This window comes from Dendropsophus ebraccatus, chromosome 4 (genome assembly GCF_027789765.1).
Source record: "Dendropsophus ebraccatus isolate aDenEbr1 chromosome 4, aDenEbr1.pat, whole genome shotgun sequence".
Lineage (NCBI taxonomy): Eukaryota > Metazoa > Chordata > Amphibia > Anura > Hylidae > Dendropsophus > Dendropsophus ebraccatus.
This window is the reverse complement of record NC_091457.1, coordinates 51,171,119-51,315,297: the sequence shown is the minus strand read 5'-3', so window position 1 is coordinate 51,315,297 and position 144,179 is coordinate 51,171,119. Positions and strand designations below refer to the sequence as shown.

General features: G+C 42.6%; 2 long non-coding RNA genes across 2 annotated transcripts in view; one reads left to right on the top strand and one right to left on the bottom strand.

The window, feature by feature from the left end:
- Window positions 1-30,030: 30,030 nt before the first annotated feature.
- Window positions 30,031-112,723, bottom strand: LOC138789635 (uncharacterized). The gene is made up of 6 exons (XR_011362745.1): window positions 112,665-112,723; window positions 100,331-100,401; window positions 91,702-91,773; window positions 63,289-63,367; window positions 48,123-48,254; window positions 30,031-30,469 (listed from the first exon to the last, which is right to left on the bottom strand). It is a non-coding gene; the product is annotated as an uncharacterized lncRNA (long non-coding RNA).
- Window positions 112,724-134,351: 21,628 nt separating this feature from the next.
- LOC138789634 (uncharacterized) overlaps window positions 134,352-144,179 on the top strand; it is a 12,156-nt gene continuing 2,328 nt past the window's right edge. Inside the window, exons 1-3 of the long non-coding RNA XR_011362744.1 lie at window positions 134,352-134,510; window positions 138,593-138,731; window positions 140,084-140,174. This is a non-coding gene — a long non-coding RNA (uncharacterized lncRNA). The remainder of the gene's footprint in view (window positions 134,511-138,592; window positions 138,732-140,083; window positions 140,175-144,179) is intronic.

Genomic DNA, 144,179 nt, shown 5'->3' with positions numbered 1-144,179 from the left:
CTCCAAAGATTCTATTAATATTCTTTCCTGAAAGATCATTAGTGAATAAAAGATTGTTCATCTGAATATTGTCTGAAAATTTCCAATATGGCTGCTTTATTTTCAGACACTAAGGGTCCTATTACAGGGGCCGACTACAGTCTGATCATTTTAATAAATGAGCGCTGATCTACTAGATCAGTGCTCGTTTACTAGACCAATTAGACAGCTTCATAATTGGGCAGCAAGGGCTGCATGGACATCGTTAGCGATGTCCATGCAACCCTTGCCCAAACACTGATACCTTACTACTCAGGATGCTCAGACGCTGCTGCTGCCGCTGGGATTGGGAAGCTGTGGAGCACAGGAGAGAAGACCAGGAGCAGGGCGAGGTAAGGTATCAGGTGTCTGGGCAATTGTCAGCCGTCGGCCGCACTCTGCTATTACACATAGCAATGCGCGGCTGGTGCATGACGATTTTAGGTGCATACCTAAACCAACGATCAGCTGATGATCGTTTCATTAGCTGATCCTTGTTTCTATCACACTGAGCAATATTTAACCAAATCGGCCCAATTTGGCCGATTATCGCTCCGTGTAATAGGACCCTAACAATCATTGGTCAGCTAAAACAATTGCTTGTTGCTAAATTTCACCTAACATATGATTGTTTTGGTTAAAATTGTCCATGTTCATCAACTTTAAATTGAAGGTATATGGAGCTGTGTGTTCAGATGTAGCTATAAGGCTATAGGTAGCAGTTGCACCCAGGCTCTAGTGCCTAAAGGGACTACAAAGGTCCTCTACTGCATAAGAACATAAAAGTAGTAAACATTTTACATTGAGTCCAAAGAGCTTCAAGTAGTGCCACTGTCTGCGTGTTATGTGTGATATTAGTCAGATACAATATTCTGTTTAGCATTCAGTTCGGTCCTACGAAGGACATGTCATATATCTATAAATAAAATCTCCCATAATCTAGAATCAGATTATATGTATGTGGTCTGATCAATGTCCTGCTTTGTTCTGTATCTGGTTAGGTTGATTACTATTTGCAGATTAGTTTTCATAGACATTTCTAAACTAGATTCTATTGGAAATCATTATGGGCTGAAATCTTACATAGAGGCTTTAGAAGCTTGGAAGTCGGTAGTGATTGTTGTCGCTTTTTATTGGGTTGTCTATTGATTGTCCTTTACATCAGTTCTGCTATTTATTTTGAACTTGCAGAAGTCAATTACTTTGTAGACCGCATGGGACAATCCCTTGGCTATGCGGTTACTGTAAAATACTTTTAACCAGCATTAGTGGGTTCTGGCAGGTGTCAAACTATCAAACAACATAGGGAAGTAAAGATGAAAGCGTTTTTGTACTTCTGGGGAACCTACAGTATATATATAAGCACTTGTCAACCTTTTATTATGTCATTTCTTGATCCATTATTATGTGCCGATTTTTTTTAAAATTGTATCTTTAAATGTTATGATAGAGATATTTTTTTAATACATGTCTACAAATCTTCTGTATATACAGAGTTACAAAATAAAATTCTGGCTTTCAGCAGCCACCTCTAGGGGGAGCTTACGAGTTTATTGCAAACTTTTAATATTAAGGTCTTGAAAACTTTATATGGGAAACTTCACCATACTAGCGCTGATCTTGGAAACTTTTGAAGGCTCCATACAGGCAGAATGTGGTCAGCTGTGTACCATTCATTCTGAGGGACAATGTAGTCCCCATTATTGGGATGGGTAGGGATCCCAGCAGGGGTGATTCTAGCCTCTCTGCTGCCCGAGGCGAACTATAGAATGACGCCCCCCCCCCCCCCCCCCCCCCCCCCCCCCCCCCGGTCAATCCGCCCACATTATAATCCACTACTGCCCCCCCCCCCCCACTGCTGTCCCCAATAAACATAATGTTTGGTCCCTTGCTGCACAGAGGATGTCAGGAGAGGAGGGGGCTGACTTTATAGGAGAGGTCCCAGCAGCACAGAGGATGTCAGGAGAGGAGGGGGCTAATCCTATAGGAGAGGTCCCAGCAGCACAGAGGATGTCAGGAGATGAGGGTGCTAATCCTATAGGAGAGGTCCCAGCAGCACAGAGGATGTCAGGAGAGGAGGGTGCTAATCCTATAGGAGAAGTCCCAGGAGCACAGAGGATGTCAGGAGAGGAGGGTGCTGATCTTTTAGGAGATGGTCCCCCTCTTCCCCCCTTATAGATGGTCCCCCTCTTCCCCCCCTTATAGATGGTCCCCTCTCCCTTATAGATGGTCCCCCTCTCCCCCCCCTTATAGATGGTCCCCCTCTCCCCCCTCCCTTATAGATGGTCCCCCTCTCCCCCCCTCCCTTATAGATGGTCCCCCTCTCCCCCCTCCCTTATAGTTGGTCCCCCTCTTCCCTCTCTCCCCCCCCTTATAGATGGTCCCCCTCTCCCCCCCCCCTTATAGATGGTCCCCCTCTCCCCCCCCCCTTATAGATGGTCCCCCTCTTCCCTCTCCCCCCCTTATAGATGGTCCCCCTCTTTCCCCCCTCCCTTATAGATGGTCCCCTTCCCCCCCTATAGATGGTCCCCCTCTTCCCTCTCTTCCTCCCTTATAGATGGCCCCCCCCCCTTATAGATCGTCCCCCTCTTTCCCCCCTCCCTTATAGATCGTCCCCTCTTTCCCCCCTCCCTTATAGATGGTCCCCCTCTTTCCCCCCTCCCTTATAGATGGTCCCCCTCTTTCCCCCCTCCCTTATAGATGGTCCCCTTCCCCCCTACCTTATAGATGGTCCCCCTCTTTCCCCCCTCCCTTATAGATGGTCCCCTTCCCCCCCTACCTTATAGATGGTCCCCCTCTTTCCCCCCTCCCTTATAGATGGTCCCCTTCCCCCCCCTATAGATAGTCCCCCTCTTCCCTCTCCCCCTCCCTTATAGATGGTCCCCCCCCTTATAGATGGTCCCCCCTTATAGATCGTCCCCCTCTTTCCCCCCTCCCTTATAGATCGTCCCCCTCTTTCCACCCTACCTTATAGATGGTCCCCCTCTCCCCCCCCCCTGCACAGCAGATAAAACAAAAACAAAAAACAGCACACAACTCACCTACCCTCCGTTCCCCCGTCGAGCCTCTCTGGTCTGGTCCCGGCTGATGTGCGGCTGCCCGGGGTGTCCCGTCCTGTCCCCGGCAGCGCGCTCATCACAGAGCTCCCCGTGCGCCTGTGACTTCCGGCGCACAGGGAGCTCTCTGATGCGTGCGCTGCCGGGGACAGGACGGGACACCCCCGGCAGCCGCACATCACCCGGGGGACTAAGGCTGCATTCCCACGTTCCGTGATCCGTCTGCATGTACTGGAGCCCCCCCCGCGCCCGGGCAGTATCTGTAATGAGATGCTGTGAGCGGGGGGGACTGTATTCATAAGCGCCGCGCTGTAGTATCAGCACGGCGCGGCTGATTTAGTACAGCGGGGCGCTTATGAATACAGTCTCCCCCGCTCACAGCATCTCATTACAGATACTGCCCGGGCGCGGGGGGACTCCAGTACATGGTACAATCAGTGGCGGATTATAATGTGGGCGGCCGCCCGAACCGCCCATATTATAATCTGCCACTGAATGCCGCCAGAGCCGTTTTAATACATTGGTGGGCCCAGTGCACAGCCCTCAAGAGTGGCCCCCCCCTTACCTTTCTGCACATTGTATAATGTACTGAATTTGCCCCCACACTGTATCAAGAGCCCCAATACATACAGTAGTTACCTTATAACACTATTTCCACAATACAGTGATTACATATTACATAAAAACTGCACTAAACAAAACAGAAAGATATTACCAATGATACCATTACATAATACCGCCACATCATGACCCCTAACACTACAATCCTATAACAGAGTGCAGTTACATCCAGTGACTCACCGGGGGTGTTTTCTCCAATCAGAGTCTGTCACCTTTTCTTTTTCTCTCCATCCAGCCTGGGCCACCTTGAAGTCTTCTCCTGGCTGTGAATCTTCTCTCCAGAATCTGCCAGACAAATATTTTAGGCTCCAACACATCCAGTAGTTAGGTCCCTTGTACCCCTATACAGTAGTAACACCCCTCTGTACTCCTACATAGTTACACCCCTCTGTGCTTCCATAGTTTTAAGGTGTCCCTGTAGTATATAGACCCTCATGTGCTCCTCCAGTTATATACAGCCCTCCTGTGCGCTCCCCTATTAGTATATAGCCCCCCTGTGCACTCTCCCCAGTAGTATATAGCCCCCCTGTGCTCTCCCACAATAGTATATAGCCCCCCTGTGCTCTCCCACAATAGTATATAGCCCCCCTGTGCTCTCCCCCAATAGTATATAGTCCCCCTGTGCTCTCCAATAGTATATAGACCCCTATGCTCTCCCACAATAGTATATAGCCCCCCTGTGCTCTCCCCCAATAGTATATAGCCCCCCTGTGCTCCCCCCAATAGTATATAGCCCCCTGTGCTCTCCCCAATAGTATATAGCCCCCCTGTGCTCTCCATAATATATAGCCCCCCTGTGCTCTCCCCCATAGTATATAGACCCCTGTGCTCCTCAATATGATATAGCTCCCTGTGCTCACCAATAGTATATACCTCCCCTGTGCTCCCCAATAGTATATAGTCCCCTGTGCTCCCCAATAGTATATAGCTCCCCAGTGCTCCCCCATAGTATATATTCCCCTGTGCTCCCCCATAGTATATAGCCCCTCTGTGCTCCCCAGTAGTATATAGCCCCCTGTGCTCCCCAGTAGTATATAGCCCCCTGTGCTCCCCAGTAGTATATAGCTCCCCTGTGCTCCCCAGTAGTATATAGCTCCCCTGTGCTCCCCAGTAGTATATAGCTCCCCTGTGCTCCCCCATAGTATATAGCTCCCCTGTGCTCCCCCATAGTATATAGCCCCCTGTGCTCCCCCATAGTATATAGCCCCCCTGTGCTCCCCCATAGTATATAGCCCCCTGTGCTCCCCCATAGTATATAGATTCCCTGTGCTCCCCATAGTATATAGACCCCTGTGCTCCCCAGTAGTATATAGTCCCCTGTGCTCTCCCATAGTATATAGGTCCCCTGTGCTCCCCCATAGTATATAGCTCCCCTGTGCTCCCCCATAGTATATAGCCCCTGTGCTCCCCCATAGTATATAGCTCCCCTGTGCTCCCCCATAGTATATAGCCCCCTAAGCTCCCCCATTGTATAAAGCTCCCTGTGCTCCCCAGTAGTATATAGCCCCCTGTGCTCCCCAGTAGTATATAGCTCCCTGTGCTCCCCCACAGTATATAGCTCCCCTGTGCTCCCCCATAGTATATAGCCCCCTGTGCTCCCCCATAGTAAATAGCCCCCTGTGCTCCCCAGTAGTATAGCGCCCCCTGTGCTCCCCCATAGTATATAGCCCCCTGTGCTCCCCCATAGTATATAGCCCCCTGTGCTCCCCAGTAGTATATAGCTCCCCTGTGCTCCCCAGTAGTATATAGCTCCCCTGTGCTCCCCAGTAGTATATAGCTCCCCTGTGCTCCCCCATAGTATATATTCCCCTGTGCTCCCCCATAGTATATAGACCCCTGTGCTCCCCAGTAGTATATAGCCCCTTGTGCTCCCCCATAGTATATAGCTTCCCTGTGCTCCCCATAGTATATAGCTCCCCTGTGCTCCCCCATAGTATATAGCCTCCTGTGCTCCCCCATAGTATATAGCCCCCTGTGCTCCCCCATAGTATATAGCCCCCCTGTGCTCCCCCATAGTATATAGCTCCCCTGTGCTCCCCAGTAGTATATAGCCCCCTGTGCTCCCCCATAGTATATAGCCCCCTGTCCTCCCCTATAGTATATAGCCCCGTCCTCCCCCATAGTATATAGCCCCCTGTGCCCCCCCATAGTATATAGCCCCCTGTGCTCCCCAGTAGTATATAGCCCCCTGTGCTCCCCAGTAGTATATAGCTCCCCTGTGCTCCCCAGTAGTATATAGCTCCCCTGTGCTCCCCAGTAGTATATAGCTCCCCTGTGCTCCCCCATAGTATATAGCTCCCCTGTGCTCCCCCATAGTATATAGCCCCCTGTGCTCCCCCATAGTATATATTCCCCTGTGCTCCCCCATAGTATATAGACCCCTGTGCTCCCCAGTAGTATATAGCCCCTTGTGCTCCCCCATAGTATATAGCCTCCTGTGCTCCCCCATAGTATATAGCCCCCTGTGCTCCCCCATAGTATATAGCCCCCCTGTGCTCCCCCATAGTATATAGCTCCCCTGTGCTCCCCAGTAGTATATAGCCCCCTGTGCTCCCCCATAGTATATAGCCCCCTGTCCTCCCCTATAGTATATAGCCCCGTCCTCCCCCATAGTATATAGCCTCCTGTGCTCCCCCATAGTATATAGCCCCCTGTGCTCCCCCATAGTATATAGCCCCCCTGTGCTCCCCCATAGTATATAGCTCCCCTGTGCTCCCCAGTAGTATATAGCCCCCTGTGCTCCCCCATAGTATATAGCCCCCTGTCCTCCCCTATAGTATATAGCCCCGTCCTCCCCCATAGTATATAGCCCCCTGTGCCCCCCCATAGTATATAGCCCCCATTGCCCCCCCCTAAACCCCCCCCCCCCCGTAGTATATAGCTCCCCCTCCCATATAACATTGAAAAAAACAAACACTGTTACTCACCTGGGTCCACGCGTTCCTCTTCTCTTCCCTCCTGTGGCCGCACTTCCTGCAGTCACAAGAGGCTGCACTCCCCTTACCCTCGCGCCGACGCTCCAGTGACGTCGGGCGCTAGAGGGAGAGTGCGGCCTCTTGTGACTGCAGGAAGTGCGGCCACAAGAGGGACTGACAGGGAGGGAGCCAATGGCTCTCTCTCTGTCAGTGTCGCTGCTGCTGCAGCGCTGAAGCGCCGCAGCAGCAGCGGACGGGGGCAGCGGCGGACGGGGGGGCCCTGCAGGGGGCGCCATGGAGGGGTAAGTAGATTACCCATCCATGGCGCTCCCCCCTGACAGGCTGGTGGCCGGAGCCCTGTGCGACCGCACTGGTCGCACATAGCAACGGCCGGCCTGCTCGGGGGGGGGCCCCTTTAACCAGTGGGCCCGGTGCACGTGCACCATGTGCCCTCTGGTTAAAGCGGCCCTGAATGCCGCCCCCATGAAGATAGCTGGTGGCGCCGCCTGAGGCAGACGACTCAGGTCGCCTCATCATTGCGGCGCCCCTGGATCCCAGCAGTTGGTTTCTCACCAATCAACATGTTATTCTGTAACCTATGGAAAGGGAATAAATAACATCTTGAGATGGGAATGTTCTTTTAACTGTCATTATAAGGGTATGTTCGCATTGAGCAAAATCAGTGGAATACCGAAACGAAGCTCTCCGTCGCGGAATTTCGCCTGCCTTAGTGTCATACAGCGTGTCTATGGGAGGGCTCGTGCGCCTCCGCTACCGCTTCTCTCCGCTCAGAGAATTGACATGTCGGGATTCCACGGCGGAGAGCTCCGCTATGGAGTTCTGCCGATTTTGCTCAGAGTGAACTGGTTCTAAGGATGTCATCCGTAGCAGTATATTAAGTTGGCTATACTCTGCCACATAACAATTTAGTTGTGCATATAAATGACTTTCTGTATTCTTATGGAGTGATGTAACAAACAATGATGTCAATGTATATGAGCATGTACATTCACATCATATATTCTCCTCTCCCTAAGTTTCCATGCCCCTGGTCCATTCTGAACTTTAGATTATAGGATATTTGTAAGGTATACAACAAACAAGCCTCCATATAATTTTTTATAGTATTTTATAGTTTTATAATGTTTTCCAAATCTGCCAAAATGTATCTTTTGTCAACTTTCTAACCAAACCTATGAATGTTATTGATGCTGTGTTCTGCTAGGGATTTAGCATTGGCAATCTGTATGTATGTACAGCAGCATCCCGAATGAGATCATTGCAGCTTCTGCTTCAGGTGATATTGCCAGCTCTGGAGCCTCGGTTCATAAGCATTCATGCTGCGTTACCCCCTTGTAATTCAGTTAGCCACCTTTTTATTTCATATTCACTCCTTAATTTTGCAGCTAGAACATTACATGGACGGCCAGAGAGATGAAATCGATAAGAAGGAAATATTTTCTGCGACAGAAGAGGAACTTTATATGGCCCGCAAAGAGGTAAGAAGGAGAGATCAATCTATTCTCCATTTACCAACTGAACCAAAATTATGAGAATTGTTCATTGACATTTAAAGCCCCATCTTAACGTTCATTAAACCATTCGCATATGCGAGGAGTGATTTTATTTTATTTTTGTTGGTCACAGGCAGAAAATCTATGTTAACTAGAAACGTCGGGGCCGTCTGCTTTTAAGATTTATCAAAAACTCAGGAAAAAAAAGTTGGGAAAAGAAAAAATTGTAATGCGTGAAATTTTTTAAATATTATGAGACTAGTGTCACGCGGTGAAGCTTTTTAAAGCATATTGTGCTGCCTTTGGAAGGAGGCTTATTATTTTCACTTCTTTCAAAGTATCGCAATTAGTTTGCAAGGGCAGAGCTGCTATTATGTAAAAAAGATACTCTAACCCCTGCAGTGCAGGAAGAGAGGCCTGGCAACCGAGCACGTTCCCCCGGATTACAGTGGGTTAAATCGCAGTGACTTGTTCCCAGCGCCCATGCTGGGTCGTTGACAGGCACTGTGTATAAATGAAATAATCACACAAGATTGGCCTCGGAAAAAAAAAGTGGAATATTATTTTCTATAGATTCCAGAAACGCAAAAGCTGATTTTTTATTTTTTTATTTTTGGTAAAAGCCGTATTTGCCAATTTTGGTCCATTAGCATGAGAAGCTTAAAATGAGGACAAGTTAATGAATAATACATGTACTTAATGTCTTTTTCTCCTATAAACACAGAACTGTTATCTTGAATATGTTTCACTGATAATTTTTGTAATCATTTATAGCCATGGACATGTCAGCTTTGACAGTCTTTTTGTCCCATGTGATCCATGGGTCCAATTGGTGAATAAAGGGCCACCCATGAAGTTAATGTTATTCTTGGCCCTACTTATGGGATCTTGGTAATTTGCGGACCAATCAGTATTTTATTAAGTGGCAATGTATAGTTTATTTTTCTTACTTATCAACCAATAGAGTCGTAGTTGGGAGAATTCTTGCAGTATCTTGTGCATCAAGCGTCATACATTATATTTTACTGGACTTTTATTGGACTCTATAGAGAGAGGGTTAAGTTCATGAGCCCTAATAGATCCTACATATAACTGTTATACCATAGACTTGTTTTATGAATCTGTCACATAGTGTTCATAGCCTGCTATGGGCCTACACTGTTTCAGGCAAACATGTGGCATACTCTATACCATCAGGGTGGGATACATTGTTTGTAGTGGAGAATATGTATCTTAATGGCATCATATTGCAGCACACTATGGGTCTATAAAGACAAGCTCAAAATGTATCTATTAAGGGAAAAAGTCACAAAATGATAGTAAAAATTCTGATTCGGTTATTATTGAAAGGATAGATTGAAACTATTATTGTGGGCCCCTAGGCCTAAAGAAGTCTCCTAATATTAGAGCATCAGGACATCAGGGTCTCTCAATCAGATATTCCCTCCTGTGTCTGCTCCTCTGGATTTATTGAGTGATGCGCCTGAGTATCAGAGCTGGTGTAGATTTTGACTCTGACTTGTGATACATCTTGTGCACGCCACACCTCTCCTCGCACAATGTCATGCCCCTTCCTGCAGTGAAAATTGCAGAATTTTTGCAGAACGTGGGGCTGTGCCACTTCTGCACCTAGCCAGACCTTGATAAATGCCCCCTCCCAAAAAAATTTAACTTTGTTATATACTTTTTAAAATTTTTCTGTGCTCATGGCCATGTTCCACTCTCTACAAATTCCCTCTGATCTCTGCTTGCCCCTATGCATATTATAGTGACATGTTATCCACAGTGACAATCCCACAACAGGCTAATATGCACCCCATAGGTTGAATATTGAGCATCAGTAACCAGAGAGGATCTATTTTTCTATTTATCTCTTCTATCATTATGTTCTACTCATCATATTTACTGCATATCTGTAAACCTGTCTAATCAATATCATAGCCAGGAGGGCCACAAGATTTGTTGGCCAAGTGCCTTGAATCTCCATTTGACGTTCACTTTTAAATGCATCTTGTTCTGCCAGTTAGTCTAACAGGTTGCAAGCCACTTTAGGCCTGCAGCCTATGAGACTGTACTAAAGGACCCCTACGCAGTCTGGTCCAATACTGTGACAACATCTACCACTGTACCTGTCCAGGGATCCAGTCTTTGAGTCTCACAGCCATCAGGCCTAAAGAGACGGAGCATCTTGATGTATTATGTGAACAAAGCCAGATGGGTATTAGTTTTATTGTTTATTGGAACACTACTCATGTGTGGGGAATACTAAGGGTACTAAGAAGGTACCACTAATAAATGAGCGGCATAATTATTGAGGGTGGACATTAAGGAGGCATCATTACCAGTTAGGTGGCACCATTAGGGGTGCTAAAGAGGTACCATTACTAAGTATGGGCACCGATAATGAGGCGATGTACTAAAAAAGCACCAGTATTGAGCAGGGGCACAGATGATAGGGAGATGCAGTAAGGGGCATCAGTACTGAGTAGGGGCAAAGAGAGGCATCAATACTAAGTAGGAGACATCATGTAGCATCATTAATGACTTTAGCCTGAGCATGCTCAACGGCATAGTTTTTAATACTTTTTTTAGGGGTGAGAGGGAGAACACATGCTTTGGAGCTTGTACACCTGATCCTTATAGATTCTACCAACACCCCGATCCTAAATCCGTTTATTCTTTCTACATATTATTGCTGATTATATTTGCATACCGAATTAACCAGATAAAATGTCAAACCTCAGAAATGATAAATTCTAAAAAGTAAAGATAAGTTGGAAAACTTACAAAATGTGAATAAAAAAAATCTTTGTTTACTTAAAGTGGAAAAAAAGTAATCCATCCCAGTCGCTGAGAATTTTTTGTGCTACTTCTCACATAAAGCCTTTATTTTCAGAATTTTCCTCCCACACCAAAAACATTGCAGAAGAGTTGCCAGTATGTGTGGGAAGTCTGTAGATTGAAATGTAAAAATAGCCTGCTGAAGTTGGCCCCCTATTCTGCCTTGTACTCGGTGCAGCACGTTTCCCCAGGTCTGTTTCAAGTCTTTTTATGTAGTCATCTACTCTCGTAGCCCTGGTCCTCCCCTTCCCTGTATATATTGCTATTTCATGCTGTGTTTTTACTAAAGCCACAACAGTAAAATGTGTAGAATTTCTTGGCCACAATGAAAATGTGCATTTTATTCCAACGTATGGCTACGTAAGCCCTTCCATTGTGAATAGAGTGGATAGGGTCAGATGATGTTTGAAGGGAGAAGCATTATGTCTCAGAGGCTTGCAGGTTTCCACATGGATGACCAGGCACACAAACACATTGAATTATGAACAGACCTATTAATGACGGGATCACAAAGGGTCAAGTTTTGTCTTCTTTTACCTCCATTCAGAATTTCCCTTATAAAATAAGGAGGGGAGGAAAGGGAATTACCACGGGAGGGAAAAAGAGGTTCATGAGTATTCCCTAACCAAGTGCATTAAAATAAGTAAAAAAGCTATTACAAAATAAAATCTCCACTATCTATAATTGTATCTTATATCTACCTACCTCATATCTAGTTTTTGCTATATACCCAACTGTCTTTCTTGTCTATTTCCCTATCTATCTATCTATCTATCTATCTACCTATCTACGGTATCTATCTATTATCTATATATCATCTATCTATCTATCTATGCAAAAAGTATTGCAAGCAGCACAGCTTGGAGCTCAAACGTCTTGTGGGTTGCCGGCTGGATGATCCTGACCTAGGATCCTGGAGGATATATTCAAAAAATTCCAACAGCACTTCCCGATATTTTCAAAAACGTGAAATATTTATTCAATCACATAAAAAAAACAAAAAAAACAGTGTGGCATAGCAAAAAATCAAGCAACGTTTCTCCCGTCTCACACGGGCATTTTCAAGCTTGGAGCTTGAAAATGCCCGTGTAAGACGGGAGAAACGTCGCTTGATTTTTTGCTATGCCACACTGTTTGTTTTTTTGATGTGATTGAATAAATATTTCAAGTTTTTCAAGATATCGGGAAGTGCTGTTGGAATTTTTTGAATCTATCTATCTATCTATCCATCCCATATCTGTTTATCTTTCTCTTATATTTATCTCTGCTATCTATCAATCTATTGTCATTTATCTTTTGTTTTTTCATTCCATATATCTATGTTTGCTTGTTCTTTCTTTCTTTCTTTCTTTCTTTCTATCTATCTATCTATAATTTTTAAATTAAATAGAGATATAAATAGTGTTTTGCTTACAAAAAAGGGGTTGTATGAAAAATATTTGCCAATAATATTTGCTCTAAAGTTTATACAATGTTATGGTGACATTTTGACATTTTTAACCAAAAGTCTTTTTTCCTTCATTTGAAATTTTTCAACTAATCTGTTCTATAAAGCATCATATTGATTGAGTTTTGCAAAGCTGCCCAAGAAACTTTAGTCCTGGCCAGTATACTTCACGGCTGTGAATTCTTGCACTTTTGACTGCAACTAACTATCTCTGTATAAACCATGTTATAATTCTCTAATTAGAAACACATAACCATAAAAAGTCCCCAGAATATAAAAGGACAACCAGCACGTAATTGATTTCAAATGTATTCATCAGACGGGAAAAGATTTGATAGGGTTCATGCACCACAGTGATGTGCCCGGAGTCCATAACAGTGTGGAAGTCCACATGATGCTGTGGTGTCACCATAGTTTCTCATGCAGTTGTTTTAGCCAAAATAAAACGTGGATCCAGCAAGACGTCCTTCCTAAAAATTCAAAAAATTCTTAATTCACTTAAATTGAGAGCATGTGGATTTTTTTTTTCATTTAGGTGCATTTTGATGTGTGAAAATAGTTTTTTAACACTCATGGCAGAAATGAAATGACAAACATTTGTGCGAGACATGACAGCCTCAGTACAAGATGCTTTTTCTTTTCTTCACAAAATCCACACTGTGGGAAGATGACTTATAGTTAAATGCTAAAAACAGGTGAAAAAAGTAGACTTCCCATAGTAGGGCACATGTATTTTTTTTATCTTATAAAATCTACTACTACTACTACTACTACTACTACTACTAATAATAATAATAATAATTATTATTATTATTATTATTATATAATTATAAAAACTTCTACATTCATTTTATTAGGTTTTTGTTTCTCTATTTTTTGTTTCATTTGGTAATAACCCTTAGGTGTCACTGTTTGCAGCGTTATGTAGAAGCACACGCTAAGCCTCTGCTATCAGAAGCAACTACAACAGTGACACCTACAGGTAGAAAAATACATGTATTAAATATAATACATAATGAGATATATATATATATAGTATATTTTTTCAGCTTTTGCCCTCTATGTTCTTTACAGATTATGATATATGATATAGGCCATTTTTCTGGTGGTTTATTGTGTGTCCTGATATTATTGAGTATATGTATTTTTCAATTACATGGAAGATTAAATGTGAAGTGTGGGGAAAAAGGGATCGCTTACGATTTAAGTGTTTTCTGACTATTCTAATACAATCTACCATTTTATCTGACAATGAAGGTGGAGCGATGCCAGTGCACACTGGGTGGTACAGCTGGTGAGGCAAGTCTACGACACCCAGAGTCTATAGATGGATCAAATTCTAATCAATAGAATGATAAACTAAGAAAAAAAATGTACAGTATCAAAAGACAACAAAAACACCTTAGTTACAATTTTTTATGGACTGGAAATGCAACTGAAAAAGATTTTACTTCTCCTTTTGAGAAAGGAATAAAGGAAATAATTGATCCAGGAACCTAGGGCTCCAAAGGCTCCTTTTCTACTTGACACATGGTAGGTGCAGGCCCTGGTACACTGCGGCCCAGAAGCTTCATTGTACACCTTAGCCACTCTATATTTTAATCCATTCCTATATTTGTCTTCAAAAACGACCAGGCCTTAAACTGTGTGTATGAACCACAACCATGTATCTATGTGTTATCATCTGGCTGCTCAGGTTGTTGTCCCTGAAAGTGTTTGTATTCATTCTTGAAATGCCTAAATGATCTGACACGGACAATTACATTGTGCTAAAGGCTCTTGTAATTTAACTCCTTCGGGTGAATGAGCTGATTGATGAATTGAAAACAGTTATCCAAGTATACCAGGGTCAGCTGGCCCCGCAATTACAGGCTGAGCAGAATCGCTGCGCCACTTATGTTTACGAGCACATTAAAGCCCACTCGGCCAGCAGTGTCCTCTCATCAGGTTTACACTTAAAATAGGATATATATATATATATATATATATATATATATATAATTTCCTGCATGTTTTAGCAAATATTAATAGAAAAGAGTACACACTAAAAATAGTATCTGTTAGCTTGTTTGTAACTACAGTGTAGTTCACACCGTGCCCTCGAGGATGCAAGTCACAAGCAGTTAATGAATTTTGGTTGCACCTTTCCCCACCACTTTTACTGCTCAAAAACTTTAAGTCTAAGTCTAAGGGCCCTATTACACCAGCATATTTTTTGACAGATTTTTTTTGAGCCAAAGCCAGGAACGGACTTTAAACAGAGAACAGGTAACAAAGGAAAGACTGAGATTTCTCCTATTTTCAAATCCATTCCTGGCTTTGGCTTCAAAAAATCTGTCAGATAATCTGTTGATGTAATAGGGCCCTAAGTATTAAATATTGTAGCCGGGCTGGATAACTATTTCTTTAAGTTGATTAAGTTAATTAAATACAATTCATTTGCACCAATATGACCCAATGGATTTTGATTGGATAGTAGGAAAATGATTGGTGGGTGTCCAGTCGGAAAAGAAACATCCTGCATATTCAATAGTAAAACCCCTTGAAGGTCTGTTTCCACAAAGCAATTATTCATTCAGATCTGATCAGACAGAAGAGCTGGTAAAGATAAGTGCCCGGTGTAAATGACCGCTCATACATAAAAATGTGACTGATCTCTCATGCATGCACGGACGTTTATCATTCTATTTATTGGGTTAAACAGTCCAAGGCTTAATGAAGAGAACTATATCACTATACTATATGGACAACAGAGATGCAGAATATTTGGAGCTATGTATCAGAAAAACAGAGCTATTGTTAGTTATCGGCCCGATATCATACATCATCACCACAACATACTGTACTACTGCAGGGCAGTTTCTAGGTCATTTTGGCAACAGGGCGGATCTTGATAAAAGCGCCCCCTCCCCCCTCACTCAGTTTAGCCCTGGGGAAGGTAGGAGGGCTTTTATCAAGATTCAGGTTATTAGAAAGAAGCAGTGGTGTGTATTGCGGCATAGAACAATGTTGCACCCCTGACAAATAATGTTCCACTAAATGCAAAATCATTATACACTGACTCACAGGTGACGTCTTCTTTGATCTGACGGGTCCCTTTTCCTCTCCATCCGGCTGCGGCCTCCATGACGGTTTCTTGCAGCTACAATTCATCTCTTTAGGACCTGCCAGACAAACATCTCCAGCTACTTCCTTTCCCTTTTCCCACTTATAAGGTCCTAAACTGTATGCTGGGAAAGCTGGTGACCTCCATTATACACTGACATACAGGATACTGGGAAAGCTGGGTGACCTCCATTACATTGACATACAGGATACTGGGAAAGCTGGGTGACCTCCATTACACTTTACAACAAACAGTCCTGTGCCATATCATGCACTGTGTGAATACCGTCCTATTCTGGGCCGCTAGTCCCAGTGATCACTAACCTCAATAGATAAAGCAAGACAGACACAAGTACTTTGCAAATTTTTCTTGTCAAGCGCTTGAGAAAGGGTTAATCCCGAAAAGTTGCGTGTTCCATCAAGTACTTGTGTATGTCCTGCTTTATCTATTGACCTCCATTACACTGACATACAGAATGCTGGGTGACCTCCATTACACTGACATACAGGATACTGGGAAAGCTGGGTGACCTCCATTACACTGACATACAGGATACTGGGAAAGCTGGGTGACCTCCATTACACTGACATACAGGATACTGGGAAAGCTGGGTGACCTCCATTACACTGACATACAGGATACTGGGAAAGCTGGGTGACCTCCATTACACTGAGATACAGAATGCTGGGAGAGTTGAATGACATGTAAACTTTGGTGCTGGGGGCGGGGCTTATCGCGGGGGCAGAGCTTATCACGGCGGCGGGATTATCAGGACATATCCGGGGCTCCCTCTGTGCAGGATTCCCCCACCAGATACTCACCTGTCACCCTGCAGCCTCCTGCTCCTCTTCTTGGTGAGTCCCGTCCTCTTCTGGCTTCTGGTGCAGGCAGCCACCTGTCATACAGAGGCCGCCTGCACAGGAAGCCTCTGTGTCCCTGCCCCAGCTGCTGTTTCCTTTAGCTGTGCGTGCGTATGCACAGCTAAAGATCGCTCTGGCCGGGGGATCTGGAACTTAGATTCCAGATCCTTTGGCAAGTCCTGAGGATGCAGGGACTGCGGGACGTGTACTGTCGGATGCCGCAGGGCGCCCCCTAGCTGTGGGCGCCCCGTGCGGTGGCCCGGCATGCCCGGCCCTGTACTACTGCAGCTAAATAGTATTTCCTTCTTTTCCTGGTTCTGAGGGCTGTTGAAGAATACTCACCTCTGTGCTGCCTCTGGTGAGTTCATAAAGGTCTAATATTTAGTCCATTCCCTCCCGGGGCTGTAATAGTATGGGAAATATGCATTCTCTTCAAGTTATAATAACATTATGTGCAGACACAGGTACTGTATCATCACCTGCATGTGCCATCACCCCACTTTCAGCTGGGATCAGCGATAACTCTGATTAACCCAGTCATTAAACATCTTAGATGCCATGGTCAATAGCGACCACAGCATCTAAGTTGTTAGTGAGGTGTTCCTTTGGCTGTGAGTGGCTTAGCACAAGCAGCATACTATACAGACTTAAAGTTACTCTGTACTCACAATCTGTGCCCCCCCCCTCCAAACTGTTTTTAGCTTCTGTTTACTACTTTTAATCGAAGATCTGTCTTGGAGTCCATTCAGCAGGTGATGCAGTTTTTGTCCTGAAAGACAACTTTTAAACTTGCAGCCCTGTGTCAAACTGACGTGGCCTAGAGTGTCTATGTCCTAGGATTGCACTGCCTCTCCGTCCCTCTTCCCCGCCCTCTTCATCATTAGGAATGCCCCAGGCAGAATTTTTCCTAATGACCACTTGTCTGAACATCTCACAGGTGTCTTAACACTCCAGCACCTGTGTAGTGTTCAGACAGGGGATGATTAGGAGAAATCCTGCCTGGGGCATTCCTAGTGATGAAGAGACACTCTAGGCCAGGCCAATTTGACAAAGGGCTGTAAGTTTAAAAGTTATTTTTTAGGACAATAACTGCATCACCTGCCGAATGGACCCCAGGACATATCTTAGATTAAAAGCAGCTATCCGAAGGTACAAGCAGTTGGGGGTGGGGCAGATTGTAGGTACAGAGTTGCTTTTAGTCTCCCAGGAGAGCCGAGCAAAGCCTATTAGAGCCAAAGGGACATAGTGCTCAACTGAACGCTTCTGCTACTTCTTTTTAGTAATCTCAGAACCTGGCCCCCATACCAATCATAACTTTTGATGTCACTATGCCATTTCATAAGTTATTTCATATTTGTTACCCTTTTAACCCAGCCAGGTCTCATGGCCATAGTCAGTGCCACTAGCTTATTATATACCTGGACTGACCAGCTATACTTGCTCCCTGGATTCTGCCGGTTGACTTGCCCTTTAGATTGTCACTCGTGTGTTTTTTTCTTGCATTTACTGTGGACACTTTCAATTAAACCTCATGCCTTACTTTTACCACTTTTAAGGCAGTTCTATATTAACATATTAAGCTTTTTATATAACACAATACTCTAAGTACACACTTTGGACACATAAATGCCTTAATTTCATAGTTTAAGTGTCTTCATGCCTATGTTAGTGCACTCTATAGCATGGGGATTTTTCATGGTAGAAGGAGCTTGCACTTGTCATATGACAGATGAGAATGGTTTATCGGCTACTGGAAGGTTACCAGCAGTCAGTTCCTCCCACACACTCCTATTGTGCAGATAATGGTTAAGTGCTTTGGTGACCCCATGTGGTTAAAGAAGCTGAGGAACAGGACATATCTTGAAGACAATGTATTGTTTCATATAAAGTGAGCATGAATAATGAAGCACATGTAGTAGTCATTCTAGGGATGCACCATGTTATATTTTGGCCATTTAAGACTGTTTATGAAATTTGTCGGCTTGGAAAATGTAACAAGTCTCTATTAATAAATGTTGTGTTATAAAGGTAGGAAAGATTTTCATAAGAACCATTGTACTAACTTAAGGTTTTTGATTGGATATTTCAATTTTAAATATATATGGCATGTCCATAGGATACATAGGGAATGGAAGGTCCCACAACAAGTTACCAATTCAGTGGCCACTTTTCTAATGAAGATTGTGGGAGTTATGAAAAGAGTCATGAAGTCACTTAATTCTTCCTATAAATAATGGGGTGGCTGCTTGGCTCTTTACGTTCTATGTTAGATGCACATAATTGCATAAGATAGGAATCCTCCAGTAATGAAATTACTTTCTTAAAGGGATTTCACACAAAATGCTAAGAACAAGTCTGCTTCAAGTCAGATATAGAACCTAAAGCAATAAGAAATGTACAGTGGTACCTTGGTTTAACAGTAACTTGGATTGAGAGCGCTTTGGTTTAGGAGCTCAAAGTTTTTTAAAATTGTAACTTGGTTTAGGAATATTGCTTTGGTTTAAGAGCTCCTTGTACTGGGTAGAGGAGGGGCATGGTCTGCATAGCGGGGTCTACAGCACTGTACTCTGACCTAGGAAGTCTCCCTCACCTTCCAAATCATGGCATATCCACTTCAGGCTGGGGCTTGCTTTAGGGGACAGGACTGTGGAGGTAATCTCTCCATAGCTGTAACCCCAAACAGAGAGTGCCACATTTATGTGCCCACATATGTCCTGCTCATTCATTCCTGCAGTCTCTGTCAGCCCTTTTGTTTCAAATCCTCTCCATTCCTGCTAATAATGTGCCTGCACTCACACTTAGCTATACACACTGCTGCTTTAATGTGTCTGCACTCACACTTAGCTATACATACTGCTGCTATAATGTGGCTGCTCTCACACTCAGCTATTCACACTGCTGTATAGAAAAGTTTTTGTTACTGTCCTCCTGCATGGCTCTGTTATTCTCACTTCCTGATTGGCCCATGCTGAACATACACCCCTTCCCCATTGGTGTCATGTGGCCACACAGACCTCTGACAGCAGCCCTGCTTTTCTTTTCTATTCTAGCCTGCTGTACTACCCTACTGCATTATGGTGATCTGCAGTTTTATCCTCTGTCTACAAATTGCTGCAGTTTTTTTCAGGTTTATACTATACATTATACTCCACATGCTGGTTATTATACTGTAGAGTAACTTATAATATAACATATTCATCTGTTTCTTAATGTTAGTCTCATTTATTTTACATGTTATTCAGATTAAAAAAGCATTATTTTGGGGTCGTGAAAACAATTGGCTCTATTGTAATAAGTTTCTTATGGGAAAATTTGCTTTGGTTTAAGAGTGATTTTGATTTCAAGCACAGTCCCTGAACGAATTATGCTCAGAATTCAAGGCACCACAGTATTCATATACAGTGGTACCTTGGTTTAAGAGTAACTTGGATTAAGAGCGTTTTGGTTTAAGAGCTCACAGTTTTTCAAAATTGTGACTTGGTTTAAGAGCATTGCTTTGGTTTAGGAGCTCCCTGTACTGGGTGGGAGCAGGAGTGGGTGAGGGGCATGGTCTGCATAGCAGGGTCTACAGCACTGTACTCTGACCCAGGAAGTCTCCCTCACCTTCCAAATCATAGCAGATCCACTTCAGGCTGGGGCTTGCATCAGGGGACAGGACTGTGGAGGTAATCTCTTCAAAGCTGTAACCCCTCTCTCCCCGGACAGAGAGTGCTGCATGTATGTGCCCACATCTGTACTGCTCATTCCTTCATGCTCCCTGAAGTCTCTGTCAGTCCTGATTGGTCCATGCTGAACACCCCCCCCCCTTCTCCATTGCTGTCATGTGACCACACAGACCTCTGACAGTAGCCCTGCTTCTCTATTCTAGTCTGTTGTACTACTACTGCATTATGGGGATCTGCAGTTCCATCCTCTTATCTACAAATTGCTGTTTTTCAGCTTTATGCCCTTACTATACATTATACTCCACATGCTGTTTGTTATACTGTACAGTAACTTATAATATCACATATTCAGCTGTTTATAAATGTTTATTTCGTTTGTTTTACATGTTATTCAGAATATAAAATCATTATTTTTTGGGTGTGGAACCAATTTTCTGCATTTCAGTGATTTCTTATGGGAAATTTTGCTTTGGTTTAAGAGTGGATTTGGATTACAAGCACAGTCCAGGAACAAATTATGCTCGTAATCCAAGGCACCACTGTATATGCAGTGTATATTACTATTCACTGTTATCACAGGTACTTCTTAAGGTAGCAGGAAAGATGGTGCTATGATTATGAGGGGTACATTATGTTACTTCATGTTAGCCAGCAATAATATCAAACAGTTTACTTCATTCTGGGTTGGGGGGGGAGGGGGTCATAAGAAAACGTACTATTTCTGTGTATCAGTAGAGCATTCTGCTCCCTGCTTATCAGTTGTGGTGGGATGGGGGGTTAGCGACTTCCATGGTTCCCACCAGTTTATAGAATTAAATGGTATGGTTCTCCTCTCCTGCCATGTTATATATGTGCCCTATTAGGACATATCAACAAGCTTTATTTCACATTATGAATCCTTATCTATATGCCCTATTAGGCCATATAGACCTTATTAAAGAGAGTCCCCCACTCAGGATCTTTTCTATACACATACAGTATATGCATTATATTGGCTGCCATCTGTTTAGATGCTACTACCTGTAAGCCTAGACACAGATTCATCTGGCTATAAAAACTGATCGTCGGAGGTACACCAAGCTGGACTTGCAATAAAGGGCTAATCAATGGGCTTTTATTATTTAGAAAAATCTATTGAGAATACATTGGGATAGTTATATAATGAACTTCCTTATATATCCAACATAATATTGCACCCTTCAATTCTTAGCTTTAACTTGGTCGCTTTAAGCTATATACGTGGGGACCCATATTCTACTTACTTTTTGTAACAATCGGCATATAGAAAATCATTACCTTACCATCTCAGGATCCTGATGTCACATATACTATGTCATGGTGTCTGAAAAATCCTTACAGTTTGTTTTTATTTCACAGCAACAATTATCAGTTTGGAAGTGCGACCCCCGATAATGCTCTGAGGCACTTGCTTTCTTCAGCTTAGAAATATTAAGGCAATAATCAGCATTTTTCCCCATACTGCGATGATCTCTCCTGCAGCCGTTGTTACATTACAAGTAATGAGCTTTCTATTTTGCAGTGTGTTTAGAATTGCGATTGATGGTGTCAAATAAGCATATTGCTGGCATAGCTGTTCCAACCACACTGGCACTGTGTATATTCAGTATACCAAAGTAATAGTAAAGGCGATGAGGCGAAATGTGTAGATCATCAAAAGCAACCAAAGCAAATGTTCTATCTAACCAGTTAGCTGTGTGAGAAAATGAGTAATACCAGCCACTCGAGCATCAACCATAGTATCCCTAATAGCATCAGCCACAGTATCCCTATAGGCACTAGAATAGGTGCCATGACTGCTTAGTAGTGATGAGCGAGTACTAAAATGCTCGGGTGCTCGTTACTCGAGCCGAGTATTTCCCGATACTCGAGTGCTCGTTTCGAGTAAAGAACCCCATTGAAGTCAATGGGAGACTCGAGCATTTTTGCAGGGGACCAAAGTTTGGTAAAGGGAAGGTCGTGTGAAAACCTGTCAACCTCAGAAATTGATGGAAACACAACAGAAATGGACAGGAAACAGCAGGGGCAGCATGTATGCATGTCTATGAGGCTGCCTAATGGCACCATTATGCCTAATTCTGTGCAACAGCCTGGTTAAAACAGAGGTAGGCATAGGGACCACCCAAAAACTCAGCCTGACACAGCATGGCTTTGAGAACACAGGGAACCATTAAAACAGAGGTAGCTTATCTTGAACCACCCAAAAATTCAGCTTGACACAGCATAGCGGTGAGCACAGAGTGAACAAGGTAGAAGCGGTAGCCAATCAGCCTTCCAGTATGGATGCCAGTAAAGGCCCAGCAGTAGTCAACATGGATGTCAGTTAAGGGCCAGCAAAAAGGAGGCAAGGGCAGGCACACCTAGTGAGGCTCCCCAAAACTAGGCCAGACACTGCAGGGCCTTGAACACACAGAGAGCCATTACAAATGAGTGAGGAAGCAAGTGAGCCTCCCAAAAATTAGGCCAGACACTGCATGGCATTCAGCACACAAAGAGCCATTACAGGTGAGTGAGAAATCAAGTGAGCCCACCCAAAAATTGGAGTGAGTCCAGGGGCTGGGATATGTAGTGGTCATGAACCCGGGTGCTGACAGCTAACTGGCTAGGTCTGCTCTCACTCACCACTCACCATCAAGAGTACACTTGATGCCTCTCGACCGGGGGTGGTGAGGCCCCGGCCACGGCTAGACAAAACAAAAAAAATAAAACAGCTGGCTGGTTGGTGGGGGCGCGATCGGCAGGCCCCCGGCAACCAGTCCCGCTCCTCTGCAGACGTAGTGTGACGTCAGGCAGTGAGGACACATAGAACACTACAGTCTTCTTAAGAGGCCCTGGAATTTGAGAACACGGGGAACCATTAAAGGGGTATTCCCCCCAAGAGCTAAAAAAATAAAATGCTCCCAAACCTAGCTGGTCTTCCTCACCAAGTCCCCCTGAGTATTTTGAGCCGTCTCCGGTCTTTCTAGCTGCTTCCGTTTCTGAGTTACAAGTTTTTTAGAAAGCCAAACTATATTCAATATGGCACCTGCCAGAAAACTACATCTCCCATCATGCAATGCTTACGTCTGATTGGTCCATAATGTAGCAGAGCTGATATCCACTAGATATAGCAGAGTTGAGTGCGTTGAATAGCAGAGTTGAGAGCATAGCATAGCAGAGTTGAGAGCGTAGCATAGCAGAGTTGAGAGCGTTGCATAGCAGAGTTGAGAGCGTTACATAGCAAAGTTGAGTGCGTTGCATAGCAGAGTTGAGAGCGTTGGACAGCAGAATTGAGAGCGTTGGACAGCAGAGTTGAGAGCGTTGCACAGCAGAGTTGAGAGCGTTGCATAGCAGAGTTGAGAGCGTTGCATAGCAGAGTTGAGAGCGTTGCATAGCAGAGTTGAGAGCGTTGCATAGCAGAGTTGAGTTAGTTGAGTGAGGGGGGCCGCAGGTCAACCGGTGAGCCATGCGGGGAGGGGGGGGGGGGTTTGGGTGCCGCGGGTTAAGTTGCAGGGGGAGGCTGGGGGTTGCGTGTAGTGCAGCTGGTGGGTTGCGAAGTACAATGATCTTATATATCTATATGGAGGAGGGAGGGAGGGAGGAAGTGAGAGAGGAGGTGAAGATGAAGGAGAGAGGAGGTGATGGGGGGAGATGGAAGAGGGAGAGAGAGGAGGTGAAGGGGGGAGAGATGTGAAGGGGGGAGAGATGTGAAGGGGGGGAGAGGAGGTGAAGGCTTGGGGGGTAAGGAGGTGGGGGTGAGACACAGTACAAACTCTCCCAGCGGCTTTTGGCCGCTGGGAGGGACCGCACAGCTGACAGGGAGCGCCGGTACCAACCCCTCCCGGACCCCACACAGTTCACTAAAGCACCCCCTGCCGCCGGCTGCTCTGGTTGGTTCCCGGGATGCGGGGGGTGCTATGCCGATCCGATCCCCCCCCCTTCGATGCCAAATACATCACCCCCTCTCCCCCTTCAAACCCTGTATACCCCTCACCAGATCTGCAGTGCCGGGCCAGCTCTCAGCTCCCCTCAGCTGCAGCAGCTCACCACGCTCCGTCCCGCACAGAACGCTGTGAGCTGCTGAGGGGAGCTGAGAACCGGCCCAGCGCTGCCGATCTAGTGAGGGGTACACAGGGTTTGAAGGGGGAGAGGGGGTGTTGTATTTGGCATCGGAGGGGGGGGAATCGGATCGATTACTGAACGCTGTATAGCACCCCCCGCATCCCGGGAACCAAGCAAGCAAAGCAGCCGGCGGCAGGGGGTGCTATACTAAACTGTGTGGGGTCCGGGAGGGGTTGGTACCTCTGCTCCCTGTCAGCTGTCCCGAGGTGCTGCGGGTGAGACGGGCGAGGGGCTGGGGTGCCGCGATTGTTGAGACTGGGCTGGTGCCGAGGGTGAGACGGGGGGGGAGGGGTGCCGAGGGTGAGACGGGGGTGGGCGTGTGCCGAGGTGCTGCGGGTGAGACGGGACGGGGGGCGCCGAGGCGATTCCCGGAGGGGGGCGGGTGCCGAGGTGAGCTGGGCGGGCAGCGACGTCAGGGGGCACAGTGTGGGGCCCACAGGTGAGCTCAGGGGCGAAGGGGCACACAGGTGACCTGCGGGGAGGCAGTCGGGAGACAGCAGCAGCTGTCAGTGTCCTCCCTCACTTCAAAAGGCAGGGTTAGCAGCCAGCCCATTGAAGAGATGGAGGACACGTGATGCCGTCTCGGAGGGTGCGGGCCAGGAGCAGGGAGTGGTGTCGGGTTGGACTGAGAGCTGATGATTCTATGCAATCCGTGGGGGTGGGGGCATCTAGATAACAGCAAAACTGTGCAGAATCCATAATAAATTGATATTGGAAAAATTGAAAGCTACGGGTGGGCAACATATTAATGCAAACATTTTTTTTGGGGGGGAATACCCCTTGAAAATAGAGGTAGCATATCATGAACCACCCAAAAATTCTGCCTGACTCAACATGGCGGTGAGAACAGAGCGAACAAGGTAGAATCGGTAGCCAGTCAGCCTTCTAAAAATTATACCAGAGAACCATTAAAGTGAGTGAGGAAGAAAGTGAGCGTCCCAAAAATTAGGGCAGAAGCAGCATGGCATTGAGCACCCAGAGAACCATTACAAGTCAGTGAGGAAGCAAGTGAGCCTCCCAAAAATTAGGCCAAACACAGCAGGGCCTTGAACACACAGATAACCATTACAAGTCAGTGAGGCAGCAAGTGAGCCTCCCAAAAATTGGAGTGAGTCCAGGGGCTGGGATATGTAGTGGACATAAACCCGGGTGCTGACAGCTAACTGGCTAGGCCTGCTGTCAGTCACCATCAAGGGTACACTTGATGCCTCTCGACCAAGGGTGTTATGGGCCCCAGCCACTGCTAGACCAAAAAAACTAAAATAAAACAGCTGGCTGGTTGGCGGGGGCACGACCGGCGGGCCCCCGGCAACCAGTCCCGCTCCTCCGCAGACGTAGTGTGACATCAGAGCATGGCAGTGAGGACACAGAGAACCATTAGAATTGATACAGAAGCAATACAGTGTAGTGCCCACTAGTTTAGGGGGGGCTTGATGGTGCTATCTGGTATGGGCAACAACTGTACACACTTTGTCACCCCAATACAATGAGCAGTAAAGTAAGTTATATGCAGGAGGCACTACATATCCCAGCTTTACAGTGCAGTACACACTAGTTTAGGGGGGGGGGTTTACAGTGCTATCTGGTATGGGCAACAACTGTACACACTTTGTCACCCCAATACAATATGAGCAGTGAAGTAAGTTCTATGCGAGAAGCCTTACAACTCCCAGCTATACAGTGCAGTACACCAGGACCACCGGCCCCCAAATCAAAAAGTACACTGAGCACTTCTTAGGAGTGTGTATGCAACACCTAATGTCCCCTTTCTGCCAGCAGCCGGTCACCACAGTGTGCTGGTTAAATCGCGGTAGCAGCACTGCAACACCCAGCCAGCAGTCTGTAGTAATAGTATTAATAAAAGCTTTTAGCCCGTAAAAGGGCTGTTTGTTTATATTGCTAGTATATACCCTGCCTAATGGAACGCTAAATCCTACACTGACACTCTCCCTGACCAGCAGCAGCTCTATCCCTAATCTCTCACAGCATGCGTCTGAAGCGAGTACTGCCGGTGCAGAGTTTTATATGGCAGGGTCTTCTGATCTGGTCAACCAATCGCTGCTATCGACATGTATGGGTCCCATGTAATTGCAGGATGTACCAAAGAGTCTCCTGCATGTTTATGGCTGAGAAATAGCGCCCAAACTTACAGAAAACGGATTATGAGATTTCCTTGAGTATCGCGAGATGCTCATCCGAGTAACGAGTACCATCGTGTACCCTAATACTCGATCAAGTACCAAGCTCGGACGAGCACGTTCGCTCATCTCTACTGCTTAGTAGTGATTTTAAAGTAATTTACAGTGTTCATAGCATAATAAATTCCTTTTTTTGCTTACCTATGTCCCCTTTGGTGCCACTGCTAATCTATGCTGCTGTGGGCAAGGTCTGAGAAGAATTAATTTCCTTCCCCCTCTGGCAGCTGATAATACAGTCCCTTCTTAGAGCCCTATTCCACGGGGCGATTATCATTCAGATTACTGTTAAATCGTTCGAATCTTAACGATAATTGTTTAGTGGAATAGCAGTTAACGACTAACGACCGAACGAGAAATCGTTGATCGTTTAAGACCTGGACCTATTTTTATTGTTGCTCGTTCGCAAATCGTTTGCATTGAATAAGACGTCGTTCGGCCGTTCACAGTAGTGACAAACACAATAGCGACGACAAGACGACCGCAAGAACGATCATAAGTAACGATTATCGCTCCATGTAAATGGGTGAACAATTTCAGGTCTTTCGCAATAGCGGTCGTTTGGATCGTTTATCGTTAACGATTCTTCAGTCAATCGGGGCTGCCGTGCACTGATTGGCTGAATAGGAGCAAGAGAGCCGGGAGCTTCACATCTGCAGCGCCGAGCTGGTAATGAGCCCCGAGCTGGTAATGCATGCTTGGGGCGGCCGGCGGTGCCGGCGGACGGGGGGTCGGGGCTGCAGGTGGGCAGGCTTTCGGCCGGCGGCGCGGGGGTTAAAGGGGCCAGGTCCCAAACATGCAGCGGATCTGCTGCGTGTATGGGACCCATTCAAATTCACAGTACTGGATCTGCAGCGGATTTCGCTGCTAACTCGCAGTGTCAAATCCACTGTGGATCCGGTAGGTGTGAACGTACCCTTAAAGCGTACCTGTCATGATATACACTGCCTTGATTGGTGTGAAATCTATTCTGCAGCTGGAAGTTTGGGTGTCGGATATGACAACGCTGGGTTGGTTCTGTGCACAAGCTCAGAATGGGGCTCGTGCACAGTACCTATCCAACGTAGTTGTATCCATGGACACCTAAACTTTTGTTTGGGACAGCGTACATCATGACAGGTATGTTTTAAATCTTGATAATGACAAAAAAGAGCAGACATATGCATAAGGCTATGTTCACACAATAATTATTTAGGTAACAAAAACTGCAGTTTTTTTTATAATGACAGGATCAAATGATGATCATGAAGATTATTTGCGGCCGTCATTATAAAATAACTGTCATTATTTTAAAAACAATGGCGATTATTTAGCCTAAAAAGATGTGGGAACATAGTCTAAGGGTGTTTTTCTGAAAAAGCGTGGCAGCTGCAATATGCCCCCAATCTCAAAGTGACGAGACATTCTCTGTCTGTATTTACAGGAAGTGAGGATATTCAGTCACAACATTGACTTCTCAAGTATAATCATAAATGTGTTTATATGGGACATTAAAAATCTAATAGGGGTAAATAAATGTGGTTAACATACAGTAGCGCCCAGTGAGGTGTAGAATCTGATGCCATAGGGCTCCCATATACATTACAGACAGCTGGTGTCAAGGGAAGAAAAACTTAGGCATGTTGGAGTTCATTGTCCAGTTCATTTTTCTCCCCTGGTCTTACCTCTGCCCATTGGAACCACATGCATGCTCAAGCAAGTTTAGGTTAAATTGCATGTATTTGGAGGGATCAGGAATAGAGATGAGCAAATCTCGAGCATGCTCGAGTCCATCCGAACCCGATCGTTCGGCATTTGATTAGCGGCGGCTGCTGAAGTTGGATAAAGCCCTAAGGCTATGTGGAAAACATGGATATAGTCATTGGCTGTATCCATGTTTTCCAGACAACCTTAGAGCTTTATCCAAGTTCAGCAGCCCCAGCTAATCAAATACCGAACGATGCTCGAGGTTCGCTTATCTTTAATCAGGAGTGTTTAGCTGATGTTTATGGTATATGAACACCATAATTTTAAGTGAGCAGATCTATTAACTTAGTGCTTGCATCAGAGACTGGTGTTTTGGATTATTTAAAGTCATGGTGGTGGTACAGTGGATATTATATTGACTTTATAGAATATGGCTTATCATTGGAATGATCCAATACATGAAGGGAATCTTCTGCTGTACATTTTTGTGAGGTTGCTGGTTCTTTGGCTTGTAGCATATTGTACAGTATAAATCCGTATGGCTATGTTCACATGATGTTTTTTCCTATCCATTTTTTATTTTTTCAAATTACGTCAGTCATTTTGCGTTTTGGACAATCGTCGTTCTAGTTCAGGTGGATGTGGCTTTTGGATGTGTCTTTAATTGAAAAGTCCATTGAATTTAATAGTAGAGATAGAAAAAGGACGGTGAGAAAAGAAAAATCTGTTTGCAAACAACGTCCGAAAAGAATTGTCATGATCCTATTGACGTTTGAGCTAACAATGTCCGTTATCTAATACACTGTGTTTATTGGGAGGCTGTCATTCTGTTGACTTCAGTGCATTCCATTGAGGTCAATTAATGCTAAAAACGGATGTTATTTTAAAATAGTTTTCTTAGTTTTCCAGTAACACCAGATTCTGTGTGCATATAGTATGACATTTAATACACATGGAAGCACAGTATGGGCTCATAGGCATCTGAGGACACAGTCTTATAGATTGAAACAACTCAAATCCATAATGCAATCATATACATTGAGACCTTCACTTACAATATTAGGCCATGTTCACACATGGTATAACACCGGCTGTTTTGTGACCTGGCCGGGACACAGAACGGCTGGTGTTACTGAAGATCATCCCGGCTGGTACTGCAGTACCAGTCGGATGATCTTCATTTCTGATGAATTGGGATGCGGGTGCATCAGTGTGTACCCGCATTCCAATTTACCGCTGTACACAATGAAGCATTTGGCTGGAGCCGCACGCTCAATTGTGTGAACTGGCATGATTGTGCTGCCGCTATTTAATTAATAGCGGCCACACAAAACTGACTAGTCAGTTTTTTGTGTGGCGGGTTAGAATCTCAGCTGGAGCGTATACTATCTGTATACGCTACAAGCCAGGATTCCATTCATGCACATACAACGTATGTTTTGTATAAATCACGTCCGTTGTTGCAAATGACAACAACGGCCGTGATTTATAAAAAACATACGTTGTGTGAACATGGCCTTAGAATTATAATCCCTCCAAAATAGTTTCTTTTTTTCTTCTATCTTTACACAACTTTATTTTCTATTTCTCACTCCATATGATTCCTACTTTCGAATAGAATTTTTTAAAATTTTGAATGGGTCATTAAACTATCAGCGGTTTCTTTTTTTCCATCTAATATGTCTATGGAGCCATGTAATTTTTAGGAAATTATTTTTTGTTGTAATTTTTTTTAGAACTTAATTGTACTATTTAAATTACCTTTACATTCTCTGTTATCTGTAGGATAAATGTCGCCTCTGTGATTTAAGTCACCTTATAAGAAATTCATTTGCTAGTTGTAGTTAATGCTGAACATGATCATTGAAGTATTAAGTAATAACCTATTCTCTGGAGCACAGGGTATTTTGCATTTTAAAGCCATATCCTGGAGTTATTTTACCTTCTAGCGCTAAGCAATATTCGCTGCTACATGTTATACGACTTAATTAACTTGTTCACGTTCACTACTTCAGGATAATAATCAAACGCAACACTGTGCATAGAGTTTACTAGAATTTATAGACAGACATCTTTCGCTTGACTTATAACTCGGGTAATTATTTTTTTTAATCCTCTTATATTTCCCTTGTAAAACTTGTAGTTCCATAAAATATTATGTATTGAGCCCGTTCATCATGTCCCTATTCCATTTATGTTTATGTGCCATTATACTATTATACAGTAATTAGGTTATTGTGCTACATGGTGGGCCCACTGCTGGCAGTTTCCACTCTTGTCTATGCCAAGGGTCACATACTAAATATATACCTCACTTGTAGATGTAATATGATAAACACAGATCTAAATGTGATTTTTTTCCAGCTTCTTACAAGTCATTGGATTTTCTGCCATCTTGAATTGACTCTTCCGACTCCTTCTCCTCTCTTCCCCCAAAAAAACAAGAATAAAAGAAACAAATAACAAAGTCAAACCCACATCAAGACCCACTTGTGCTTGATAGGAAATACGTCTGCTCTCTATATTTTGAAACAGTAAAATTCTTTTAACTGTTGTTGATAGAGTTAAGGAAAGAACAGCATGGAGGTGAAACCGTGAAGATATGTAAGAAAGTGCCCTGATGACATGTGTAGATGGCGGCTGGCTCATCTAGACATGTCATCCGTCACTTTCTTCCAAGTCTTCACGTCACTTGTATACCTTGCTTAGATAGGTCTTTGCTTTGACCGAAAGCTCCACAAGGGGATATTCGAAATAATAATCATTATTTACTGTGCCTATTTCGGGTGATGAATACGGACATTTGATAACTTATGTACATAAAAGACCGTTCGTTCAGCATAACTTTTTAAGTGCGGTTGATACTATTACTCCAGTACATCATGTTTATTCACCTGGCACCTAAACATCGGAGTGCACAGGCATACTTAAAAAAAAAAAAAAAAAAATATATATATATATATATATATATATATATATATATATATATATATATACATACAATGGTGCCTTGGATTATGAGTATAATCCGTTTCGGGACCGTGCTTGTAATCCAAATCCACTCTTAAACCAAAGCAAATTTTCCCATATGAAATAACTGATATGCAGAGAATTGGTTCCACGCCCCAAAAATAATGATTTATTATTCTGAGTAACATGTAAAACAGATGAAACAAACATTCAGAAACAGCAGAATATGTGATATTATAAGTTACTGTACAGTAATGGAGGGAATAGGAAACCCAAGGGCTGACAGAGACTGCAGGGAGCATGAGGGGATCAGCAGGGCAGATGTAGGCACATACATACAGCACTCTCTGTCTAGGGAGAAAGGGGTTACAGCTATGGAGAGATTACCTCCACAGTCCTGTCCACTGATGTAAGCCCCAGCCTGAAGTGGATCTTCTATGATTTGGAAGGGGAGGGAGACTTCCTGGGTCAGAGTAAAGTGCTATACAGACCATGCCCCTCCTCCACTCGTGCTCCCACCCAGTACAGGGAGCTCTTATACCAAAGCAATGCTCTTAAACCAAGTCACAATTTTGAGAAACTGTGAGCTCTTAAACCAAAACTCTCTTAAACCAAGTTACTCTTAAACCAAGGTTCCACTGTGTGTGTGTGTGTGTGTATTATATATATATATATATAAGCAATATACTATTGTTGATAGCTTCTTATTATTTTCTAATACTAACAGTTTGATCATGATGGGATGTTGTAGAACCAGCCACTTTATCATATACACACTGGATGTAATTTATTACTTTATTTGGTATGCTAAAATATTTTGGGTCCCGATTATTGATAAAAGACTAAACAGAACCCCCAATAATAATAATAATATAACAAGAAGTTGATATTAAAGTAAAGATAACCCAGTGGTTTGATAAACTTTTGTTTCATTTGGAATGATACTTTTTGGACGGGTTGACATTTTTGCATCTAAGTGTCCCAGCCTGTCTATTGGTTGAATCAGGATTTATGAGGTTGTTAGTAATTTCTAGTACAAACCGAATGATATAACTAAATATAGATGTAGCAGAGCTGAGTTTAGCCAACATTATTTTTTTCTTTCACTCTAATATTTGGATATACAAGATAGAACTGTGTGGTTCCATGCTGACATCTTATAATACATGTTGCCGCTTGTATTTTTATAATGTGCTAGCACATAAGTTAAAAAATACCTCTCCGCTGCATTTTATGATTAGAACATCCTTATTGATTTCTGCTTTTTTTTTTTTTTTTTTTTTTTTTTTTTTTATTAAGGGTAAACCCTTAAAAATCCATTAGCTAACACGCTCAGGAAATGTAGTGCAGATTGCAGAAAGGACCCGGAAAGATAAAAACATAACCTTTTACAAAAGGCCTGATGAGGTGTATCTCAGCAGAGTGCTCCTTCCCTGCAACTGTCAAATCAGCTTTCAGCCTCTGTGCCAACGGGTCAGAGCTCAATAATAATCCTGTTGCCCCCCCTGCTGGTTAAAAGCCTGTGCTCATTTTGTTACTCTACACTGAGATAAACATTGCAGTCATTTCACAGTCCCTTTAACACTGTATATGAAATTATCATGTGTTTAGCTCTCGCTGGTAACAGAGTAAAGGGAATTTTATGCACAAATATATATATATATATATATATATATATATATATATATATATATATAAATTTATAGATATTTTAAATTTTTCAAAAGTTATGTCCTGTCATGTAGATGACCTTTTTACTTTTTTATGTTGTGTGACCAAACTGTATTGCCCCCATTCTGAAATGAGCTTTGAAAGCTAAAATAGGAATCTGAAGAATCTGTTTGTCAATATCTTTTTGTCAATTATCTATCTCTGTATCTATCTATCTATCTATCTATCTATCTATCTATCATCCAGTGTCGGACTGGGGTACTTGGGCCCACCAGGGAATATTTTATTCTAGGGGCCCACCCTACATACCCCAGATATACCCAGCGGTAAACCTTTCACATTACTATAGCGACTTTGTACAGTGCTGTGTATGTGACCGGCATTGCTCGCTCTCTGTTAGTAACTGGTCAGACACTCTATGCCAGGGATGGGGAACCTTTGGCCTTTCAGCTGTTGCAAATCTGCAATTCCCATCATGCCTGGACAGCCGAAGGTTCCCCATCCCTGTTCTAGTGTATAGGAGCTGTCCAGGCATGATGGGATTTGTAGTCTTGCAACAGCTGGAAGGCCGAAGGTTCCCCATCCCTGTTCTAGTGTATAGGAGCTGTCCAGGCATGATGGGAGTTGTAGTCTTGCAACAGCTGGAAGGCTGAAGGTTCCCCATACCTGTTCTAGTGTATAGGAGCTGTCCAGGCATGATGGGAGTTGTAGTTTTGCAACAGCTGGAAGGCGAAGGTTCCCCATCCCTGTTCTAGTGTATAGGAGCTGTCCAGGCATGATGGGAGTTGTAATTTTGCAACAGCTGGAAGGCCGAAGGTTCCTCATCCCTGTTTTAATGTATAGGAGCTGTTTAGGCATGATGGGAGTTGTAGTTTTGCAACAGCTGGAAGGCCGAAGGTTCCCCATCCCTGTTCTAGTGTATAGGAGCTGTCCAGGCATGATGGGAGTTGTAGTTTTGCAACAGCTGAAAGGCCGAAGGTTCCTCATCCCTGTTCTAGTGTATAGGAGCTGTCCAGGCATGATGGGAGTTGTAGTTTTGAAACTTCTGGAGGGTCGAAGGTTCCCCATCCCTGCTGTATGCAAACAGCACAGCCGTCCACTTTAGTTTCTTGAAAGGTGAAGTCCCATGAAACCAACTGGGGGATTATATGTCATCCTGAAGCTGCTAAACAGGGATGCAGACCTATTGCTCAGGGGCCCACTAATGGGTAGGGCCCACCGGGGGATTCCCCTGCTCCCCTATGGGCCAGTCCAAGCCTGCTATCATCTATCTATTATCTATCTATCTATCTATCTATCTATCTATCTATCTATCTATCTATCTATCTATCTATCTATCTTTAGTAATTTCAGCAGCACAGGAAAAATATGGGTGCCAGGCAAATACTCCAACCACAAGTCCACAGTATATATGTAAAGTAGCTTGACGGTACTCCAGATAAGGTGAAAAAAAAAGCCTTACATTTATTCACTGCTGTGCACTTTGTGAATAAATGTAAACCCCTTTTTTTTACCTTATCTGGAGTGCCGTCAAGCTACTTTACATATCTATCTATCTATCTATCTATTCACCTACTATCTTATCTACTGTATCTGCCTGTCTCATGTCATACATAAGTTTGTCAGCTGAATTACTTTTTGACTTTATTATGTAACCAAACTGTATAGCCCTCATTCTGAGCTATAGTAGCGAAAATAAGAATATGCGTTTTGTATGGTGGACAAATGGATTTATATTGATATAAAAGAGACCACTCATGGTCAGCGTGTCACTTTAAATCTCAACCTCAACACTCACAAACAAGTCTGTCCATCTATGTATCTATCTATCTAGTACAAGGAAGTACGCTTGAGAATGACGGCGAGAAGCTGTCGAAACGTTGTGCACATGGAATGCTGTGATATGTAACCACAATAAGTTCACGATTGTTCACCTGAATCTTCAGAGTGCCGTGGGATTTCCTGTTATCTATCTATCTATCTATCTATCTATCTATCTATCTATCTATCTATCTATCTATCTATCACCTATCTATCTATCTCCTATCTATCTATCTATCTATCTATCTCCTGTTATCTATCTATCTATCTATCTATCTATCTATCTATCTATCTATCTATCTATTATCTATCATCTATCTATCATATCTAATATCTTATCCCTCTATCTCTGTCTTGTATTGTATCTCATATCTGTATTGTATCTCATATTATGTATTAAAATTATGTCTATCTATCTATCTATCTATCTATCTATCTATCTATCTATCTATCATATCTTAAAGAGAATCTGTCAGCTGCAACTCATGTTCCAAACTGCTGACACTGTTATATAGCTATTAGATCAAGGAGACACATGGTACTTTTCATAGATGCAGCTGTGCTTCCATAATTTAGAAAAACGGATCAATTCTCTAGTAGAAAGAGTCAAAGAGGTCTTCCTGCAGCTGAATGTCTCCTTTCCCTCCTTCAGAGTCCTAAACTGAGTCGGGTATAGAAGGGAAGAGTAAGGGGTTGTTACAGCTTGCTGCACTTTAGGAGCTCGGGAAAGCCTCTGAGTTTAACTCTGCACTATAGACTAAAAGCATTTTTCTACATTCTGGAAGCACAGACAGGTATATGAAAGGTACAATGTGTCTCTTTGATTTAACAGCTATCTAATAATTTTAGCAGTGTGGAACATAAATTGAAGCTGAAAAAAATTATTTTGTAATACCATAACAGAGTATTGGCGGTCAGTGTATCACAAAAACTGTGATCACAATTTGGCCAGCTCTCAAATTGTAAAAAAAAATCCATCCATCATGAGTGCAGAAAAATTGAGTTTAGTTTCTCAGGAGTGAGAAAGGTTGCCTTGGAAATGAATCCCTTGCAGATTCAAATCAGCAGGTTTTAGAAACACACGTTTTTTTGTTCTGCATAATGAGCAGAAAAATCTGCATTGGCATTGGCAAATATGCATGTTGTGGTGTGCATTTGTCTTGCAGAATTTCCTGCAGATTGCAGAAAAATAACGAACTACCTTAACCTCTTAACGACCCATGACGTATCACATACTTCATGGTGCCGTTAGGGGAGTTCAGAGAGGGGCTGCGACCCCCCTCTGAACCGCCGCGATGACAGCTGCATTTAAATGCTCTCTATAGCCTCTCCTTGGTGGTCTAGTGGGGGATCCCCCCCGCAATGCGATCACGTAGGGGGGATCCCTTCTCCTTACCCGGCCGGGACTCAACGTCGGAATAATGCTGATCCTGGCTCGGTATTCTATGTATCTGGTCTGCAGCAGACCAAAGTAATAGAGCACCGATACAATAAATCGGTGCTCTATTATCTATTATATCAGTGCTGTGTATATAAAAGTCCCCCAGGGGGCTTCTAATTAATGTAAGTTTTTTTTAAAAAAAGTGTTTTTATTAATAAAAAAATCCCCTCCCCTAATAAAAGTCCAAATCACTCCCCTTTTCCCATTTAATAAATAAAAAAATAAAATAAACATATTTGGTGTTGCCGCGTGCGTAATCGCCCGAACTAGTAAATTATCTTATTTCTGATCTCGCACGGTAAAAGACGTAAGCATAAAAAACCCCCCACCAAGGTGCAAAATTGTACATTCTTGGTTGCATCAAATCCAGGAAAATTGTAATAAGTGATTGAAAAGTCGCATATACACTAACTAGGTACCAATAAAAAGTATAGATCATGGCACAAAAAATGACACCTCACACAGCCCCATAGACCAAAGGATAACAGCGTTATAAGGATGGGAATAGAGCAAAGTAAGGAACATTTTGTTTTTACTGTAAAGATTTTTATTTTTTTTCAAGCTGTCAAATAAAACAAAAGTTATGAAAGTTACATATCGTTGTAATTGTACTGACACGAGGAACATATATAACATGTCAGTTTTACCCTAGGGCAAATGGCGTAAACACAAATGAAAATCAAGCACTATGGCCTTTTAAACACAAGGAAGAAAAAACGAAAGTGCAAAAATGAAAATGGGCTCAGACCTTAAGCGGTTAAAGAAACACTTGAGTTTTTGTTTTAAAGGAGAGGTCACTAGTGGGACCTGAACAGTGCTGACACTGCACCATGGGAATGTGATGAGCACGGGTGCTTCTTTAAGCATAAGGGTATTCCCCTGGTATAATGTAATCACATGTCACTAAAATATACCAAAAAATTATGATCAATGGGTTATCAATCTCTGAGACGCCGCCAATACAGCTCCTTAAAGAAGCAATACAGGTTTTTCATTAGCCTTAGCACTAAGCTTGTGTGCTTGTGATCGTGCTCCCACATTGGTATTATCCAATGCCACATTCCACTGTTCTAGAGCAGTTTGTGCCCACATGACCTCTTATCTGACTATCCTGAGTCCACAGCGCTTTTGAAGACTTCCATGCATATGAGACCGCTCTGTAGATTCATGATGGTTAGAGGAGAGGTCACATGGATGCCAACATCTAGCATCTATGTTATCACTTCAATTTGTGGAAAATCCCTTTAAATTGAGGAGCTACTTTTTCATTAATTCTAATATGTACATACAGTGTAACTGAAAATTGTTCTCTTGGTGATCAGAATGTATTCTGATAACAGAACAGGGACAGGAAATCACTGAATGGATCCTGAAACCAAGCTGTCACACCCTCCATCATCATGTGGCAACAGCTTCCAACCTTACTCCCGCCTGAATATATAGACTGCTCTAAATAATGCCTATATTTTGCTGTCAGTGTTGGGCAGCACGGTGGCTCAATGGTTAGCACTGTAGCCTTGCAGTGCTGGGGTCCTGGGCTCAAACATCTATATCTATATCTTGAATTTAAAGGGATACTCTGATATCAGGTAAAAAAAAATGCTGCAGAAGCATGTATAATTGCTTGCCTGATTGTCTAAGTTTTTAACCAACCCAAAATCCCTTTGTTTAGGGGGTCTTAGTTCTGTATTTGGTGGCTGCACTTGTACTGCACACCATTGCACCTGCTTGTTATTTGTGTTCACACATGTTGGAGTTTCATTGCAGTACTAGGCTATGTTCACACTGCGTATGAATCCGTCCGTAGTGCGAACCGCGAATATACGCACGTAGTTTTGAGGTTGATGCGTTTGCTTGAAAGTATACGATATACGCCCGCACAATGCACACTACGTATAAGCTTACGGCCGGATCGTATACGGCGCCGTGAAAAATAAACAAGACCATTGTTTGAGGTCGGAAATGTTGAAACTCACGGCCGTAGATTTCCATGCGTTCCCGTCCGGAGTACTTATTTCAGCCAAATTGAACTTGATTTTTTGATCCAAAAGGTTCTGTGTGGTTTACGGGACTGGGCGAAGATTTCCAAGTAAATGACCTGCCTCAGATCGCTTCGAAACAAGCTAGGAAGGCATAACTGTACTACGGGCATATGTTTGCGGTTCGTACGCATCCAGCCACATGTCTATTTTTCCCACGCCCGTAGTTTCAGCCACACATGTACGGCGGCGTATGATCTACGGACGGATTCATACGCAGTGTGAACATAGCCCTAAAGTGTCTTTAAAGAAATGTAAGAAAGATGCAGGCAGCATGGTGTTAGAGTCCTATTACACGGAGCGATTTTTAACGATAAACGATCGCAAACGAGATGGTTTATTATTAACCTGAAATTGTTCACCATACTACACAGAGCGATAGTTGTTAATTACGATCGTTATTGCAATCGTTATTGCAATCGTTACTAAGATCGTTTATTCCTAACAAAGCAATGAACAATGTGCAATTACACTGAACGATTAGTAAACAAATGTGGAACGTGAGTGAACGAATGTGGAATTACAGCAAACGATTAACGATAATTTTAGGTTCAGATGTAAATCAACGACATACGAACGATTTTTGGATCGTTGCCTGCAATTACACAGAACGATTATCTTTTAAATTCGAACGATATACACGATAATCGGGGCCCGGGGCCACGGCTATTAGCGGGCACGGTCAAAGATGACAGCTGCATCCGATTACCTTATGCAGCCGCTCCCTGGTGTCTAGTGGGGTGGATCGCTCCGTTGTCCAGGAGGTGCGATCCACACATCCGACTCGGGCCGGGGTCTGCCCTGTAATGGCGCTGATCCCAGCTCGGCACTCGATTGCTTCGGCTGCAGCAGCCGGAAGCAATCCAGTGCCTATGTCATTGATCTATGCTGTATTACTATACAGCATAGATCTCAATGAGTGATCAGTGTGCATATACTAATAAAAGTGTGAATCACCCCCCTTTTCCCATGTTATGAATAAAAAAAAAAAAAAAAAAAATGTTTGGTATTGCCGCGTGCGTAATCGCCCAAACTGTTAATTAATCACATTCTTGATCTCGCACGGTAAATGGCGCAAGCGCAAAAAAATCACAAAGTGCAAAGTTGCGCATTTTTGGTCGCATCAAATCCAGAAAAATTGTAATAAAAAGCGATCAAAAAGTCGTATATGCGTAATCAAGGTACCGATAGAAAGTAAACATCATGGCGCAAAAAAATGACACCTAACACATCTCCATAGACCAAAGAATAAAAGCGCTATAAGCCTGGGAATAGAGTGATTTTAAGGAACATATATTTGTTAACAATAGTTTGAATTTTTTACAAGCCATCACATAATATAAAAGTTATGATATGGCTATGGCTTTTTAAGCACAAGAAGGGAAAAACGAAAACGCAAAAATTTTAATTGGCCCGGTCCTCTAAGGGTTAATGTCCCAATAAAAATATATATATATATATATTTTCTGTGTATATGACAGGGGGATAGTGATACAGGCTGTAGGGACTGGTCAGAGGTGATTACTTAGGGGGGCAGAGGTAGAGCTCAAAAACAAAGATACAACCATGCCTTCTATGACATCATGAGGTGATGCGTTGTCTGTGAAGTGAGGGAGGAGTTGGGGAGCTGTAGAAGATATTCTGTAGTCTTTCTATTTACTATTTCCTGTCAGGGGTGAATCATGCAAAAGTAACACTAAAGCCAGTACTATTAGTGATAACACTATATTAGAAAGTTCTATATCTTGAGGTGACAGTTTTATTTAAATACAATTTTCTTATACCATATAAATTTTTGCTCAATATTTTGCAACCAAAACCAGGAGTAGATTGAAAACACAGAAAGGCTATTTTCACACACTGTTGAAATTTAGTGTATGGCTGGCATTTAATGGTAAATAGTGGCCGTTATTTCTAAGCAGTGGCCGTTATTTTAAAATAACAGCTGTTTTTTGCCATTAAATGGCAGCCATCCACTAAATTTTTACAGTGTGTGAACATAGCCTTCCTGTGTTTAAAATTTACTCCTGATTCTGGTTTCAAAATACTGACCAAAATACTGAGCAAAAATACTGTGTGGGAACATAGCCTAAGGCTATGTAAAAACAACAGTCATATTTTATAACAATGCCTTTTGATGTACAAAAATTTGATGTTTCAAAAATAACAGCCATTATTTGCATAACAGCCGTTGTTATAAAATACGGACGTTGTTTTTACATAAGCCTAAGGCTAGCCTAAGGCTATGTTCACACTATGTAAGTTTCATAATAATTACAGCCGTTGTAACAACTACGGAACTTACGTAGTGCTGCCGGCCCGTTCACGGAACGGCCGGTATCTTACGCAGTGGGAACATGGCCTTAAGGTGTATTTCCAACTTACAAAACTGTCTCCTAATCACGACAGCACACTGATTGGCTGAGCGCCAGGAGATGTTGGGAGCCCCCGAAACAAGCTGAAGTATGGACCCGGTAATGTACAGGGCCACGGGGGGTTAAGGGGGCTGCCTTTTACATACTCAAAGCGGGGTGACAATCCCGCTGTGAGTATGGATTCTCATTGAAAATGACAGTTAAGGATCCGCAGCGTGAAATCTGCTGCAGATGCGTTGTGTGTGAACCCACCCTTAGGGTATAAACCCACACACCGTATATGCAGCGTATTTACTGCTGCGATACGCAGCAAACTCGCAGCAAACTCGCAGCAGATTAGATCTAAATAACTGAACACAGCATCAAATCTGTACCAACAAATCTGCTGCGTATTTGTTGCATATCTGCTGCGTATATGTTGTGTGGGTTTATACCCTTAAAGTATTTCCACGTAATATTATTTCCTCTGTGAAGCTGGAAAATGTATTGAATGTAATTCCAATTTACTGCAGAAATTTTTCAGTATGAAGTAAGGGGGTGTTTGCATTCAAAATGGCTATTAGAATAATGATATAACATCACCTTGCCTTCACTTTATGTATAGTAGGTTTTATTTAGGGGTTGTCCAGCAGGAAACAATAAAAAAGTGCTGAGGTGTGTCCTGTTTGTTGGGATGGAGAACAAGAAGTAGGGTATAGCGGGACCCAGACACCATTGGAATAACGGAAGGAAAATTTATGAGCAGCATACAGCTTTTTTATGGTACTTATTCATGTCTGCCCCAATTTTCTTTAGTTTTATACAACTGTACAACCCCTTTAACCTGCCACAATTATACTGAGTGTTATTTAAAAGGGAAATCTACTTAATAAAATCTTCCAACGCATATCTTTCTGCCTTATCAGAAGATGACATCAGTTGGGTTCCATAAAGTTAGCTTTCCAATAATTTCCAAAAAGAAGAGATGGCGACTGAATAGTTAATGAGAACTCTTTTGGCAGCTCAGAAATTTTCTTAGCTTGAAATCACTAAAAAAGAGTAAAACTGATTCCTATGAAGGCCCCTTCATTTTGAAAGTCAGTGGGGGTCCAGATTTGTGGACCCCTATTGAGGCCTTCTTGTCAGATGTCCATATGACAGAGTCTGAATTTTATTATAACTCGATCTCTTCTTTGAGCTGCCGCCAAATATAATTCAATGTTTAAATAAATATCAGAACTTGTACATTATTATAGAAGAACCTCTTGGTACCACCTGATACAAATGTCAATCACTCTACTGGCGCCTTCTACCATCCGTAAGTCCAAGCTTTTTTCAATCAAGAATCGAGGTAGCATATCTTTAAATTCTCCCAAGCCTTGTTCTGAAAGGGTTACCTCACATCCAGGTGACAGACTAAGGGAAAAAAAAAAATCTGTAAAATAACGGAGGTCCTGTTAGAGGCATTGCTGTTTGCGAATATGACAACCCCTTTCCCTGACTCCGTCTTAATGCCTTGTCATAGTTCTTGATGCCTGCCTGTCAGCACAGCAAGAGGGATTTCTTCATGTGTGAATAGTCACCTTAATGATAGCAGATGGAAACTCCACAGGGGTCCCAGCCCATCACACTGTCATTGTCACAGGCTGCCCTGACCCGTTTTCCCCTCCTCTGTGTTTCTTCCTTTTTAAGAGAGAAATGGATGGTAATTGAAAACCATCTTACAGCAACCATCTCCCCTTATTTTAGTTTATGTTATTTTATTTTTTTTAACCAAACATAGAAATTGAAAGTCCGCGGCTTTAATTCCCCCAGCAGTCCTTCGATGCCATTTGCCATGCAGAAATATTGAAGTTTTCGTAACACAGGAACAGGTTTCATCAAAACACTACTACTTTGACTACTACTACTACTACATAATATAGCCTACAAAATCTACAAGCATACAAAAAATATTTCTAATGATATTATAGAAATAATAAAATTGTTTTACTAATTGTTTTACTAATCTGTTAAAATTAATACATTCTAGACATTCAAAAAAAGTTTATAACACATACAGTATAATAGATCTATTTGTAAAATGAATTATTGGAGGCCTTACATTTTTAAAAGTCAAACTTAGCTTATTCTTTTTAGTAAACTCTGTCTTAGGTATCAATGTACATTTCAGAATTTTTTATTTTCTATAAGTAGATAAATAGGTCTGACGACAAACTTATACTATTAATTACTATTTGGTGATGTAAGATAGCCAACCAGAAAGGTTTTGGTGAAGTAGTTAGGAACCTCTTGTGTACAAACCCATTACTGAATAAAAATATTCTTTTCAAAAAGGATACGAAAATTTTTGTACGTTTTACATAATTTTTTTGTACTTTAATTTTGTGCTTTTATGTTACTGTAATATTTTGATTATCACTAATGATTTACGTAGGCTTATTATTTCTGTTAGTGGTGTGAAATATTGTACAAAATAGGGTAAAAATATTGTATATTCACATATTGCAATAAAAATTATGCTACAACAAACAGTAACTCAGTAGCAACTACTTCCTAATCCTGGGTTTATATAAAATGAAGAAAAAAAAAAAATGGCCATAAAATAGGTATAATAAGTGTCAGTCTTTGTAAATCTAATAATGTCTTCTATTAATCTTTGTGGAAAAATGGCAAAAAAGGAGGGAGATTTATGAAAGGGTGTAAATATACACCTGGTGTAAACTGCCCACTGCAACCAATCACAGCTCCACTTTTGTTCTACCAGAGCTGAAAGCTGAGCTGTGATTGGTTGCTGTGGGCAGTTTACACCAGGTGTATATTTACACCCTTTCATAAATCTCCCACAATGTGTACACACATAAAAACATCTGCTGTTCCAATGTTGATATTAATTCCATAGACTTCAATGGAACCCATTATTAGATCAAAGAATGCTGCTTTATTGTTTTCATTTTACAGTGTGTGAACCAAGTTATTATAACAATGAAGATTAAAGTGATAGGGGAGAAAAAGATTGACCTGTAAAAACTTAGGCTAGGTTCGCACTTCAGGAACATGTAGGGTATAGGGTATAGGTGGCTAATAAAGATCATGGGTTCACACTACGTATATTTCCGTCAGTATTGTGGTCCTCATAGCAACCAAAACCAGGAGTGGATTAAAAACACAGAAAGGCTCTGTTCACACAATGTTGAAATTGAGTGGATGGCCGCCATATAACAGTAAATAACGGCCATTATTTCAATATAACAGCCGTTGTTTTAAAATAACAGCAAATATTTGCCATTAAATGGCGGCCATCCACTCAATTTCAACATTGTGTGAACAGATCCTTTCTGTGTTTCCAATCCACTCCTGGTTTTGGTTGCAATATGAGGACCACAATACTGACTGAAATATACGTAGTGTGAACCCAGCCTTAAGGTAGGTTCACATACAGTAAAATAAAAGCAAACTACTACAACAAAATAAGGAAAAAATACGGCCAATTTTGCTATGTAACAACGTGCCACGGTACATTAAAGTCTAGGGGACAGACACCTGTGCACATGTTCCATTGTATAGATAGACACAAACATATAATATATAACACTATGTAGAAGACTCAGATAGACATTTTTTCCATTTTTAGACATATATTTCAGACATATTTTATATTATACTGTTATAATAATTTTATCTATGTATTAACACATAATATAAAGGTATATTCTCAAAGAATTTAAATACAGTTATATATTATCCTAAAATATGAAAAAAATAGCAGTATAAGTTTTCCTTATAAATAATTTCAAGTTTGTCTTGAGTCTCAGCAAGTTATTACCTATAACACTGACCTTTTTTCTCTGTTTTTCCTAACCCATTCACACAGAAATAATATTTTCTGTTATTCCTTGTATTATAAGTCATGTATAAGTGACAGCTGCTCATTGTGAGTTACTATTTCCCTTGAAATACAGAATTTGTCTCTGCATTCCTTCAAATGTCTCGTACGTCTGTCTGTTGAGTTTTCAAATCCCAGCAAATGTCATAATTTACGTGGCCAGCAGCATTTGAATACAATTTCCATGTAGATCCCTCTGATAAGTACTTCTACTATATGCATTTTAGAAATAGATGTTAGGAGTGGGGTTGTATGCTGTTAAGTCTGAGGGGAGTAGAATATTATATAATATTATGCAAATAATATTAATTGAACTGGTGATTGGGAATATGGGAAACTATATAAATGAAGCATTAAAAGTATTTTATCATAGCCCATAACAACAATGTATGAGATCAAATAAATTGTTAATTTTCATACACACACATGCATATATCAAAATAGCTAGTATAGATAGTAAAAGATAGCACACAATAATGATTATATATATATGTATATGTATGTATATATATATATATATATATATATATATATGTGTGTGTGTGTGTGTGTGTGTATATATATATATATATAAAATATTTCTGGGAGATGGCCCTTTATTCTGTCTACTGAATTTCAAACTAAAATAAAATATAAAAGGAACACCAAACAATATAGTATATTTTTAGAACTTATTTATTATGGAAAAAATATTTTTTTTCCCTGGCAGTATGTGATAGAAAAAAAAAAATAATTTACTAAGACACAGAATGTGTTTCCTTTACACGTTTAACATCAGTGCTCCACCACTGCTTCAATTCTCAGCAAGGGTCAGTCATGATAGGAAAGGTACATTGTTTTGATTGCTTTTCATCTCAGGGGACCCTAGTGCATTATAACAAAAAAACCTTGTGAAATTAGATTTCTTTTTGCGATAGTGAGGGATTCCATGGTCTTTATTATAGCAGTACAAAGTATTGTGGTGTGTTGTTATGGTATATCTGTAAGAGGGATGAACTGTCAATTCTCTCCTGCAGAACTGAATAGTTTTATAAATAGTCACCTGTCACTTTAAATACACAACAAACAGAATTTGTGCTTGCATATATTTAAGTATGTGTTATTAAAGATCTTACTAGATAATGGTCCACAATGCTTAGCGGCATTGTCACATGGAATTGTGGTGGTTAGATAAAGGAATGTAAGGGTGATATTACATGGGCGATAAACGATTTCAAACAACCGCTATGACAAACAATCTTAAATCGTTTACCCTGTTACACAGGACGGTGATTGTTACTTAAAAAAAAAAACGTATTATTACACCCGAACAGTGTTTGAACGATTTGTGAATGATCAATGATGAAAATAGGTGCAACTTCTATCAAACGATCAACGATTTCTCGTTGGTCGTTTAATCGTTGCTCGCTATTACACAAAACGATTATCTTTGAAATGTAAATGATCTAACAATTTTTCATATGATAATAGTCTGGTGTAATATGGCCCAAAGTCTTCTGGACTGCCAACCATGTGGTATTAGGATAGGCCCTAGATCAGCCAATATAGAGGTGTGTGGTGATGCCAAATACAATGTGCCCCCATGCTGAGAGGTAGCAGCCTTAAAAGGCTGGACTCTCGGTTTAAAATTGAGAGGGTGAGGAGCCTCTTAAAGTGGAGTGAGAACAGATATTGGCCTGTGTGTATGGAAGCCTGGGCTTGGGCATTAGAGTGCTGCTTTGACCCTTTACAGAGAAGCATTGGGACGGGCTAATGGCCAACTAAACCAGTAAGGCTGCATTTACTAAGCCTTTTTTGCCATACTTGCATACAAAAGTCCCACATTTTTGTGCACACCTCGCCTTGTGCAAAAATTGTTGGCGCAGTGCTTGCCACGTTTGAAAAAAGTGTGTGGCTTAAAAGGAGGGGGCATGGCTCCCCATGGCAGATCCCAGGTCAGGTCTTATTCCTCCTCTGTGTCTTCTGGTGAAGTGAATAGGACATGAAAAGGCTGCTGGTGCACTTGCGCACCAGCAGCCTTTTCATTGGCTGGACTGCATCACATGGCTTCCAGCTTGCTCAGCCCTGATTGCGCAACGGCAGCCTTTTCTCTCCCATTCACTTCACACAGACTGGGAAGTGAGGGAGTTCCAAAAACGCCGGCCCAAGGTGACGGAGTCGCAGGTGGCTGGGGATTCAAGTGCCGATCGTCACTGGAGGGATGGTGAGTATGATCTGTGTGTGTGTGTGATTACAATATGTACAGTATATCAGCAATTTCCTTGGTTCCATATTTATCTGTCAAATAGATGTTAACCTGGGAAAGACCTCCACAGGTTGACACCTGAGCCGTAAATCTCCACAAACATGGGCATGGCTATTTCTAAGGGGTGTGGTTCAGGCCCCTATAATAATACCATACCTCTGACCAGACCCACTACATGTATACACTCAACAAAATAAAATACTTAGACCTCAATCTAGAGCACTATATGTTAGGATATGTTAGGACAGGAAAGACTATGGCCCAGATTCATAAAACTGTAAAATAGAGACTGGTTTAAACAGGAACCCACTACAGGTCAGCTTTTTATTTTAGTAGAGCTGAAAGCTGAGCTGTTGGTTGCCATGGGCAATTTACACCTATTTTTATTTTTCACACTTTTGCATAGTGCAGGCCCCTTTCATACTTGTGCTTTAGACCTGTGACTTACTGTACAACTGACTTATAATATATGACTTATAATATTTACAAGATGGTCACTGTAAAAAGCCTTAATGCCCTTTCGCGTGGACTTATCATTGTTAATGAACACTCCTAGGAATGCTCATTCACTTGATAATTGCTCGTGTAAATGGGCCAGTGATCAGCCAATGAATGATCATTGTTATTGCCCGCACATTTCTAAATAGGCAATGTGTGACTGATAATTTATTTAAATGGCGCATTGGCTTCCTGGCTTGCCACGCCGCACCAAAGTTCCCCCAATCCCCACCCGCCCATAGGGTATGCAGGCCACATGCCATTGAAAAGGCAAACCATGCACCTTTTTCATGGCATATGCCAGGGGTGCATTTGATAACTTTGCTCTAATACTATAAACAACAACTAACAACATTACACCAGAGGCCTAAGCACACCTCCTTGCAGGAGTGTTATCTACCTAACCATAAATGGTGTATTACATGCTGGCCATTTCTTTAAATGAATAAAGGCTATGTTCACACAACGTCAAAAATAGAGAAAAGGCGTTTGCTTTTACAATTTGAACTAACGTCCGTTATTGCCACGATTTAACTCACTGCACTGAAATGCATTGCAGTCAATGGAAAGACGGACGTCCAATGCACACAATGGGGAGATTTATCAAAGGGTGTAAAATTTAGACTGGTGCAAACTGGGCCTAGCAACTAATCACAGCTCCTCTATCATGTTACCAGAGCTGGAAGCTGAGCTGTAATTGGTTGCTGTGGAGAGTTTGCACCAGTCTAAATTTTACACCCTTTGATAAATCTGCCCCAATGTCTTGAATAAAGGACGTTATCACCGCGGGCGTCAAAGTAATGATCATGACAATTATTTTCTTTTTAAAACAGCGGACTTTTTGTATTAGTTGTTCACACACAGTTTTTAATTTTTCTCCGTCCTTTCACTGCTTTCACAATTCAATTCAATGGACATTTTTTAAATTAAGCCACACCCAAAAGCCAATTAGTAACCCAAACTAGAATAATGTACCAACAGCCGAGACCAGACAGCTAAATGACGTCCGTTATTTTAGACTCAAAAAAGACTTGTAAACAGAGCTGAAAAAATGTTGTGTGAACATAGCCATTCATGTAATTCATGGATAGGTCTGGTCTGCCAGAGAGGGACTTTTCCTTACTTATTCCTTATTTCTGTCTTTCTTTACTTACTTATTCCTTTTCTTCGTATATCAGGGACCTGCTTATGACTTCTTAATTTCCTCACAGGATGTATGGTCAGATGCGGGATTGATCAACCAATGCCTTTAATTTCCTCCTTTATTATGTTAGTATCTAGGTATCCTGCAATATGTATTGGACATCTTTAGTATTTATGTTACTTAGTAATTTTGCTGTTTTTTTTTTTCTTTTTAAATTTGATTGCTATAAAAAAATTTTAAATCATGGTTCTTTAGCTGAAGTATGTTAGTGACAGCTCATTAAAGACAATCGTTTATGCCCTTGACTATTATATTTTTGAAAATTCACTTTTCACTGAACAATATAACATATTCTATACTTTTTAATATATCTACGACTCTCAATCTATCCTCAGGTAACCTTATAAAACACTTTAAACCTTTTCTAAGATATAAGTTATAACAAAAAGGTTTTTTATTATGGCAAACTGCAATAAAAAAGTGGAATTGAAGAAATTGCATTTGTAGGAAGCTTTGATATTCTGATTTCTCATTATTACTATTATTGTTGTGTTGCCCATATTCTACAGTGTTTACAGTGTGGAGAAGCTGAATGTGGGACGGCAGTGTGACTGACAGCTCTACTCTCAAATCAGATGTTAGGCTAACAATGTTTGTGCAGCCCTGCCAGCAGGATTAATAAACTATCTAATAGGCTTTGTTACCAAATACCGATCAGATTGCCGATCACTTACCCCATGCATCGGGTCGTCTAATACTGCCTTTATGATGCCAGTAACATGATATGTAACAAAATATAATGTAAAAAAAGTGGTAAAAATTGTGTAAAATGTGAGTAAAATTTAAGCTTGGGCCTCAGACGCATGTACTAAATATAGAACACATTGTCACTTTAAGGCTATGTTCACACAACGTCAAAAATGGAGAAAAAAACATCCGATTTCGCTATTTAAAAAAACGTCCATTTTTGCAGCAATTTAACTGACTTCAATGCAATTGCATTGAAGTCAATGGGAAGACGGACGTCCTATGCACACAATGCATTGAAAAACTGACGTTTTTGCCACGGACGTCAAAATAAGGAACATGAACATTATTTTCGGACGTTTTTTGCAAATAGCGGACGTTTTGTATTAGTTTTTCACACACAGTTCTTCTATTGTCACTGTTCTTTCTCCGTTTTTACTATTAAATTCAATGGATTTGTCAATTAAGACACAACCAAAGGGCAATTAGTAACCCCAAACTAAGATAATGTGCAAACACCCGTCATTGCATTAAGGGGATGCCAGGCTTCGAAAAACGTCCGTTATTTTAGACTCAAAATAACGGACGTCATTTTAAATGGAGATGAAAAAAACGTGTGAACATAGCCTATGGGTGCGTTTACACGTACAGGATCTGCAGCAGATTTGGAGCTTCAGATTCAAAGCAAATCTGCAGCTTCAAATCAGCACCATCAAATCTGCTGCAGATCCTGTACATGTGAACGTACCCTAAATCTGTTGTTTATCTGTTAAGTTTATGTGTGTACCGGACTATTTTATATAGGCGTGGTATTGTTGCTCTAAGAAAATAATACTCTTTTCCATGCCATTTTTTTTTTTTTTTTTTGCAGTGTGCTTTACAGGGACTTTACTGTACACTGTGTAGCCCCAGGGGCAGTTGGTGCAGATTTTATATATCACTATCACAAAGGGAATATTATCATATCATTTCATACCGTTATCACAACAGGCTTGGTCCTAGTTGCGGATGTCTATGTACACTATGGGCAGCAGTAGTGAACCAATATGTGAGTGACTAGCGTGGAAAGAGAAGGGCAGGAGAGGAAAGCAGAAAACAACAGAAAGAAAGCAGCTAGTGGGCCTGAAAGATCGTGGGCCTCAAGGGCAGCAAATCTACTACCTCAACTTTGATATGTTAAATAAAAGTCAATGCTACGGAATAAGAAAGCTTACTGGCTCATTCATAGTAAAGTAAGGAGTAATTACCCTGTGTCTATCCCCCATTCTTGCCAAACATTCCTTTTGCTTAGGAGATTGTTACCAGACCCCTTGTCTTCTGCCAATGCCTGGCAGTTTCTTTACAAGAACACTACTACCTTCTAAATTCTAGAGCGCACTAAGGTAGAGGCCACAACAATTCAAGGGCGGTATTAGACGTACTGATCTATAGAAGGAAGCGAGCGCCGACCTGTCAGACCAGCGCTCACTTCCTCATTGTTCCCCGCTCGCTGCCTGTGCTACTACACGCACAGACAGCTAGCGGAGGGAGGGGAGCATATATTGTGCATATTGGCTGATCATTACCTTTTACCATGAACTATTACACCAAACAATTATCGTCCGGAGCAGTCGTTAATCGGCCAAATACGGCGATAATTGTTTGGTGTAATAGGGCCCTAAACCAACTTGATTGTATCACCTTTGATCATAACAAAAATAAATACTTATTTTTTCTTGTCTATTGTTAGACTTTAAGTGACATTTTATGGAATCAATAGTTGGTTTCAGATAATGCCAACCAATGGCTCTTTATATTTACTACCACTCTGACTTCATTTACATGGCCGCACTGAACAGCGGCTGTTGTCGGTGCAGCCTGTGCATGGAATGGGCGGAATTGCATTGATTTCAATGCAATGCCACCCAAGCTGAAAAGAACGGCCCTTTTTTTCAAAAATAGTATGTTATGTGAACATGGCCTAAAGATTTTCTATACTGAGCTTAGATTACAAAGTTCCCCTTTTCTCAGAAAACTTGACCTTTTGAAGGACATGAGGACAAACATTGCTTTAGATTTGTAATATGTAGAGGCCCCATAAGCCCTTTTAATGATTATTGTTATTAGGCTGGGTTCACACTACGTTTTTGCAATCCGTTTTTTTGCAAAAAACAGATAGAAAAAACAGATGCATGTGTGCGTCCATTTGTTTTTCCATTGAATTCCATTATAAAAACACAGATGAAAACGGATCTTTTTTTTTTTTTACGGACACAAAAATGAGGTTGACGTGTACGTTAAAAAAAACGAATCCGTTTTGATCCGTTTTTTGGAATAATAGAATTCAATGGATGAAAACTGATAAACACACATGCGTCCATTTTTTTTCATCCAAAAATGGATAAAAAAATGGATTGCAAAAACATAATGTGAACCCAGCCTTACTCACTAGAAACCCCAACATGACCTATTCGTCTGATAGCCGATATTGGCCTGACAGCTGTATCAGTCAGAAACATGTAGTATAAGTTGGCCAACAAAATCAAGTTCAATACATTAGACTGTGATCCCTATTACATTTACCAAATCTTTATTAGCCTAACATTTTCAGTTTGCATATTAGAAATATGTTGCTCTCATACTCATAGTAAGCTATAATCATAAATTTGTAGTGGTTTTTGAAGGTTGTTTTTTTTACTTCATTTTTGAATAATGAAGCCATTGTATTTTCGACACACGTAAAGCAGAAAGGGGAAATTCTATACATTAACTTTGTAGACTTAATGGGTTCATAAGGATAGAACTGTGAGCAAAAAGAAAAGAAAATGCAGTACAAATATAAATAACCAGATCTTAAAAAAAATAAAAGTAATAATCCCGAGAACAAAGTAGCTGGGGGTTGTCCATCGGATGGATTCTGTTGCCAGTGGTTCTGCTTCAGTTTTCCAGTTGGCAGAACTTGCTAAATAGACCACACCAGGGTTTTAATTTGATAGTAAATAAATATGGCCTTTGGGGTCACAGAATAGAGTGTTGTCATCTACTGATTGTCAGCATTGACCCCGGTGGTCATTTTGGGACATAAAGGGTATTATACCAAAGTCTTGGAAAAGGAACAGTATTAATAGTAAGAATGGGTTCTCTTAAGTCTTAAAAACTGTAGCGCACAAAACCCAGAAGACCGTGTTGAATTGCACATTAAAAATACACACATCAAATGAAGTGCGGTGATGGTTTTTGGGCATGCAGAGAGGACATCTGTGGATTTTTTTTTATTTTTTTTTCTCTATTTTAAGTTTTGCCTTTATCAATACACAATAAGGTGGAGTTTAATAAAACTTACCTATGAATTATCTTATTCTTTTTTACACCCTGCCATGGGTTTGATTGTTGAGTTTATTAGTTATACAGTATTTAACATGTAGCTGTCTTAGAGAAGAGAACTCAGCCTGTCACTTTCCTGTTGCCAGAGCCCTCTAAGGAGATTTGTAATCAGATTATTACTTTCCTAATATGGGTGAAATCTGCTCTGTCACAAAGCATCAGGACTGCAGCTGCTTTCCCCAGATCACCTAGCCACCAGAGATCAAGATCACAAGCCAGTGTGAATAAACCCTTGCTTAGTCTTCTCAAATAAATGTAATTACCATCTCATCATGCTTCATTTGCAGACAGCTTCTTGATGACTGATGACGACTTTTCACAGTTTACTGTTCTTTTGGTGCTTTACGCAGAGAAAGATCTGTTTATAGTGGTATTTTATTGTGCATATTGTGTAAATCACATCAAACTATATAGAAATGCAAAGAAACTGGATGTCCTGATAGTTGCCCTGCCCATAATGGTAAATAGAACATGATAGACACCTTTCTATTTATATTAGTAGAATAGTAATATCTTATTTCCAGTAAGTTATAGTAAACTTCAAAAAAATCTGGTATTCTAAGCTAGCTAAGATTTACTCCATGATTTCAAGTTAAAAAAATGTTTTAGAAGTACATTTTTTTTAAAATACAAAATTATTCAGTATAATTAAATAGCACAGCATTTGGGTGAGAGGATTGCCTGTACAAGTGGACAGCTCCACCTTCCAACTAAGAAGCTACACCTTCAAGCGAGCAGCTACGTCATTCAACAAGTGAGCAGCTCATCCATCAAATAAATCAGCAGCTACTATGTCAGACATGTGCTACACCAAACTTAAAGCAGCCACCTCTGCCATCTTCATAGACCCAGAGGTGTGTAGCCTCTTCCACAAGCATGCAGTGCCACAATAAAAAAAAAAAGAATTTAGATGAGTGCACATCTCTATAGTCCCACAAGCGCACGGCTCTATAGTCCCACAAGCGCACGGCTCTATAGTCCCACAAGCGCACGGCTCTATAGTCCCACAAGCGCACGGCTCTATAGTCCCACAAGCGCACGGCTCTATAGTCCCACAAGCGCACGGCTCTATAGTCCCACAAGCGCACGGCTCTATAGTCCCACAAGCGCACGGCTCTATAGTCCCACAAGCGCACGGCTCTATAGTCCCACAAGCGCACGGCTCTATAGTCCCACAAGCGCACAGCTCTATAGTCCCACAAGCGCACAGCTCTATAGTCCCACAAGCGCACGGCTCTATAGTCCCACAAGCGCACGGCTCTATAGTCCCACAAGCGCACGGCTCTATAGTCCCACAAGCGCACGGCTCTATAGTCCCACAAGCGCACGGCTCTATAGTCCCACAAGCGCACGGCTCTATAGTCCCACAAGCGCACGGCTCTATAGTCCCACAAGCGCACGGCTCTAGTCCCACAAGCGCACGGCTCTATAGTCCCACAAGCGCACGGCTCTATAGTCTCACAAGTGCACGGCTCTATAGTCTCACAAGTGCACAGCTCTATAGTCCCACAAGTGCACAGCTCTATAGTCCCACAAGTGCACAGCTCTATAGTCCCACAAGTGCACGGCTTTGTAGTGCCAAAAGTGCACAGCTCTATAGTCCCACATGTGAACAGTGCTATAGTTCCACAAGTGCACAGCTCTATAGTCCCACAAGTGCACAGCTCTATAGTCCCACAAGTGCACGGCTTTGTAGTGCCAAAAGTGCACACATCTATAGTCCCCCAAGTGCATAGCTGTATAGTCCCACATGTGCAAAGCTCTACAGTCCAAAATACACAACTCCATGGATCCACAACTGCACAGCTCTATGGCCCTGCCAGTAAACACCTCTATGATCCTATAAGTGCACAGCCGCATGGTCCTACAAGAACACAGCTCCATAGTGCCAAAAAATACACACCTCCATAGTTTCACAGGTGCACAGTTCAATGGCCCCACATGTTTACAGCTTTATTGTCCCATAAATGCAGTTTTATAGTCCCACCATTATGCAGCTCCACGGGTCAGTTTTTTACATGGCATTTCTGCATATTCACATACTTCAATTCTATTCTTATTTCATAAATTCCTGCCCTGGAATTCATCATTAATTGAAATCCATGTTTATATTTTGGGGGTGTTTCGCTCAGTTTTCACCATGGACAGCAGTAGACCTTGGTGGATCAATAGCGTAATATCAATTTTCTCCCAGGACACAAATGGATATTGGTAAATAAATCTGTTTACAACATAAAGTGAGTTATTAAGGCGGCCGCTGTCTTTACTGATCCCAGTGAATTGATATAACACTATAAGTTTACAACACCCACTAAGTTATTAAGGCAGACACTGTCTTCACTGATGCCAGTGAATTGGTATAACACACTATGAGTTTACAGCACCCAGTGAGTTAAAGGAGAAGTCCAGTGAAAATTTTTATTAAAGTATTGTATTGCCCCCCCCCCCCTAAAATTATACAAATCACCAATATATACTTATTATGGGAAATGCTTATAAAGTGCTTTTTTTCCCTGCACTTACTACTGCATCAAGGCTTCACTTCCTGGATAACATGATGATGTCACCCCCCGACTCCCAGAGCTCTGCGGGCTGTGGCTGCTGGAGAGGATGATGGCAGAGGGACACTGAGGGACACAGGGCACTGGAGGGACACTGAGCATTCCTCTGCCATCATCCTCTCCAGCAGCCACAGCCCACACAGCTCTGGGAGTCAGGTCGTGACATCATCATGTTATCCAAGAAGTGAAGCCTTGATGCAGTAGTAAGTGCTGGGAAAAAGCACTTTCTAAGCATTTCCTGTAATAAGTGTATATTGGGGATTTGTATAACTTTTGGGGGGCAATACAATACCTAAATAAAAATTTTTGATGGACTTCTCCTTTAATAATATGAACTTCACTGCTCCCACTTACTTCGTATAAGGCACAACAGGCACTCAGTTACAGTACTTGGTAAACTGGATACTGGCTTGACAGCTCTCACAGAAAACCCCCCACAATCTGCCCACAATCCACCCTCCTATCCTCCCCTCTCAGTCCCTATCTCTCCTTATTGCTCTCCCTGCTTTGCGTTGTTTGCTACGATACAGCCGACTGTCCGCTTCCAGGAAGCAAATGACCCTATATAGAGAGTGAGGGGGAGGTGACATCACAGAGGGGCTTGCAGGTAATTGGAGGGGTGCAAGGGATTATGGATAACCCCTTACTCCCATCGAGTGACAGTGCTGTTAGTAAACACGTGCGGCAGCCATTACAGCCACCATGTTTAGCGTATTTATTAACAAATTGCTCTAAATTTGCTTTGCAGAACTTCGTCAGATTCGCTTTGCCCATCTCTGATTAGGAGAATCAATAGAGAAGAGTAATGAACATGGATAACATAAAGTACCTGAACATTACTGTACTATACAGTCCTGATCCCTAACTGTGCATCAGGCTGTTTAATTTATTGTTGTATCGTGGAATTTAATATTATGAACTAATTTCATAATTATTTCAAGGACTAAAAGTCTAAGGTTAAAGAAGGGGAAATCTTAAGACTGTTGTATCAGGTAGAAAACACCATGGCAATTCAAAAATTCAAAAATACTATTTAGTCTTGACATTAAATTATAGTGAATTGATAGCCGACATTCTCACAAATGTTAATGGAGAAATGGCAGAAAAATGGCAGCCCACTGTGAAGATTTGTATATGGCACACTTTAAATTAAAGGGCATCTCATGGTAAACTATGGTATGCATGTTATGTACAATTTAAGAGCTAAGAATAGACAAAATACCAAAAAATAAAAATGTCAGTGGTTATAGAGAGTAATTATCTGCTGCGGCGGGAGTTCGCTTTACAATATCATTCCTATATGTTCAAAATTTACAATGACAAGGGGTAATTTGCTGGCAGGAGCATTTACTTGGAAACTAGATACTATTAGTTTTATTCTGTGTAATACATACCCTATTGCAATACAGTGGTAAATGCATATGACATGCATTACAAGACGGAACTGGATTTCATTTAAGAAAATATCTCTGTAAAATCATAAATGACCAGTTCACCTAAATCTTTCAGCTGTAAAATAATCTTCTGTTTCGCCTGTTTATGGGACAGTTGTTTGGCAACCAATATATTAGTCATTTTTGTTTGTATACCTCTTTAGTTAAAAAGCAGTATGAAAATAGGGTGTCTCTCATCATATAATTCATCAGATTAGCTATTCTGAAGTTAAAAGTGGGTGAAAATACACATAAGATGACATTTTGTCATCCCCCCCCCCCCCAAAAAAAAAATAAAATAAAAAAAAAATTAATGCTAAGAATGTATTATTTGATCAAATCAACCCTTTTTTATATGTCTTATTGGGGCATATGAAGCTCATAGAGGGAAATGCCCCTGTTGAGTCAAAATGAATAGATGCCGACAATCAGCAGCTTTCATTGTGAACGCCGGAAAAAAAACAACCTTTTTTTTTTTAAATTCTTTAAAAAAAAAACCTCAATTATTCAATTATTATTATTAATATTATTATATAGATTTGTAAATTACTTCTTTCCAGTCTGACACAGTGCTCTCTGCTGCCACCTCTGTCCGGGACAGGAACTGTCCAGAGTAGTAGCAAATCCCCATAGAAAACCTTTCCTGCTCTGGACAGTTCCTGTCATTGCCATCTTGCAACAAGATTTAGATTGTTGGTTATAGGACTGTATTCATACTTGTTGCGATTTGTTGACATTCATGGGGGGGGTGTCTCTCCTGTGTCCGGACTGGGTGCAGACTTATTTGGCAGCAGGATTGATCACGTGGTGTGACATGATGATCGGGTGTCGCGACATGACGGACCGGCATTACATTCCGCCGTATGTATCATGCTATACTTTTGCTTATTCGGCCATGCTGGACGCTGTAACATTTTCCACCTGTTAGTACTGCTTTTTGGCTTACTATTGGTATATGATTATTATTTTGTACCATATAAGATGATGTAATGTGAACTATGGCATAGACCCCTGATGAGTCAGCATGTAGCTGACGAAACGCGTTGGAAAGGGTTTTTTGGTGCCGAGGCCACTTCCTCCCTCTTGGTTGGTATTGTACTATTGTATGTATTTATTGCATGTACAAAATTGCTGTTATTTTATATTGCATTACCTTAAATACTTTTTTTTTTAAATTGTATGTATACATGCTATATTTTTATACATATTTCTTCTTTGACATTAGGTTGGAACCATAGGTACTTATAGGTCTACCACAATCTTTCTTTGTGTATCTTATTCTGTATACAGTCTTTTTTCTTTGTTTTAGTTTTTATTGCTCTAATAAAAATTAAAAAAATTTCAGTACTTGTGGATGTGCATGAATTTTTCTCAGACTCTTTTTTTGTTCTCTATTGTTTTTTTTGAGATTACATAGCACTACTGTTTAGTTATTTTTCTATATCTTAGTGTGCGCTACCCATCTTTCTTTTTGTTTTACAGTATATGGGCAGAGGTGGATGCAGAGAGTACTGTGTCAGACTGGAGAGAATACCCTGCTTCCTACAGGACATACAGCAGCTGATAAATACAAGAAGACTGGAGATTTTTACTTAGAAGTAATTTAAAAATCTGTATAACTTTCTGATTCAAGTTGATTTTAAAACAATTTTACCGGAGTACCCCTTTAATTGGTTGGCTATTCAGCCATGTGTAATAATACATCTTCCCTGTAGTTGCCACTGCGGGAAAAAGTGCCATGACCAGGAAGGCAGAATATGTTATGGTAGGCCAGTTGGGAGTTGTAGCTGTTGGACAGAGTATTGGCTGGACTCTGGGTAACTTCCTTGTAACTACAATAACCATATGTAAATGGGGGATCACATTTACATACAGTATATGCACTCCTGTACATGTAGTGTCTGGGTGCAGGTGTGTTATATCTGTGATGTTACTGTGAGGCAGCCAAATATACTTTAAATGTAAACCAAAAGAACTTATTTATTAAGGTAGTCCTCTGTGCAAGTAGATATCTTATGTAGGCACAGGACATTTGATTCACACAGATTTTCCCTTAAGGGTATACGAGAAGAAGGAAATTCCCTTTTGTAGCTTGAATACAAGTTCAGAAAGTCTCTGGGGTGACTATGACTAGACTCCCTACTTTATCTTGTAGACACAGTACAAATATACACTCAGCCGTAAAGGAACCTTTATAATCGGTTCCCCTTGGCAAGCAAGACTGTTTAGAAGACTCATGTTACTCATGATTCTGTGTGCTGCATTACTGTGTTGTAGGTTGTAGGGCAGTGACATTCGTGGCTTGGAAACCATGAATAACTGGCTCCAGCTGGAGGCCTACTGAGAGTTTAGTAGTTGCAGAAGACCCCTTGTTCCCTTCCTATCTCCTCTGGCTTTACATAATCATTTCCCTATCTTAGGCAGATTAAGGGTGCCTTCACACCTAGTGACTAGTCAGGTAGGACCTGGCAGATCACTTTCACTACATACACGCAGCGGTCTGAACGATGTGTATGTAATTCTGCCGGCCCCTTAACCCCTTCAGCTGCCGCCCAGCTCCTGCTCCGCCACCGCTCTGTATACATTACCTCTCCTGGCTGCACGGGTCCCGGCGTACTGCTCTCCTGCCTGGCCAATCAGTGTGTTGCCCTGCCGCAGCCACTGATTGGCCTGGCGGGAGAGCAGTACGCCGGGACCTGTGCAGTGAGGAGAGGTAATGTATACAGCGGAGTGGGAGCGGGAGCCGGACGGCAGCTGAAGGGGTTTAGGGGCCGGCAGAATTACATACACGCAGCGGTCGTTCAGACCGCTGCATGTATGTAGTGAAAGTGATCTGCAAGGACCTGACAGACTCGCAGCGTAATTTACGCTGAAAGTCGCTAGATGTGAAGGCTCTGCGGCGGAGTTCTCTGCAGCTGAATCCCGTCTGCCTCAGTGTCCCACAGTGTCTGTATGGGAGGGCTCTGCGTGCGTGCCTATGCGTGCCTCTGCTTCTGTCGCTCTCTGATCAAAGAATTGACATGTCAATTCCTTGTGCGGAGAGCGGCAGGAGAGGAGGGCTCCCCCCCATAGGTTATAATAACCCTGTCTTCACATTTCTCCTCTGTTATGACGATGACTTTGCCTTTATTATGAACAGATAAAAACTGAGGGAGGAGGTTAGAAAACAGTCTTTTTAGTAAGGCTCGTTTGCCTAATAAAACCTAGAACAGGGTTTCTTATAATCGATTGTACTGTTGATTTATGCAAAGTTGTTTGAAATGATAGTTACACTTTAAGGGTATGTTCACATGTGACAGATATGTTGCAGATCTGCTGCATGTTTTGACTATCAAATCTATCAAATCTGTCACAGATCCACAGCCTATCTGCCCCTTGTGAACATACCCTGAGATTTTAAAACAGACTGTCTTTTCCAAGGCTGTCTTCCCCGTTAAAAGTAGATCTAATACAAGGTTGTATCAATCTAAGTTTCCAGACTATAGTTGTTATGACACTAATTAGTTCCTACAATGTCAGATTAAAGGAAATCACTGGATTTTTAAAAACATTTCATATGATATTTTTAAAATTTTGAGCTTCATTTAGAGGACTGAATTGAATTTTTGTAAATTTTAGGAAATCCATTACTATAAGATTAAAATAATGCAAATGTTTCTCTTAAAATACCTCCTGTTCCTTAAATCATTTCTATTGATGATCTTAGTGAAAGCCATAAGTATACATAGACAGTAATCCTTTGTTACTATGACGACCTTTCACCTATTCCTTAGTTTAAATGACATCTATGCCCTGGTGGCTGGTGTGATAATGATCCAGGGTTTTGTAATCAACATTTTCGTTCTTAACCAGCTCTGGACTCACAAAATAAGGTATTATTAAAATAGAAGTAGATTGATACCTCAGTGCTGGCTCAGATCTTATACAGACAAGGTAACTGGATAATAACTTCCAAATTTAGGTTATGCCACAACAAAAAAAGTAATCCCCTATCCACTTCACAAAGTTGGACCCCCACTAATCAGTTAGCCATCTCCTATTCTGTGAAAAGGGGGTAACTTTTGACTCACAGAGGAAATCTCGCTGCCAGTTTTGCAGCGAGATCCACTACGAGTCAAGGTCCTGGCAGGTCTCTGTCAATACATACTCGCAGCAGTCTGGAAGACCGCTGCGAGTATGTAATGCAGCCACCCCCTTAAACCCCGCTGTTTATACATCACCTCTCTCCTTGCTTCATGGGGTCATGGTGTCCTGCTCTCCCGCCCAGCCAATCAGTGGTTTGCGGCTGGGCAACACACTGATTGGCTGGGAAGTAGAGCAGGACATCGGGACCCCGTGAAGTATGTATTGACAGAGACCTGCCAGGACCTTGACTTGTAACAGATCTCGAGATTTCCGCTGCTAGTCTGTATGTGTGAACGTACCCTAAAAGTGTTTATTCCATTACCTGGAACCTTCCCCCCTTTTAAGACAATTTTTATATCTCTCTGTAACTTCGGTATCATCACACTTTTGAATGGATACCAGTATGATCATGTGGCAGGAAGCAGCTGTCTTTTCCAGGATTGCTTTGTAGTCTGGCCCTTTGTAACTCTCTAATTACTACAGATCACTTCTCCAGTCTTCCTTCACTGTGCTGTATACAAAGTAATGCCTCACATTCTTCATTGTCCCCATCATTTTACTCTTCTTCTTCTTCTTCTTCTTCTTCTTCTTCTTCTTATTATTATTATTATTATTATTATTATAATTTCTGCTTCATAAAGTTCCTTCTATCAGTCTTTATGTGTAAAGATAGAGAAAAAAAGTACAACACATAGAGTAATGTAATCAATAAATTTTTGTGTTATACGAGTTTCACTCTGCACATCTACAGGCTTATGTAAGTGTAAAAAAGAAATACATGATAAACAAATGTACAAAGGTATCCATGAGTCTAGCGTGAAGGCCAGCACCAGAACTAGTGGGTCTACCTGAAGGTGGATATCAGCAGGTTAGATTTGTCTCCCCTTTAAAATGTGTATCGGAGGCATGTTATCACCTGAAAAATAATCCATGTGGCCTTACCAAGTAGGTTCCAGACATGACAACTTTATGAATCACTTCTGTTTTACCTTTGCCTTCTAATGAACTGTATTTAAAGAAGCACTCCCCCGTGGGTTGCCCCAATTAGGTAAAGATGGATTTATAAACTTTTCTAATATCTTCATGTTTTTGCACAATTTCAGACAAAAATTTGTTTACCTCCCCAACAATCTGGTGAGGCCTACAAAGGGATGATTATTATCAGTGCTCGAAACGTTCCATCAGCTGATTGTTGGCCCATGTAAAAGTGTGGTAAAATTTATTGCAAAGGACTGCAAAAGATTGCCGCATGTAAAAGGACCTTTAGATAATATCACAGTCTATAAACGCAAATGAACAGGAGAGGTTTGCTAGATTCTCTTTTTAATTTCTTTCTTTTTTTCTAACATGGGGGAGGGGGGGTTTGAGTGGGAGATCTTCCTTTATGTTGTCCATATGCCCTAATTGACTGCTTACTCTATGTACTATGCATAGAGGAAAATGCAATTATATAGATGTAGTGCAAAATGTGTCATACATAAATCACCCCAAATGCATGCATCTGAAATGGAACTACCCACGGTGCACTTTGAATAAACAATATATTTAGTCCTAGCTCTGTGTTTATGAGGGAAGTCTTAGGTTTTGAAATGGGAGTATCACTCAAGCAGAATGAATTGATAATTGTCACATATACCTACTGTAGAGAATCTGACATGGCAGAGAAAGACATGTCTTCAGGTGACAGTTTAACCCTTTTATCAGCCATATTATTTATTTCATATTCCGTGACTTCTTCAGTTTTTATATAATTTTTTATCATAATTTGTTTTCCCATATACAAGGAAATGGAAGGGGATATTAACATACAAACAATCTCAACCCATTAAAATTAGGATTTTCTTAGTCTTTTATATTACATAAAGTAAAAACTGCCTACTATATTTACTGCAGATTATGAAATATACTAGACTACCAATATTACAGAATATCTAGATTTTTTTAGTCATAGAAAAGTACATAAACTCACTTGTAGAGGACTTGAAATAGAATGCTATAAAAAAAATGTGCTACTTTAACCCTGTGCCAACATCCACCATACATGTATGTGCATAAAAAAGAATATGGCATGGGATCAGTAGACGTTGGTGACTGGTTTACCCACCTTCACTTGCACTAACCTATTTATAAAAGATGGTGGGGCCATTGTCTACTACTTTAGCACTCTGCTTTTTGTCTCAAACCCTTTCCTTAAAGGAGAAGTCTAGCAAAAATTTTTATTAAAGTATTGTATTGCCCCCCAAAAGTTATACAAATCACCAATATACACTTATTATGGGAAATGCTTATAAAGTGCTTTTTTCCCTGCAGTTACTACTGCATCAAGGCTTCACTTCCTGGATAAAATGGTGATGTCACGACCCGACTCCCAGATCTGTGCGGGCTGTGGCTGCTGGAGAGGATGATGGCAGAGGGTGTCAGTGTCCCTCCAGTGCCCTGTGTCCCTCAGTTTCCCCCTGCCATCATCCTCTCCAGCAGCCACAGCCCGCATAGCTCTGGGAGTCGGGTTGTGACATCACCATGTTATCCAGGAAGTGAAGCCTTGATGCAGTAGTAAGTGCAGGGAAAAAAGCACTTTGTAAGCATTTACCTTAATAAGTGTATAATGGGGATTTGTATAACTTTTGGGGGGCAATACAATACTTTAATAAAAATAAAAAATAAAACTTCTCCTTTAACGATTGTAAGCTCTTGAGAACAGGGACCTCACTCCTCATGTTTGACGTGACGATTAAATGTGTATCTCTGTAATGTCTTTTGTGTCCATATAGCCCCCATATTAGCTACATATAGCCCCTTCCTTTTATTAGTGTCCGCTTTGTTCCATAAATATAAAAATGGTCATTTTTATTAGGGCCCAGGAGCTTCAAGTTATGTTTTAGCTTTTCTCTCCTTTTTAATTATAGGGGGAAAAATGACAATTTAATCGGAACTTACAGATACTTACCAAGTGTTGAAAATCTGTCTCATGAGGTGAGGGGCGAGGGCCTGATCTGAAGACCCAGCATGGAAACACTTCTCGACAACTGCAGAGACAGTAGAAAGCTACCATGTATGTATCTGTATTAAACATTAGGTAAAACTCCATATATCAGTGTACATTCATCCCATATATGTTGGGAGAAGTTCACAAGACATATAGGGCCATATAATGAATAATAGACAGCTATGAAAGTAACACTTTCAGAAACATTTTTGAAATAAGCTTTGGGATTTGGAAGTCTCACATTGTTCTATCAGACAATAGTTTTAGTTTTGTGCATAACAAACTTCTTCATGAATGGTTTCCTAAGCAGACTAAACCCTTACAGGTCATTGGCTGCAGAGACTTCCAGGGATCACATACAAATAATTGATTCTGACTGAATTGTGTTTGCTAAGTGAGGGTTAAAATCCAATCTTACTATTGGGTTTGGTTTTCAGGGTTTCAAGAATCTGGCCATTGATGTAAAAGCTGATACATTTAATTTGTGCTGGGATGTACATATGTTTCCCCTGCAATAATATAGTCCCTCTCTTGGGCATGCAGTCTATCTATGTCTATTTGCATTACAGAGGGAATGGAAATTTCCATTAATTGTGTCAGAAAAGAATAGACTTCAGATTGCTTTAATTCCAGTGTTCGGGCACAGAAGGTGCATTATCTGACGTAAGGAAATCAATGTTTGGATTTGTTTGCTAATGTGGCGGCTTTCAGAGCTGTGTCACTCATTTAGAGCTGAATAAAGTAAATCACATTTAAAGTTTGCAAAACAAACTCAAGATGTTTCTTTCTCATCAATGCAAGAAATAATATTTAGGCTTGTAGTGAAAAGCATTATCCCCTGAAGTCATCGAGATGTTCTCTGCTAAACTTCTGTCAATCTGTTTCTTCCGTTTCTAGGAAAGATGGGTGAAAACTATTATGACTACTATTACAGATCAAATCTGATTTGTCAATCATCTTGACTACAGTCTGGAATGGCAACTATATATCATCATCTGCAGTTTTCTAGTCTTGTAAGGCCTTATGCACACGTTCAGTATTTTTTTCTGGTCCTGAAACAACCCGTGAGAAATTGCGGATTGGACATCCGTATTCCATCCGTATTCCATCCGTATTCCATCCGTATTTCCGTAATTCCATTTTTTTACTACTCATTGCTTTTCAATGCACTTCATCCGGATTTTTTTGCGGAAATACGGATGCCAACATGTTACAATCCGTAAACAATCCGTACGCAATTGATTTCAATGAGAGGATCCGCAAAAAAAAATGGGTCTGCACCCGGTCCGCACTAGGACATGTCCTTTTTTTTTTACGGATTGATTTTCATCCATTTCTGCTACTGATCGTGTGAATAGCCCAATAGACTTCAATGTGCACTAACTCGGATACGGAAATACGGATCCGTAAATTACGGAACGTGTGAATAAGGCCTAAGTTTTTTTAGTATACTTTTTACCAATAATGTTGAAATAATGTTGATTTTTGATGGAATTTTCAATACTTGTTATTGTTAAAAAGAAAAAAAACTATTGAAGTCTATAGAGCAAAACATACTCCAAATGCACACCTACTACAGCAAGCATAAAAAATGGCATCACAGAGCAGAAATATTATGGGAGACATGTATCATAACTGGTGCAAAGAAATAGTGGAGTAGTTGTCCAATGCAACCAATCGGACTCGAAAAAGTAAAAGGTGGATTGGTTGTTGTGGGCAAACATCCCACTTTGCTTTCCTTCAATTGGACGTGGTATTGCAGCTCAGTTGCATTGATGTAAATAAAGCTGAACTGTAATACCACAGACAACCTGGGGACAGGGGCGGTGCTGTTTATGCAAGAAAGTAGCTGTACCTTTTCTAATCCTGGGTAACCCTTTAAATGTTTGAATAGCTAAGGCCTTATGAACATGGCCATATTACACCTTTATTTTCTTTAGATCTGTAATAGGGCCTCCATACAGATACAAAAGGCCTGTATTTTACCTCTATATGCGTTCTGTATGAATCTGTTACAAAAAAACCCCTGTGACATGCTTTATCATTAGCCATGCGCTTTCATAGTAGGGAGATATATAACCTCTGCCTTTGATTAAACTAACCTATATGTCCAGGCTATGTCTCCAGCTACTGCCCCCCTTCCTTTCTCCTCATTCTGGGTATATACATGATGTCCTTAGTGCAAAGTAAAAAAAAAAATTGCACCATTGTCAGAGGTGTGACCTAAAGATATTGCCAGATCCCGTTATCAACTCCAACCCTGGCGTGCAGTACATGTATAATTTTTCTTAATTATTTGCAAGGCGGCAGCATTTCTGTAATCTTCTCGGTTCACTGGCCTTTTGTCAGCAGTCACATGTCTGAAGGAAAATGAGGTGTTAGAAAGTAGAGCAAGTGACACGTTATGGAACCTGCATTATTAGCCTGCGAGACTCATCCAGGATAAAACAGAATGGAAATACCAGAGATCTCCCTCCCTGCACAGTGAACTGTAAAATGCTGCCACTGCTGTAAAAAGGATCACTGGCAATAAACAGGGATCATCCTCCAAGTTGTGGCTAATATTACGCTTCCGAAATGGCTAATATGTTTGATTATTCAGCTATGATGACCTCTTTATTAGGACAAAATGTTTTATTTTCTGGTACTTTACACTTATTCAATGTCTTTCTGCTAGGCTGGTATGATCCAGAGTAAAGCTGTGCCAAAGGTCCGCCTGAGCGGTGGACAGCCTGCTTACTAACCAGGGCACAAAGGTCTATGCTGCATGGATATAGAGGGGCCCTAGAAATGTAACCCAGCTTGGTGAATATTTGTCAGGATGATTTCTGACTGAACCTTATGATGATGACAAAGCTCAACTCCTGGGATTAAAAGATTAATGGACTATCCAATATTTGGTCAGTTGACGTCAATCTGGTGGAACCACCAATGATCATGAGATTAAACAGGCTATAGTCCTCACTGGAATGGGTCTGATCTTCAGTACCATCATGTATGGACAGATCACATTTCTAAAGTCATAAATGGTAAAGGGGCAATGGTTTGGCCTTGTAGGGCCTTGCTCTAACCAGAAACATACAGTATGAGGCTATGTTCACACGCTGTATAAGACCGACCGTCACGGAATGGCCGGTCTCAGATAAGGGCATCAGTGCGTACCCACATCAGAACTCCCCACAGCACACAATGGAGCGTGCGGCCGGAGCCGCTCGCTCCATTGTGTGAACTGACAGCGTTTTCTGACTGACATGTCACTTTTCTACGGCGCTGCTAGGGATCCCGGCCTGAGTGTATACTATGGGGGACATGTATCAAGCGACAAAATCAGTTTTTTCGGCGGAAAGTGCCAATGTGCAAATATTTTTATTCGCAAATGGACGCTTTGCAAATAAAATATTCGGAAATCGACACTTTCCACCGGGTATGCCAGGAGGGCAGGGAGGAGGCGGAACGGGGGGCGCGGACTCAGAGTCCGCTCTATTCTATTAGTTTCGCTAAAAAATATGCAGGAAACCTACTTCAGCCCTTAGCTGGCATAGGTTTCCTGCCATGCGCATCGGCGCGCAGAATTTATGTAGAGGCAGTCCACCTCTACCTAAATCTCCGTACCGGCAGAGCTGCGGGGACATTTTTAAGTCCGGCGCAGAAAACACCAGACTTAATAAATGTCCCCCTATCTGTATACACTATGGCCAGGATTCTCTCAGCCTACAACATTACATAAGTACCACAGAAATCACAGCTGTTGTAACAACGGCCGTGATTTCCGCAGAACGTACGCAGTGTAAACATAGTCTGACTCCAAAAACCACTGCAGAACAAAATCCAGACTTTTGTTTTCTATTACCTTAAAGAGGTTTTCCAGGCAAAATTTACTGTTGACATATCTTCAAGAACAATAATTAATCTTAGATTGTTGAGGGTCTGACACACAATACCTCTATAATCAGCTGGTGCTGGAGCTTTATTGCTGGTATACACAGTGAAACAGAGCAAGGATCAAAGTGAATGGGAGCTGAGCTGCAGTTACAGATTTTGAATTCTACACAGAGAAAAGAGCCATGGCCGGCCTTAGCCGCACAGGACACCAGCTACCATACTGCTTAGGCTATGTTCACACTATGTATGTGTGCTGCTGTATTTTTTATGCGGCTGGAAAAGTGCGGCTGAAACTACTGCCGTGGGAAAAAATAGACATGCGGCTGAAAACATACGGTCATTTACTTGGAAATCTGGTTCAACTAAAAATAACAAATAAAATCTTTAGAAAGTGATGCAATCACCTCTGGAATGCATCTGGGAAAGCAGGGAAACAGTTTACATGAATTGCTATTATCGGGGTTTGCGATCCTCTGCAGTAATGCCGATGCCTCTCATGGTTAATCTATTTAATTAATAAAACACATTTTCATTGTAATAAAGTCCCTTTCATTGTTCAATAATTAAATTTAAACGAATCCATCATTTTGCAATTAAATATACTGTTAAAATAAATATATATATATAGACAGTATATTTAATTGCACAATAATGGATTCGTTTAAATTAAATTATTGAACAACAAAACTAATTTTATAACAATGAAAATGTGTTTTATTAATTAAATATTAATTAGTACAGGAAGCTCCAATAAGCCATTAATTCATATTGCCGGCAATAGAGCATTCTGTACTAATCATCACTTTACTTTAATTAAAACATCAAATGTTTCTTCTAATTATGTTATCACAATAGCATTATTAGAAGAAACATTTAGAATTCTATGTGCGCTCAGCTGATTGGCTGATCGGCTGAGCGCACATATAAAGAGCCGGTCCGCAGTACAGTGACTTCATTGTGCTGCGGACCAGCGAAGAGACAACATCGGGGTGAGTATACAGCTCTCCCCACCCCCTCCCCTGCACTGCACCCTTCCCAGCAAGGAAGGGGGGGTCACTTAACCCCTTCCTTGCTGGGATGGGTGCAGTCTGACATCAGTCTGGCCCCCAAGGGGTTAAGGGAGATGCAATACATCCTCTCTTAACCCCTTGGGGGCCAGACTGTAAGCAGCGATCTGTAAAGATGCTGCATACTGTAAGGAGCACAACACCGCTCACAATGATGGGTGTTGTGCTCCTGTTTGTGTGTTTATTTGTGTTTCTCCCTTTTTGTTTTTCAGATATCGGTATCCTGTGGATTACGTCGGATTCCATGGACTATGTCGATGACCAGCGGTTGTTTGGTGTTTTTTTTTTAAATAAAATGGTCAATGAGGGGTGTGGGGGTGTTTTTATTTGAATACAAAAATTTTTTCACTTGTGTGTTGTCTTTATTTCTTTACTTTATAGACTTAGTAGTGGAAGCCGTCTAATAGACGGAATCCATTACTAAGTTGGGGCCTAGTGTTAGCCGGTATAAAATGGCTAACACTAACCCCCCATTATTACCCCAATACCCAATGCTACCAGGGGTACTGGGAAGAGCCGGGTGCCAGTGGTCCCGGAGCGTCAATATTGGCGCTTCTGGACCGGGCGGCAGCAGGCTGGTAAGATTTAGGCTGGGGAGGGCCTAAACCAATGGCTCTTCCCACCCTGGTGTTACCAGGCTGCTGTCGTTTGGTTTTTAACCCGGCTGGTTATAAAAATAGGGGGGACCCTATGCGTTTTTTTTTTTTTAAATAAATAAATAATAAAGAAAAAAAAAGCATAGGGTCCCCCCTATTTTTATAACCAGCCGGGTTAAAAACCAAGTGACAGCAGCCTGGTAACACCAGGGTGGGAAGAGCCATTGGTTTAGGCCCTCCCCAGCCTAAATCTTACCAGCCTGCTGCCGCCCGGTCCGGGAGCGCCAATTTTGACGCTCCGGGACCACTGGCACCCGGCTCTTCCCAGTACCCCTGGTGGCATTGGGTACTGGGGTAATAATGGGGGGTTAGTGTTAGCCATTTTAAACCGGCTAACACTAGGCCCCGACTTAGTAATGGATTCCGTCTATTAGACGGCTTCCACTACTAAGTCTATAAAGTAAAGAAATAAAGACAACACACAAGTGAAATTTTTTTTTTATTCAAATAAAAACACCCCCACACCCCTCATTGACCATTTCATAAAAAAAAAAAAAAACAACCGCTGGTCATCGACGTAGTCCACGTAATCCGACGTAATCCACAGGATACCGATATCTGAAAAACAAATAGGGAGAAACACACAAAAAACACACAAACAGGAGCACAACACCCATCATTGTGAGCGGTGTTGTGCTCCTTACAGTATGCAGCATCTTTACAGATCGCTGCTTACAGTCTGGCCCCCAAGAGGTTAAGGGAGGATGTATTGCATCCCCCTTAACCCCTTGGGGGCCAGACTGATGTCAGACTGCACCCATCCCAGCAAGGAAGGGGTTAAGTGACCCCCCCTTCCTTGCTGGGATGGGTGCAGTGCTGTGAAGGGGGTGGGGAGAGCACTATACTCACCCTGATGTTGTCTCTTCGCTGGTCCGCAGCACAATGAAGTCACTGTGCTGCGGACCCGCTAATTATATGTGCGCTGAGCCGATCAGCCAATCAGCTGAGCGCACATATAATTCTAAATGTTTCTTCTAATAATGCTATTGTGATAACATAATTAGAAGAAACATTTGATGTTTTAATTAAAGTAAAGTGATGATTAGTACCGAATGCTCTATTGCCGGGAATATGAATTTACTAATTAATATTTAATTAATAAAACACATTTTCGTTGTAATAAAATCAGTTTCGTTGTTCAATAATTTAATTTAAACGAATCCATCATTGTGCAATTAAATATACTGTCAAAAAATATATATATATATAAATATACATTTATTTATATATATATATATATATATATATTTATTTTAACAGTATATTTAATTACACAATGATGGATTCGTTAGAATTAAATTATTGAACAACGAAAGGGACTTTATTACAAAGAAAATGTGTTTTATTAATTTAATATATTAACTATTAGAGGCATCGGCATTCGGCATCATTGCCGGCTATTTTTGAAGTACTCCGTACGGACCGCCTGTCAATCCACGGCCGCATTTCCAGCCGCAAACAATGGTCTTGTTCATTTTTTACGGGTCCGTTTACGATAGGGCCGTAGATTCATACATAGTGTGCACTGTGCAGCCGTATATCGTATACTTTCCAGTGTACGCATGAAACGGAAAAATCCGGCCGATGATTTACCGCCCGCAATACAGCCGCACAGATACATAGTGTGAACCTAGCCTAGGGGTGTGACATTGGGATATATTAGTGAAAGAGTAACTTACCCATCCATGCTGTCAGTGGAAAGCCTGTAAGTGTACGAGTACTGCTCTTAGCACTTCCCTTGAAGCCACAATAGCACTTACAGTAAGTGTTATGCCTGTGATCACAAGAGGCCACTCACAAGAGACCCTATGAGCTGACAGCTATTCTTGCAGGTGTCGCCCATCCCTTTTAATTTTTGCTATGCAAAGCAGTAGGAGACATTAGGTATCTGTAGTTTTTGCTGTTTTACTGCTGCTGCGTAAGGGTATGTTCACACTGAGCAAATCAGGCAGAATTCCGTGGCGGAAATTTCTGCCACGGTATCCCACCGTGCTCAGTGTGCCATTGCCCGTCTCAGGGAGAGCGTGCGCTCCTCCGCTACCGCGGTTCTCCGCTCAAGGAAGTGACATGTCACTTCAGTGCAGTGAAGTGACCATATGTGTCCCCCTTTGATAGTCCAGTTGGGACGTATGTGTTGGTTACAGGGCTGGCCTCAGGCATATTACATCTACAGCTACCTGTGTAATCTCTAAGCTCCTATTATTTAGTCTTCTTAGTGCCCCAACCATAATCTGCTTGTTTGGTCACAGGTGTGTTTAATGACCTATATAGTAAGGCACACTGCCAGTCATTAAAGGGTTAATACATCAGATCACTGTGGGCACCTGAAGTAACCATGGCAACTATGAATCATCATGACAATCGCTTATGTCATAAAGAAGGTTACATTAAAGAAAGGCACGCTGCTTGGATCAGTGCCATTGTGGATCCTTGAGAGAGGTGGACCTTCCACCCAGCCAATATTAAGGTCACAGATATGGCAGCCAGATCTTAAACTGTGCTATATTAGTATTCCCCTCTAAGCTCAGGGGAGAGGCAACTCCACAGCCATGGCATTCTCAAGCTTTCCTCCACAGTGGTTTTTTCCTCGCCTGAGTGCTGGTGGGTGTCTTTTTGACAGATGCATCTGAACACTTAATTAGCGGGCACGGCGATCAGACCGTGCCCGCTAATAGCCACGGTCCCGTGCTACATACTGCACCCGGGACCGCAGCGGTTCAGAGCGGGGTCGCTGCGCGGCCCTGATCCTGACTCCCCCACCCGCGCAAGGACGTACAGTTACGCCCTCGTGTGTGAAGGAGTTAAATAAAATTGTGACCGTTTCACATCTGATTACAAGGTGTTGTCTCTTTATTTTGTGTTCTTTGCTCTTATTAATTTTGCTTGGGAATTGGGGGTTCATCACGTATCACTTCATAATACCCGGATCCTAATAATTATTCCTATTATTATTAATACGTGTATTGCGGATTAGCTGCGGATTTCGTGCGTGAGACTCCGGCGGATTCGCCTGTGTGAATTTACCCTAAATGTGTGAACACAGTCTACAGTACATAAAACAGGTCACCCACCCACACCTGATGTCATCCCATTGATTGAAAACACCTGACTCTAATTTCACCTTCAAATTATCTGCTTATTTTAAAGGTTCACATACTTCTTGCCACTCACAGATATGTGACATTGAATCATTTCCCCCAAGAAATAAAAGACCAAGGTGGACATTTACTAAGGAATCTAATGTGTGTGACTCTTCTAATGTGTGCAATTATTTTGTTCCAATAACTTGTGACTGATTTATTAAAATGTAGCACTGCCATAGTGAATGCCACTAAGTAAAAAGTCACACAAAAAGTCACAAAAATTGAGCAAACATATTCACCTGGTACTGACCAGACATAAGTCTGCACCTGTTTGCGTCAGTCGAATACTGGTTCATAAATAGAACTTGAAAAATCATCTGTGTTATTGACTCATCTGTTTGATTTATTTTTTTTTTTTTTTATTTACTTTGAGGACATGTTTGAAATGTATGCAGACATATAGAAAATTTGGAAGGTTCACAAACTTTCAAGAACTGCACTTAATTTTACACATATCCCACTTGAAATTCTGCCCGTAAAATATTTACAGAGCAATGTTCCATTGTGTTCAATGGGATTTCTGCTACGTTGTTCACACGGCAGAATGTTCCCCTGCGGATCTGCTTTCTGCACAAAGAATTGACATGTTAATTCTTTGGACAGATTACGCTACAGAAATCCCATAGAAGTCATTGGGGCTTTGAATTTCTACTTTCTGCTTGCATTTCGCAGGTCTGCTCGAATTCAGCACCTATTCCGCTAGAGCTGAAAAAGAGGACATTTCAAGCATAAAACTTTCCTCTTCAATTCCTCACCTATTCCTCAGTATGATAGGGTATGTTCACACTGAGGAAATCAGGAAGAATTCCGCGGTGGAGCTCCCCACCGCGGAATCCCGCCTGCCTCAGTGTGTCAATGGGATGGGTTGCACAAATCCAGCAGAAGCGGAGGGGAGCTCCACCATAGAATTCCTCCTGATTTACTCAGGCCCTTGGTATTTGCATTTTCTTTCTTTGTTAGAAGAGAGAATAAGGCCCATAAGGAAACACTGATCCTGAAGCCTTTCAGGAGGCTTCAGGAAACCATCGGTGTTTCCTGGCCATGAAAACAGAGGTAAAAAAACATCCTGCTGCAAGCTGCAGTTGTGCTCCCGGCCAACTCCTTGGGGGAGATCTATCGAAGGGTGTAAAATTTAGACTGGTGCAAACTGGCCACAGCAACCAATTACAGCTCCTTTTTCCTTTCACCAGAGCTGAAAGCTGAGCTGTGATTGGTTGCTGTGGGCAGTTTGCACCAGTCTAAATTTTAAACCCTTTGATAAATCTCCCCCCTTGGCTTTACGTGTGCACGAGTTTTGTCACTAGTGCGCTGCACAGCTGGGGGGAGGTAGTAGCCTCTTTTGGCCAGAGGTATAATTCTACTTTTAGCCACAGTGAGTGATTTAAAGGGTTGAGAGCCAATGGCTCCAAGGACCAGTCAATCATAGTGCCGCTGTTAACTGCATGACCTCCTGCTTAGGAGTGTGTACTGTTAAAGGGCCAGTGTCAGCACCCGGTGGCAGTTGCCTGGGTACTGGCACTGGCCTAGTATGGCAGACAGTGCATCTGGAATTCCAGACAGATTCCGGATGTGCATCTGGAGGTTTCCAGATGTTCCTTTCTGATGGGGTAGCTTTATAAAAAAAAATATATAGTATACTGTACTTTAATTACTTAAAGTGTAAGTGTCGTTATAACTAACTTTCAAATCTAAAATTAGCAATATACATTCATTATTATTTTTTTTTTTAGTCATCATGAAGAACAGAGCACTTCCTTTGTTCTGACTCAGAAAGTCCTGTGCTTCCAGGTAATCTGCACACTCACAGAGAAGGTAGCCATGTGATTGATGGATACATTGAGCCGTGACACTCTGTACTGGCCGGTAATTCATGTGTTTAGTCTCGTTTTTTCAATCAGCACAAAATTAAAAAAGCTACCTTCAGGAGACTGGACCTGGATTTCTGGTAAGTATAGCTTTGTTTTACAGCATGATAAAAATAAATAAATAATATAAAAAATAATGAATGCATATTGCAAACTTGCTTTATATCACATATACTGACTTTGAAAGTTACAAAGACAGTGACACTTTAAATTATAGGGGTATTCCAGGGAAAATTGATAAATTGGTAATGGAAAGGGTTAACCAAGGTTAACCCTTTCCTAATATACTTACCTGTCCTTTATTGCTCCCCCAAGGAGATCTGCGGTCCGGCCACGTGATCTTCCAGCTTACGACTTGTGGATCCTCTTCTTCTTCCGGTTCGTTGACGTCACCATACCCGGCCGGCGTGTGGCTCTCTGTCTTATTAGCGGCAGAGCACTGAACCCTGACTGGCTTGGTAGCGTGTAGCCAATCAGGGTTTAGTGTTCTGCCTCTCCACACACACACCAGTTACATCTGCAGGGTCGGCGTCAGCACGTCATTGTGAGGGGTCCCTGTGGGGTGCCATCAGACATCACTCTGCAGGACACCCCTCCCCCCCCCGTGTCAGTGATGCCGACCTGAGTCCCGGGAGGGGAAGGGATACGGCGGGCGGCATCGCTGACACGGAGGGGGGGGGGAGGTCCTGCAGAGTGATGTCGGATGTCACACAACAGCACCCTGCAGGGACCCCTCACAGTGACCGCCCCCCCTCCCTGAGTAATCATTGTGATCCCCCCGGCCCCCCTCCCTGAGTAATCATTGTGATCCCCCCGGCCCCCCTCCCTGTGTAATCATTCATATACACAGATCACTCACCCCCGGTGTAAGCAGGCTGCAGCGGCGCTGGACCCGATCTCGGCGCCTTTTTCAAGCAGCTATCCTCAGCTGACAGGCGCTGTGTACAGAGCAAGGAAGAAATCTCTCCTGCCTCACACACACCGCCTGTCAGCTGAGGATAGCTGCTTGAAAAAGGCGCCGAGATCGTGTCCAGCGCCGCTGCAGCCTGCTTACACCGGGGGTGAGTGATCTGTGTATATGAATGATTACACAGGGAGGGGGGCCGGGGGGATCACAATGATTACTCAGGGAGGGGGGCCGGGGGGATCACAATGATTACTCAGGGAGGGGGGCCGGTCACTGTGAGGGGTCCCTGCAGGGTGCTGTTGTGTGACATCCGACATCACTCTGCAGGACCTCGAACCCCCCCCCCCCGGTCAGCGATGCCGCCCGCCGTATCCCTTCCCCTCCTGGGACTCAGGTCGCCATCGCTGACACGGGGGGGGGGGGGGGGGAGGGGTGTCCTGCAGAGTGATGTCGGATGGCACCCCGCAGGGACCCCTCACAATGACGTGCTGACGCCGACCCTGCAGATGTAACTGGTGTGTGTGGAGAGGCAGAACACTAAACCCTGATTGGCTACACGCTACCAAGCCAGTCAGGGTTCAGTGCTCTGCCGCTAATAAGACAGAGAGCCACACGCCGGCCGGGTATGGTGACGTCACCGAACCGGAAGAAGAGGATCCACGAGTCGTAATCTGGAAGATCACGTGGCCGGACCGCAGATCTCCTTGGGGGAGCAATAAAGGACAGGTAAGTATATTAGGAAAGGGTTAACCTTGGTTAACCCTTTCCATTACCAATTTATCAATTTTCCCTGGAATACCCCTTTAAGTTTTAAGAGTCTATGAAAAGCATTGGGTTTTTAGGCTGCAGTTTGGACCTTTTCACTTGTTGATCAACAGTAATTGTCACTATGAATCGAGCACTCGCTGATCTGAAACATGTCAAGAACATAAAAGATAAAGACTAGAGACATAATGGGCAACGCTAGGACACTTCTTTTTTTCTCTAAGCATCTCTGTCTCCCTAAGACAGACATGCCAAGTGTCAATCTTATTTTGACGGCTGTGTAACTCAAACACTGATATTTGTGTTTCAGAGGAAGGAATATTTCTGGACAGTTATGGGGTTAGGAAATCAATGGATACATTTTTTTCAAGGTGTGAGAGTAATTTCCGTCAAGTGTACTTCAAAAACAGGTCATTACAGCTGCATGTACCGTGTCTGGGTTAATGTTATTTGCTTTTGATACTTGTAAGGGTTATAGATTTTCAATGCATATTCATACTTTCTATCGTTTAACTGTGTACAAACAAACTGTGTAGGAGGTTGGGGTGTAAGTTGTACCCTATTTGCTTAAAGGGGTTGGCCACTTAATAGTAAAATTGCTCAGTGTACAGTATTAGTAAGAGTACTCACTGTATATATTGACAGCAGCTCCTTGTGTACCTCATAGAGCTAATATCAGACTTCCCTCCTCCAGGCTGTGGTGCCCTGCTCTGTGGTGTGGCTGGCCATAAGATGGCTGACATGGAGGAGCTTGTGACCATGTCCCACCCCCCAGTGTCCACCACTGAGCCATTATATGCCTATGGAAAACACTGGAGGCGGGGCATGGTCTCGCATTACAGAGCTCAATATGTTAGGACAGCTAAAGGTTGCTTTAGGTTGCTCAAAGCAAGTTACTCTAAGTGTACTATTACACTGAGCGATTTTTAACGATTAAAGACTAACGATAAACAATCGCAAATGATATTGTTTATCGATAACCTGAAATCATTCACCATATTACACAGAACGATAATCGTTACAATCGTTACTATGATCATTATTGCGATTGTTACTAAGATCGTTCACTACTTCTGATCCCAGCAAAACAATGAGCAATGTGCAATTAAACTGAACGATTAGTGAACAAATGCTGAACTCGAACGAATATGGAATTGCAGTGAACGATTAGCGAACAATTAACGATAATTTTAGGTTCAGATCTAAATCAACGATCAAAGACATACAAACGATTTTTGATCATTGCCTGCAATTACACAGAATGATTATCGTTTAATTTCAAACGATTTAACGATTTTTTGCACGATAATCGTCCCGTGTAATAGGGCCCTTAGTCCTAGTCCAAGTGATACATGCAGTGAGGTTAAAATAGCCCTCACGGTTCTTCTTACTAGCCAAGGAAGCTCACATGGTCGCTTGTACTGACTGGTGAGATAATGAAGTGCTCAAGATAATAGTGCCCTAATACCCAAACTACAGGGCTACATAGTTCCACAGAACTAATGCAATCTAATGCTTAAATAATAAACTATCTGTATATATGGCATACTGAATACAATGTTCAGGTCCCAGGTTTCCAAGCATCACAGACTTATAGTTCTTATAAGTTGCCATGAGGAGGGTGGGTGAGGTCCCTAGATGATGGAAGAAACAGTACATTTTCCTATATGGTTCTCCCTATAATCTGACCCTAGCCTTTCCCGCCCCCAAAAAAAACACCTTTGGCTGCCCTGGGCCCAAAGTGTGATTTTTGATTCTCTGACAGCACCCATCTGTTCCTGGTAACCCCAATGGTGATAGGAACCAAGATAATAAAAAGGGGTTTAGTACTAGCCATTTAGTAATCTAATACTACGTCCCTGTTCAGTTATGCATGCACTCTATCAAGAAAAAAAAAAAAAAAAAGGAACATAATGTATACACATAATAATAATAATAATAATAATAATAATAATAATAATAATAATAAATACACATATAAACATATATTATAATTACCTTTGAGGGTGAAAACTAGCTTATTGGTGGGAGAAATTATGTGATAAGGGGGCGTCCTGGTGTTCAAACCCCCACCAATCAGATAGTTATTATTAGCTATATATTGTTTTGTTTACATTTTTCAGTAACTTTTTATTTTTTCTTCCTTACAGATTCCTGTATACAGAGGACTATATGGTGAACCATGCCAATGGCCATATTTTATATAAAAACACAAAAATATGCCCTATGTAAATAATGTTAGTCCTGAGGCATCAAAGCAATATATAACACCAAAGAAACAAAATGCAGGATACTTAAATTCTATTAAAAAAATTATGGACAATCTTCAATCCCCACAGACCACTGGTATTGTTGCATTGTTGCATTCATTGCTCAGTCCCCAGGTTTGTGCCTTAGGTCTGCAGCACTTTTTCGATCTTGCTGCCCTTCTTCTTCTGAGCTATGCCCCTGGGCAGCATGAAAAAGAGGCACTGCAGGCAGTGGAGTAACAAGGATTCATGGGGCCTATACCAAAAAACTGTAAGGGGCCCTATGGATCCTGTACAGACCCCATATACTCACCTGGCCCAGCGCAATCCCCTGGCATTCCTTCGGTCTCCTAGCCCTCAATGCACTAATGACATCTTTTGCATGGGCCCTGTAGCACTGGCATGGTCTTCCTTTATGGTAGCAGAGAACCTGCTGATATGCCCTAGAAGCTGCTTACCTTAGCAGCAGATCGCTGTTCCTAACGTTTTCCTCTTCCCCCGCATTCCTGAGGAATCCCATAATTGCCCCTATGCAAATAAGGTGCTTGGGAGCATTTGAAGAGTCTCCCTACTGCTCCGAGCACCACTGTGGGCCGCCCAGCCTGCCAGCACAGTGGTGCTGGGAGCAGGAGGGAAACGCCCCAAATGCTCCTAAGCACCTTATTTGCATAGGGGCAATTAGGGGATTCTTTAGGAATGCAGGGGAGGAGGAAAACGTTAGGAACAGCGATCTGCTGCTAAGGTAAGCAGCTTCTAGGGCATATCAGTAGGTTTTCTGGGCAGAACCTGCTGATAGTACCGCTTAAAGCTGTCCATGTATTGTCCACAATATATGTGTTGTTATGTAACCTATAGGCAACCAAATGCATGAATTTCTTGCATTTTGTGGAAGTTGCAAAATTTCAGTGGAATTGTTACAGACTAGGCACACCTAGACATGTCTTAACCCTGCCTGCACAGGCTGTAAAATCTGCTTTTAAAGATTCTACATTTCAAATCTAAGCAGCTATAAACTACTAAAGTATGATATAGCAAAAATGTCTTGTCAGTGTTAAAACAGTCTTGCTGCCTTCTCATACATTTAAGAGTACACGCTTAACCCTTTGAGGACCAAGCCCAAAATGACCCAGTGGACCGCAACAATTTTCATTTTTGCGCTTCCATTTTTTTCTCCTCCCCTTCTAAGAACTTTAGCACTTTAGTTTTTCTATCTACAGGGCCATGTAAGGGCTTGTTTTTTTCAGGAATAGGTGTACTTTGTATTGTCACCTTTCGTTCTACCATAACATTTATGATGTATCCCCCAAAATAATATTAATGAAAAAATAAATTGGTGCAGTTACACTGCGTGGTCCCTATCGGTAAGTGTCAGGAGTTGCTCCTGTCACGCGCTGTGATCGCTGCATTTAAGGCGTTAGTGACAGACTGCAGCGCTATCGCTGCAGCCTGACATTAATGGTGAGGGTCCAGCTACTGATTGCAGCCAGCCCCCACCTGCTATGAAGCGTGCTCCGTTCCAGAGTGCGCTTCATAACCCAGGACGTACCTGTACGCCCAGGGTCGTCTGGTGGCAGGCAGTCAGGGCGCACAGGTACGTCCTAGGTCGTCTAGGGGTTAAGCCTCAAAGACGCACCATGACAGCTCTCATCATGAGAGCCTATGAGCTGTATTTTGGATGCAATATTGCTGATCATTACAAATCCTGGGCTTCTCACCTTTTTTGTGCAAGATATGCGGTTATTCTTAGAGGTTGGCTTAGAGGTTCTCGGAAGTCAATGCTGTTTGCTGTCCCAAACATATAGCAGGAAAAGAAGGATCATGTGACTGACTGTTACTTCTGTCTAAGCAATGTCCCTGGTTTCTCTGCTAAGACTAAGAAATTCATTGAATCTGCCTTCAGCTATGAGACCAGTGCCGCATGATAACACTCTTTTAGTACCAAAGCCATCAGAGATATGAAGCCTTGAGTAGGCAGCCGATGAAGATGTTGTAGTCAGGGCCGCTTTAACCAGAGGGCACATGGTGCACGTGCACCGGGCCCACTGGTTAAAGGGGCCCCCCGAGCAGGCCGGCCGTTGCTATGTGCGACCAATGCGGTCGCACAGGGCTCCGGCCACCAGCCTGTCAGGGGGGAGCGCCATGGATGGGTAATCTATTTACCCCTCCATGGCGCCCCCTGCAGGGCCCCCCCGTTCGCCGCTGCCCCCGCCCGCTGCTGCTGCGGCGCGTCAGCGCTGCAGCAGCAGCGACACTGACAGAGAGAGAGCCATTGGCTCCCTCCCTGTCAGTCACTCTTGTGGTCGCACTTCCTGTGGTCACAAGAGGCCGCACTCTCCCTCTAGCGCCAGACGTCACTGGAGCGTCGGCGCGAGGGTAAGGGGAGTGCAGCCTCTTGTGACTGCAGGAAGTGCGGCCACAAGAGGGAAGAGAAGAGGAACGCGTGGACCTATGTGAGTAACAGTGTTTGTTTTTTTCAATGTTATATGGGAGGGGGAGCTATATACTATGGGGGGGCACAGGGGGCTATATAATATGGGGGAGCACAGGGGGCTATATACTATGGGGGAGCACAGGGAGCTATATACTATGGGGGAGCACAGGGAGCTATATACTATGGGGGAGCACAGGGGAGCTATATACTATGGGGGAGCACAGGGGTCTATATACTATGGGGGAGCACAGGGAGCTATATACTATGGGGGAGCACAGGGAGCTATATACTATTGGGGAGCACAGGGGAGCTATATACTATGGGGGGCACAGGGGGCTATATACTATGGGGGAGCACAGGGGGCTATATACTATGGGGGAGCACAGGGGGCTATATACTATTGGGGAGCACAGGGGGCTATATACTATGGGGGGGCACAGGGGGCTATATACTATGGGGGAGCACAGGGGGCTATATACTATGGGGGAGCACAGGGGGCTATATACTATGGGGGAGGACAGGGGGCTATATACTATTGAAGAGCACAGGGGGCTATATACTATGGGGGGGCACAGGGGGCTATATACTATGGGGGAGCACAGGGGGCTATATACTATGGGGGAGGACAGGGGGCTATATACTATGGGGGAGCACAGGGGGCTATATACTATGGGGGAGCACAGGGGGCTATATACTACTGGGGAGCACAGGGGGCTATATACTACTGGGGAGCACAGGGGAGCTATATACTATGGGGGAGCACAGGGGGCTATATACTATGGGGGAGCACGGGGGGCTATATACTACTGGGGAGCACAGGGGGCTATATACTACTGGGGAGCACAGGGGGCTATATACTATGGGGGAGCACAGGGGGCTATATACTACTGGGGAGCACAGGGGGCTATATACTACTGGGGAGCACAGGGGAGCTATATACTATGGGGGAGCACAGGGGGCTATATACTATGGGGGAGCACGGGGGGCTATATACTACTGGGGAGCACAGGGGGCTATATACTACTGGGGAGCACAGGGGGCTATATACTATGGGGGGCACAGGGGGCTATATACTATGGGGGAGCACAGGGGGCTATATACTATGGGGAGGACAGGGGGCTATATACTATGGGGGAGCACAGGGGGCTATATACTATGGGGGAGCACAGGGGGCTATATACTACTGGGGAGCACAGGGGGCTATATACTACTGGGGAGCACAGGGGAGCTATCTACTATTGGGGAGCACAGGGGGCTATATACTATTGGGGAGCACAGGGGAGCTATATACTATTGGGGAGCACAGGGAGCTATATACTATTGGGGAGCACAGGGGTCTATATACTATGGGGGAGAGCACAGGGGGGCTATATATTATGGAGAGCACAGGGGGGCTATATACTATTGGGGAGAGCACAGGGGGCTATATACTATTGGGGGGGAGCACAGGGGGGCTATATACTATTGGGGGAGAGCACAGGGGGGCTATATACTATTGTGGGAGAGCATAGGGGTCTATATACTATTGGAGAGCACAGGGAGGCTATATACTATTGTGGGAGAGCACAGGGGGGCTATATACTATTGTGGGAGAGCACAGGGGGGCTATATACTATTGTGGGAGAGCACAGGGGGGGCTATATACTACTGGGCAGAGTACACAGGGGGGCTGTATACTAATGGGGGAGCACACAGGAGGGCTGTATATAACTGGAGGAGCACATGAGGGGCTATATACTACAGAGACACCTTACAACTATGGAGGCACAGAGGGGTGTAACTATGTAGGGGTACGGAGGGGTGTAACTACTATATAGGGGTACAAGGGACCTAACTACTGTATGTGTTGGAGCCTTAAATATTTGTCTGGCAGATTCTGGAGAGAAGATTCACAGCCAGGGGAAGACTTCAAGGTGGCCCAGGCTGGATGGAGAGAAAAAGAAAAGGTGACAGACTCTGATCGGAGAAGACGCCCCCGGTGAGTCACTGGATGTAACTTCACTCTGTTATAGGGTTGTAGTGTTAGGGGTCATGATGTGGCGGTATTATGTAATGGTATCATTGATGATAGCTTTCTGTTTTGTTTAGTGCAGTTTTTATGTAATATGTAATCACTGTATGGTGGAAATAGTGTTATAAGGTAACTACTGTATGTATTGGGGCTACTGATACAGTGTCAGTGTGGGGGCAAATTCAGTACATTATACAATGTGCCAAAAGGGAAGGGGGGGGCCCACTCTTGAGGGCTGTGCACTGGGCCCACCAATGTATTAAAACGGCCCTGGTTGTAGTCCATGGGGAACAACACTGATTCCAACTTTGAGCCATGTACTGTATGTCTGGTGAGCCTCATCTTTTAACACAGTCAAAACTGAAAAACGTGGTCCGTGACTTAGGTTTGTCAAAAGCAATTGCAAATTTACTGGCTTGAAGACCTCAAGGATGGCATTTGTTGTTACCTGGAATAAAAGTACTGGTATAAAAGCCACTGGAATCCTTCAATGCTAGCTTACAGAAAACTCTACAGATAAATGAGATAACTAGTGGCCAATACTCTAGAGCTATTTTTCTGGGGTAAGGAGTCTTTCTTGGTAAATGAAGTGGTTTACAAAAATATTAGCGTGACGACTGGTCAGGGGCACTCAGATACTTGAACAGGGTGAGCCGCTGATGCTGCTCCCACCAAACTGTCCCTTTCTTTTGGGGAACCCAACTCCTTAACAGGCCAGCCCCAACCTAAAGACTGCAGGCGAAACTGGCTAGGTACAAACACAGAACAAAGACAGGACAAACGGTAACACAATAGTAATGAAGTCAGCAAACTGACGTTAACAATCAGTTATGATATACCTGTGTTTTTGGACCTTGGCTTAGTTTTTTGGACTTCCCCTCTGCCTTCAGACTTGGTACAAGGTCAAAATAGATATATAATGCTAGTGTAGACACTTCAAGAAGGCTTTATAGCAGGCACTGAGACATGGTAGAAGTAGTAGTATATAGGGGCTGGATTAGGGCAGAGACTCCAAACCCCCCTAGAGAACAGGGCTAACTGGCAGCAACATCTGCCAGTCAACCATCACTGGAACACTAAACAGCCGTGCGCTGTGGCCAGGCAGTGATTAGCTGGTTGCTAAGGACACCGTCAGCGAATTCTTGCGGCCAGGGGCACGCTCAGCCGCTGCCGTGCTCTCATTTCAGAAGCTGTGAGCGCTGGCAGGCGCCGGCTCCTGACAGTTAGGAGCCACATAAACCATCCAATGAAGGGAAGAAAGGGGTTATCAAGCTCTTCAAAAACATGGTCACTTTCTTCCAGAGATAACGCAACTCGTGTCTCCAGTTTAGCTGTGGTTTGCAATTAAGCTGCATTCACTTTAATGGAATTGAGTTACAAAAAACACTCAAACTGAAGACAAGAGTGGTGCTGTCTCTGGAAAAAAGTGGCCATGTTTTCGTAGCACTGGATCACTCCTTTAAAATGTCACCTACAGAAACTACGGAGGTCTTGTGCAGAGGTCTTTTGGTGGCCTACACAATAGACAGCAAGTGGCTGCTCATGGACATAAATACACACATATACATTTTTTGTAATTATTATAGTGGATAATTTGCTGTTTTTCCTCAGCTTCAAGGTCATTGGCAGTCATGTGTACCTTACAAAGTACTTACAAACACATTAGTGCTACATTTCACTTTTTTTGGTGGCCATACATTAATGAAAAGAAACATTACACAAAACCATTATGCTAACTGCCCTGTCTTTTATGGTTTTGACAGACTGAATAATTGCAGAATGCTGGAAACGACGACACATAACTACACTTAAATGATTCATTCCAGTGACAGGAAATAAGGATAAAAGTGGAGATGAATATTTTCTTTTCAATTAAAAATGATGTGTAAACATGAGTAAAAGCTCAATGGCTGTGGATAGTTAAAGTCTGCCGTAGTATTTTCATGTTCAGCATTATGACAGTAAGAATGGAGCATGCTAATAATATAATGTTTCTTTCCAAAACTATCCTATAAACTACAAGTATGTGGTCATCATCCTTATTAAAGAGCCCAAATGCCTTAGCTACATCCATTGGAAAAAGATGTATTTCATAAAGCACAGAGCTGGAGAAAATACAGTAACTGGTAATAAAATGGGGGGAACTACAGAGTTCAATTAATTTAAATCTGGCATTGTCATTGGTTACCACTAGCGTAACATGTCAACATTCCCAAAGAGTATCTAGAGAATCATTAAATGGGTGTGACATAGGGGAGACAGGGGGAGTAATACAGCCATATTGTCCCTAGTGTGCAGTAACAATACAGTAATAATACCAAGGTCAAGTAAAGGATCAATACCAGGAGGATTGTTAGAGCCAGAATCAAAGCACAATGCAAGGTCGAGAGAAAGGCAGGAGGTCAGGGTACTGGCAATCCAAAGTATAAGACACTAGTAAGGCTAACAAGGAAGACCAAATCACAGGTGACCGTGACTAATAGTTGCCTCTTTAAACAAACTGGCGCTGCCAGGTTGTGTGGGATGCCAGCATTGAGCCTGATTGGTCCAGCTTTCTGATAGGCTAACTGTGGGGCTGGCTGTCCTAGGCACAGAGCTGCCCCGGTTTGCAGAGGCAAATAAGCTAAAATGCATTGCTCAGAAATTCTGAATAAAGAGTTACATCCAGGCTCAGAAAAACATGGCTTCTTCCAGGGCCAGCCTTTGGGGTGTACTACCTGTGCGGTTGCACAGGGCGCATCACTCCTGGCCAGCTGAAGGGGGAGGTGCTCCGGCAGACAGAAAGCACACCTAACTTTGAAATAGAAATTTCTAAGTTAGATGTGCTGTCTGTCTGCCAGAGCGCCCCCCTAACTCAGCACCCCCCTAACTCCAATAGTGGTTCGTTCAGGGTGCTGCGGCAGTCAGAAAGCACGTTAATTTAGAAATTTCTGTTTCTACTTAGGCGTGCTGTCTGCCTGGAGTGACCCTGGCTGCCCCTTAGTTTGTTCCCTTACTCTCTCTTGTGCATCGCCGTATTATGATGTCACCCAGCACCCCCAACCGCACATCGCCTTCCTGATTGGCTTGACGTGTCCCCCTGTGCTCTGGTATAGCTGGGGGAGGGGGGGAAAGATAGTATGGCTCGGGGGTTCGGGTAGTGGTTTGTATGGTTGGGGGGTTGGATATTTGTTTGGCTGGGGAGGACAGGTAGTTGTTTGTATGGCTGAGAGGTTGGAAAGTTGTTTGTATGCTGGGTGTTTGATGTTGTCTGGAGGGGTGGGAGGCTGTAGGAGCCTGTAGGAGCTGTATGTCATCTTTGGGGCATCTCAGCAGAGGTGCTGGGTGAGGTGGGGAGACAGGTGCCACTAAAAAAGGGTTTTGTACAGGACATCATCTTGGATGTAGTTTTTGCAGCTCTTACTGAAGTTAATGATGATAAATATGACACACAACCTGAGAAACAGGTGTGGAGCTTTTTATAGCTGAGCTTTTACGAAATTCTAAATAACCCTTTTAGGCTATGTTCACACTACGTAAAATAACGGCCGTTATTTTCAATGGCCGTTATTTTGAGGCCAAAACAACGGCCGTAGAATTACGAACATACGGGCTAGTCGTGAAACTACGGCCTTTGTTTAATTTTGATTCCTAGCATGTTTATAAATGGGATGAAACAGGTCATTTACTTTAAATACTGCACCCAGCCCGAGAAACCACTCAGAATTTTTTTTACATCAAAATCAAGTTTAATTCGGCAGATATAAGTTTTAAGTTCACGGCCGCATTGAAATCCACGGCTGTTGTTGCAGTATTACCAGCCGGAAATAATTTACATGTTCATTTTTCACGGGCCCGTATAAACAACGGCCATAATCTGATACGTAGTTTGAATTCAACAGCCGCAGTTACATTGCATTACAGTCATTTTAGGGAACCTCAAAACAACGGCCGTAGTTTTGCGGCGCGGACAACGGCCGTTATTTTACGTAGTGTGAACATAGCCTTAAGCTGGACATACACATAAGATTGTTGTTGGCTATACACATGTTTGACCAACAGCCATCTCTACCAATCTCTCCATACCCATGTATGCTCCTGGCTGATCTTTCATCACATTGGATAGTCATATATTTATTTCAAAATTAGCAGGTTTAGCAGTCATATATCTTATAGCATACTAGCCTTCTCACATAGCCATGCTTTTTCTAAATAAAGTAATAAAAGCACTGTGCAGAAAACGTGTGTGTGCAGATTTTACAGCATTCAAAAGTTACTAATTTCTTACACAATCTTCCCATTAAAGTGATACTGTGTCTCTGACTAGTATACATGAGTAAATGTAGCATGACATTGAAGCATTTCCATGTTTAAGACTTGTACAAATGATGCCAGTCATTTCAATCAACAACGACTTTCACAACCATTGGCTGGCCAGCCATTGCCTGCAGGTGGCCCCGGGGAATTGAAGCAGCTGACAGTGGCGTTGGTGAGGATTCTCGAAGAGAAACATCCCAAGGCCTCAGCTCAAAGGTAAGCTACTGACAGAACAGATATTTATTGTTCAATGACATTAGATGTTTTCCTTCAGTTTTATGTTACATAGATTCCCCAGAAAGTATTGAAATATCTCAAAAGCCCTCTGGCTTGCAAGCTCACATTTTTATTCAGTTGGTAAAATTAATGGAAGGCACAATTCTAAGCTTTACTTTAGAGTTATACCAAGCATTTCCAAAGAAAATATTCACTTATTAGGCCAGATATCTAGCCAAATTTTCTCAGTCATGTGGTCCGTGAAGTGTGGATTGCCTAATTGAGAAGCTTTCAGCTTATTATCTTGAGATCTTAAAGCAACATACTACAAATCCAGCCATCATGTATAATATTCAACAATGGCATAAATTATAACCCAAATATCATATCAAGGGGGGGAAACTGCATTTAAAAATAAACCAAATGGATAATTCCAAAAATAGTTGTCTATTCATTAGGCTAATCAGATTAGAGCTGTCAGATTTGACAGTAAAAATACATTTTTAAAGGCCTAGGAGTTATATTTTACAATAATTTTTTTAGCATTGTCATAGTACAACTCAAACCATACCCCATTATATTTTTTTACCTCCAGGCAACTAATTTCATACAGGCTGGACCTCAGTTCCTATTGAGGGGGGTAGGATGTTAAAGGAAAAAATTTTGTTTAATTTAAAAAAGCTTCTATTTTTTAAGATTTTTTGGTGATGTTTTTCTTGTCTATACAATAAAATAACTCTGAAATCTTGCAATTTTCATTCTCCCCACTAGGCCTAAATCTAAACTGAGACTTTCTGTTCTGTCTGTGATGATAAGGAAAAAAATCTACTGGAAAGTAATCGGTACAGCTTTGCAGTGAACAGGGACACCGGTAGACAAAGAAATCAATAGAAAGTTTAGCCTCTCCCTCCCTGAGGGACGACCTTATCAAAGGCCACAGGGTATGCTTTTGATGAGCAAACTAAATGTTCAGATTGTCCAAACTCAAACTCTTGCCAATTAAGTCCTGGTGGCTGGAGAAGATAGATGCAGTCCTAGGGACTCCTGGAAAACATGGATACAATCATAGACTATATCTATGTTTTCCTGGCAGTACTAGAGCTGCATCCAACTTCTCCAACAACCAGGAGTACACTCGTCTATACTCTACATGTTTCCTATTAATGTCAGTGACATGTCCTGTTCATTGTGTCCATGAGGCTTGCTGTTAAGTATATAAATGTTGCTTAGGCAACATGGCTGTCCTCATCTAAGTACACAAAACTTAAATAAAAAAAAATTACAATCAGAAAATAGAAACAGATTAGAAAGACGTGTTTCAGTATCTGTCTCTAATCAGTAAAAGGATAAAAGTCTGGGCGATACACGCACTTTAATCAGTGTAAAAGACAAACTAAGGGTGTTGTCAGGTATAGAAAACCCATTTTTAGTCAACCTGTTCGATATTTCTGGGTTAATAGGAGGCTGAGCAAGATCCTCATTTCTTGGCCAGAATGGAGAGTGGTTACAGAGAGTTTCCCTCTGGAGGTCATGGCCTGTCCTGCATTACACAAGCAGCCTACTGATTTGAATGGGCACTTTGTAATACCTAATTTCCCCTATAATTGTGCTACAGAGAAATGAAACACTTACCCAGGGCCGTTTTAATACATTGGTGGGCCCAATGCACAGCCCTCAAGAGTGGGCCCTTTCCCTTTTTGGTAACCCCCCCCCCCAACCCAGCATTATTAAGAGCTCCAATACATACGTTAGTTACCTTATAACTTTACAAAGATATCACCAATGATACCATTACATAATACCGCCACACCATGACCACTATCACTACAGACCATATAGCAGTTACATCCATTTACTCACAGGGGGCGTCTTCTCTGATCAGAGTCTTTCACCTTTTCTTTCACTCCATCCAGCGTAGGCCATCTTAAAGTCTTCCCCCGGCTGTGAATCCTCTCTCCAGAATCTGCCAGAGAAACATTTTAGGCTCCAACAGATACAGTAGTTACCCCCTCTGTGCCCCTGTATAGTAGTTACACCCCTCTGTGCTCCCACTTAATAATTAGGTATGTTCTGTGCCCCAATATAGTAGTAGGGTCCCTATATAATATAGGCTTCTCTGTGCAGGCCCAATGTAGTATAGACCCTTGTGCTGCCCACAGTAGTATAGACAGCCGTGTGCTGCCCCAGTAGTATAAAGACCCCTGTGTGCTGCCCCTAGTACTATTGACCCCTAGGTGCTGCCCCCAGTAGTATATAGACCCCTTATGCGCTGCCCCCAGTAGTATATAGACCCCATTGTGCTGCCCCCAGTAGTATATACCCCTTGTGTGCTGCCCCCCGTACTATAGACCACTATGTGCTGCCCCCAGTGGTATATAGACCCCTTGTGCACTGCCTCCAGTAGTATATAGCCCCCTCCGTACTCCCCCAGTTATATATATCCCCCTGTGCACCCCCAGTATTATATAGCCCCTCCGTGCTCTCCCCCAGTTACATATAGACCCCTCTGTGCGCCCCCCAGTAGTATATAGTCCCCTGTGGGCTGCCCCCCAGTAGAATATAGACCCCTGTGTGCTGCCCCCCAGTAGTATATAGACCCCTTTGTGTGCCCCCAGTAGTATATATATATCCCCTGTGTGCCCCCAAGTAGTATATACTGTGCCCCCTGTATGCTCCCCCAGTTATATATACCCCCTGTGCACCCCCGCAGTAGTATATATATATATATCCCATGTGTGCCCCCAGTAGTATATTGCCCCCTGTGCGCTCCCCCAGTTATATATACCCTCCTGTGGGCCCCCCAGTAGTATATAGACCCCCTGTGCACCCCCCTAGTAGTATACAGACCCCATTTATATAGCCCCCTTTTGTGCTCTCCCTCCTATATAACATATAACAAAAAAAACAAACACTTATACTGACCTGGGTCCGCGCATCTCCTCTTCTCTTAACTGCACCCTTGTGGCCGCAGGCAGTGCTTTGACTGCGGTCACAAGAGGCCGCTCTCCCCTCTCATGGTGCCGGCGCTCAGTGACGTCACTCGAGCGCCGATACCACAACGGGAGAGCAGCCTCTTGTGACCTCAAGAGTGACTGACAGGGAGGGAGCCAATGGCTCCCGCCCTGTGAGTGCTGCTGCTGCCTGTGACTATGAGTGCTCGTTACAAACGCGCAGGCGAGGGGGGGGGGGGGCTGCAAGGGGCGCCATGGATGGGTAAGTAGATTAACTACTTACTTATCTCGATGGCGCCCCCCTGACAGGCTGTCGGATGGAGCCCTGAGCAACCGCACTGGTGGCACAGAGCGAAGGCCGGCCCTGCTCAGGGTGGGTCCCTTTAACCAGTAGGCCCAGTGCACATCCACCATTTGCCCAATGGTTAAAGCGGCCCTGCACTTACCTCCAAGTTTCCCTTCAGATTATTACGGATTCCTGTGATCAGCTTATTTTTCAGGGGTGCAGTCTTCATTGGAAGAAGCAGATTAGGTTTTAATGTGAAAGGTACAGTTTACCAAATAGACTGCGATCCAGACTGCTTATTGTTGTGCTGGAAAAAAAACATTTCCCAAGCTCTTGTCTTCTTTAAAAGAGGAACAGTTGAAAAAGTCAGAGGTGAGTAAGTGATGTCATAAAAGGCATCTTTGTCTATCTAAAGGGCACAGATGACCACGTACTGCATGTATCGCACAGAAAAAAGTTACCTGACTTTTCATCTATGAAAAAGAGAAGGTAACCATATCTAAAACTTATAAATGTAAAAAAGGGTACGCTCATCTGGACATGTGAACACCTGAGCGCCCTGCAGCTGAAAGTGTTTGGCATCTCTATAGAGGGCAGAGGTGATTACTTCTCAGGATTGGTGGGGGTCTGGGTGGTCAAACCCATCTGCAATCAGCTTATTATGACCTATCCATGACATGCCCAGATGAGAATACCTTGATAAATGAAAGGCAGGCAGGAATTGCAGGCAGTGCTACATAGGTACGGGGTTGGGTAAGTATACTTTCTTTATGTCCCTGCACCCCCCTGCCTTCCGGTTATTTTCACATTTCGCTTGGCCTGAAGGAGTGGTGCATGACACTGATAGTTAGCCTTCTTCTGGAGCATCTCTCCAATGTAAATATTAAGGCCCAGATCTATCAAATTTTGTGAAATAAAAACTGCCCACAGCAACCGATCACAGCTTCATTTTCAACTCAAGTTTGTATTGCATAGAAACTTGTTCTAGTCTGCCCTTATATTATTTCCTTTCCCACCCCAGTCACTGATTGGCTTGTCGGGCAATCACGCATCCGGGGTTCTAATGCTGCAGCTAGCGGAGATGCAGAACCATAGCTGATGTGAATGGGACCGGAAGCGGCGCTAAAAAGGCACGGAGGATGGTTGAGTTCACTTGTTTTTTATTTTCTCACCCACCCAGGCCTGCCTGCTGTTTTAAAGTTGGCAAGACCTCTCCTTTAAGATACATTGTGGAAGACAGCATTAAGAACATACTATAATTTCTATTTCAAAAGTAAGTATATGATAACATGATCATTTTTTTTTTTACTCATGTCTCTGTCTCTTTAAAAGTTATCTTCTACTTGCAGTGTTGATACATGTGCTCTGTTTCTGCTATTAATTGACTGTTGGATTATTTGGAGACAAGGATGAGTTCGGGATACCCTTCAAGCGTTTGCATCCTGGAGGGCTGAGTATTGTATTGTAGCCTAAGTGTCAGACAGCAAAAGGAGATATTGGAAAATAAATGCTGCCTTATTACGCTGCTGGAAAGACCAAATGGCCCCTGTGAGTAATATAAGAGCACACAATAACCTGTAGAGCGGTGGTATTTCTCCATTAATTTGGATGCATTTGTCTATATTAGCTTATCAAATTAAGTAGCTTACCTTTATTGAGACGAAATAGAAAGAAGTGTAGCAGCCGACAAAGCATCCTGACCCAGCTTGTCACCCAGTGACCTGTGAGAAGGAAATAATGAACTGTGAGTAGCTGTCATCCTAACTGCTTCTGACAGTTTGGCTATGGGCACATCTGTGTTACATTCATGGAGAGGCCTTTGTTTTTTTCCCACTAGTGACTTTGCAGACCGCTGTGGGCTTTTCTTGCTGCCCTGCTCCTATATTTGCCCTCCCTTCCTACTGTGGAGAGCAGCTGCCACTGATGAAGCTGACATTTATTTTAATGGTTTATTTGGCATTTAATATTTCATTAAAAATAAATAATATACATTTAGATATCTCACCGGTTCGCTGTACGATATTTGGCATACACAAACTTACGGTGACAGCAAGCACACAGTATATATATATATATATATATATATATATATATATATATATACACACACACACACACACATACACATGCACATACCCACATATGTACTCACAAACAATACAAACACATATACATACATGCCCAAAATACATGTGTTAACACATAAATACACACATGCAAGCAAACTAATACATACAGTATACTATATTTTCAACATACAGTACACCGTCATATATTCACGCATGTAGTAAATACACAGACTATATACTATTCTCAAAGAAACCTAAATTGAATGTATACATTGGAGAAGATATACCAACACACTGTAATGCTACTGATAGTAAGATAGTAAAGCAGAATTCAGGTGCACCTGGGCATGATCTACAGCTATAACACCACAAGTCAAGTGCTTGTTTTTGCAGATCTTTGTCCCATTGCATAGTAATATTTGCTATTATTAGCATACAAAGACTGTCACAGCCAAAGCCTTAACACAAAACTGAAAGTAGTGTATAACTCTATTTATACAATTAAGATATGATGTGTGGTGCTCTATAGCCTCTCTTGGGATAGTACACTCAATCAGTAGAAGTCTTCTCTATACTTTGTAAGCTTTGGTGACTCTCTGGTCGAACTGTGCCTAAGGTTTAGTAGTGTAGTCTTAAATTCCAGTCCAAGCACAGAGCATGTCAATTGAAATAATATTTTAATATGTTCTCTACAAGGGCTATCACTGGGTGCTCGGATTTCTTCCCACATTCTAAAAACGTAACCAGAACATACCTGTCCACCTATGAAATTGTTGCAAGTATGTGTGCGTGCCTAATATAGTGAAATTAGATTGTGAGCCCCATTTGGGACAATGACTGATGTAAATGGTGACAGTACAGGGCTTCAGAATATGCTATATAAGCAACAATAATAAATAAATAAAGAATAAGTCCGTGGTCAGTGGGAGGTTTGTAGGGCTGTCAAGTCCTTGCTGGAGGGAATCCTGTATATGTCCACAGAGGAAAATGCCACGTCCAGTCTCATTAACAGACAGTACCACCAATATTTTCTGACCAATCAATAGAACCAATAGTAGAGGTGATCAAGCTACCACCGGACAGTTACCAAACCAAGATCATCTAGTTTCTGAACTGTTCCAGGGTGAACAGACCGGCCAACATGCCCAACGCGTTTCAGTATCAAATGTCGGATACGTCATCAGGGGCTAAACGGTCATAGCGTCATATACGTCATAGATTTGACAAGATAAATAAGACATCACATGAGCACATAATGCATGGCTATTATTGCATGCCAGTATCTTATATGTGTGTGATGCCAATATTGAAGCGCTGCTGTATCCTGTACTCACTGTACCAACCGTCCAGGTGACCAACAGATATTTATCCCACCGTACGTGACTGATTGCGGGTACTGTATGGTGTAAAAAAGTAGTGTCAGTATGACCAGTGTAATATGTACTGATATGTATTGACTTTTGTCATATAGTACTCACTCTGTCATGTTCAAGAGTCAGCCTGGGTACAGACTCACATCCAGGACCAGTAAACCTGTAAGCGGATACATATATATTGGTATTGCCATAATAATGTGTGCAATACAAAATAATTGCCGTAACAATGTGTGCAGTGCAATATAGTGCCTGCCTCTTGCGGCCGTCATAACAGTAGGATTCAGATACTACTTACAGACAGCGCTTCCTATGGAGACCTGCTCCCGTCCTCCTGTTTCATAAGGGTACGACACCCCTGAAGGGGAGACCGATTGTATCTGGCATTGGCAGCATTACACATAACCTAGGTGTGTATGTGGACAAAGTGCTTAGGGAATTTGTTCTAGCCCTTCCATCGTATACAAGGGATACGATGGATTTGCTTAAAAACATAGAACACCTAATTGTTGAACCCGATACACTTTTGGGTAGCATAGATGTGGAGGCGCTATACTCCTCCATTCCCCACAGCTTCGGTCTTAAGGCCGTGGGTTATTTTCTATCCACCAGGGGCACACAAATGCACTCACACAATGAATTTGTATTAAGTCTACTTGAGTACATACTCACAAGAAATTCCTTCTTATTTGATGGGGTGTATTACCACCAGCTCAGGGGCACAGCGATGGGGAGCCCCTGTGCCCCCACATACGCTAATTTGCTCCTGGGCTGGTGGGAGGCCACCATAGTTTTCACCAACGAGAGGGAAATCTTTAGTGATAGTGTGTTGGCATGGTCACGATTCATAGATGATATATTCATCCTATGGGAAGGTACTAGATCTGACTTCACTCGTTTTCTGGAACTGCTCAATGACAATGAGATAGGGCTCGCATTCACACATGAGATAGACGACATGACACTGACATTTCTTGATGTCAAGATAACAAAAACGTCAAGGGGCTATCTAGAGACAACGATTTATAGAAAAAAAACTGCCACTAATAGTCTCTTGAGGTGGGAAAGTTGTCACCCTCTTCCACTAAAGAGGGGCATACCCAAGGGGCAATACCTCCGGATCAGGAGGAATTGCTCCAATGATGAGGACTTTGACAGACAGGCCAGGGATCTGAGAAATAGGTTTAGAGAGAGGGGTTACCCAGATTACACATTAAGGGAATCATACAACTCAGCTAAAACTAAACAGAGAGATGACCTACTTAATCCTAGACAGAGAGAGGAGACTGAGGGATTTATGCGGATCATAGGGACCTTTGACACCGAGGCCGGGCAGGTCAGGGATATCCTGAAGAAGCACTGGAATATCCTTAGACTGGACCCAGACCTCAGGGACGTGGTCAGCGAGTACCCTCTGATCACCTACAGAAAGGGGAGAAGTATAAAGGACAGGGTGACAAAGAGTCACCTGCCACCTGCCGCGGTGCAAAAAACTTGGCTTCATACACAGCAGGTCACTGGCTCTTTTTGCTGCGGACACTGTAGGGCATGTGCATCAGTACAGAAAGCTAAATCATTCACATGCTCACAGACCATGCAAACCTACGAGATTAGATCATTCATTAATTGTAGCACTAAAGCGGTAATATACCTAGCTACCTGTGAATGCTCTAAACAATACGTGGGAAAAACGATCAGGGAGTGGCGCAAACGCATACTTGAGCATAGGGGAGATGTTAGAAACAAAAGGGACACACCTCTGGCAATACACGTACATGAACATCATGGGGGAAACCCTGACGCTATTAAATTCATTGCAATTGAGAGCCTTAAGCCTTCCCCACGGGGTGGTGATATTGACAGACTACTGCTCCAGAAAGAGACCAGATGGATCTACACTTTACAAACCATTACACCGGGGGGTCTTAACGAGTCTCTAAACTTTGCCTGTTACATATGAGCACGACTAACAGATGCCCTTTATTGGCACCACTGCCACTCTTTACCCTACTGTTTAGAATGCTGGCTAAATGAGTTAGTTAGGGAAGGCCCTAGTGGACCGACTAACAGTTAGTGAGCCGGCCAAGTTAACAGGGACACCTAGGGACCTGATAGCTCTAGGTTCCAGAGTGGGACCGTCCTTTTTAGGACGGCCACCCCACATAGGCATAGGGACATAGGATAGGATATATTAGGGCATCATAGGCCCATCCCCTACCTTTTATCCTGATTCTTAACTATATCACGTCACCTATGCTTTCCATTATTCTAACCATATACCGACATGCTAGATAGACATCCTCCTTATGTATACGTAGTTACCGACTTTTCTGCAAAATAACTGCCACTTAAATTGTCTAGAGACGGTTACAGGATCACCCAGTAATCTCAATCACATTACCCGTTTGTTCACGCGGCGACATATTAGTCATCGCACATTCATACAGTACCTTGGAGAGCGCTATACTGCCAGAATGTCGGATCCTTTGTTTATCTGCTGGGACCGTCCACTCCCACCGGGCGTGCAGGGGGGAGTGACCTAGTTTTGGCGCGCTGCTTCAAGCACTGTGACGTCAGACGCGCAACTGTCAATGCAGCGGCTATTTCTACCAGCCGCCGCGTGCACTTCCGAGACTCCGCAGAAACAGGAGGACGGGAGCAGGTCTCCATAGGAAGCGCTGTCTGTAAGTAGTATCTGAATCCTACTGTTATGACGGCCGCAAGAGGCAGGCACTATATTGCACTGCACACATTGTTACGGCAATTATTTTGTATTGCACACATTATTATGGCAATACCAATATATATGTATCCGCTTACAGGTTTACTGGTCCTGGATGTGAGTCTGTACCCAGGCTGACTCTTGAACATGACAGAGTGAGTACTATATGACAAAAGTCAATACATATCAGTACATATTACACTGGTCATACTGACACTACTTTTTTACACCATACAGTACCCGCAATCAGTCACGTACGGTGGGATAAATATCTGTTGGTCACCTGGACGGTTGGTACAGTGAGTACAGGATACAGCAGCGCTTCAATATTGGCATCACACACATATAAGATACTGGCATGCAATAATAGCCATGCATTATGTGCTCATGTGATGTCTTATTTATCTTGTCAAATCTATGACGTATATGACGCTATGACCGTTTAGCCCCTGATGACGTATCCGACATTTGATACTGAAACGCGTTGGGCATGTTGGCCGGTCTGTTCACCCTGGAACAGTTCAGAAACTAGATGATCTTGGTTTGGTAACTGTCCGGTGGTAGCTTGATCACCTCTACTATTGGTTCTATTGATTGGTCAGAAAATATTGGTGGTACTGTCTGTTAATGAGACTGGACGTGGCATTTTCCTCTGTGGACATATACAGGATTCCCTCCAGCAAGGACTTGACAGCCCTACAAACCTCCCACTGACCACGGACCTATTCTTGGAGACTCTTTTGTAAATATTTGTATCTTCTTCATGTTATGTTGTATATCTTAAAGATTAGAAATAAAATATATTTTTAAACGTATCCTTCTTGGAATTAACTGCATTTATACGTAAGGATAAAACTATTGTGGGATTGGTGTACCCGATATTACACTATTGTTTGATAAATAAAGAATAAACAAGAAATAAATGAAATATAGGACCGGCAGCCGTCTGCCTTTTAACTGACTGCCGCTCTGTGACGCTCCGCCCAGGGTGCTGGATAAAACTGGATTCAGTCCTAGAAAACTTCTCCCAGTTTCCCAGGACTGGATCCAGCTTTCCCCAGCACACAGGGAGGAGCAGCAGTGAGGAGAAGCCTCAGTGAGTTAAAAGGCAGGAGACTGGTTAGTGGATTGCTTCGCTTGGTTATTACTGTAAATTCGCTCATCTCTTCTAATAACTGTACCTTCCGCATACATTCATATTGGCCCTCTATCCCCCTAGTGAATGCAAGTGGGAGCCATGCAAAACCTTTGAATAGGACATCAGATCAGGGCTTGATTTGAATAACTACAAATTTTAAAAGTAGCAAAGCAAAAACACAAGGGGAATATTAAAGTGGTTTTCTGTGGAAATTTTATTAATATCAAATTAATGAGGTGCCAACATCTGGCACTGATTCTGATCATTTGTTTACCAGAGCTATGAATGAGAACTGCAATAACCCAAAAGGCCACTCCACAAAGTACAGAACTTTCTGCTCCCGGCCGTTTCAATGTATATGGCATGCCACGGCTCTGGCAAACAAGTGATTGGCAGGGATGCTGGGTGTCACCACCACAACAAGTACTATTTTATTAAAGGGTGAATGACAATAATGCACTACCTTACTGCCCAGCGCTTATGGTACCTCTGTACAGGATTGGAAATGCATGATGAATCATCTAATGTAAAGGCTATGCAGCTGGAGCTCAAGGCCAAGCAGGGCCCAGGAATGATTCACTATGCTTCAGGGCTGGGAACTACACCTAGCATTAGTCTGGAACAATGGAAGTGCAGTCTGGAACCAGAGAGCATGGTCCATGCAGCATGATGTGCTCTGAGACTCTCGTTTCCTGGGCCAAGGATAGACTGATAGACTCTAGACTATGGAGCCCAGTTAGAGTAGAAGTGAAACAAATGTGACCAAAAAGGAAACATTGATGTACAGTACCCTTTGTAAGTCCAACTGTGTACTACTTTAGAAACACGTGGAAAACTACCAGGGGAACATGTATAGCAGCTCTACTGGGGAAGAAACATGAAGGGGTCCACCTCTAAGGTGCAGTTGCTGATCAGTGTGAATGATGGGTTGATAGAGCAGAATCGGTAGTGGAAAACAGTAAAGCAGATCACAGGGAAACCAAGAAATGGACTGTACTAAAATCACACGATGCAAAAGTTTGTCACTTTACAGCGGTGCCCCCTTGGTCTTGTCACACTATGGCAGTCCATTATACCTGTCATTGAAAACAGATACTCTTATCTGACATATTTTAGAACCTTTTGTATACAATGAAGGGACACCACGCTAAAGGGACACAGTGGTTTGTTTGTTGGGTGGCTGTGCACTAGAATAGGCATTACCAGGTACAGCAACCTAATTGAGCTAAATGGTGGGGGTCCCAGAGGTTGGACCCTAACTTATCAAACATTATTAACCTTTCCTTAGGATAAGCCTTCAGTATTACATTCCATCTAAAGCTAGTGAAATAATAAAACAGCTTGGGAATTTCTCAATGTTTTATTACAATGTTTAGCTTTGTCTTTTTATTGATATTTTATGGTTTATATTCCATGTATTTCACCTCTTGACATTTTAACGAGCGAAGCAAAGTGGTCATTAATAAATGATATTACATGTGAGAAGATAATGAATGAGATGATCGCACTGACATGATGTTTACTGGCATGAATGGGGATTATCTTCTAGTGAAATACAGGATTAATCTACTTTAAATTCAAATGAGTCCAAGAAGAACAGAGTCATCTTATGGGCACACAGGCTGTGTGAAATTATTAGGACTGAATAATGTACCAGATTCCTTGTATTCAACCAGAACTGGCCGTCTGCAGAACAGATGCTGCAGGAACTACAGTTCCCATGATGCCCTCACAAATGCACCTGTCTGCTGTCATATTTAAAAAAATATATATTATAATCTTAGCAATAAATAGAATAATGATCCTTAAAAATAGACCATTGGCTTTCAGGTCAAAGAGAATTATCTATATATGTATTGATGTCCATGTCTATCATGCCTATCTACCTCTCATACCTATCTGTGTCTATCTCTGTCTATCTCTCATATGTATATATATATATATATATATATAATATTGCTTATTACTCTATGACAACACCAACGGTAAATAATATTTTAGACATTATGGGTATCTCTCTCTTGTTTATCTTTCTTAGGTATCTCTCTCCCACATTTATATCTTGTATATCTCAAAATCAACAAAAAACATATTTGGGGCAAAAGTTTAGGCAACAAATTACAATACTTGTTTTCTTCATTCTACGGGCCCTATTAGACATGCCGATATTAAGGAGCCGACCTGTCAGGGCAGCGCTCGCTTGCTCCTCGTTTCCCGCACAATGTCTGTGCAATTACATGCACTGACACTAAGCGAGGGGGGGTAGTGCCACGGGGAGCAGCCAAGTAGCCCATAGAAGATAGCAGCGCTTGCTCCTATTGCACCGGGCGATGGCCAGCAGACCTTCACTATCATCGTTTAAACAGAACATGTCAACGCTCAGCTGAAATACTGTAGTGTATGCTGGCTGATCGTTGTCTTAAAACATGTTCTATTACACCAAACGTTTGGTGTACTAGGGCCCTAGGCTTTCTCTCAAAACCTCTAGGATGTCTACAAAGAAGGAGCTCTGTCGCCACCTTTTGGAAGTAGCTTTTCCTTCAGTCTGTGTTTGACTCTTTTTAGAAGCCTTAGAACATGACTGGAGATTAAATAACCCAAAGCCAGAACCTCCCCAGAAATGTACCTATCATTATAAAAAACCTTTGACATGTCATAGAGACATGTCAAAAGTTTTGATTGGTCCGGTTCTGAGTGTTCAGACATGTACCAGTCGTGAGAACGAGCTGGGAGAAGACTGTTATTAGCAATGTCTTTTCCCGACTTTGTGTCACGTCATGAGTTGGGCTCCTAATAAAAGTCTATGGAGCTCAACACTTTTTTTTTTATTTAAACAGAGCGGGTAGCAGACTGTCCTGCAGCATGATCTGTACAGGCTGAACACTCAGACAAGGAGCGAAAGTTATTTTTATGACTAACTTGTCTTTATGGAGCTCTCCTCAAGGAGAAAAAATAGTAACTTTTCCAAGTTCTTACCTATAGTGATCCCAGATGATAAACTTATAACAGGGTTGTCTGTCTCAGAGGCCTGAAAGATCAACTGTAATCTGTGCGGGAAAGATAGAGCAAGTATTGAATTTTCCTGCAGGAAACATTGCACAATCCTCGCAATGAGCTGTCCGCACGCTATACTCTATTGTGGCTAATAGATGGGGGAAACCTTTCCAATGAATTCCATAATTGTTTATTTGAAAATGGGTCTCTTAACTAGTCAACCCCTTTAAATACCAACCATAAGTGAGAACCAGAATCATTACCGTCTGAGATGTGCACAACTACTTCCGATGACTCTTACCTCTGATTGGTCGCCCTGCGTTACAATTAACTGCACAGGTTTTGATAAATATCCGTCTTGTGTTTATGGTCTTCAATGTGGCTCCTTTACCCTTTGTTTTAATGCAATCAGCCCCAGTCTGAAACCTATTAACTCAGATGGTCTATTGTATTAATTTTCCTCCATGATTGTAACACAGCTAAGTGTTCTGGGCACAGCTGTTGCCATTGCATAACATGTTGTAAGAACCCAGTCAGGGATTAATAATTAAAGTCTTTCATTATCAATTATGCCACATTTATCTTGCAATTCAGTAGAAACTGGCATTTCTAGAGTGAAGAAGGAAATTAGTAAACATCAATGCGGGATTATAATTCTTGAGATTGAGTGTTTTATCGTTGTAGATCGGTATGGCATATATTTACTTAATCCATTATTATTAAGTAACACACTTTACATACAAAGCTCACAAAAACTATTGGTCATTCCTAAACCCTCTTAGGTTTATAAAACAACCATGACATATACAGATATTGTAGGGAATAATACACATGCATACATTGTTTAGTTATAAACTATAAACTGTGCCCCACCAAACACAGCATAAGGCCTCATAGTGGCCCACAGCTCCACTGACATAGTCAGGGTCTGGCAACCCAACCAATCATGTACACAGTAGAGGATCTTTAGTGCTTATTATCTTTAGTGCATTTTTCTGAAAACATTAAATATCAACAGTACAAGCGATTTTAAGAAACTCTGTAATAGGTTTTATGTACTAAAAGAGTTTCCTTCTGTACTGAAAAAGCAATCTCCCAGCCTCCCCCCTCACTCAGAAGCAGCAGGATTTCTGTCTCCATTATGTGTCTATGGAGAGGGGAGGGGCTGTTAGGAGTGACTGAGCACGGAGCAGTCCTGCACAGCACAACACCCTGCAATCTTCTCTCAGTAAGTTCATAGATAAGCACTGACCTTTCTGACACCTGAATCCTGCGGTTTAGGTGCCCAGAGAGTCTACAAACAGCTGACCTTCATGTCACCTCTTCCTGCTCCCTCATCTCCCTCAGCCCCTCCCCCCTTCATAGGCTTACAATGGAGAGAGCAGAGCCCATCTTCACTGGCTTCTCTGTAATGAAGACGTGTTTGCCTGATTATGCACAGATAGTAACATGACAGTTACGCTTTAAACTGTAGAATTTGGCAATTGGTTAGGAAACACAATATACAGGAATGAGGTTTTACTTTTCTTAGCAGTGTCTGGCTGGGATTATTTGGGCCACCAGATGGACTCTCTATCTGTACAGATCATGTGCTCAACTACTTTTGATTACAATATATACTTTGGTGGTTTCATTGGTTTATTTGTGTCAGAGACTGGACCCACCAAATGGTCTACTTTTCGTATTATATTGTTTGAATTTTTCATTTGTTCTGCTGGATCCTAATATTATGTCAGAGACCACACCCACTGGAGAATCCCCTGGTACTATGGTGGGCCAGTCTAACCTAAGTTTTAGACAGCCTTGTGCAGTGTGGTTGTGTAGTTGGGCTCCCTTACATCTTTCTTCTTCCTCTTTCTTTTGCCGATAGGTTGGGCTTTAGGGTTTTTAGGGGAGTATAACTAAGATTAGGCCGGGATGGTTTGGCTGATTTGGCTATCTATGGAAAGGACTGGGGAATTTTCAGTGTGAACTGTTTGCGTTGTGTTTTCTTGGATTGATTGGAGCTGAAAGTCTTGTAGATTGGAATATTGTGACCTATCTCACAAATTCTATTTAGTATATTAGAATTTTATCACAAGAATGTTTCACTAAATAAATGCAAGAATTCTGTATATTATGCTATGCATTCAATATGTTCCTAAAACGACTTGTATAGTCAGCTACATTTGGCATAAATATAAAAAATAACCACAATATTACAAGGTAATAGGGAGCCAGTTCCAGTCCAATTGCCTTCATTTTTACATGTTGATAACTATTTTGAGAGCCAAATGAGAAAAAAAAAAAAAAAATATATATATATATATATGTTAAAAATATTGTAGAGAGCGGGTGTGGAAAATTTGTGTCTTGGCACATTACATTTTCTAACTGGTTGCTGTTGCCCATCTGCTTCCAAATAGTCTATTGGCAATCAGGAAAGTGAGCAGCTGATTAGCGGTATATCTGCTATGAAGCCATTGGCAAAGTCATACTATAGAACATTAACACTGGCAATGTCACAGTCTTCATTTTACCAAATGCAGTTGTTTTCTATATTACCATTAAAAATAGAATTCTTAAAAAACAAAAAACAAAAAAAAAACCTAAAATTAAATAAGTATTAATAAATTACAGGAATAAGTTAAAATTCCTATTGCAACTATTTTTGTTCCAAGGATTTCCGCTGTTAGCGAAATAATCCTATGAATCAAGAATGTAACTTAAGGATTTCCTTAATACAGACAAGGACAACTTGTAGGAGCATAATTCCTATTTCCGTGCTATATTTGAATGTGTTTCGTTATAACTGGAAGCAAAAAGCTCTGAACGTGAGAAGCTTTAAGTTTCCTACTTGAATTGTTTTCGCTGACAATTTTGACCTGCTTATCTTTCAGAGGATTTCTTATGGCTATTTACATTTTCACTCAGTGAAAATCAATTACCGTCCCACAATAAGCCTCATTTGCTACCTTTGAGTATAATAGAGACACCATTAGGACGGTGACATTACCCAAAAAAAAGGGCAACACACAGTTGGTAGACATAAATTAAGGAGCCTTTCACAAATGCATTAGAATTGCCGCTGTGCCTGAAATATGCATAACATCTCTATCTATTAAGGGCTATTAGTCTGGTGGTGATGATTTTGAAGGAGGAGTAGAGGGGGATGGTAGATTATGATCTAGTACTTTGACAAAATTATGTATTTCCTTTTTTTTCTCAGTATGTGCCATTGATGCAATAAGCAGAGGCCCCCAGCTGAGAGGCATTTAGAAATGCCACTGAGCATGGCATATCCGCTTCACTTGCCACTGCCGAAGCAAGGCACTGTCGGGAATGGAGTGCATATATGCCGACATACCCACCTCTTCTTTCATCACCATGACCTCCGTTGTTCTGCGGATGTATGCCTGGCCGAGCGCCCCACTCAAGTGGAAAACAGTTCCAGCAGATCAATTCATAGGATTTAGGGACATTTAACTTCCATCAAGCACACATCATCCTATTGATATTTTGAGTGTAACTTATCAAGGAACATTAATGGCACCAAATTTAAGATAGGGTTGAACACAGCAAGGAGATATAAGCATAATCTAAAATGTTCTGGGGTCACCAACACACAGTCATGGAGGACAGAGGAGTAAGAGGTAGAACCGTGAGGGAGCTTAATGGTTTCCAGATTTCATTTTAGCAAATCTGTGATCATGCCGGTCTGATAATTATTATTTTGCATTGTAGTATGTTTTTTGGCTTAAAGATGGTTATGGATGACATGACAATTATAAGAAAAATGAGAGTTACGGACAAGTGAATTCCGTGTATTCTTCCACAGACTTTTTTTTCCAAAATATATCTAACACTGGTTAGGACCTTATCTTGTCCCTATGTCCCAAACTCACCTGACCCCATGCCTACAACGTCTTCTCTCCCAGTCCCAGTACCGTGCTTCTGGTTATTCTTATGAGATTGGGAATGCCTCCCTGCTTTGTAAATAGAAGAGGCAGGAGGCAACAGTGGGCTGCACATCCATGCACTGTGCAGATGGTGTGGCCTATCAGGAGGCAGATGCACCAGTCCAATGCCTCCTTAACCGGTACATTTATGCCTCCACCAGGAGCACTTCTATGCCCATGACTTGTCTCCCTGAGCCTCACTACATTTACCTTTTTCGGTTTTCCTGGTATCCTGATTTCTAACCTACTGTATGTTTGACCCTGCCTTTGCCTGAAGATATTGAACTGATGTTAACCTCTTGATATTGCAGTGTAGTAGAAGATGGCACTCTGTAGGTCTGGTGGTGCTCTTGGTAGGACTCGTCCCAGAAGAGTAGAAAGATAAATCCCGGCACACACCAAGTAGAATTATGCTTACTTTATTGGTGCAATATCAACAGGAGGACACGTTTCGGCTAGGTCGCCTTCACCAGCTCCCTAGGCAACCTAGTCGAATTACGTCCTCCTGTTGATATTGCACCAATAAAGTAAGCATAATTCCACTTGGTGTGTGCCGGGATTGATCTTTCTACTGTTCTGGGAAGAGTCCTACCACGAGCACCACCAGACCTAGAGAGTGCTGTCTTCTACTACACTGTATCTGACTTCCTGATTATTGATGTTTTCTACTCTCTCTTATATGATGATGCAGATACAACTAGAATCCTATCACAGCCTGGAGCTGATGAAGGCGACCTAGCCGAAATGCATCCTCCTGTTGATATTGCACCAATAAAGTAAGCATAATTCTACTATTTATCTTTCTACCAACCTCTTGGTATTGACCTAACCTGCCTGACCTGTTCTTCCTATATGATCTTCTGGTTTTTACCTTTTGGCATGTTATCTGTTTTTTTCTTTTGTCTTGGCATTTCTGCTCATAAGTTCCCACTTGGTGTTGACCATGCCTGGATCGTTCAAGTAGGTGTGGACTTGGTCAAGCAGGACTTCACCGAACCATACCTAATGTGACGCCCTAGTCTTTTTATTACAGCAAAATCATACACAACATAGAGGTATGCAACTGCTACGGGGCTCTTGAAAAAAGGGGACACCAACCCCAGATGATCACCCACCCTTTGTTACTAGGTCAGGAGAAGCTGTGGACGACTCTCCTATCTAGAGGTCCAACATTGTAAGAAATTAACAGCTGAGGAACTGCCTGATTCTCACAGCCTTCCTTATGCATCTCTATGAGGGGCACATTGAGCAGCTGTGAGATTTAAACAGACACATATGTGGTCACATAGGCAAGCAGCAGTACTGAAAGCAATAAAAGCTGGGAAATAAAGCATCTCAGTAAGAGGAGCATCACTCAGACTGTTTAATCACTGTATGTTACTGCCGAGGATAAACAAGAAATTAGCTTGGAGTGATCCTTTAAGAATAGATGTCTACTGTCACCTCACCTTAGCTGACAGTGTCACCCAGGCCGGGCTTCACAGCAACTGGGCCCTATATCCAGTGGCGGTCTTTGGCACCAAGCACCACAAGCGATCGCTTGGGGCCCCCAACATCCAGGGGGGCCCCCACGCCCCGCTCTTGTGCTCAAGACCGCTGGACAGGGCCGCTGCCCCGCTTGCTGCTGCCATCTGAACTGTAACTATGAGCACTCGTAATGAGCGCTCATAGTTACATGCAGCAGTACTGACAGGGCGGGAGACATTGGCCCCCTTCCTGTCAGTCACTCTTTTGGCCGCAGGAAGGGTTTTCCCTGCGGTCACAAGTGGCAACTTTGTCCTTGTGGTGCCGGCGCTCCAGTGACATCACTGGACATCACTGGAGTGACATCACAGGACAAGGGGAATGCGGTCTCTTGTGATCGCAGGGAAAACCCTTCCTGCGGCCACAAGAGTGAAGAGAAGAGGAGACACCCGGACCCAGATGAGTATAAGTGTTCGTTTAATTGTGTTATATACTATTTGGGAGGGGGGAGCACACAGGGGTCTGTTTAACTGGGGGAGCGCACATCGGGGGTCTATATAAATGGGGGGAGCACACAGGGGGGCTATATAACAGGGGGAGCACACAGGGGGGCTATAGACTACTGGGGATTCACAGAGGGGTCTATATACTACTGGGGGCAGCACACAGGGGGTCTATATACTACTTGGGGCAGCAGAATGGGGTCTATATACAACTTGGAGAGCACACCTGGGGGCTATATACTACTGGGGGAGCACACAGGGGTCTATATACTACTGGTGGGGCACACAGGGGGTCTATATACTACTGGGGGAACATACAGGGGGTCTATATACTACTTGTGAGGCACACAGGTGGTCTATATATAACTGGGGGAGCACACAGGGGTCTGTATACTACTGGGGCAGCACACAAGGGGTCTATATAATACTGGTGGGGCACACAGGGGGTCTATATACTACTGGGGGAACCACACAGAGGGTTTATATACTACTGGAGGAGCACACAGGGGTCTATATCCAAGTGGGAAAGCACATAGGAGGTCTATATCCAAGTGGGGGAGCACACAGGTGGGCTAAATACCCCTAAGGGAGCACACAGGGGGCCTATATACTAGTGGGGGAGCACACAGGGCGTATATACAACTGGGGGCAGCACACAGGGGGTCTATATACAACTGGGGCAGCACACAGGAGGTCTATATACTTCTGGGGGAGCACACAGGGAGGGCTATATATAACTTGGGGAACACACAGGGGTCGATATACTACTGGGGGAAGCAAACAAGGGGTATATACTACTGGGGGCAGGACACAAGGGGTATATACTATTGGGGGCAGCACACAAGGAGTATATATTACTGGCGGTAGTGCACAAGGGGTATATACTACTGGGGGCAACACACAGCGTCTATTGTTTTGGAACGCGTGTCGAGGGGGGGCCCCAGACATAACTTCGCTTGGGGCCCCAGAAATGCCAAGACTGCCCCTGCCTATATCCTTGGTGGGGATAAATCTCTGTCTAGGTGAATTAAGCAACTTTAGGTCAGAAAGAAGATGCTGACAAGTTTTATACAGGTATATATTTAAGTACACCAAGAAATGCAGTTATAGAACCTGTTTAGCTTTATGTGTTTTTCAAATAACACCAAACACATACCAATTAAGGAAGGGGAAAGAAGGCAAATATATGTACAGACATGTTTTTCATGGCTGCATCTGCATTTACTAAAGATATTCTACATTTATTATGGGGTAGGCTGTTTAAATGGTGCATATGCACGCTCAAACTTGACTTTTAACTTGGTCTATGCTTGGGTTACAGTCCTAGCTGTTTTGGCTTTTGTGCAAACATAACTCTACCAACTAAATGTATTAAACAGAATTACCACTAGACTGCAAAAAACTATATACTACAAGCTCTCAATTGTGATACAAATTTGTGCAATTTGCATTCACGTCTTTTTTTTTTTTTGGGGGGGGGGGGTGTTTGCAATTACATTGCGAATGCTCTTAACAAACCATGGCGTTATACAGTTTGACACCAATTTTCTACACAGCATGATTTAGCAAAATCTCAAATTAGCTCAAAGTGAATCATAGTTAAGCTATTTTATGCCATCTGCAAAGCAGTTTCGAATGCCAAACGAAACATAACTTTCTTGGAGGTTGGGTGTGCCAAGCACTTATGCAAATATTGCATTTAGCGCTAAGCTTTAGTCACACATCATGGCCAACAATAATTTGGGGAGATCAAAAATAAATTGATAAACTAACAAAGTAAACAAACATTCACACAAAACTGAGGTTGTGATTAAGGTTGTGATTGAAATGAATGACGTTCTGCTGCTTTGTCCTACAGTGGTTGTGCTGATGGGAGAAGAATGGCTCTGTGTATGAGTCATACAGTATGCTTACATACTATATTTAGGTCACCGACTCCTTACTTATCTTAATTTACAAAAAGGGTCAGGAATGACTTGACCTTTTCCTGTATGTCTGTCATGTTTCTATTCAGTTACTTCTTGGAAGGTAACCAATTTTGGACAACAGTAAAGACATCATCAATATCTCCAACTCCATATTTGCTTTAGATTTCAATCAAGTTGAGTAATTAAACTTTTTAGCCTATATAGATCTTTACAACCTAATGTAATCACATCAAAAAGCAGATGAGCTCCTTAGTGCTTATGGGGGTATAACTTTTCTGCTCCAAAGCTTTTATCCGCACTACTAATAAAAGTCAATTGTTTCCTATATATTTTATATTTCAGACATGCCCCTGTTATTTCTTTGATTGCACTTGCAGTGTCCCGAGAACCCCATTTTATGTATTGCTGAAGTTTGTATATGTAGGGTTTTTATCTTTTTTGTGTATAGCAGATGGCACTAACTGCATTTTGTGTATTATACTCATTTAGTGACATGTAGCATAATCTGAAGAGATGCAAAGGGTTAACTGTAAAGTCTGTATCCTGCAAATACAAGACTTTCACCTGCTTGTTGGAGACGATCTGTCTGGGTTAGTCCTCTCTCTCGGCCTATCAGGGAGGGCCCTAGCAAAGTGTCCTCATTTCTCCAAGCCAATGGACTCCCTAGTGGCCTAAGGCCTCTCTCTTCCAATGGGAGCATGTTCCCTGTGGATGCTGCTGGACTTCTCCTTTAAGTCATATTTTCACTAACTTCTGTATCAGCTCTATTGGGAATTTTCTCAAAGGTTTTGCTGAAGTCTAGATAGGCGATATCCACAGCATTACCTTCATCCAGCACTTTTATAAACTGAATAATAATTTAAACATTTCCCACATTAGGCCTTTAGAGTCCAGGTTTCACAACCACAAAGGCAAAAAACAGCGGTTAAACTCAGGGACCCAAGTAATCTATGGCTACGTGGCAAATCTGCAGATAGGAGAAGAAAGCACTTCTATGAATGTTTAGTTTATTCCAAAGTGAATCAAATGAGTACGGTTCACGACATACAGGGTTATTGGGTTGCCAAAGTTAAGGAGGCACTGTGGTGAAGAAAAACTTTTGAATTGTCAAAGGGACATAGAATGAAGAAGATCCAACACAATAGCCATTGTCTGCAAATTATTCAAACATATCCACTGATTACATATCCGTTGACCTGCCTGAATTATGTCTATAACCTAAATGATATGTGACAGTCTGTGAACATGTCGCAGAGAAATGATAAAATCATCACTACAACAGTTCAGGGATTTGATCAAATCCCTGACTTTCTTCACGGAAATGACCCAACGGGTTGGTGACCTATCTCCTGGGATTTGATCTAGATGAGATGGTGGCGCCGGGCCACTGCACGTGGGGTCCGATGCCCGCCTGCAGAGGACAATGGGGAGAGTGGTTGCAGCAGCCGTGATGGCCTGGAGCACGGGATGCCGCCACGGCTGTGACTTGGCAAGAGTCAAAAGAGAAGTGTGGATTTGGTGGCGATTGTTTTGCAATATGAAATTCAGGAAGATTATGGATCTGGTAAAGAACTTTTCAAGTGACTAAGATTTAAAGCGTTCCTAATCGATAAAAGAATTTTTGTATCATGGTCATTTTTATTATGCTAATGGATCCAGGAAAAGAAAGATTTCCTATTGGGAATTGTAATTTTTTTAGCTGGAGATCCACTGCTCTAAAGTACAGAAAGTAGATGGTCATCATGGTGTAGATGGTACAGGATATACATTGTCTAATAGTTCTATGTTATTTTAATTGACCTTGCAAAATTAGGGCCAACATATTATACTTAAATAAATAAAAAAAAGAACATCTATATAAGTTGATGTGAATAATGTGATTGATTTATAAATTAAACATTAAAGAAATCTGGATATTCCTTATAATTAAACAAGAAGAATACATGCCACAGTGTTAATCGACTGTACTCATACAATACTGTGTTCACTCATCAGCATAACAGGTGTATTAATTTGTTCTGGCATTGAATATCATTACTAATTATTATACTTTCAGCCTATTATTCGTGATTATTGGCAGCCATCACATTGTAGATTTTATTCTATGAACATAGTAAATAGGGATATTTATTTCTAACATCTGTTGTCACATGGATTACATGCAATAGACTGACAAGCAGGGCAGATATTGTATTACATCCAAGTGTTTTTTTTTCTTTCTTGCTAAGATATATATATATATATATATATATATATATATATATATATATAGCACCTATAAATAATATTCATATAGTAGTATTTAAAAAAATATTGATCTAGTGTAATGAATATAATATAAGGTAAAGACCTGTCTTAAATTTGTAGCAAAATCTGAAAAAATGCCCACCCCTTTGGTACAATGAGTCAGTGATTTGCAGTGTTGCCTTCAACATTGAGTCCTTAGTAGGAATCTGACCAAAGGTAGCATCTGCATAGAGTTTGTATGTTATACTCCAGGGTTGCTGGGTTGGAATTTGACCAATGGCAACATCTGCAGAGAGTTTGTATGTTCTGCCTGTGTTTACATGAGTATCCTGGGGTTTTATGGTTTCCTTGCACATGCCAAAAACATACTGACAGGTTAGCTTGCTTATTATGAAATTATCCCTATGTGACCTATAACAAGTAGTGTAATGCACTGCAGAATATATTGGAGAAACTGGCTTTTATTTAGTTTATTGGTTTATTTAGTTTCCATGATACAATACATTTAAGGCTATGTTCACACTACGTAACTTTTGCCGCCGTACTTTTGCCGCGGTGGAACAATGCCTTACTTTCAATGGGATCCCGGCCAGAGCGTATGCACATTGTACACACCGCAATCCCATATGGGGCCGCAAATAACTGACATGCCAGTTTTCTGCGGCCGGAATTCACTGAATTTCGGCCGCAGAAAACCCTGTCAGTTTACACAGTGAAGCGAGCTGCTCCGGCCGCTTGCTTCACTGTGCGCTACGGGAAGCTCTGATGCGGGCGATGCTGATGCGCCCGCATCAGAGCTCTGCGGCTGGAAAGATCATCCGGCCAGAGACCGGCCGTTCTGTGACCCGGATGGGGTCACGGAACGGCCGGTCTCTTACATAGTGGGAACATAGCCTAAAGGTAACCAATGTAAAGAAATCATGCCTATATCAGCAGTGTTGTAAAGCCCCTAAAATGGTTTCCAACAAAATAAGTAATCGCTATCAGTGTTACTCATATGGCCCAAAAATATTCTTTGTAAATGTCTGTCATTGAATGTGGTTAGAAACAGTGCTGGGGTCTAAATAACAATGTTTTATTTTTTTATAGCTGCAGGCACGATTTTCTAATGATTGGTTCTCTTTAAGAAGGTGTTTCCATTAAAACACTTTGAAATCTCAACAAATGTAACAAATATGGATCTGATGAAGGTTGTGAAAGTTCTCAGCAGTGTAAATAACTAATTTTAATGGAAAAAAAATCCTGCACACACAATTACCTTTAGGCTATGTTCACACAACGTATTAGACCGGCCGTTCCGTTCCCCCCGGCCGGGTCACGGAATGGCCGGTCTGTGCCCGTCACATCGCGGCCGGTACTAAAGTACCGCCCGGATGATCTGTCCCGTCGCAGAGCTCTGATGCGGGCGCATCAGCACACGCCCGCATCAGAGCTTCCCATAGTGCACAGTGAAGCGAGCAGCTCCAGCTGTGTGTTTACTGTGTGAACTGACAGGGCTTTCTGCGGCCGTCATGTTTAACTAGAACAAGCACCATGACATATGATATAAAATAAGGTATGAAAACTGCAAAATTTACCCCTTACACCTGTGTAGAGATGTCATAACCTAAAAAGGGGGTGACAGTGTCACTTTAAACCCTTTACCAGTGGGTCAGGGATATCAAATATACCATCAGCAGAATGCCTAGACACAAGACAATAATGTTACCTTAGCTCTTAAAAGGTAACTTTAAGGGTATATTCACACGGGCGGGCTCGCAGCGAGATTCTCGCTGCGAGCCCGGCAGGTCCTGGCAGTTCCCATACACTACATACTTGCTGCGGTCTAAACGACCGCAGCGAGTATGTAATTCTGCCGCCCTTAACCCCTTCTGCTCCCCCGCTGTAAGCATACTTTACCTGTCCTTGCTGCACGGGTCCGGCGTCCTGCTCTCCTGTCCGGCCAATTAGTGTGTTGCCCACTGATTGGCCGGGCGGGAGAGCAGGATGCCGGACCCGTGCAGCAAGGACAGGTAAAGTATGATTACAGCGGGGGAGCAGAAGGGGTTAAGGGCGGTATAATTACATACTCGCTGCGGTCGTTTAGACCGCAGCAAGTATGTAGTGTATGGGAACTGCCAGGACCTGCCGGGCTCGCAGCGAGAATCTCGCTGCGAGCCCGTTCATGTGAATATACCCTAATAGATATTTATAAAAATAAAATATGACAAGAAACTGATGTTAAAACACGAACCACCTTGTGCAGTATTAGCAGCTGCCCTCAGTCAGTAATTGCTAGAGACCATGGGGGAGATTTATCAAACATGGTGGCTCAGCTGCCCCTAGCAACCAATCAGATCTGAGTGGTTGCTAGGGGCAACTAAGCCAGTTTCACTTTACATCATGTATGATAAATCTCCCCCCATGTCCATGCATGATCTACAGTACCACTGTCTCTTACTTAGGCCATGTTCACGCAACGTGTGTTTTACAAAAATCACGGCCGTTGTTGCAATTTGCAACAACGGCCATGATTTATGCAAAACATATCTTGCATTTGAATGAATGGAATCCCGGCCAAAGCGTATACACATAGTATATTCTCTGGCCGGGATTCCATCTGCCCACATAAAAAACTGGAATGTAAGTTTTCTGTGGCCGCTATTCACTGAATAGCGGCCACACAGACATGTCAGTTAACGCATGCTCCATTGTGTGCAGCAGTGAATTGGGATGCGGGCGCACACGGATACGCCCCCATCCTAATTCATCAGAAATGAAGATTATCCGGCCGGTACTGCAGTACCGACGGAGATGATCTTCTCTGACACTGGTCGTTTTGCGACCCGGCCGGTCTCATGCCATGTGTGAACATGGCCTTAAAAAAGCACAAGGGGAGAATGCTGTTTAAAATATCAATTGCCCCTTTAAGGGTCATTTAGTGCCTAGGTGTTTGGTTCTACCAGCAGAATATTCTCCTACTTGGGATCACTTGGATTCCCATGCCTGTAGTGGAAAATTGAAGCAACAACAAAAAAACTGTTCCTGAGATGCACAATTTGTTTGTTCCAGGTAAAAAAAGGCAGTGAATACCAGTAAATAGAAAGATTATGGATTCCAAACAATCTATAGGTTGTAATTTATATTGAATCTTTTCCGACAGAGATATATATGTCTGCTTGGCCTTGCTCATGCTCATAACATAAGGCTTTTTATGCTTTTATGACATGATGCCAATAGATTACATGGTATTTTTATGGTGACGGGTTCCCTTTAACTAGCCTAGGCTTGAATGGAGAGATATGCACACATGTAGATCCAGCTGCACAATCCACTTGACCTGGTAGACGGACGTTTCTCATGATCCTGTGGATATGCCATATTTGTCTATGATGGAAAATAAAATATGGTTATGTATTTTTTTTATTCTATTCTTTCTCCAAGTTTTAAGGTAGCACAGCCCCGCAGAGACAATTATGTGTGTTGCACCAGCAGTATTTCCCTTAGAGATGTGGTTTGTATTAGTTTGTCTTGCGTCACTTGAAGGGGTGATTTAATATCACAAAAGATCTCAGAGGAGTCCAACATTAGCTCTGTAAAGGAGTTAAAGGAAATAATGGGGTTTATTTAATCAGTTTTAATGGTTTTTATTTAAGACTGCGACAAATAACGCAATTATATTATTCTGCAAACAGTGGCTTATTCACCATCTCGGATACTACTGTGCAAGCCGTAATAATAAAAAAGGCAGGAACCAACGTGAGCCATGATTATAAAGAGTGGCGTGTTAGCTGTGAAAATGGCAGGCCTGGCACACAGACCTCACTGAGATTTGTGCGGTAAAAGTCAAAGCAACCAGCCCCATTGTAAGCAAACAGCTTCTTAAAGATTTCCATGGGGGGGAAGAGGAAGACACTTAAAAAGTTAGTAACCGTCGAGAATTGAGCTGTCACCTCCGATGTACCTTTGAAGTGCAAGTCTTTATCTTAAAGAGGTAGATGGGAAACATAAAGTGTTTGGTTTCGTTCATGCAGGCCTTGTCAGGATGTGCGGCTGTGATACGATTTCTGTCAGATACAATCTGCTTAAAATTTCTCCATCTTTACTTTTAAGCAGAGTGTGGCTTGTCTGTTTTCTAACCTTAGGTGATGGGGCCTGCTGCCTTGTCAAATAACATTTGAGTTTCCTCACTACCTGCTCGTTGACTACAGCACAGACTCACTGCAGTGGTGGAGCGAGCCTTCGGGGGAACCAGGATCTGTCTCTTCACGTAATTAGCTGCAGCCGCGTGTGCAGTGAGGAGCTTACATTTCCTACTCCACAACAGTCATGTGTGTTCATACGTGTTTACAACTCATTTAACCCTGAAATTGCCGGGCTGGCATACCTCAGAGCACCCTCCAAACTTTCAACCTTCTCTTTTACCTTTATATGTACTTTGAAATTGGAAAGAAGTTGATCACAAATTGTCCTATTGTGGGGATGCTCAGAAATTAACTGTAGTCTAGAAATGTGGCAGGAAGGTTCATTTTCTTTGCACCTTCACCACATGAAAAAGAAGCATCACACAGCATCCTTTAAAGCAAATCTGGTAGCCACCAGGCCCTACCACTGGTGCTGAAAGTGTGCATTAGTTGGCAGTTTCCTTGTGTGCATGTTGCCTTATGGTAATTTGTCTTTGCAGTTAATTATGCAAAATCTCACATCTCCTACTGTAATGAGGAGTCAAAGAGGAGTTGTGGCTCAGTGTTCGTGCCATACTCCAGCATACCTCAACACTCCTTCCTCTTTTTCATGAGTCATTAATGCTGCCTGGCCTCTTGCTCTTTCAGTTGTCAGTCAGTATCTGCTAACAGAGGACTGATCTGCAATCAGATATAGTTGACCCTCCTAACCTGTGTTGGAGCTGTAGTCTGGGGGTAAATCACCTTTTATTTTTCTCATTATTGTACTAAACAAAACTAAACTTACTTGGCCCTGATTGGGAAAATGATACAATAATGAAAACAAAAAAGAAATAACTATATTTCATTTCCATCAGGGGAATGGAATCAAAGAAAATAAATTGTTTCCGGTCTGTAGACAGGTGATTTACCGCTAGACCACAGTTCCAACACAGGCTAGGAGGTTCAACTATGTCTCATTGCAGATCAGTCCTCTGTTAGCAGATACTGGCTGACAGAGTGAGTGAGTAGGACGCCCGGAAGCATTGATTATTCATGAAGAAGATTGAGGAGGAAGGAAGGATGAGGACCACAGCTCCAACACAGGTTAGGAGTTTCAACTATATCTGATTGCAGATCAGTCCTCTGTTGGCAGATACTGACTGACAGCTGAAAGAGAAGGAGGCCAGGCAGCAGTGATTACATATGAAAAAGATGGAGTGGTGAGGCTTGCTGGAGTAAAGCACAAACACTGAGCCACAACTCCTCTTTGACTCTTCATTACAGTAGGAGACCTGAGATTTTGCATAATCCACTCCACAAACAAATTACCAAAAGGCAACATGCTCACAAAGGAAGATTCCCTTGAAAATCAGTGGGTTGTTTATGGACAATCAAGGACGGGACAGATCCTCCAAAGTAGAATACACTACTTGTAACTGCTCTCTGGCCAAGAGATGAGAATTCTGGACATGAGAACTTTTCTATCAATTAAAAATCCCTAATGAAGAAAATGAGTTTTCTAAACCTGAAGTAACTCTCTAAGAATAATAGCATATGTCTTTTTACCATGTCAGTGGGGAACGTTAGAGCTTACGGATAACATATTCCTTACAAAGAAAAGCTAAGTAGGCTTTGCAGATGAATTTAGAGATTGTCAGGGGACATAACATTTTATATATGGCTGGGGATGGTGTAAAAAACAATCCATACTCACCCCCTTCTGATTCCCTGGAGCTCCCAGTCTGATGCCATCTAGTCCCTGCACCTTCCTGCTTTTCAGAAGTCATCACAGCAGGAACTGTTTACTCAGCCAATTACTGACTGAGGACAGGGATTGGCTGAGCGGGCATTTCCTGTTGAGACAAGGACTATGGCTTAATTTTTTTATTTTTACACCATCCCAGCCATATATAAAAAAAATAGGTCCCAAGAAAACCTCTTTAATGTGAAGGTTCATTGATTGTTGAAATGATATTTTGGATCCAAAATGTAGTGCCAATTTGTTCTATAAACATATTTCTACATGCACAAAGCAGTTGGAGCCCTGTTTTTTATGTTACTGCCAAGAGTCCCTCCCTAGTACCTATGATACTGTGGGTTCAGGTCACTTAGGCTGAGTTCATACTACGTATATTTCAGTCAGTATTGTGGTCCTCATATTGAAACCAAAACCAGGAGTGGATTGAAAAAACAGAAAGGATCTGTTCACACAATGTTGAAATCGAGTGGATGGCTGCCATTTAATGGCAAATATTTGCTGTTATTTTAAAACAACGGCTGTTGTATTGAAATAATGGCAGTTATTTACTGTTATATGGCGGCCATCCACTCAATTTCAACATTGTGTGAACAGAGCCTTTCTGTGTTTTTAATCCACTCCTGGTTTTAGTTGCAATATGAGGACCACAATACTGACTGAAATATATGTAGTGTGAACCCAGCCTAAATGCGCAGACAGGTAAGGCTGGGTTCACACTGCGTTTTTGCAATCCGTTTTTTTCATCCGTTTTAAAAAAAACAAAAACGGATGCATTCGTGTGCATCCGTTTTGATCCGTTTTTCCATTGACTTCCATTGTAAAAAAACAGATCAAAGTGGATCCGTTTTTTTTGGACGGACACAAAAACGTAGCTGACACTACTTTTGTGTCCGTAAAAAAACAAAACGGATCCGTTTTGATCCGTTTTTTTTTACAATGGAAGTCAATGGAAAAACGGATCAAAACGGATACACACAAATGCATGTTTTTTTCATTGTTTTTTGCAAAAAACGGATGAAAAAAACGGATTGCAAAAAGGCAGTGTGAACCCAGCCTAAGGGACACACAGCCACAATACAGGCCCAGCAAAAACAGTGCTTGAAATTAGACTTACATAAGCCAGGCTACATTCATACGTTCCATGGTTTTGTCAGTGATTGCAGATTCACAATTACAAACAAATTTAGGGCCCATTGACTTCAATTGGGCTGTTCACACTGTCCATATTTTTACGGATCTGCAATCTGCAAAATTACTCTAGTCAAGTCAATGGGAGTGTCCATAATTTTAACGGAAGAAATGTCTATATCAGCCACAAATCCATAAAAAAGACAGATGAGTAATCATTTTAAACCATTTCCACTTATTTAAAGGCAACCTCTCACCATGACAATGCCATCTAATCTATTGGCATCATGTTATAGAGCAGAAAGAGTTGAGCAGATTTAGTATAACTTGTAACTTGTTGATTTGAATCCCTGATCATTCTGTGTAAGGCCCTGTTCACACTGAGCAAAAAGGCGGAATTCCGCAGCGGAGCTCTCTCGCTGTTTTCAGTGTCCGCTCAAAGAAATGACATATGATTTTTTTGAGTAGAGAGCAGCGGGAGCAGATGAGCGCGCGCCCTCCTATTTATTCCGCCATTTTTGCTCAGTGTGAACAGGGCCTTAAGGAGCTCAGAGAAGAGTGTTAGTCAGGGCCAGACTGAGACTGAAAATCAGCCCTGGCATTTCAAAGCACACAGGCCACTTACCGTAAGGTCAAGAGGTTATTAGAAAATGTTGTGAGTGCAGCATAGCTATATATTGTATAGTGACAGCCATGCCTGGAAATACAGTCCTATTTACTTAAATCGGATTTAGTTTTTCTGAATTGTAATAGTAGCACAGCCCCTACTAGAGGTACGCCTATACCTTATACTTTCGTTGGCTAGACCTTCTGCATGTGGTGGGTTTTGCTGTCGGTTTAAGGTGTATAGCTACCTTAAAGGGGTAGTTCGCAAAAAAATAAAATAATATATATATATATATATTAACTGGTGCCAGAAAGTGCCAGAGATTTCTAATTTACTTCTATTAAAATATCTCAAGTCTGGAGAGTAGGAGAGTTTTTCTGTGGGGATCTGCTTCTGCTCTGGACACTTCCTGACATGGACAGAAGTGTCAGCAGAGAGCACTGTGTCAGACAGTTCCGGCCCAAAGTTGACAGCTGCATCTAAATACTTGCTGTCCGCCTTCCCTGCTGGTCTAGTGTGGGGGATAGCCCCCGCGACACGATCGCGGAGGGGTGTTCCCCGCATCCTCACGTAGCCGGGGTCTGCGCCGTAGTGGTGCTGATCCCGGCTTAGCACTCTATTGCTTTCGGCTGCAGCAGCCAAAAGCAATAGAGCACAGATCTCATGGATCTATGCAGTATATCTATACTGCATAGATCTCAATGAGAGATCAGAGCAGTCATACTTCTAGTATGTGTGTAAAAAAAATAAATGTTTTTTATTAATACAAAATCCCCTCCCCTTATAAAAGTCAGAATCACCCCCCCCCCCTTTCCCCATTTTATAAATAAACATGTTTGGTATCGCCACAAACTATTAAATTATCACATTCCCGATCTCACAGGTAAAAAGCGTAAGCAAAATTCCAAAGCGCAAAATTTAGCATTTTTGGTCACATTAAATCACGAAATATTGTAATAAAAACCATCAAAAAGTCGCATATGCGCAATCAAGGAATATAGAAAGAACACATCATGGTGCAAAAGATAACACCTCACACAGCCCCATTGACAAAAGGAAAAAAAGCGTTATAAGTATGGTATTAGAGCAATTTTAAGGAACATATTTATTTTTTTAAAAAGGTTTTAATTATTTTAAAGCCATCATATAAAATAAAAATTATACAAGTGACATATTGTCGTAATCATAACAACTTGAGGAACATGGATAACAAGTCAGTTTTACCCTAGGGTGAACGGCTTAAAAACCATCCCCCTTTTTTTTTTTTCAATTTCACCACACATATAATTTTTTTCTGGTTTCACTGCATATTTTAGGCAAAAAATACGTCTGCAACTGGAAAGTACAATTAGTTGCGCAAAATATTAGGGCTCATCTGGGTCTCTAGGTGGAAAAATGCTGTGTCCCCTAAGAGTTAACTATAACCTTCCCCCTTTTTTTGTTAATACATAAAAAAATACAGATTACGGATGTATTACAGATGAATTTTTCATGGTTTGCAGAAGAAGATTGTGGATGATTGCAGACATCATATATGGTCCAAAGAAACTACTGAATGTGTAAAGGTAGCCTCAATGAATAGATTAAAAATGTCTCTCTATGCATAAAGGTTTGCCACTTGCTCAAAAATTGTGCAATGTTCTGCTGATTTGAGCCCTGTGTGCCATATGGACGGGGAGGGGATGTGGAGGTGGCGCAGCATTGCACGCATGAAGGTGTGTCCTCCCCGAGCACAAAATTTATCAACATTTGTGCCTAGATTGGTCAAAAAGTAGACTAAAAAAATCTATGCCAGCTGTATCCCTGACTCACAGCAGTCAGAGAAATTTCTGCAATAAATCTGCCACGTGTGACTGTGCCATAGGTCTGATCTGTGAAATAGCAATTCACCAGTCACAATCTTACAATCTTACAGTGGAATGGTCAGGACCGCATTAAGGTTGGTGGAGGCCCTGGGCAAAAATTTTGGTGGAGGCCTCCCACCTTTTTATAATCACTCGTCCGATGTAATGATCAGTCCAGAAGGCACAATGTAAGGTCAAAGTAGATCTCATTTATTCATATGTGTTTTTCCATGTGTATACAATGCACACTAAATATACATACCTGTAAAATAGTGTATATGGTCTACAGTATACAGTGCCTCCCCCTATAATGCAGTGGCATGTCTATATCCTAATGCCATGTCCACCCTGCCTTACAGTCCCTGCACAGAGCACATGCACCTGTATTACCTGCAGGACCTCTACAGGGCCGCTCTGACACAGTACAGGGGCCTCTATATTGTGAGAATGGTGGGCAGCAAAAATTGATGGCAGAAATCCAACACCGGAGCTGTAGCCTAAAGCCTGCCTACACCTCCTGCACTGCTACTCTCCATCAGGCGCCAAGCAGTATGGGGTTGCGATTAGCAGACGTCTAGCACATGGCACTTCTACTAGCTACAGTAAGGCTATATTCAGACGTCTGTAAATTTCTGACCTTACGGACAAGGAAGGAACGTGATGGATTTGTTCCCCGCCCAGCATGATGTCTGGCAATAATACAAGTATATACAGGGCAAACAATACTGTCACACTATAACCACCATACAGTGACTGGATAATTCCACTGTACGGTCAGTATATATCTACCTAAGAAGTGACCATGTAGAGATAGAAACAGCTGTACACAGGTTCTGCAGACCTTGCAGTTAGATACAGTGACTCACAAGAGTCACATGGTGGGGTAGTTTACACCATTTTCAAATGGTAACCAAGAGCCTCATTATTTTTGTGGAAGTTTTTTTTGGCAGTTGGGGGGGGGGGGGCTGCTTTTAACTATTTTCATGTCTGTAGTGGGTCTGTATCTTGCCATTGCGGTGAGCTGTTGCATTTTTTTGTGTGTTTGTAACTTCAGCCATAGCAATGTGTTCCTGCCTAGTGTGAATGGTGTTCTAGGAGAGCTGACCAAATTTGTCTTTTTTTTTCTGTGTTCCAGATCGAGGGAGTGGTTGCCTCTACTTGGTCGTGCACTCCACCTGTCCCACCCAGGTAGTGTAATTACTTGTGCCGGTATAAGACAGATCTTGCATGCCCAGAGCATAGGCGTATTTCATGCCATAATACAGTGTAGGACTGCCCCGTTATGAGGCCACCGTAACGTGGTAGGGCAGTTTACACCATTTTCAAATGGTAACCAAGAGCCTCATTATTTTTGTGGAAGTTTTTTTGGCAGTTGGGGGGGCTATTTTTAACTATTTTCCTGTCTGTAGTGGGTCTGTATCTTGCCATTGCGGTGAGCTGTTGCATTTTTTTTGTGTTTTTGTGTGTTTGCAACTTCAGCCATAGCAACATGCTCCTGCCTAGTGTGAATGGTGTTCTAGGAGAGCTGACCAAATTTGTCCTTTTTTTTTTCTGTTACTCACAAGAGGCATCTTCTCTGCATAAATCACAAAAGTTGTTCACTTTTCCTTTTCCACTCCATCTGCCCCGCCATCATGAGGACTTCTTCGGTCATGACTTGTCACAGGATCTACCAGACAAACAGGCCCCCTGCTAGAGAATTATCCTCATCCTCATTTCACAGACAAACTCCCTATGTGTATTGCACAACATTATCTCTCTCTATATTATTTTTTACCTTTTTTCAAGACTTCATTTCCTGCATTATAATAGACTTATACTACTGCAAATGTCCCATTGGTCACATAATTATGATATTTATTTGTTTTGTTTCTGATATCTTGTAAACTGTGCAGCAGTGCTGTGTAATGTACCAGTATGTTACCTCTGATGGATGTATCAGTATAGGAAGGCTGGGATATAGTCCACATCAGAGGTGACATGCTGGTACATTACACAGCATTGCTGCACATAGTATACAAGATATCAGAAACAAAACACAACAAATAAAGATAACAATCCTGTGACCATTAGGACATTTACAATAATATGGGTCTATTACATTGGAACTCCCAGTATGTTACAGCTGCAGGTTCAGGTGAACTAGCACAGGAGCCCTGAGAGCTGGGAAGGAGGAGGATAAGCACCCTAAGGGAAACCTGACAGAACCCCAGACACCCCCTCACCTCCCCAGAGTACTCACCACTCTGCTCTCCTTTGCTTCAGGCTGATGCAGGTCATGTGCCCCGCCCCCTCCCTGGACCCAGGTAGGCCCTGCTACTCCTCAGGACCAGCTCTCTATGCCAGGTGCTGATGCCATCTGGGGGGGGGCGCACCACAGACCTGTTTTGAGGCTGTCTGCAAAAGCAATAGCTTTGCAGACAGCATTAACCTGCTGACACTGCTTGTGTGAGCCCAGGAGCGGCCGACAGGACAGGGCCCAGAGTGGCTGAGCCCCCCTCCCACTGTAGATAATATATAAAAAAAGAAGAAAAAACTATACGTACCTCCCCCTGCAGTAACCCAGTATTCACTCCTCTTCCCCTCTCTGTAGGTGCACAGTGACGCTGACCAATGCACTGCAGCACTGGCGGTGAGAGGCAGCCTCTAGTGGCTGGAGGCATAATACAGCCTGCGGCCACAACAGCCCCCAGCAGAGTGGGCAGTGACTCCTCCCTTTATCAGCTCATTAAACTGCAAGGGTTCTTTATAAATGCTTTCAGAGAAATGCAGCACCAGAGCTGATGCCAGCCCTGAAAGTCAGAGCAGGAATTTTAAAATTCCCTGCTCTGTCGTTCCAGTGGTGGTGGGGGCCCCTATGTGGTGGACGCCCCGGGGCACGTGCCCTCGGTGCCCCTCCTTTAACCCTGGGAATGGTTACCATAGCAACCTATTAGACCTTTTTAAAACTGATAGAATCAATTTAATTGGTTGCTATGGTCAACTGCTCTTCTGCACAAGTTTTGATAAGTTTCCCCATAGTAAAAAGTTTTAAAACAGGCACATATCCATCAGGTTCAGCCACGTTCTGCTTCCCGACAGGGCCATCTCCAGGTTTTTGCGGGCCTGGTATGACAGAGTCTCAGCAGGCCCCTCATCCATTCACTATGCACCCATTATCCACACACTATGCACAATCACTTGAGACATCACTAACATACACAAACACACATTGCTGACACAGACACTGACTGACACATTACTGAAACACACTTACTGACACAGACACATTACTGACAGTCACTGACACACATTACTGACAGACACATTACTGACACACACATTACTGACAGACACTGACATCACTAACAGACAATGATACGGACACTTACTGAAACACACATTACTGGCTAGCTTACTGACACACATTACTGAGTAACTGACACACACAGATACTGACTGACACACACACACACACAAACACATACACACAGCACTTATAGCTCAGTCTTCTCCCTCTTCCTTTCTGTTGGGCTGATCTCCACGCTGTAAAGTTAAGGACCTGCAGTCATGGGATCAGGTCCTGCACCTCTCTCTTTTTATGTGCAGGATGCTCACAGGTCCTGCTTCTTCTCGGTCTTCTGAGCATGCTAAACATTACCGTACCGGGCCCCTCTCCCTCTCTGGGCCCCTACAGGCACTGTGGGCCAAGCACTTACCCGGGTAAGCCCAGTGCTGCACTACATGGAGACAGCTGGAGTCCACACTATAGCATACAACTCAAAGGGGCTGCACATCACTATTACACGCAGTAATGTGCTCCCGGTGCTCAATGATTTTAGGTCTGGACCTCAAGACATGATCAGCCGTTCATTGGTGTCATCAGCTGATCATTGTCTTTATTTAATGATCTGACGAATTGGCCTGATTCGGCAAATTATCATTCAATGTAATGGGACCCTAAAAGAATATCCCCTATCCATAAGTGTTAAGTGTTTGATCGCAGGGGGTCTGACGTCTGGGACCCCCCCCAATCTTGCGAATGGGGACCTGACTCTCATGGATGAATGGAGCAGCAGGTCAGCATGCACACCATTCATTCTTTATGGAGATGCCAGAGATTAACAAGTCCTGTACTTGACTATACCGTTGGCTCCATGGAAAAAGAATGATGCACATGTTAACCTGATGACCTGCAAACTCGTCTCAGCAGTGTCAGCCCACTCAGCCAATCACTGTGCTGTCAATGTCGAGATGGGTTCATCTTTATTCTTTTCTATATAACTGCAGCATTATAACAAAATTTTTCCAATGCTGGAGTATCCTTTTAAGCCATGCCCCTCATCTAATGAGGCACAAAAGTGTCTAAAATACATAACAAATGAGATGCACAGCATGTATATCATTTTTTTTTTTTTAGCACAAGTTGAGACATAATTCTGGCACATTTCACTTGGTCAATCTTACCCAATGTATTTCTAGGCGTGATAGCTAAAATCTGTTACACTACAAAAAGTCTTTGTGGAGCCCAGGCCTTCTTTGTAATGTTCATTGTCGCGGGATATAAATAAGTGGGTATACAGCTTTGTGTTGCCAAGGCCAACGCTATGCTGGGCAACAATTCAATTTTGCCCCTTATGCAGTGGCCCAGAGCAGAAGATTTTCTTCTAATTGTATGTCTGCATCTGTATTTATTTGTGTTCTGATTGTCCCTGTTCTGGAAAGTAAAATGGCCACTGCAAACTGCTTATATTATGTAACCCCCCAGTGATCAGCCAGCGTACTTGAACAACCTCACCTCTGGGAAAGTCGTGGAATACACCCTGGTGGGGCCCCAAAGGATCCCTGGGCTTCCGCTGTCACTAGGCCTGGGAATCCCGTACAACGGCCCTTCCTGCCATCTCCATCGGAGCAGTGGGATGAAGATTAGCCCGATTTCAAGCCCCTGAGCTCTCTCACCGTCACTCCTATGACCCCAGGTCCAACCACTACAGTTGCTGGTACTGCTACCTCCTCTGTCGCAGCTAAAACCGTCACTTCCACCACTACTGTTACCATGTGGCTCCCATCATCTCTCCTGTCACCACCATAACCCCCCATATTGTGGTTACTACTGCGTCAGGAGATGCTCCTGCTCCATCTTCTTCTCACCACTACCCTTGGGAGGAGAAGAGAGAGACCACCTGGGGTCCTCCAGCATCTTTCTATTAGCCAAGGTGGCCAACCTGACTGTTTTCATTGTTCTTGTTTGTTCATGTTGTTTTAGTTTAAGAAAGTTATGTAACGTTTAAGGTTTGTACCTGGTCTCCCAGACCAAGCCCTTGTTGTTTATTACCCAGCCATGAGTTGAAAGGACACTCAGTTGCTATACAGTTTTTCAGTGCCTGTCCCAGAGCTTTTTTCATGGACGATGCATTTTCATTGCTAAAAAGAGACTCTCCCAAAACAGAGACAGTTGTTCAATTCTTCCTAAAGCACTTCCAAAAATATATGGTTTATAAAGTTAGTTATTGCACTACAGTAACCAGAGTCTGTTTTCATGTCAAGAGTCATGTATCTTCCCTCCTCTGAGTAAGAAGCAAGTTTATATAGATAGCCTCAGAGAAAGAGTGTATTTTCCTAAAGAGTATTGTATTTTTCATTATATCTTGTGTTATTGTATTTTCAACTGGAAAGATTCTTTGAGCCAGTTTTCCTCAAGATCTCGTAGTAATTTTGTCCTCCATGTACCCTTCCTTATGTTTCTCTTGTTTGTCCATCCCTGTTCTGTCCCAACACTCAGTAGTTGCTACACATAGTGACACTCAACACTCACACTTGTTTATATATACTGCACCTTTGGCACCTTTTTCGTGTACATGGCCGCGTAATTGGACCGTATGATTGTTTGGTCTGTACAGGAGCTCCTAACGTATGCTTGCATTTATTATTTTCTTCTTTTCCTCTTCAAGGTGTTCAAAACCACTCCATGCACGCACCTGCTCAAGTTGTCAGAACACCCAAGGTATAACACAGGTCTCAACGTGTTTTTTTTCCAGTAGGGTAACCTATTTCCACTGTAAACTTACTGTCCAAACTGCATGGAATTTGAGTGTTGCCCGCCAGCAGTTGAGTAGTCCTGACTTACATGTCAGATGGTTCACGCACTAGCTACCTGGTCGCTAGAGTACGTTAGGCACCCCTAGGTGAAGTCCTGCCACTAAGGTTTTTCTCTTCTTGTTTTGCTCCTCATCACCTGTGCCTTGAGCGTGGAAAACACACATACACCCACATTTCCTCCTCTTGTTTTATTGTCCTGTTTACATATGTCTCCTACATGTGCCTTGAAGTTCTGATTCGCCGAGGTCGGCTCATTCTTAGTGGGGAGGTATGCAGTGGCCCAGATCAGAAGATTTTCTTCTAATTGTATGTCTGCATCTGTATTTATTTGTGTTCTGACTGTCCCTGTTCTGGAAAGTATAATGGCCACTGCAAACTGCTTATATTATGCAACCCCCAGTGTTCAAGTCTGGTATTACGCTATGTATTTTTATTTGCCAGTTATTTAATGGTGTGATGATGCAGTTGGCCTGGTGTCACGTGATCTCCCCGGCTGCCATAGTAACCCCAATAGCCTTCGAGCTTTGGCTAAGGTCAGTTAGACACGCCCAGTTTACCTCAGTCTCCTCTCTACCTTCAAGGGAGGAGAACGTGTATTCTGTTGTTCCTCAGGAAAACGCCACAACTCCGTGGTATCCTCTCTATTTGTTATTCAAAAATATTCCAGTCCAGTCCAGACCATCCTGACTCTCAACCTGTAATATTTATTCGAGATCTGGGTGTCGTTTTCAGTCATAGTCACCTCGTCATTACCAACATCAAATTTCCTATTCAGTCTGTCCTACCCAGTATCATTCTCCGGGACTACTACTCCCATCATCCAGTTCCCTCTCACTCATAGTAACGCTACCACACCACGGCCTATTGCAGCATCATCCATTCCTCTCAGTTGTACTTAAGTTTGCCTCAATCCTGGTTGCATCCAGAGAGACTGTTACTATTGACAACCACCGTATTAATAAACGTACAACTACCGTTGTTTCTGAACCCTGGCATTGGTCTAGTTATTAGTGCCTTGACTAAGGACAACAAAGAATTGTTGGGGCCCCGCATGGTCAGGTTCCCGTGGGTTAGTCACCTCCCCTCGTGCCATAACCGTGACCTAACATCTGGCAAGTGGCTACCCGGGTCCTACCTACCACTCACCGCTGACAACTACTACTCCCAGCGGGTCACCCCATCGCACTTACGTACACAGTAATGTAAACAAATCTGTGTTGTGCATACATGGACTTGTAGTTTAGAAACCCAAACACCAACCTGGTGCACCCAGTTTGAAGACCTTCTATCCTCCACCATGCAAAATGAATACTAATAACTCTTGTTACAGTTAAAATTTTATTATCTTCTTTTATTGTAGAAACAGCACATCTCTGGGTTCCTGGCTATACTGTGGTTTATTCTTTTATATAAGGGTATCCCCCCCTTCCCCCCAGCAGTTAAGAAAAGGCTGCAAGTGTTTAGATGGGGGACACAAATAGACTGACACAGACCTTGTACAATTTCCTTTTCACATATAGGCAGAATTAATCTGCACATTCCAGTAAGAGAACACAAGGACGGTTTTAACTGCATTGATCCTATTCATGTTTGTGTTATTTGAGAAGTAAATGCAGTTAAATGGCTATTTTCTTATCTATTCCTGGTACATTAGAAAAGTTCACGCCCTGCTCTTAGCTTCTTTCCAACACAGCTGTAGAGTATTTTAAAGCCTATTTTTTAAATAAGTGATGCTCAATTTGTCTTTGATGATCCGAATGATTCAGGTGAGATGGGAGCCCTGTCGGGCCCTGATTTGCATAAAAATTAATCACAGAAAAATGTAAATTGATAAAAATTTTGCCTGCCTTTTTTTCCCCCCGTGCTCGAAAAGCCACGGATGGCTCCCAGAAGCAATCATCACAGTATGGTGCCACACTGGAAGCCGAACAAATGATCACATTTGTGTTCAACACCAGCTCATTTAAATGTCAGCATTGATGGGGCGGCGCATCACATGATAAAGAAAGCAAAAAAAAAAGACAAAAAAATACCAAGCAGCTGAAGACTCTAAAATCTGTGGGTCCCGCTTCGAGGTACATGATCTAATGTGAATGAAGCACACATTAATTATCCTTTTTCAAATTGATAATTGTTTTACTATTTTACCAGAAAAGTCTTCCAATTTATTTGGAATCAAACAAGAAGGCGTCTGGATGTAAACCCTTGTTAGATTTTCCCCCCTTGATTTTAACAGCTGTAATTAATCTGAAAGGGATAGTTCTAAAATAAATTAACTGCAGGAAAAGACCTGGCAGCCATTTTGCTTTTCACATTTTTTGGGACTGAATTGCCATTGTCACTGTGTTTTTATTAGGCTCTGTATATACTGTGCTCACAGGCTTCTGTTGGAGGTATATGGTCAGGACAAATATCTAGTTGAAGCCCATGAGGAATGCTATACACCCATAGAGCAGAGAGTGAAAAAAAAGTATAATGAGAAGTGCATTTTTTTGCCCTGACCCTGCTTCACTTTCCTGTATAGTAAAAACAACAACAACAACAACAACTTAGGGGCATAACTATAAATCCCTGGGCTCCAGAGTACATTTTGGATCTAACACCGGCCCCCATTCCATCCCATCTCATGCTGCATCAGTATTGCAAGAATATTCAAACTTAAACATGCTATGAATTTGAAACATGTTAATTCCCATTCACAGCATTTTTGTGCTATGCAAAACGTACATAAAAAAAAAATAATATATATATATATATATATATATATATTTATTCTTTATCGAGTATGTTAGCATATGCTACACAACTATGTTTGTTTTTTACATTTTTCAGGATCCAGAAGTGTTTTTATCCTGCAAAAGTGTACACGTGTCCAAAAAACGTAGTATGAACATGGCCTTAGCATGGTCTATAGCTTAGTTTTAAAAAAATGACACTGAAAAAAGCTGTAATGCCACATTTAGCTTTTAGTTACACGTAATATATATATATATATATATATATATATATATATATATATATACTGTATACCTCTCTCTCTTTCTATATATATGTATCTATATATACTGTATACCTATATACAGTTAATATTATCTTAGGTATTAGGATCATATTGTTACTGACCAAACAGTATACCAAGACTAATATAACCACTACACAGGGTATAATAATACCACCACACCATAACCACATATTATTATCACATAGTGACTGAATAATATCACCATACTGTAACTAACTATATAAAAACACTATACACAAACCAATATTACTAGGTATATAAGATACATTAATATCCACACACCTGAAATACATTACCATCTCATAATGATGGGATAACATAAAGACTAGTATTGAGCGAGTGTGCTCAGTCGAGCACCTCGTGTTGCTCAGATAAAAGTGGCCATACAACATAAATAACTGACAGCCATCAATAATATCTGCTGCCTGTCGCAGTAATGTATTGAATTTTTTCGTTCTAATTTTTGTATATTTCGTACCTAATGAGTGCATTAAACAGGGCCGTTTCTACCACAGCCAGTGTGCTCACAGCCGGGGGTTCGTGATCCACTGGCTTAGCAGTGTGCGCCGCTACCAGCATTGCACAGTGTACCTCCACCACTCCAGGTGATGCACAGATTGCAGACAGCGGGCCCCTGCACACCCAACCTCACCCTCTCTGTCGCTTGGCCACAAGCTCCCCACAGTCCAGTGATCATCTGCCTGGAAGTTCTCTTCAGCGCGTCGGCCCCTGCACCACCAACCTCCCCCGGATTCAGCCCATGGCACTCACTCGCCTGGCCGCAAGCTCCCCCCTGTCTGGTAATCACCTGGCCACTGCTAGGGGGCACAGATAGGGGCCACATGTCCCAGATCACCGGATAGGGGGGAGCTTCGAGCCGGGTGAGTGACTGCCAGGGGATGGTGCAGGGGCCGCCAAGCTGAAAAGAAATTCTAGTGTAGACTGTGCTTCAGGCAGCCTGCATCGGAAGCTCTTCGATTAGACACCAACGGGAAGAGAGAGCAGCTGCTGGGGAGTGATTGGTCAGGTGAGTTTGTGTTTTTTTTTGTAGGGGTGACCTATATTATATACTATATATATACTTGGGGGGGGCACTATATTATATGGATAGTTATAGACTTGGGGCTATATTTTAAACAGGGGCTGCTGGACAGGGAGCTATATCATATGCTGGACAGGGGGTTGGCTATACTAAATGGGGTTGCTTGGTAGGGGGCTATATTTGGAGACTGCTGGACAGGGGGGTTAAACTATGACAGTGGGGTGTATAATATGTTGAGACCTGATAGTGGGGTGTGTAATATACTGGGACCTGATAGTGGGGTGTATTTAATACAGGGGACCTGATACAGGGGTGTGTAATGCTCCCTTTGTATTGTTCTGACTGTAAAATTCTGGAAAAATACAGATGACAAGCCACACCCACAATAGGCCACACCCACACCCAGGCCACACCCACAATAGGCCACACCTCTTGTTGTCAAGTGTCCCTGGAAAAAATTTTCAAATGTTGGCAACTATGTGAATAAACAGGTAATTCCCAGCAGTAGGCAGGTATGTCTCCCCATTATGCACAGCATTGGTCTATTCCCGTTCACCAGCCCTACCTGAAGCACTGGGTGAGCTGTCCTTCAGGGTTTCTTTTCCCCGTCTATTATCTGTACTGATATGTAACCTCCTCCTTGCTATGTCTCATACTGAGAAAGCAAAAAGTCCATGTGACTCTTTCCATGTGACAGATTCAGCTGATCTTTGTATTCAGCTATATAGTAGGACATTAACAGTATAATGAAGACTATTTAGAAAGTTGCTTTGGTTTGCACTCACGAAACAAATCAACAAGTGCATCGTCAATGAAAAAAACAAATCATCAATAGTGCAAAAGTGTCTACAGGCTTTAAAGGGGTTAAACAGGCTTTGAAAAACATGCTTTCCCCAACTCCTTAACTGGGATAAAATGATATTTAGCCATGCTGTCAGGGCTGCTGAGGGTCATGTTAGTTGTATATATTAACCTGTGCCACTCCACCACTGTCAGCGATTCCAAAACATCCAGTCATGTGCCATTCCCTATAATAAAGTTTGAATGTTATTTCATCGCACACTGGACTCAAAGTTTTGCTTCTCTGGATCGTTGCACATATTGGAGTAAGAGCCCGGGCGGGCAGTGAACACATGTGGTAAGCTGGCTTTACCTATTATCATTTAGGTTCACACAATGTCTGGTCTTTTTTTAATCTCAGTTTTAACCCCTTGACGCATAGCATCCTGGGACATCGTGAAAAGCGCTCCCGCATGCGCAGAGGCTTTATGAAGTGAGCTCAGGACCTAAGCTCTTGACAGAGAGTGAGGTCCTCACTGTTAATGATGGACCACGGCAATTGGGCTGCCACCTGCCAATAACCCCTTAAATGCCACAGTGTCCAGGTGTCAGTGACAGAAGCTGTGCTTCTGTCACTGTCCGATCTGGACTAATTCTGATCTTAATTCTGACAGATCTTAATTGTTTCCCCTGTCTGCTGGAGGTCTAATACTTACCTTTGTGCAGGCAGCTCAGTGATCTTCTCATAGAATCTTATTATACTAATCAATTTAAGATTTTAACATCAATAGACCAGTACTGCAGTCCTTTTTTTGAACCGCGGCCTGGTTCCCATACACTGGCCGAGCCTGAAACACTGGAGGCGGGCCAGACCACCCCAGCAGCAGGAAACCCCCTCCCCTCTGTGACACGGTTCCATTAGAATCGCCTGCCATTAACCCTTTCAGTGCCACAGCATTTAAATGTCAGTGACAGGAGCTGCACTCCTGTCTCTGTCCGATCGGGACTGCCGCAGTGTAGATCTGTGTATGTAATGTATTGTAGCCCATAGGGGGGCTTAAAAAGTGTTAAAAAAAAGGTTTTTTAAAATATGTCAAAGCCCCTTCCCCAATAACAGTTGCAATCCCCCCCTAAAACACATAAAAATAATAAAATAAATAAACATATTATATATCCTAGCATGCGTAATTATCCAAATTATTAAAATAACGCAATGTTATACCTGCACGGTGAACAGCTTAAACAAAATGCACATTTTTTTATTTTAAAAAATTAATAAAAAGTGACCAATTCGTCCGATATATACAACTATGGTACTAATAAAAACTAGATACTAGCCCCATACAACCCTGTAGGTGAAATAAAAGTGTTCTAAGAGTCACAAAAGCACAATGTTAAAAAAAATAGTAATACATTAGAAAAGCTATATAAACTGCATATCGCTGTAATCAGACTAGCCGATAGAATAAAGATATCGGGGGAGATGTATGAAAGGGTGTAAATATACACCTGGTGTAAACTGCCCCCAGCATCCAATCACAGCTCAGCTTTTATTCTACCAGAGCTGAAATCTGAGCTGTGATTGGCTGCAGTGGGTTTGCACCAGGTGTATATTTACACCCTTTCATAAATCTCGCCCATCATGTCAGTTATACTGTAAAGTGCATTATGTAAACATGGAAACCCCCCAAAATATGTGGAATTGCATTTTTTTCCCCCATTTCACCACAAAAATAATAATTTGGAGGTTCTGTCACACATTTTATGGTAGATTTAAAGGCGCTGTTACAAAGTTCACTTGCCAGAGATTTCTAAAGGGTCATTTTAGGCTCTGTCCATATATATATATATATATATATATATATATATATATATATATTATTTTTTATATATATATATATATATAAAAATACTATTCCCATACGATGAACAGTATAAGCGAAAAGAAGAAAAAAGGGACTGGATTGCAAATTTACACTAACAGAAAAAAATTAATAAGACAAAAAATATAAAAAAAATTCAAATATGATACTAATAAAAACTAGAGAATTTGGTGCAAAAAGTACACCCAAAGCGGCCCTATATGTGAAAAAATAAAAGCGCTATGGTTCTTAGAAGGAGAGGAGGAAAAAAAAGAAAAAGCGAAAATGAAACATAAGCTACAATACTTATAAACTTTTAATAATGAAATAAAAAGTGGACATGCTGTTTAAAACAATATCTGTATATGTAAGTTTTATTACCAGACACATTATATTTATCTCTTTAAAAAATAAAGATAAATGTATAGATGGACTGATCTACTATACTTAACATTATAGAAGATAATATATTCCCAAGTTGTGTGATTAGTTGTCTCCATCTAGTGGTTATCTTGGAGAATGCCCACACCACACACATACTTTTTATGCTTTTGAATCATTCCTTGAATTCATTGTATTTATTTTATTGTTATAGCAAAATGCAAAAAATTTGGCTTTGTTCATATCATAATGCTACATGCATAGACTGTATAGTAGCACAAAGAGACCCTACAAATTCATATTATAAACACAAAGAGCCATTTAGCTTTACGCTAGATGGAGCCAATGTAGGAAATAATATAGCACCACTTCATACAATCTTTATAATGAGATAATTATAACCAGGTTAGCAAAGTTACATTTAGTTATAGTTAACCCCGCTTTAGCAATTAGTTAACACTGCTGCGCATAAACCTATGCCAATAGCCACAACCGTAAAGGGAAACAGCTACAATTCATGTTACAAACGGCTGACACTGGTTCCCCTCGGGAGGTGGACGGCAGCAAACCCTGATGTAACATATTGGGCCCACATTGGAGTCGAACCTGAGCATGTACAACCACAACAGGTGAGCATGCACTTGTCATTGACAAAACATCAATGCTCTGTCATATTGATCTGCACATGCAGCGCCATTTGTTCTGTTTTTTTCCTTCTTTGTGCATCAAACTGCTGACACTGTTAGATAGCTGTTAGGTTAAGAAGATGCATCTGTTCTTCCATAATATGGAAAAATGCTTTCATCCTCTAGAGCAAAGTGTGAAAAGGAATCCCCAAGCCCCTGAAATACTGCAAGCTGGATGAAAAATACAGTGTCTGGCAGCAGAACAAGTGTAACTGACCATGTCACTTATTCTGCTGCATGACACATTTTTAAACATGCCACCTAACGTAACCTGACAGGTTAGATTCTTTGAATCCCTGCCCAATCAGGTGGCTACAAAGTGTGAGATAAAATTATTGGACTGGTTAGTGAGAGTGGGGTAGGTAAACAGTGTTCTGGCTGCAGGTCCCCTGTGTGCGACTTTTTGCAAAAGCCTATGGGCGAGATTTATCGAACTAGTGTAAAGTGAAACTGGCTCAGTTGCCCTTAGCAACCAATCAGATTCCACCTTTTATTTTCCAAAGAGTCTGTGAGGTATGAAAGGTGGAATCTGATTGGTTGCTAGGGGCAACTGAGCCAGTTTCACTTTACACCATGTTTGATAAATCTCCCCCTATATTTCTATATTTTTTCTTGTAACATCATAGTCATGTCTGGCTAGTGCCTTAAGTAGTGAGACTGTGGTAAAGGGGATAAAAGGAATAACCCTATCTGCATTGTAAGGCTGTCTCTTTCCACCCTTAAGGTAATTCACGGATTCAGTGGCTAGGTAAGCGCAACTAAGCTGAAACCCCCTCCTGCTCTTGCTAAGTTTCCTTGGGGGTCATCCCGACAGCTAGATGTACCCACAAGGAGAATGCCCACCCCACACACGACAGCTAGCTGTACATACAAGGTGGGGACTAGGTTCCTGATTAGTGTCCCTCTATTCTCATAGTCAGCAATAGGAGGATTGTCACAACTGTGAATGTAAGTACTTGTTCTCTTAAAGCCCCCACAGCTGAATACCTTGGGGTCAAAATAGGGACCCACTACACCGAGCCTGCTGTCAGTCAAACAGTCCAAAGTCCACAGCAAAAAGCTATGTTTCTAAAAGTCTATGCTATACTGTCAGAGAGAAGCTGTGATTTACAAAGTAAATCATTCTCAGGTATATTGAAGTATTGTTTCAAGTACTCAGCTACCTAAGGGATCTGTCAGGTATTATCTGTGCACCTTTACTGGAAACAAGAGACTATATTCTGTACTGTTTGCTTTAAGTGACACTGTCACCCCCTTTGTGCATTCTGCAATCTCTACACAGGTGTAAAGGGTAAATTTAGCGGTTTTCATACCTTATTTTATATCATACGTCATGGTGCTTGTTCAAGTAAAAAGTCATCTTTTATCAACTGCAGATTGTGTTAAGTGGGCGGGGCCTTGCGGCAATAGCACCACTTAGCCCCGCCCACAACTCCACAGTTGGCCCCACCCCCTCGCCGGCCATTGGATCAGGCTGTCCGAAAGGTCTAGACCCTACCCCCTTTACGTCGGCCAACCAATGGGCGTCAATGGGGCGGGGCCAACGATGCTAATGCTGTGAGGCCACGCCCACTTAATACAATTTGCAGTTGATAAAAGGACACTTTTTACTTGAACAAACACCATGATGTATGATATGAAATAAGGAATGAAAAACGCTAAGGGCCACATGTATCATCCGGCGAACGGATGATTTTTGGCGGAAAGTGCCGATTTGCGTATTATTTTATACGCAAATGGCCGATTTGCGAATAAAATAATCGCAAATCGGCACTTTCCGCCGAGTACGCCAGGGGGCGGAAAGGGGGCGGAAAGTAGGCGGGAAGTGGGCGGAACGGAGGGCGCGGACTCAGAGTCCGCGCGATTTATCATCCGTTCCGCCCAAATGTACGCCAAAAACCTACTCCAGTCCTCAGCTGGCGTAGGTTTTCGGCGGTGCGCACCGGCGCGCACAGGATTTATGTACAGGCAGTCCGCCTCTACATAAATCCCCGTACCGCCGGAGCTGCGGGGGCATTTTTAAGTCCGGCGTAAAAAACGCCGGACTTAATAAATGCCTCCCTAAATGTACCCTTTACACCTGTGTAGAGATGTCAGGATGCACAAAGGGGGTGACAGTGTCACTTTAAGGATTTAAGTAAACCTTTTTGCTGGTTAGGTTAAATTGCTGGACTCTGTGGCTCCTCACACTACACCTGCACCTGTTCTACTTTAAAAGCTGTGTGTTGTTACATCCAGGGATGGGCACATACCATTCCTGGCCATCGTGACAAGTGCCTCAGTGGTAGACACCATTTTGCCTAGCAAAACACCACCTGGGTCCCCTAGGTTACTGCACATGTATTTCATATGCAATATAACAGCAGCATAGGGGAATATTCACAAATATAGTGCAATAGGCATACATTTAACAATAGACAGAAACATAACTTATGAAGTAAGATGGGCTTCTGCCCAATGAGAAACACTCTTTAAGTCCTGCTTGACACAACGTCCATATTTAAGTTTTCCTATAAACACCTATAAATAAAGGAATCTGGTGACTGCCGTAGTGGTGGCAAGATAAAATAAGACTTTTGGCACTGTAAATATAGATATATATATATTTTTTTTTTTCAATAAGAAGTCCCTTTTTGGAGATCCTCTCGCACATAACATGTAGCATCTATTAGAGTATCTGCATAAAATAAGTCACCAAACATCATCCTTTATAAAAGATGGCAGTAGCAATCACAATAGTGGTGTGTTTTTAACACACTAGACCCCAACAAAACTAAACCTCTCCCCTTCATAACAATAGGCTGTTTAACTGCCACATACGTGGTTTAATCACTGGACACATTTCATGTTACATGTTGTCAACATGTTATGTGCATCCTAATGTGGTGTCCCACCACGGGTGTTCCTTATATGGCACCTGTCGCAAAAGCCCTTCACTCAAGAGTTGTGTGGTGATGAAGGTATTTATTGGTTTCACCAACAGATGTCAGTATTTTGTATGTGAACTTGTATATAATGCACAGCTGTAGTGAACAAAGGGCTACTGCTCCTTCTGTATTATTTTATTTACTGTCCAACGGAGATACTTCTTTCTCTTCTGCCTATCCCTGTTTTTTTCTTTTTCTTCACACTCTCTTCACCACCCAAAGGGGCTTACACACACCCTTGTAGGAAGTAGTTTCACGATAGGAGGAAGTTTAGTGAAGTTCCCCCTGATTCTCGTAGGAAGAGGACACACACAGAGTAGGCATCCCTTCTGAAGTTAGCCAGGGCCAGGCTCTGCCAGGATCCCTGTCCGGGACATGCCAGCTGTGTTGGAGAGTCAGAGACACACGTGTATGGAGCAACTAGAGACACTCCATTTCTTCAGTCTATCAACTATATACGCTATGCAATGGTAGACCTTACAAGGAGGACAAGTCAGGGATCATCCCAGCCCATGCCAAGAACCTCTCTGAAAAGTGCAGGGCAGTGTCCTAGCTACAGAGGAACTGACCCCGATAGAGGAAAGCAACCGTAACAAAGGTCTACATACTCTATCTCGCAGCGCAGGTGACACAGGTTAATTTTGGACACTTAGCTTCGCCCAGGTAACCACGACTGGGGCTTGTGTCACCCTGATAGGACGTGTCCCCCAACACTGCAGGGCAGAAGGTGGTCAGCAACACTATAGTCGAAACACAGGCACAAGTATCTCTCTCTCAAGTCTAAAGTATTCTTATCTCTTTAAATTTCCGGCAGGGCACACTACTACGTTGGGTTGGGACCCCCACGACAAACTCCTCTCCTCTTTAATGCTCAACTCTAAACTATACAAGCACCGCTACATCTACCTCTATTATATCAGCACTTAGTATCTCCCAGCACAGATTCAGTAAACGCAAGTCTGTACCAAAAGAAGTTCTTTACTGCCAGAGTATTCTGTATCACAAGAGACTATTCAGTAAAGCCATTCTATTTATTTTACCGGGACTTAGTTATCATTACACCAGCACCTATACACCTCCGCTTCACACCTTGGGTTACTCTCCCCCTTCTGTGGGTGGCGGTATCGACACTACAGGTGAGTCATTTCCCCACTTTGGACCACAGTGACAGGAGCCCAAGGGACCCATCACAGCCCGGCAGGTTACTGACCATTTCAGGGGGATATAACCAGCCACAACCTAAAAACAGGTATACCATAACACCTGTGTGCTGAACTAGCACTGGCATCACAACATTTCCATCACTTGCTGAGCTATATCACAACCACCAGCACAACATCATCACTGTGGTACATCACACTAACATGTGAATACAGTTTAGTTCAGGGGAATCAGGCTTTCTATATCTTCACAGCTCCCCAAACTTGCTGTTAGTTTAGGAACTGGTTCTGGAAAATTGGATTGAACCAGCTGGATCCCACTTATGCCTCTATACTTAGGAGGGGATTTATCAAGACTGGTGTTCTTGTACGCCGGTCTTAAATTAGGCCCTGTACCATTATTCCTGGCCACATTCACTTAGAAGGCAAAGGCCAGGGGCGGGCTGGGCCAGTGGGCAGGGTGGAATATGCCCCTCGGGCCGGTCCCCCCAGTACAGGGCTGTGGAAGCCGGATGTCAGTAAGGCCACTCTGCTGGGCCATTTCTACATATCACTGTAGGAGACAGACAACAGTAATAGCTGCAGCACATTCAGGGCCGTATTTGCCTTCAAGGAGGAGAAAAAAAAAAAAGATTCCCCCCCCATGGTCGCCTGTGAGTGGGCGGGCCATGGTCGCGGGGGTGGAGCCATGTTCGCCACGGGAGTGGGTGTGGAGGCTGACTTGTGTTGCTCTTCCTTCACAGATGGAGCAGGCAGCACAGCTCACAGCTTCTCTGCTCCCAGCAAAGATCTGTGAGGGCTGCCCACTACCCTGGAAGAGAGGACAGACCGCCCCGTCCTGCCTGGGCCTGAAGGAGAGGACCCCCATCTGCCATGGCCTAGGTAAGGGAAATAAGGGGGGTTGCGGGGGAAAAGGGGTGGGACCAAAGTTACAGTGGCGGAGTCTTGCTGTCCGGGGACATCCACTAGGCCTGAACAATATCTGGGTGGGATGTTTATTATGAATTATACAGCATCCCCTCTCCCCTGATTGTGAGGGGCAGTATTGTGAGGGGAGAGGGGATCCTGTACCCCCTCCCATCTACTGTTTAGGGTCTGGTGCCCATATATGCAGGGAAGGGGGGGTGGTCTGTATGGGTACCAGGCCTAGAACAGTACATGGATAGAGGGGGATCCCCTGTCCCCTTTCTGTATACTTAGGTCACCCTGCTTTCCCAGCATCCGATCCTCAGTATAATGGAGGTCACCCATCTTTCCCAGGATCCTGTAGTCAGCATAATGGAGGTCACCTAGCTTACCCAGCATCCTGTAGTCAGTATAATTGAGGTCACCCAGCTTTCCCAGCATCTTGTATAGTAGTCAGTATGATGGAGGTCACCCAGCTTTCCCAGTATCTTGTATAGTAGTCAGTATGAAAGAGGGCACCCAGCTTTCCCAGCATCTTATACTGAGTATAATGGAGGTCACCCAGCTTTCCCAGTATCTTATACTCAGTATGGAAGAGGTAACCTAGCTTTCCCAGAATCTTATACTCAGTATGACGGACGTCACCCAGCTTTCCCACCATCTTATACTCAGTGACTGGTATACTCGGCATCCCGCATCCAAATTCAACTGCGCTGAAGATCATCCTGCAGTACCGACTGGGTCACGGAATGGCCGGTGTCATACAGCGTCTGAACATAGCCACAGGGAGCAGTAGTAATTCCCTGTTTACAAATGACTGAAAGGGCCGAAGATGTTATCCGAACTGTCGGAACATCGCTGCTGGAGGACTTACAGGTCCAAGTTGCCATCTACTTTCCCTGCACTGGTGTGGGGAGGGTAATAATAGTTAAGGGACAGTAAAGGGGGCCATTCACTTACATAACACACATTACAAAGTTGTATAACTTTGTAATGTGTGTTATTTTGTGAATGAATGTTTAGCGCCGCACTACCCCTTTAAAGGATGGGCCGCTAGCCGGCTACTCATGGGTCAGTGCTGTGTGCTTGCCCCCCAGGCTAAAATTTGCCAGCCAGCCCCTGCTAAAGGCATAAATAGATGCCTATGAAACACATGAAGCCTAATGAACACAGAATGCACAAAGTAGAGAAAGTATTTTAATGTAAACACCATAAGGTTGTTTGATCCTAGCGGTAAGTGCTCACATGGGTAGACGTCAGAACATTCACATTAACCATGCATAACATGTCCTTACAATTATTTATCAAGCCTCTGTGTTAATTCGCAGGTGTATGTGGATAATGAACTTACTTCTGCAGCCCACAGACTACTTAATGAAAACAGTGCTGAGATGTTTCATAGGAGAGATGTTGAAAGAGGTCAGCTGGGAAGATGAAGGGCTTTAATGATTTAATCTTTTCTGCATCTTAACACAAGATCAGTGTTTACATGCTGCTTAAGTCTATTCCATATTCACTTTAATGTGCAAGCTACAATGGGGTAGATGTCATGGCAGGGGGCTGCACTGTCAGGTAGGTCACTTGACCATTATCCCGAGCTCAGAACAGAAGGTGCATGTGTCTGACTAATGTAATCTGCTAATCCTACAATCAGCAGTATTCCTGAATTCATTCAACTCAGATGTACAGAAGTTCTTAGTCTTCTTTATTCTTAATTTCTCATGCTGAGGATCCAATACAGCACAGTGCTGTAATACAGGTGTATGTGTCAGGTGGAGAACAGCAGGTTGATCCTCCATTGTGGGAGGCTGAATACAAGAGACAAGTTCTACCCAAAGAAAAATTATACCCTTATATACACACTTTTGGCCTGATACACATGGCATGTAGAATGTATGGTGTTATGTACAATAGAGCTGCATGAGACACTATGTGCCCTTAACAGAGCTCCATCAACTATAAAAGATCTACCTGTATATCATATAAAAGAGAATACCAAGTGAGGTCATATGCGATACATGCATAATATGGCTGTTTGCATAAGTCCTTGGGCCACAATAAGAAATATTCTAGCTGCATTTTAGCTTTGAATGTGTCACGTGGAAACTTTAAATTCGTCACGTGCACTTGAAATTTTAGGCAAATGCTAGATGGGTTGGTCCCCTCTGTGGGCCAGTCTGGTCTGCCTCCTGGTGATGTGCTATCTCCCTGCACATCACCAGGTGCAGAAAAGCCCGGCATTAGCTGTATCCCAGTTTTCTAGGCGTTCCTTATGCTGTATCCACCCGCTGCACAGAGCGAGCAGACAGCGGGAATCAGACGCCGAGATTTCTGGTTCATTCGAACCAGAAATCCGGCAAGTTCGCTCATCTCTAGTGTAGACACATCCAGTGATTTACATGTGATGTCTTCTCTAATCAGAGTCAATCAGGTTTCCCTTTTCTTTCCTATTATGAATACTTCTTCCAACCACAAATCATCTCAGCAGTATCTGCCAGACAAACACCTTTCTTTTTACAGCACCTTTGCCCACCTCTATACAAACTTTCTATCATAGTCACCCTAAACAGTAACAGAGACCTCTGTGAAGACCAATCTGTAGTCATTTCCATTTTCTGTGCTTCTGTCTATAGTTAGGTCCCTTCTTTATGCCTGTGTCAGTAGTTAGGATCCATCGTTGTGTCCTCATCTGTAGTAAGACCACTTCTTTGTGCCCTCATTTATAATAAGACCCCCTCTTTGTGCCTCATCTGTAGTTGTGCCCCCTCTCTTTGCCCTCTGTAGTTAGCCCCCCCCCCCTTTGTGCCCTCACCGCAAGCTGGGCCCCCACTTTGTGCCCCTATCTGAAGTAAGCCCCCCTTGTGCTAAGTGAATGGTTCCCCTTTGTCCTAATGAACTGTGCCACTGCCCCCCTTAATAAACTGTGTCCCTTATGAACTGTGTCTATAATAAATAGTGCCACTGTCCCCGTACTATACTGTGCCCACAATGGACTGTGCCACTGTCCCCTCTAATGTACTGTACCACTGTCCCCTCTAATGTACCATACCAATGTCCTCTCTAATGTACCATACCGCTGTCCCCTTTAATGTAACATACCGCTGTCCTCTGTAATGTATCGTACCGCTGTCCTCTCTAATGTACTGTACCACTGTCCTCTCTAATGTACCAAACCGATGTCCCCTCTAATGTACCGTACCGCTGTCCTCTGTAATGTACCATTCCGCTGTCCTATCTAATGTACCTTACCACTGTCCCCTCTAATGTACTGTACCACTGTCCCTTCTAATGTAGTGTACCACTGTCCCTTCTAATGTACTGTACCACTGTCCCCTCTTATGTACTGTACCGCTGTCCCCTCTAACGTACCGTACCACTGTCCCCTCTAACTTACCGATGTCCTCTGTAATGTACCATACCGCTGTCCCCTCTAATGTACCGTACCGCTTTCCCCTCTAACTTACCGATGTCCTCTGTAATGTACCGTACCGCTGTCCTCTCTAATGTACTGTACCACTGTCCCCTCTAATGTACTGTACCATTGTCCCCTCTAATGTACTGCACCACTGTCCTCTGTAATGCACAGTACCACTGTTCTCTCTAATGTACTGTACCACTCTCCTCTAATGTACTTTACCACCCTCCTCTCTAATGTACTGTACCACTGTCCTCTCTAATGTACTATACCACTGTCCCCTCTAATAAACTGAACCACCGTCCTCTCTAATGTACTGTACCACTGTCCCCCCCTAATGTACTGTACCACTGTTCTCTCTAATGTACCGTACCGATGTCCCCTCTAATGTACAATACCGCTGTCCCCTTTAATGTAACGTACCGATGTCCTCTGTAATGTACCGTACCGCTGTCCACTGTAATGTACCGTACCGCTGTCCCCTCTAATGTACTGTACCACTGTCCCCTCAAATGTACTGTACCACGGTCCCCTCTAATGTACCGTTCCGATGTCCTCTGTAATGTACCGTACCGCTGTCCCCTCTAATGTACTGCTGTCCTCTGTAATGTACCGTTCCACTGTCCTATCTAATGTACCTTACCACTGTCCCCTCTAATGTACTGTACCACTGTCCCTTCTAATGTACTGTACCACTGTCCCTTCTAATGTACTGTACCGCTGTCACCTCTAATGTACTGTACCACTGTCCCCTCTAATGTACCGTACCGCTGTCCCCTCTAATGTAATTTACCGATTTCCTCTGTAATGTACCGTACTGCTGTCCTCTCTAATGTACTGTACCACTGTCCTTTCTAATGTACTGTATCACTGTCCCCTCTAATGTACTGTACCACTGTCCCCTCTAATGTACTGTACCATTGTCCCCTCTAATGTACTGCACCACTGTCCTCTGTAATGTACTGTACCACTGTCCTCTGTAATGTACTGTACCACTGTCCTCTCTAATGTACTGTACCACTGTCCTCTCTAATGTACTGTACCACTGTCCCCTCATGCACTGTACCACTATCCTCTCTAATGTACTGTACCATTGTCTTCTCTAATGTACTGTACCACTGTCCCCTCTAATGAACTGTACCACTGTCCTCTCTAATGTACTGTACCACTGCCCCCTCTAATGTACTGTACCACTGCCCCCTCTAATGTACTGTACCACTGCCCCCTCTAATGTACTATACCACTATCCCCTCTAATGTACTGTACCGCTGTCCTCTCTAATGTACTGTGCCGCTGTCCCCTCTAATGTACTGTACCACTGTCCTCTAATGTACTGTACCACTATCCCCTCTAATGAACTGTACTACTGTCCTCTCTAATGTACTGTACCACTGTTCTCTCTAATGTACTGTACCACTGCCCCATCTAATGTACTTTACCACTATCCCCTCTAATGTACTGTGCCGCTGTCCCCTCTAATGTACTGTGCCACTATCCTCTCTAATGTACTGTACCACTGTTCTCTCTAATGTACTGTACCACTGCCCCCTCTAATGTACTTTACCACTATCCCCTCTAATGTACTGTACCGCTGTCCTCTCTAATGTAATGTACCACTGTCCTCTAATGTACTGTACCACTGTCTTCTCTAATGTACTGTACCACTGCCCCCTCTAATGTACTTTACCACTATCCCCTCTAATGTACTGTACCACTGTCCTCTCTAATGTACTGTACCACTGTCCTCTAATGTACTGTACCACTGTCTCTCTAATATACTGTGCCACTGACCCCCTAAATCATTGTTGCCCAACCAGTGTCTTCTCAGCTGTTCCTAAACTACAACCTCCATTATGCCAGAAGCACATAAGGAGAGTTCTAGTCGTGTAGCGACTGAAGGGTCACATATTGGAGAACACTATAAGTAATAAACTGCCCTCCTAAATTATTGTTTCCCTACCAGTGGCAAAACTACAATTCCCATTGTATCCTGGTGGCAGGACATGATT